Genomic DNA, 144,179 nt, shown 5'->3' with positions numbered 1-144,179 from the left:
ATCCCGTAGAGTACTACGGATGCGTAGGGTGCCTAACACCTTCCCTTCGCATAACCGACTCCCGAACCCATCCTCTTTGGTCGCGAGACCATGTTCTTTCCTAGGTTTACTTCGAGCGTTTCCTTTCCCTCTTTTGGGATAAATAACGCACGGTGGCGGCTCTGTTGTTCTTTCTTTTCCCGCCGGTTTTTTCGCGTAATGCGACAGCTGGCGACTCTGCTGGGGATGCTAGAGAAGTTGACCTATGCTGGTCCATCTTCCCTGAGCGAGTCTCTCCTAGCGCTCTCTAGGTTAGGGCTTTGGTTGCTTTGCACTGCTTTATTGCATTCTTTGTATATATTTGCATTTACTGTTTGCATTTATTATTTGCATTAATGTTTGCATTCATTCATATCCATCTGTTCATCTGGCTGTGTTTCTCTGTTTGGGGTGGGAGTTACTCGAGGTAAAAGGCCCAATACCCAGGCTATGAGTGAAATCTAGGAAACCTAGGAATAGAGTGATTCATGGGAAGCGGGTGGTGTACGCCACTTAGCGGAACATTGACATCACGAGCAGTTCAGACCCTGGTGGGATATTATCGGTGCATACATCGGGTGTGCACAGGATGATATTCTGCGAAAGGTTATTTATGCTGCGTTTCTCTCGACCTTACCCTGGCCTAGAGGACACCCGTGAGTGGGGGGGGGGGGGGGAATGATCATTTTAACAGGTACAGTTGGTGACTCCTGGTACTGATAGTGACTACGAGTTATATTTCTGGACGCCGGAGGTTTGACCCTGGTATTGATCAGAGGGTTCCGTTTATTTCGGATCCCTGGGCTGAATTTGAGGGTACTCGCTCAGATGGTGACTCAGTTCTCCAGACATGGGTTCAGATGACAGTATCAGTTGGCTTTGGGTTTCAGATGGATTGTGACTCCGAGTTCCAGCTGAAGCTTCGATCCTGTGCTCCGAGATGCACAGCCTGACCAGTCATGTTGCATCATTTGCATCATAGCATGTTTATTTTCCAAAAAAATAGTAATGCATGAAAATGAAAAAAAAGTTAACTCGCATACGCATATCCTTTTCAGGATCATTCATGACAAAATAGCATCCGCATCATGCATATCATGTACATATCATCCTTGCATTGCAGACATGTTTGGGGACAAGACCTCTCACTCCGGTTCCTCTGAGAGAGGATTGCTAATCATCGTCCGCACCGCTACTCAACCAGATTGAATCAACAGAGGAGTATGGATCAGGTTCAAGCAGAATTGGCCGAAATGAGGGCAAACATGGTCCGGTTCATGACACTGATGCAAGAGATACTGACAGTTGTCATCCCCGGTGGGATCTATCACAATTGGGTCACTGTGGGCTTTCCTACAGTTGTTCATAAGTCGGAGTAATAATCACTTTGTTTAGAAACCTTTCTCCCATGCCAAAAGGAGAAGTGATGACATTGTTGGCAACATTTTGTGCAATGATATTTTCATTCAAATAAATTCATGTTAAACATTTGTTTTTCCAATTGTTTTCCCTTTTCGCTTTTTTTGCATGAAATTGGTGATCACAAAAAACCTTTAAAAACAAGAATAAAAGCAATCTTTTCATCTGCATAACGATTGTCTTGTTTGATTTTCAAAAAGCTTTTCATATCAAAATCTTCATGCAGGTTGTTTCTCAAACCCATTGAGCATAATGATCGGACGTCATCTCCCAATTTTGAATTCCCTGTATTCGAAGCAGACGAAGATGATGTTGAAGGGATTCCTGATGGTATTTCCCGACTTCTTGAGCAAGAAAAGAAGATCACTCAGCTGCATCTCGAGAATCAGCAGAACAGCCAACTGGGGCATTATCAAAAAAAAAAAAAGAAAAAAAAAGAAGAAAAAAAAAGAAAAAGAAAGAGGAGGGTGCAAAATCAAAAGAAATCAAAAGAAAGCAAAATCAAAAGCAAAATCAGAAAAAAAAAAAAAAAAAAAAAAAAAAAAAAACAAAAGAAAGATAGCACCCTCAAAGTCCCAAGTTGACTGATGCTGAATTCGATCGAAAGGAAGAGATCAACTGCCATGTGTCATGGTCAGTCATATCAGCAGAGAATGAAAAAGCATTCAACAAGAAGGTCAAGCCTCGTGTGTTCCGAGGGACCTCATGCTCAAGAAAGTCTTGTCTTTCGTGCCCGATTCCAGGGGCAAGTGAACTCCAAGCTATGAAAGTCCATATGTTTTCAAAAGAGCCTTTTCAGGCGGTGCTCTGACACTTACAACAATGGATGGAGAAGTTCACTCGTCCTGTGAATTCCAATGCAGTCAAGAAATACTTCGCCTAAAACAAAGAAAAAAGCAAAACAGCTCGCTAAGTCGAACACCCCAAAGGGCGACTTAGGCAAAAAGGAGCGTCTCGGTGGATTGAAAACCCGAAAGGGCGATCCAGGCAAAAGTTAGAGACATTGAAAAAAGAAAATTTTTTGCATCCCGCTAGATTGAACACCTCACACTGGGGCAATCTAGGCAAAAATTAGGGATTTGGCAAGTAACTGCATCTTGACAAGACTGTGCTGTACATCTGTCATCCGTCAGGGAATTCTCGATTCGTCGTCGACTGAAGCTTTGAATACATCGAAAATTCAGAATGGTAGAGGAAAGGTCATTATGTTCAATGTAGCCCTCTCCAATATACATCACCGATTTCAAACTTGTACAGATCTATGGAGTCTCGCCCTTTGCAGACTACCATCCCATCACATTAATTTGAGCTTTTATCCAATTATTTGCACTCCTTTTTGTTTCAACTCAACAAATGTTTTGCATGCTTTAATTGATAAAGTATCATTGTTTTTCAAAATAAACAAATTTTTCAAAAAAAATGTTCTTAAACAAAGTGAGCATTCACAATGATGGAAGAATACTTAGGAGACCCGCAGTGCTCTCCCGAGGGTGGTATGATTACCAACAGGTAAGACAATTGTTCGTATCTCGAGCATGACTGTATCTTTGTCCTGCAGAACCTCGTATGGTCTCTCCTCAGTGAAGTTGCCCGATGCAGTGTTGTTTGAAGTTGTTCATCTTCATGTTCCCGGCAGTACAGATTCTTCCTCCAAATCCCTGTTAGCTCTATTGTGGGGCATCCCCAGTAGAGTGCTGTTTGAGCCCTATCGTGGGGCATCCTTAGCAAGTTTGCTGTTTCGGACATTATTGTGGGGCAGCTCCCCTAGCAGAGTGTTTACTGAAGACTTCAACTTTCGCCTCTCCAGCAGAGCAGTCTTCATCTCTCCCCAGCATAGTTGCTTTTCTTTGAAGATTCAGTATTTGGTAGATCAACATCCCAGTACTATGTCATGCCCTCAGATGGATCCCCCAGCGGAGTTGTTGGCATGATGAGCCTTATCAATGCCTATGTATCCTCATCAGAGATCTGGTTGCTTCTTGGTATCCCTGATTTCCAGCACAAGTTGTTGCGGTGCATTCGCCTGTATGTTAAACTCTGTTCACCGGTTGTGACCGACGATCCCTCCGGAAGCCTCTTGTGGCCTTCCTCCCATGCAGGATAAGTGTTCCCTGACGTCCCAGTCCCCAGTGGATTTTCTTTGCTCTCTGGTGGCTTTGGTTTTCTCTCCGGACGGTTGATTCCCGGACCTGCGTGTTGAGCATGTCTGTTTGACAACATTCATCATACATTCATCATGCATAATGCATACATGCATAATCATAGCATTCGGATACTCATGTTGCAGTTGTTGCAGTATATCCGTTGATGATTGTCTCCTGCTATTGGTTGATACAAATCTCTCCAGTAGATTTTCCTCAAGCAAATATGGGTGTGTCCGATCTCTCCATGTAGAGCCAACCCTTAAGCAGAAAGTGTCTATCCTTTCCTGCCATTTCCCCACTGAGATACATCCTCGTGGATGACGGTTGCTTCCGTTCCATCCCTACACGGGATGGGTTTTCCCTATTGAGTTCTTTCCTCATTAGGATGAGTCTTGTTCAGTCTGCCTTTTTGGATCAATCCTAAATTGGCTTCCTGTTGGCTGTCTCTTGTACTTCCCTGGGGCATAAATGAATAGTCGCTCACTAACCGACACTCATTCATCTTATCCTCAACGGAATTCATTGGCTTCTACCTACAAACCGGTAGCTGTAAGTCCTTTCTTTACGGTCTTCTACCCGCTACCCGGTAGTTGTAAATCCTTTTTCTCACTTTGTCTCTCAGCAGACCGTTTGTTGGCCTCTACCTACAAACCGGTAGCTGTAAGTCCTATCTTTGTGGTTTTCTACCCACAAGCTGGTAGTTGTAAAATCCCACGTGCTCCCCTTGGTAGAGTTAACCCTTTGTGCTCATCCCGATGATGACTGGTTACTTTTCCATTGGCTTCTACCTACGAACCGGTAGTTGTAAGTCCTATCTTTGTGGTTTTCTACCCACAAGCTGGTAGTTGTAAAATCCCACTTTCCTCCCCTTGTTGGAGTTAACCCTTTGTGCTCATCCCGATGATGACTGGTTACCTTTTCCATTGGCCTCTACCTACAAACCGGTAGTTGTAAGTCCTATCTTTGTGGTTTTCTACCCACTAGCTGGTAGTCGTAAAATCCCACATTCCTCCCCTTGTTGGAGTTAACCCTTTTTGCTCATCCCGATGATGACTGGTTACTTTTCCGTGGTTTTCTGCCTACAAACCGGTAGATGTAATCCCCTCTTTGTGGTATTAATATTCTTTTCCCCTCTGGATACTTGCCTTGATCAAGCAATATTGTCTCCATTGGGTCTTCACCTTCCTTTTGGATATTTGCTCCGAGTTAGCAACTTTATCCTCTTTGGATTGGTCATCTTTGCATACCTAGTCCTGGTACTGATGCCTGTCTTTTTCGGTCGATTTATTCATTTAACAACCTACAACCCGGTTATGGATAATCTGCCATGCGAGGTCATTATCTACGTTTGACGGCTATAGATAATATGTCTTATGTTTTTCCGGTATTCAGACCGAAGGAGTTTCCGACGATCAGGTCGATGTACTCATGGCACAAGGCCAATTTTCCGGTATTCAGACCGAAGGAGTTTCCGACGATCAGGTCGATGTACTCATGGCACAAGGCCAATTTTCCGGTATTCAGACCGAAGGAGTTTCCGACGATCAGGTCGATGTACTCATGGCACAAGGCCAATTTTCCGGTATTCAGACCGAAGGAGTTTCCGACGATCAGGTCGATGTACTCATGGCACAAGGCCAATTTTCCGGTATTCAGACCGAAGGAGTTTCCGACGATCAGGTCGATGTACTTACGACGCTCAGGCATTGGTTATCCCTGTGTTGCCATTTATTTTGGTATCCAGGTCGACGTTTCTGTTTCGGTACTCAGGCCGATTTTCTTTTCTCCATCCAAGACTGTTTCTTTGCCGATCCTGACAGGCATTCCTGTGTTATATCCAGTCGGTGCAAATTTCTACGGTTCTTTTGTATTCAATCCCTGTTTACCCTGAAAGTCTGACAGCCATTGCTATCATCCATTCGGGTTCCCAGCTGATTGAATAGGGGCAGCTGTAGCACCTCAAATTTGCACCTACCATTGTACATACCATCTCATATTAGGTCATAGCATATCATGATCCATTGCATAGCATTTGCATTGTCCTCAGTTGCCTCAAGAGCAAGCAAGCAAGAATTAGGTCAAACTGATCAGGAGATCAGTCTACCAATCAAGCAAGGGTGTTTCTCAAGGAATCAAAGCCCTAGGGTTTGTCTAACAAGTTCACATGACTTGGAGGTCCATTTGAAGTGTTCAAGTCAAGGGTTGGATGCTCAGAAGCCATCAGTTCATGCACAGTCAGGCAAAAACCCTAGACAGTCAACAATCAGTCAAAGCAGTGGATGGTGGCCATTCTTGTGGAATTTGGGCACCATGGTCAATAATCAAGAGTCCATACAATTTGGGACATCATTTGAAGTCAAGGTCTCAAGGAATTAGGGTTTGGAATTCATCAAAAGTGCACAGTCAGTCAAAAACCCTAGAAAAGTCAAAGTTGGTCAACTGTGGTTGATTCTTTGGTTTTGATGGATGGAAATGGTTTGAGGGAGCTTATTCATGTCCTAATAGGCCTCATATATCATGGCAATCAACATCATTGAAGAATTTGAAGCCAATCAGAAAATTTCCAAAAATAGAAACTGGACCTGTAATTTCAACTGCCAAAAATGGAAACTTCTTGACCCTCAACTTGCATCATGATACAAGCTCCAAATGAATTTTTGCCCAACATGAAAGTTGAAGATCTTGTTCTCCCATTTTCAAAAAGTCCAAGAACTCTCAAATCCCATGTATGGTTGTCAAGATATGATCAATTCAATTTCAAAAATTTGTGAACTTCAAAGGGCCATATCTCTCAAACCATAAGGCCAAATTTGGTGGGGTTTTTTTTCCTACAAACCACATTTTTCCTCCTCTTTCCAAAAATATAAATTTCATCCTCCAAAACCTTTCCAATCAAAATGGCATTTTTGGCCTTGACTTTATTCATTTCAAGTTTGACCAACCATTGACTTTTTGAATTAAGGCTTTTCACATCATTTGGCCAATTGGGAAATGTTTAGTGTGTTATTTGAGACATGTTTTAAGACCCAAATCATGCAGAACTTATACCTCCATGTGCATATTTTGAAAATTGGCAAATGATGCATTTTGGTCCTTTTAAACAAAACAAGTTAACCACTCATGAGCAACATAAAAACAGCAGAAACTTTGGTCTGTTTACAGCCTGTATCAAGCCCATTCGACCAGAACATACACCCTCCACTTTCACTTATGCAAGTTTAGCAAAATTGCAAATTGGTTTTATTTGGCATAAGCAAGCTTAGCTTTTGATTAAGCAATGTTAAACAGAAATATAAAAGCTCTTTCTCAGCACAAACCAACCCTAGAGAATGACAGCAGCCGACCAGAAATCCTGACTCTCTCATTTTTTCCATTTTTGCATACTGGCATTTTTCTGTTAAAAACTCAAAAGAACCCTTGCATCTTTGGTTGGTTCCTTCACATACAAAGCATTTGGAGGCCTTTGCAAGGAAAGGGTACTAGCTGTAACCATCATTTCAAGCTCTGTTTTCTTCAAGCTATTCCAATGGCAGATCACGATTTGTTCACTTCCAAGCATTCTTGAGCTGAAAGATCTTTATCATCCATCATTCCAAAGCCTAAAGCACCTCTGTTTCGAGCTTTGAAGGCCAAGGAAGCACTGCATCATCACTGAGCTTCATTTGTGGTACTTTAGTTGCTTAAGTTCTCTGAACTTGATTTGCTTTGCTTTTTAGCAACTTGCTTGAGGTATAATCTCTGTTACTTCATGTAGTCTGGAGACCCGGCCTGTTATTTGGCCGGGCAAACTGTCTGAAGTCCTCCTTAAGAGGCAATGTTTGTGTATGTTTAAATCTTGTCCTTGTACAGAGTCAAAGACCTCCTAAGTGAAGAGGCAATTGGCAGAACCAAGGGATATGCAATCTATCCCCTGCTATTCAGTGTGTCTTCTGTCTTGCTCACACCATTGTGTTGATGCATTGCAGATAAAAACCCAAGATCTTGTACAATTGTACAGTTGAGTCAGTATCAAATGTGTAGAAGGGTTCCCACTTTCTGAACCCACACATTCTTGTCAAATGCTCTCCCAGGCCAGGGATAGAAGCAATGAGGCACACCCCTCATCTCCTTTCATCTGCTTCACCTTAGCCTCTCAATGGCAAGGTTAAGAGCAACACTCACCCCACTCCAGAGGTTTGTTTGTTGAGGTTGATATGACCCCTCGACTAAAACCTAACCCTTGTGTGAGCCCCTTGTGTGCATATAGTGTGTGCTACCTGTGCTTTTGTTTGTTTATCTTTGTTTGCTTTCGCCCTCGTTGCGATCCTTTCTCTCGCCCTCGTTGCGATCGAGACTTTTCCTTTCTCTCGCCCTCGTTGCGATCGAGATCCTTTGTCCCTCCGTAGCCGAATTACGGCAACTCTGATTCTCATGTTCAGATGAGATACGTAGGCACGAGACGCGATGTCTTGCCGAGTTTGACTAACCACTAACACTAACTCTTTTCTCTCACCCCTGTGTGATTGAGATCTCTCCTTTCTCTCACCCTTGCTGTGATTGAGACCTCCCCTTTCTCTTGCCCTAGTTGCAATCGAGACCCTTGCTTCCTGTGCAAGCCTTGTCTAGGATAGGTTGGCCCTTGTGCCATTTAGCTAGAAACCTTAACTTAGGGTTGACTTTGCATGACAACATCTAGGCTCGAGTCGTAGTCTCCCTAGTGTTGTGTCTCCCTCTGTTATCTGGTTAGGCTAAGTCCTTTATCCCTGCGTAGGGGAACTACATCGCCCTGATCTTCATACCAGATGAAGTATGTAGGCAGGAGATTGAGTTGATCTCTCCGGGCACCCTTTTTCTTTTTCAACCCTTTGCGTCTTAACCACCCTTGTGTGTGTTCTGGTTGGAGTCCGACATAAGTCCAGCGATTGGCAGTTGGTTTCCTGTGTGTGTTTGTTGGTTCGGATGCTGATATAAGTCCAGTGATTGGCAGTCGGGCTCCACGTTTGCCTGTGTCTTGTTTGTTTGTGTGCGTGTCAGCCGAGCTACGAATGCTCTGATTCTTCTCTCGTCCGAGAAGATACGTATGCATAGGATGCGACATCCTAGCGAGCATGTGTCGTTTCCCCAGTCCGAACTACTTCGACTCTGATGTCTATGCTTGATAGACTAAGTAGGCCCAGGATGCGATATCCTACCGAGTCAGTTTCAGTCAGTTTCTTGTGTCTCTTTCAGCCAGTGTGTGTGTGTTTGAGCAGTGTTTAGCAACCATTTATCCTTCCTTTTGTGCGTGGATCCCGTAGAGTACTACGGATGCGTAGGGTGCCTAACACCTTCCCTTTGCATAACCGACTCCCGAACCCATCCTCTTTGGTCGCGAGACCATGTTCTTTCCTAGGTTTACTTCGAGCGTTTCCTTTCCCTCTTTTGGGATAAATAACGCACGGTGGCGGCTCTGTTGTTCTTTCTTTTCCCGCCGGTTTTTTCGCGTAATGCGACACCAATGAAGTTCAAAGTGCCTGACTTTGAAAAGTATAAGGGGAACTCTTGTCCGCTCAGTCATCTTGTGATGTACGCCCACAAGATGTCTACTCAGACCGACAATGATCAATTGCTTATTCACTACTTCCAAGATAGTTTAACTGGTGTTGCACTCCGTTGGTACATGGGGTTGGATAGTGCAAGCATTCGTACATTCAACGACTTGGGAGAGGCTTTTGTAAAGCAATACAAATATAATGTGGACATGGCGCCGGATAGAGACCAGTCGAGGTCTATGTCTCAGAAGGACAAAGAGACATTTAAAGAATATGTGCAAAGATGGAGGGAGTTGGTTGCCTAGATCACTCCTCCTTTAGAGGAGAAAGAGATGACAAAAATCTTCTTGAAAACCCTGAGTTCATTTTATTATGAACGCATGATCGCTAGTGCCCCCTAGTGATTTTACCGAAATGGTAAACATGGGGATGAAACTTGAGGAAGGACTCCGTGAAGGAAGGTTGTTAAAAGATGAGGCATCAACAAGCAAGAGATATGGTAGCAACTTTGGTAAGAAGAAGGATAGTGAGACCAACGCAGTAATCAGTGGGAGGCATAGGAGGCTTCAGATCAGAAGAAATCCACCACCCCATCAACATCATCATCATCAAGTGTCATCGGTGATTCCGGTATTTTATAATCAACAAGCAACACCAATTCAACAACAACAACAACATCAACATCAACAACAACAACCACAACAAAGAACGAACACCTACAACAACAACAATACCAACAACAATCATCATCAGCAGAACTTTGAGAGGAATAAGGTATCTTTTGACCCGATTCCTATGTCATATGCAGAGCTGTATCCCTCACTAGTTCTCAAGAACTTAATTCAACCGAGGAACCCACCGCAGATCCCAGAACCACTTCCTTGGTGGTATAAATCTGAGCTCCGATGTGCTTTTCATCAAGGAGAACCCGAACACGATATCGAAAATTTCTATCCAATAAAGTATGAGGTTCTAAAGCTTATGAAGAGTGGTATGGTGTTCTTTGAGGACCACGTGCCAAATGTGAAAGCAAACCCTTTGCCCGCTCATGGGAACCCTTCAGTGAATATGATGGATGGTTATCCTGGAGAATTCAAAGTTTTTGACGTCCGATTTATCCGAAGATCCATGGTGCAGATTCATAAGGATATTTGTATGGTGAGTGACTGTGAACAAGATCCATGGTGCAGATTCATAAGTTATCTTACCAAGGAGAGCCTATGAGGTATAGTGGTGTAATCGTTAAAGCCTTTGATGGTTCACGCAAGACAGTAATTGGTGAAGTGGACCTTCCAGTCAAGATAGGTCAGAGGGATTTTCAGATTGTTTTTCAAGTAATGGATATCCACCCGGCTTACAGCTGTTTACTAGGAAGGCCATGGATTCATGAGGCAGGGGCCGTTACCTCCACTCTGCATCAAAAATTGAAATTTGTTAAGAATGGCAAGCTAGTGATTGTTAGAGGAGAGAAGGCGTTGTTGGTTAGCCATCTGTCATCTTTCTCGTATGTTGAAGCTGATGACGAGGTTGGAACTCCATTCCAAGCCTTGTCTATTGTTGCTAAGAAGAGAGTTGGGGCACCCATGTCCTTGTTGAAAGATGCTCAAAAGATTGTTGAAGAAGGTGATGTTGATCAGTGGGGGCGCATGGTAGAGGTCTCGGACAACAAAGGCAGAACCGGTTTGGGGTTCCAGAAAGGCTCATCAACTGTTAGATCTGAAGATGTGCAACTTAGCTTCCGCAGCAGAGGGTTCATTCATGGCAATGAATAACACTTGGATGTTGTGCTAGAGGATGGCGAAGAGGAAGACTGCACCAACTTTGTAACGCATGGAAAGACGTGCAACAATTGGATTGCTGTTGATATTTATGTTATTTTACATCGATCTAAGTAATTGCTTTTATATTTTAAAATCCTTCTCCTATGCCTAAAGGAGAAGTGAACATTGTTTAGGCATTTTAAATTGATCATTAATAAAATTAATTCTATTCATCCGCATCTTTGATGTTTGTTTTTACTTTTTGCTTTATTCTGAAAATGGTAATCACAAAAAACATAAATGAACAATATAATTGTCCATCTGCATAATATTTGGTCACAAATTCACTTCTCTAAAATCAAAATATCAAATCATTATGCAGGTTGCTTCCTAACCCCATTGAATACAATGATCCTTCTCCTTCTCTAAATTTTTAATTCCCTGTGTTTAAGGCTGAGGAGGAAAGTGATGTAGAAGTGAGTGATGAATTGTCTCGTCTTCTTGAGCAAGATGAGAAGATTATTCAGTCGTTTGAAGAGCAGATTGAGCTTGTCAACTTGGGTTCCGAAGATGATGTAAAGGAAGTCAAGATTGGGTCTCGATTGTGTCTAGATGCTAAGAAGGGGTTGATTGATCTTCTTCGAGAATATTCAGATGTGTTTGCTTGGTCCTATCAAGACATGCCTGGTTTGGATTCTGAGATTGTGGAGCATAGATTGCCGTTGAAGCCAGAATGCCTGCCAGTCAAGCAGAAGTTGAGAAGAACGCATCCTGATATGGCTGTGAAGATCAAAGAGGAAATGCAAAAGCAGATTGATGTCGGTTTCCTTGTAACAGTTGAGTATCCGCAATGGGTGGCCAATGTTGTGCCAGTGCCGAGGAAAGATGGAAAAGTCTGCATGTGTGTTGAGTATAGAGATTTGAATAAAGCCAGACCTAAAGATGATTCCCCTATGCCACACATTGATATGTTGGTAGACAATACTGCTAAATTCAAAGTCTTTTCGTTTATGGATGGATTTTCCGGATATAATCAGATCAAGATGGCACCCGAAGATATGGAGAAGACCACATTCATTACACCCTAGGGAACATTATGTTATAGTCTGATGCCTTTCGGTCTAAAGAATGCTGGTGCAACTTACCAGAGAGAAATGACTACTCTTTTTCATGATATGATGCATAAAGAGATTGAAGTTTATGTCGATGACATGATTGCTAAATCAATTGATAAAGAGGAACATGTTGAGCATTTGTTGAAGCTATTCCATCGTTTGAGGAAATATAAACTCTGCTTGAATCCCAATAAGTGTACTTTTGGTGTTCGTTCTAGTAAGTTGTTGGGCTTTATTATCAGTGGGAAGGGCATTGAAGTTAATCCTGCCAAGGTCAAAGCAATACAAGAAATGCCTGCGCCTAAAACTGAGAAGCAAGTTAGAGGTTTTCTCGGTCGCTTGGATTATATTTCCAGATTCATTTCCCACATGACTGCCACATGTGCGCCTATAATCAAGCTTCTTCAGAAAGATCAGTCTTGTGATTGGACCAAAGATTGCCAGAAAGCTTTTGACAGTATCAAAGAATATTTGCTTGAACCTCCGATTTTGTCTCCACAAGTTGAAGGAAGACCGTTGATCATGTATCTGACTGTGCTCGAAGATAGTATGGGTTGTGTTCTTGGTCAGCAAGATGAGACTAGAAAGAAAGAATTTGCAATTTACTACCTCAGTAAGAAGTTCGCCGATTGTGAGACTCGGTATTCTATGCTTAAGAAGACTTGTTGCGCATTGGCTTGGGCTGCTAAGCGTCTGCCCCAGTATATGTTGAATCATACCACTTTGTTGATATCCAAAATGGATCCAATCAAGTATATATTTGAGAAGCCTTCTTTAACTGGGAGGATTGCCCGTTGGCAGATGTTGTTATCAGAGTATGATATAGAATACCGATCTCAGAAAGCAATCAAGGGTATTATCTTGGCTGACCATTTGGCTCACCAACCAATTGAAGATTACCAGTTAGTGCAATATGATTTTCCTGACGAAGAGAATTTGTACTTGAAAATGAAGGATTGTGATGAACCATTGCTTGAAGAAGGGCCAAAACCTGGTTCCCGTTGGGGCATGGTATTTGATGGAGCTGTTAATCAATATGGAAATAGCATTGGGGCAGTGATTATTACTTCTCAAGGCACACATCTACCATTTACAACTAGATTGACTTTCAAGTGTACAAACAACATGGCAGAATATGAAGCTTGCATTATGGGGCTTGAAGAGGCCATGAATCTCAGAGTCAAGTATTTGGATGTCTTCGGTGATTCGACTTTGGCGGTGAATCAGATCAAAGGAGAATGGGATACAAATCAACCCGGTTTAGTACCATATAGAGATTATGCGAGGAGGATTTCAACTTTCTTTACAAAGGTTGAATTTCATCATATCCCTCGAGATGAAAACCGGATGGCAGATGCTCTTGCAACGTTGGCATCAATGATTATAATGAAGTATTGGAATGAAGTTCCCAATTTATCTGTGATGCGTCTTGATAGGCCAGCTCATGTGTTTGCTGTTGAAGAGATTAAAGATGAGAAGCTGTGGTATTACGACATCAAGTGTTTCCTCCAAAGTCAGATTTACCCGCCTGGGGCATCTTTGAAAGATAAGAAGACTTTGAGAAGATTAGCCGGTAATTTCTACTTGAATGGTGATATACTGTACAAGAGAAACTTCGACATGGTTTTGCTCAGATGCGTGGATAGACACGAAGCAGACTTGTTGATGACCGAAGTGCACGAAGGTTCCTTTGGTACTCGTTCTAATGGACATGCAATTGTGAAGAAGATGTTGCGAACAGGTTACTATTGGCTGACAATGGAATCTGACTGTTGCAAATTTGTGAAGAAATGCCACAAGTGTCAAATTTATAGTGATAAGATTCATGTTCCTCCGAGACCATTGAATGTTATCTCTTCCCCATGGCATTTCTCCATGTGGGGAATTGATATGATTGGGATGATTGAACCCAAAGCTTCGAATGGACGTCGTTTCATTTTAGTGGCAATTGACTACTTCATAAAATGGGTTGAAGCGGCATCGTATGCAAATGTGACCAAGCAAGTTGTTGTGAGGTTTATCAAGAATCAGATCATATGCCATTATGGTGTGCCAAGTAAGATCATTACTGATAATTGATCGAACTTGAATAACAATATGGTGGAAGCTCTTTGCAAAGACTTCAAGATTGTACATCATAATTCTTCTCCCTACAGACCTAAGATGAATGGGGTTGTTGAAGCTGCGAATAAGAATATCAAGAAGATTATCCAAAAGATGGTTATCACATATAAGGATTGGCATGAGATGCTCCCTTTTGCTTTGCATGGGTATCGTACATTCGTTCACACTTCAACAGGGGCAACCCCTTTCTCTCTTGTATATGGTATGGAAGCAGTGCTCCCCGTAGAGGTTGGGATTCCTTCATTGCGTGTGCTCATGGAAGCCAAGTTGACTGAAGCTGAATGGTGTCAGACCAGGTTTGATCAGCTGAACTTGATTGAAGAGAAGAGATTAACTGCCATGTGTCATGGTCAGCTATATCAGCAGAGGATGAAGAAAGCTTTTGATAAGAAGGTCAAACCTCGAGTGTTCAGAGAAGGTGACCTTGTGCTCAAGAAGATTTTGATGTTCAAACCAGATTCTAGAGGAAAATGGACTCCTAATTATGAAGGCCCATATGTTGTTAAGAGAGCATTTTCAGGCGGTGCATTGATTCTTACAACTATGGATGGTGAAGAGTTCACTCGTCCTGTGAACGCAGATGCAGTCAAGAAATACTTCGCTTAAAAAATAAAAGAACAACTCGCTACGTTGAAAACCCGAAAGGGCGGCTTAGGCAAAAATGAGTGTCTCGGTGGATTGAAAACCCGAAAGGGCGATCCAGGCAAAAATTAGAGACATAAAACAGAAAGAATTTCCCGATAAGTTGAGTACCCCACCTTGGGGCAGCTTATGAAAAAAATAGGGATTATGGCAAGTAACTGCATTCTGCTGATCTTCAGTGTTTTAAAGGCTTGTTTGAGCACAAGGGTTAACATCAGTTCATCACCCCAGTAGCGGTCAAGAGCACAGTCGATATCAAGAGTTGGTAGAAGGATTAAGGATCATTTGTATTCAATGTAACCTTTTTCCATGTAAATTACCATTTTCAACTTTGTAAAATCTATGGAGTCTTGTCATTTACAGACTACCATTCTATTAAATAAAGTTGAGCTTTTATCCAAATTGTGTCTACTCTTATTTACTTCAACCAATAGTTTTAAATTTTATTATAATCATTTTGAAATTAAATTTTTAAATCAAAATCAAGTTTTCCTTAATATATAAAAGCAAGAATTTTTTCGAAGCAAGTAAATGGAACATCAACAGCATTTCAATGAATAGCAAGTCCTTAAGTGTGAAGCATCGGAGGTTCCCCAGGCAGTTAACCTTCGGGTATCCTTGGACGATGTGTTGATTCAGTTCCTCGACGGAGTGTTTGATCCTTAGTGGAATTTCCTTGTCCCCAACTGATTTAGATACCCTGCGGCGTGTTGTTTTCCCAGATAGAGTTTCTGCCATCTCCAACGAAGTTTCTATTTCCTCAGCAGGGTTGATCTCAGAGATGGTTGATCTTCCCTAGTAGATCGCATTGGTTTCCCCACCAATCGCCATTCAACTTGCTCCTAGTCAGAGTTTCCTCCTGGTTTCTGAGCAACTTTTGTTATGATTATTTCTCTGTTGGGTTGTCTCCCATTTTCATGGTGTTGACCTAAAATTCCCCACAGATTGGATGTTCTATCCTCAGCAGATCTCCTCCTTCCCCAGTTAGGTTTGAACCTTTGGGATGTTGATCTCTCTGTTCTCCAGCAGTTGTCTCCATCTTTTGTGATTGACCAAGGATTGTACCGGTGATTCAAATTCTTTGTGACACCTTTGTATCTTTTGTAATCGTTTTGTCAGCATTGTAGCGGGGTATTCGTTACCATTAGAGATATTGACTAAATCCAAGGTAAATCATACAAGTCGAGTCGCCACCGCACTTCTATTTATCCAAAGGAATGGTTAGAAAGCGAACAAAAACCTAATAGTTTTAACAAAAACTAGTAAAAGAAACAGAGATCTGGGTAAGGGGGTTGGTTATGCAATGGGAAGGTGTTAGGCACCCAAAACATCCTAGGTACTCCTAGGGAGCCCTTTTCATACTTGTTGTAAGGTTGTTGTCTTTTGTGAAAATTTTGTTTGTGCAAACATGATTGAAGAGATGAGAAAAGAATATACAAGTTTATTTACATTTTGTGTTTGGATGGATAAACCCATTGCCTACGTACCATCTTAAAAGATTAGGATCAAAACCTCGTAGTTCGGGGTAAAAATCTCAAAACAAGTTGGTGAATTGATTGGTCCAAAAGCCTTAAGGTCTTTTGTTATCAAATGGAGAAAACTTAACCAAACCACAAATCCACCACTTGAGGATAGCTTCAACATGCTAGTGAGGGCTTAACCCTATAATAAGCATGGAAGACTCATTGTCCATCACTAAGGATATAGGTGAGTATTATATCTACCACATGGATAACTCAAACCTAATAGCTAAAGGTTATGGAAAATTTTGATTAAGAAAGTGGCCATTGGAACCACAAAAAAGAAATTTGAATGGGTTATATTTACCAATTAGAAGTATGTACAAAAATGGTCAAAGTTGACTTAGAGATTTAATTCAAAATAAGTATTATGAAAAAAGAAAGTTTGAAAATCAGAAGCATAAGACTTAGGTTTCTAATGTTGAAAACAAATGGTTAAATGTTTGCACAAAAGGTTTTGGCTTGGGTTAGAGTGGAGGGAAGAAGAAGAAGGGCTAAGTCCTAAGAAAAACAAAAAGAGAAGGGATGAAGAATCAAAACCACAACGGAGTCCCTCTCTTGAAATCATATTGATGATCCAAGTAGCTCCCATCCTTTGGAATAAGCAACCACAAAGCATAAGCAATCAAACAAGTCTCTTAAAAGATCCTCAATGTATCTTGTATCTTCCATTTGGATGATCATGGCAATGGTCCTCCAATTAAGCTTAAATGGAAACTCCTAGCACAAAAGCACACACATTAAAAGTTTCATGAAGTAAAACAAGAATGGACAAAAGTGAGTCTAGAGACTTGGTTCCTTTAATCCATCTTCATCATCAAAATCCTTTTACTCCAATTTTGCATAAGGAAGGTCCCAGAATCTAAGTCCAATTCTCCATTTCTTTGCATAGGGAAAGTCCTAGAAACTAAGTCCATTTCTTTGCATTTTGGCCCACAACAATCAAAACAAAAAAACACAAGCACAATAATATATACACAATTATGTGCTCAAGTGAGCAAAAGGCAAATGGTGAAATTCTAGTTAACAGACTTTCGATGTCACACGGGATGTTATGATATCCAATTCTGCGCAGACAAGAATTATGCAGAACTTAAAAAGTAAGTGCAGTAAATAACACAAGGAATTGTTTACCCAGTTCGGTGACACACACACCTACGTCTGGGGGCTACCAAGCCAGGGAGGAAATCCACTATTAGTAGTATTAATTCAGACCTTAAACCAACTGTTTAATCCTATCACTTAATACCTACCCAATGCAATTTCAATCTTACACTAAGATCAGAGTTCCTACTCACTCCCCCTCAATCACCTCAGTGATTACAACCTTTAATTATATTAAAGTTTATAGTGAAGTCACACTTCAAACAACTCTTGATTGTGCTTAACAGCTTTAATCAAGATACACATCACTCACGCTTAAAAGCTTAGAGTGACACAACACTTACAACTCAATGAACACCCTAGTCCAATGCAATCATCTAGGTGATAATTGCTTGGCTCACAAGATACACCTAATACAAGACACACAAAAATACAGTAGTGAAGTATGATGGAACAATAAAATCTTCACGCCTAAAATTCCCGAGTTCTGAATGAAGGATTGTCATGCTTTTATATTGCAGCACTTGGGCCTTGTACTTGTATTTCCTAAAATTAAGGTCAAGCAAGTTAACCTAATTTCCACATATTAGGGTACTAACAAATAGCCTATTTGTTAGGTTCATTAATTGTAGCTCAGTTGTTAGTTTCCTGGATTTTAGCTCAGCTGTTGGATTCCTGAAAAATAGCCTGAGAAAAATACTGAAACAGAAAAACTAACCATCCTACAATTTAGCATATGCTATCAGGAATGAATGTCACAACATTCAGTTTGACGTCCAGAACATAGACCATATGCTAAGTCTGTTATTTTTCTGAAAACAAACTGTACAAAATGTTGTACTGTAAAAGACCAATCAGTCTATACTTCAGTATCAGCTTACAGTAATAAATGTCAAAACATCCAATTTGACATTTACAGAATGTGCCTTATGCCAGGTCTATTATCCTCCTGAAGAACAGACTGAGATACATACTGAACTGTAGCAGAAAACCAACCTGCCTATTATTCAGTATATGTTGTCAATGATGAATGTCATAACATCCAGTTTGACATTCAGACAGTAGGCCTTATGCCAGGTCTGTTATTCCCTTGATAAATAGACTGAAATTAAATACTGAGTTATAGTAGACAACCAATTGTTCTACACCTCAGTATCTGCTGTCAGGGATGAATATCATTACATCTAGTTTGACATTCAGTAACTCCTGTATTAGCTAAACCTGCAGCATACTACTCAAGTATGTCATGACATCAGTCAAGACATCAGAGTACAGTTAGATGTTCTAACATAAAATGCAGCCAATCAAACATCTCCAAAGCATGTCATGACATCAGTCAAGACATTAGAGTCCAGATAGTGTTTTAACATAAAATGCAGCCAATCAAACATCTACAAACTCCCCCTTTGGCAAATTTTTGGCTAAAACAACTTGGCATCACAACAGAGTTCACAGCAGCGGATAACATACATCTAGCAGGGAAATTAACCTAGCTAATACACCTAGAGCAGCAACACACTCACCACACGTAGAAGTTAAATAAAAACTTCACATATCAGCACACATACAGAAGTTAAATAAAAACTTCTAACAGCAGCACACATACAGAAGTTAAATAAAAACTTCTAATAGCAGCACACATGCAGATAACACACTCACACTCATCACACATAGAAGTGGAACATCAGCTGCAGCACAACCTCTGGATTAGAGGATCTTCAATATCTGTTTAATTAATCTGTTGTCCTGGGGCATACACTCAGATGTCACTCCCCCTTTTTGTCAAAAATGTTGCCAAAGCAACACCATAAATTACAGACCAAAATAAACAGAATTACACACAAATGACAGAAATACAGGAAATGATTTAATCATCTGACTCAGAGTCAACCTCAGCATCAGTGCCATCATCAGGACTAGCATCCTCTTCACCTTCTGCCCTTTGCCTTGCAGATCCTTCTGTAGCCTCAACAGCTTCACCAAGCACACCATTATCAGACATCTCCAATTTGATAATCAACTTTTCAAAAGTGAGCTTCCTTGCCTCTAGCTCTTTTCAAGTCTCTCTGAGTATGGCAATGACAACAACTTTATCTGGTTGATTGCCAACACTTGATGTCTCTCCTGTTGTCATGGAAATGTGAGTGACATGCTTACCCAGGAACAGTTTATAATTGAAGGCCAACGGACTCTCTCTTCTTTTCACAAAGTCATTCTCTGTCAATATGTTTGGAAATTGATTCAACACAATGCCACATATGAGGGAAGGAAAGGCTATAGGCCCCTTCACACTGAAGCTCCCTGCATGTTTCATGGTTTGATGAAAAATGTAGGTTCCATAGTCAAACTTTGCTTTGGTTCCAACAGCATAGATGAACTTTCCAAGCATCACAGCCACAAGGGATTTGTGATTTGTGGGCACCCAGTTGGCAGCTCCAATTTTGTGTAGCATAGCGTACTTCACACTGAGTTTGCTAGCCACCAACTTACCTTTAAGAGGCCACTTCTTGACTTGATTTACAGTGATGACTTGACAGATTCTATCGTCAGTCACTTCAAGCTCAGGTTGAGCTACATCAGGTCTTCCCAAATACAGGTTGATAACTGAGGGAGAGAAGTTCACACACTTGCCTCGCACATATACTTTTCTGAATTCTCTGGACTTTCCATCTGCACATTCCTCAGACACATTGATAATAAACTCCTTTACTAAAGTCTCATAGCACTTTGGGAGTTGAGTCACAGTTTTCATTAACCCTGCCTATTGAATAAGGTCTACAATCTCCTTACACTCCAGGGAATTCTGAGCCAGTTCCCTCTCCAAGGCCAACCTCTTGTGATAGACATACTTCCACCTGTTCACACTAGAAGCAAAATGGAATGACACGTTGTCAATAGGTACCTCAAGGACACTAGCAGCTAGCTTGGTAGCGGTTGGCTTCTTCTTTGACAGAGATGTTGTGACATCACATGGGACATATGAATCAGACTCCACAACAACAGACTTGGTCTTCATTTTCTTGGGCACCTCTTTGCTCCAAGATTTCGCAGGTCCATACCCTTTCCTTCTGAGGGAACTCTCTGTCACCTCTGGATTGGAAGAAGTTTCCATATCAATCTTCCCTTTCGGGGACCTCTGTACCACAGTCTTCTTTTCTCTCCAAGTCCTAACCCTTTTGGCTATGCTAGGGACAACTGAGGTCAACAGTTCATTATCAGAGAACTCTTCCAGATTAACTGTGTCAGCTTTAGGGTTTTCACTGACATCATGAGTGACACGGACTGCCTCACTACCCACTTTCTCTAAGGGTTTGTCAGTATTTGACCCCTCATGAGCATCATTTTGCTCAGCCTCGTCAGAGGCATTCTTTCTTAAGACTACTGCGTTTTTTTGACATGCAACATTATCAGGTATGATAGTGTTTAAGGGAACAGAGACCCCAGGAACCTTATGATTACCAGATAGTATCCCAGTCACCATAGTTGCAATGTCATTGTGCACATACCTGGAGCCTTTCCTGGTTTGTTCATCAAGTGTGATTGCTGAGGAGAATCCGGAGACCATTTCTTTAGGTCTTCTTGCATGAGACGTCTTTGCAGCGTCAGCCACAGGATCTTCCCGGTTAGGGTTGCAAGACTCAGAGCTGGAGGAATCAGACATGGTTGTGTAGGAAGTTGAGTCGGATTGGTGCGACATGATGAATATCTCGGAGGAGAGATGAACAGTTTCTTTGAGAGAAATTTTGCAAGACTGAAAGTTGAAATGATGGAATAGGAAACGCTTGTTGCACGAGCAATGTCTATTATTTGTTGAACAATCAGAGTGCACTATCAATTGTTTAATAAGTTGACTTACTAAACAGTAAATAACTAACATCATTAGTTGCTATAGTTTCTCAGAAGCGCATATTCCCTCTTTGCCCCTAACTTTGTCAAACTGAGTAGCATCCAATGTCATGACATTCTGAGTGACATTGTACTCAGTCTGCATCTGGTTCATCCATACCAGTGGTGAACACCTGCTACCAGAAGCTAGGTACTTAGCTTCTGCAGTGGACAATGATACACACTTCTGTTTCTCCCTTGCTACTACACCATTTTGATGAGGTCCAATAGGTGACGATGACTCATGGCTTTCAATCTGACATTTTCCACAGCCTTTTCTTTCATCCATAAGCAGATTTGGGATTCCTCCAATTGCTTCCTTGGATATGATCTTCTTCATTCCTCTTAAATGAAGTTGTCCAAGTCTTCCATGCCACAACTTCACTTCCTGCTCTTCCTTGGCCAAGGGGCACTTTGATGAGTAGTGTGAGACTTTAGATTCCCATAGATAACAATTATCTTTGGATCTGGCTCGTCTCATAACTTCCTGATTGCAGCCATTCATCACTACACATCCTTCCTTAGTGAACTGCACATTGAAGCCTTGATCACATAGTTGGCTTATGCTGATGAGATTAGCAGTTAGTCCTTTTACTAACAGCACATTATTCAGTTCTGGAACTCCAGAGCTGTCCAGCTTACCCACACCTTTGATTTTTCCTTTAGCACCATCACCAAAGGTCACATAACTGGTAGTGTGAGGTTGTATATCCACCAATAAATTCGCCATACCAGTCATATGTCTTGAGCAGCCACTATCAAAATACCAGTCTTGTCTGTTAGATGCCCTTGGAGATGCGTGAGCTAGTTTAGCAACCCATTGTTGTTTCTCAATGGGGATGTTATGCTTAGATGCCTGCTGCTTCGGTCTGACTTGAGGTGTCTGATTAGCAACCCATTTTTGTTTCTTAATGGGGGCATTATGCTTAGATGCCTTCTGCTTAGGTCTGACTTGAGTGGTCTGGTTAGGATAACCATGCAGCCTGTAGCAGAAAGGTTTTATGTGACCAAATCTACCATAGTAGTGACATCTCCATCTCTGAAATTTCTTCTTCTGATGGTTACTCATCCTGGTTCCCTGATGTTGAGACATCGGTTGTGACTTCTGCTTGAGTTTCTGAACTTCAGCCTTTGATCTTTTAAGTTCAGTTGAGGATTTCTTAGCAAAGCCTAAACCAGACATGGTTCCTGACTTTTGTCCCACCTTTAGAATCTCTTCCAAGGTGTCAGTTCCTTTATTCAGCATTCTGATGGATTTAGTCATTTTTTCTATCTTAGATGTCAGCAAAGATATCTCACCATTCAGACCATCTATGACAGTCAGCTGCTTCTGTTTCTCACCTTCCAGCTCTTTGATGAGTTTCTTCTACTTTTCTCCTTGGATACACACTTCTGCATTTTTAACACATAGTTCTTTATATGAGGAAGCAAGTTCATCAAAGGTAAGTTCATCTCCACTTGAGTCATCATCAGAGGCACATACACTGGTCAGAGCAGTGACATGTTTAGCAGATTCTCCTTCAGATTCAGTCTCAGAATCTCCTTCGGACCAGGTGACAGATAGCCCTTTCTTTTGCATCTTGAGGAAGGTAGGGCATTCAACTTTAATATGACCATAACCTTCACATCCATGGCACTGGATTCCCTTGCCTTAAGTGACATTTTCTTCATATTTTGACCTTCTACTGATGTCAGATGAAGATTTCTTGACATTAGGTCTACCCTGTTGATCAACCTTCTTTACGAACTTGTTGAACTGTCTTCCAAGCATGGCTATGGCTTCTGAAATGCTTTCATTCTCTCCAATGTTTCCTTCTTCTGAATCCCCTTCAGTATTTGATACAAAAGCTATACTTTTGTTCTTCTTTTCAGCATCCTCACATAAGCCCATTTCAAAGGTTTGGAGTGAACCAATAAGCTCATCAACCTTCATATTGCTGATATCTTGAGCCTCTTCTATGGCTGTGACCTTCAGGGAAAATCTCTTTGGCAATGATCTGAGAATCTTTCTTACAAGTTTCTCTTCAGCCATTTTCTCACCTAAGCCACCAAAAGTGTTGGCAATTTCAAGAATATTCATGTGGAAGTCATGAATAGTCTCATCCTCTTTCATCCTCAGATTTTCAAACTTGGTGGTCAGCATCTGAAGTTTAGACATTCTCACCTTGGAGGTACCTTCATGAGTTATCTTGAGGGTATCCCAAACTTCTTTAGCCAGCTCACAGTGATGCACCAGTCTGAAGATGTTCTTACTTATTCCATTGAACAGTGCATTCAAAGCCTTAGAGTTTCCAACGGCTAAAGCCTCTTTCTCCTTGTCCCACTCTTCTTCTGGAATTTGCATAGTGATTCCATCTTTCCCTGTCTTCATTGGATATTCCCATCCTTTGTTGACAACTCTCCAGACTTTGCTATCTAGAGACCTCAAGAAGGCTATCTTACGAGGCTTCCAGTCATCATAGTTAGAACCATCCAGCATGGGTGGTCCATTTGAGTATCCTACATCCTTGTCCATGGTACTAGAAAGTAACTTCCCTATATCTCACCCAGAAATTAATAGGCAGGGTGCCTGCTCTGATGCCGATTGAAATTCTAGTTAACAAACTTTCGATGTCACACGGGATGTTATGACATCCAATTCTGCGCAGACAAGAATTATGCAGAACTTAAAAAGTAAGTGCAGTAAATAACACAAGGAATTGTTTACCCAGTTCGGTGACACACACACCTACGTCTGGGGGCTACCAAGCCAGGGAGGAAATCCACTATTAGTAGTATTAATTCAGACCTTAAACCAACTGTTTAATCCTATCACTTAATACCTACCCAATGCAATTTCAATCTTACACTAAGATCAGAGTTCCTACTCACTCCCCCTCAATCACCTCAGTGATTACAAACTTTAATTATATTAAAGTTTATAGTGAAGTCACACTTCAAACAACTCTTGATTGTGCTTAACAGCTTTAATCAAGATACACAGTGTAAGACCCCAATTTTGGGCCCTAAGATCCCTCATGGCCCATATCATTCATATCATGGCCTCAAGGATCAATGCATGCCTTTGCTTTCCTCTTAGTGGATAGATTGCCTTGTGGGTTTGTTTCTTGATCACCAAGCATACTTTGCATTTGTATATCCTTGCTTTTCATATGTTTATTAACCAAAAAGTACAAAAATATTGTCAGTCTAACCTTGTTGCTTGCAGTTGAAGCAATCATCAGCAATTAGGTCAAAATCAGTCAATAGTCAGTCAAAGCAATGGATGGTGGCCATTCTTGCAGAATTTGGGCACCATGATCAATAATCAAAAGTTCATACATCTTGGGACATCATTTGAAGTCAAGTTCTCAAGGAATTAGGGTTTGGAATTCATCAGAAGTGCTCCAGTCATCCAAAACCCTAGAAAAGTCAAACTTGGTCAACTGTTGATTTAATCATTGATCTGATGGATAGAATTGATTTGAAGGAGTTCATTCATGCTTATACAAGCCTCATATATCATGTCCAACCTCATCATGGAAGAAAATCAAGTCAAATCAGAAAATTTTCCAGAAATAGAAAGTGGACCTGTAATTTCAACTGCCAAAAATGGAAACTTCTTGATCTTAAACTTACATCATGATACAAGCTTCAAATGAATTTTTGCCCAACATGAAAGTTGAATATCTTGTCTTCCCATTTTCAAAAAGTCCAAGAACATCAAAATCCCATGTGTGGTTGTCAAGATATGATCAAATCATTTTCACCAATTTTTGAACTTCAACAAGCCATATCTCTCAAACCATAAGGCCAAATTTGGTGGGGTTTTTTCCTACAAACCACATTTTTCATCCTCTTTCCAAAAATATAAATTTCATGACCTAAAACCTTACCATTCAAAATGGCACTTTTGGACCTATTCCTTTAAAAATCAAAGTTTGACTCACAGTTGACTTTTTGATTTATGGACTTTTTCTCATTTTTGCCAATTGGGAAAGGTTTAAAATCACATTTGAAACTTGCCTCAAGTCCTATTTCATGCACATTCCATCACCATACCACAATTTTGGATAAAAATGCAAACTTGAAAATTTTGCAAGAAGCTTCACAAAAGCAAAACCAGTACAGCATTTCACATGTACAACCAAAACAGCACAACATGGTCTGCTAGCAGCCTGATTGCAGGCCCATTCGACCAAGCATTGCACCTCCATTTTCCACATTTTTCAAAGTTGGCAATTTGTACAATTGGTTTCAATAAGCAAGTACATGTTAACAATTGAGGTGCAGACCACAAACAGCATTTTGTTTGGCCATTTGCTGTCTGTACCAAGGCCCATTCGCAGCAAACACACCCTCCATTTCCCCACTTATGCATAATTAGCAAAATTGCATTTGTGATCATTTAAGCTAAACCAACTTACCCCTTCATTAGCAGACCTTAAGCAGACAATATAAATGCATTTTTCTGTCACAAATGAACCCTAGACTCAGCAGCCACCAACCAGAAAAGCTCACTCTCTCACTTTTGCATTTTTGGCCTTTGGCAATTTTTGCTCGAAATCTCCAAACAACTTGAACATTCCTTCGTGTTTCCATCATCTAACCACCATTAAGAGTCATTTCTAAGCATAAGATACTGACTGGAATAGCATTTCAAGGTCTGAACTTCCATGAATCCAACCATGGTAATTTTCGGTTTTGGGGTTTCCAAGAGTTGCTGAGCTTCAAGCTACCCTCCAGCCATCATTCCAAACTAAGGGCTTCATCTGTTTGAGCTTGTAACCATCAAAGCAGCTCTGCTTCACATTTTGCTTCAAAAACAAGTAAGTTTTCCACTATCTTCATTCTCCAATCCATGCCATGTGTTAAGTAGGTCTTTGTATGCTGGTTTCTATGCAATTTGTTTCATTCAAAATGGTGCTCCCATGGTGAAGAAATCTGAACTTTCATTTTTATACACAATTAGGTTTTCCATCGATTTGGCTTGTCTAGGGTGATTTAATGAAAATGGATAGCACATTCATGTTGTATGTTGCATATTGATTCTATTGATGTGCTGGTTTGGCCATGCTGGGTGTTTTGAAAATCCAAGTTGCATAGTGATGATGAACGCACTGTTGTATTGAACCCTACCCTGTCCAGGATTTTTCCCATGTTTATGTGTGTTTTGCTGTTGATTAATGTTGCTTCATGGCCATGATTTTTTGGGTTGATGTTGTTGTTCGTGTGTTGGGTGATTTAAATGATGAACATGATGATGAATGAATACTGCTGCTTTTGTTTGTTTTGATTGCATGAGCCACTACCACTTGCTATGCCATATGCCTTGCTGTTTATTTTTTCGATTAATGATGAGTTTTCAATGACAATGTGTATGCTGTTGTGATTGCTTAGATAAACTAGGTTTGAGTTTTGATGATGAACATAAGCTGCCATGCTAGTAGAAACCCTAAAGTATGCATGAGAACCCAGAAAAATTGTGAAGTTCATTGGCTGTTGTTGCTTGTATTTGTATGAACATATTGTTATTGCTGTGCTGTTGGTTATGCTGTAGACTGATAATGAATTGATACTACTGCTGTCCAAAATTATGCCCTGTCCAGAATTTTCTCAGGATTTTGTTTGGTTTGTTGCTAATGATGCATAATGATGTTCCATTGACCATGCTTTTGATTGTGTTTGTTTGAAGTTGTCTGTATGATGTTTGAACATTGAGTGATAAACCCTGGCTTTTCCAGAAAATCATGTTCTTATAAAGATTGGCTTTTGTTACTGCTCATGTTGCATGAAGTATTTCAATGCTATGCTGGTCGAATTTTTTTTGTGTTGCTGTCGATGCCAATGCCCTGCTGCTATGCTGAAAACATGCTAAAACCCTGTTGCTGTTATGATAAACTCCGTTGTTTTTCCCCAGAAATCCCAGCTTCATACATGTGTGTGTTGGCTATTTTTGCTACATGATATCACCAAAGCCATTGCCATGATGTTGATGCACTTCATTCGAAATTGTTTTTTTGTTAATGCTGATGTTTGAATCATGAGTTCGAAGGCCATGCTGTTTATGTGCTGTTGTGTAATTTGCTTGTTTCGAGTGTTAGTTGATGATTAAGATCATGAGGTGATGATTTTGTTGCTGCTGTTTAAACCTGATGTTCTGTCCAGAGAATTCTTATGTTTATGTGTGTTTTGCTGCTGAACATTGTTGCCTGCACCAACACCATGTTGGTTGTGTGGTGGTCGAATTCTATTTTGATGTTGGAGATACCATGAAGCTGCCATGCTGATTATGCCCTACTGTTTGAAGCCTTGTGTGCATGCTTAGAGAATCCATGCGAAATATATTGTATGCTGTTTGTTTGCTGTTGGTTATGATGAGCACATGATGATGATGAACTTGGTTTGATGATTACATGATGATGATGGATATACTATGCTGCTGTTTTGAACTTGCTCATAAAATCCCCATGCTGTTATTTGTTTGCTTGGTCGATTGTGTGATGTTGCTTGAAGCTTGCTCTTATGAGCTGAACATGATACCAATGCCATGCTGTTGTTTGTTTTGTTTCATGATGATGATAACATTGAGAATGCTTGAAAATGCTGTTAGAAACCCTAAGGGTTATGTGAAAACTCAGATTTTGAACCATTGGCCAATTTACTGTTCTATTGGCTGGGAGCCAATCAGAACATTTCGTTTTGCCTTGCCAAAACGCAGAGTTTTAATTAGTGAACTCAGAATTACAAGACTGCCACTGCGTTGACCATGTTGACCCCATTTGCCATGCCTTTTGTTCATATTGCATCCATTATTTCACTCAACTTAAACAATTCTTTTTTAATTCAATTTAATTCAAAAAATCCTGAAATTTTTTCCATCATGATCACAATTGAGTCTAGTATTTTATGGTGAATTTTAATTAATTTTCCATGTTCTGGATTTTAAATGATAAATGATTTTTCAACATGTATGCCAAAATGATACATTGTGCCATTTCAATTGTGAAATTCTCATGATATATCCAATGAGCCTGAAATTTTTTGTGGTGAAACTAGACACCTTGACCTTCATTTCCATATAAAGTTTGTGCATTTATCATTTGTGGATTGAGAGTTATGATTTTCTGAAGTTATGTGTTACATTTGGTGCTATACCATGATCATGTATTTTCCCAATTTTTGTTCACATGCTTCCTCTTATCCAATTGACCCCAAATTTTGCATGAGCCATCCTTTGCATGTCTAGTTGATGTATGAATTTTCTTGGAATTAATCATGCTGTTTTCCATTTGATTGAGAATTTTCTTCCATATTTGGTCATTTGTTGACTTTTTGTGCTATGCCTTGCCAAATCTTTTGTGAAATCCTCATACCATATCACATGACCATGAAATTTCATATGTGATAACTAGACATCTCAAGCTTTCCATTGGTGTTAATCTCACTCATTTCTCTTCTGTTTTCAAATTGATATGATTTTTTGAAGTTGACCTATGCTTGTTGACTTTCACCATGCTTACTTGAATTTGGTTTGACTTCATGATTTTACTTGACTCCCTTCCTCTCATCCAAATGCCATGAAATTTTACATGTATACCATGTTAGATGTTAGGATTGAGTGTGATTTATTTCATAATTTTTGAAATTGTTTGAGTTGACTTTTGAATGAAGTCTTTGCTGTTGACTTTTGTATGCTTCTCTTGCCATGCTTTGCATCCTTTTGCATATGAAATGACCATGATGCATGATTTAATTATGAATCCAATTGAGAATGCTTCTTGAATGTTTAAACTTGGTTTGGGTTGACTTTTCCTTGCTGCCTTGACTTTTTCTTTCATCTTTGACCCTAGGCTAGTCCTAGTGGTTTTCTAAGCTCATGTTGAGTTCATCTGTTTCAGGTTAAGCACCAATGCCTTGAGGATCATTCAAATGTGTTTTAGTTTGATTGTTTAATGTGCTAACCTTTGTTTTGTAGGTGACTCATATGCTTGAGTCTTTGTGCCTTGCACAATTGGTCCCTCTGTGGTTGACTTTTGGTTCATTTTCTTTGATTTTGATTGTTGACTTGTTTACTAATGAGTTTGACTTTTTCAGGTACTTTAGTTGCTTAAGTTCTTTGAACTTGCTTGCTTGCTTTGATTTTTAGCATTTGCTTTGAGGTATAAACCTTTCTTCTTCATGTAGTCTGGAGACCCGGTCTGTTATTTGACCGGGCAAACTGTCTGAAGTCCTCCTTAAGAGGCAATGCCTGTGTTTGTTTAAATTTGTCCTAAGCAGGAAAAGTCCTTCAAGTAAGGCAATTGGTGGAAGGTAGGGATAAGTAATCTATCCCCCACTATTCAGTGTGTCCTCTCTTTGCTCCCATTACATGGTTGAAGCATTGAGATAAATACCCAAGATCTAATCGAGTCAATAATGTGGAGAGAGTTCCTACTTTCTGAACTCCCATACTTTCTTTGATGCTCTCCCTGATCAGGGATAGAAGCAATGAGGCACACCCCTCATCTCCTTTTCATCTGCTTCACCTTAGCCTCTCAATGGCAAGGTTAAGAGCGACCTTCACCTATTACAGTGGACTTTTAAAGTCAAACCCTCTTGTGTGAGCCCCCATTGTTTGGCTATAGAGTGTGCTGTCTGATATTCATTGACTGATTGATTGCTTCATGTGCACTTGTTTGCCTGTATGCTATGCATTTATCATCATCATCAATTGCCGTTAATGCATGATCATCTCATTTATCTTTGTGATGCTATCATTGTTGTTTGCCCATTGAGGACAACTGTAAGTTCATTGCCTTGGCATTTGCTCCTGTGATATGGAAGGATAGAGTGTAAGACCTCATTGGTCACTCATATCTTCTGTTTTATCTGTTTGTATGTGAGGATACAGTTATAAGTCCCTGTAAGCTGGCATCTGTTATCCTGTGATCATAATTTGATCTGTTTGATTTGTATGTGAGGTTGCAGTTATAAGTCCCTGTAAGTTGGCATCTGCTTTCCTGTGATCATAGTTTGCTTTATCTGTTTGTGTGAGAGGTTGCAATTATAAGTCCCTGTAAGTTGGCATTTGCATTCCTGTGATCACATTGTTGCTTTTGTTCTTGTATGTGAGGATCCATTGTAAGCCCCTGTAATGTGGCATTGGATTTCCCAGGACCATACTGTGGAGTTAACCTAAGTCCAGACAGATTGGCAGTTAACTTCCATGTTTCATCTTTGTTTTCTTTTGAGGAGATTAGTGTAAGTCCATTGAGTGGCACCTGATATCCATTTTTATTTTAGGAGACTGGTGTAAATCCATCTATTGGTATCCGGTGTCCGCTTTTTATTTCTTTGCCTGTGGAGATTAGTGTAAGTCCATAGAGTGGCCTCTGATATCCCGTTTTGTTTTAGGAGATTGGTATAAGACCAGTGATTGGCATCCGGTATCCGCCTTTCTTTGCTTTGTTTGTTTATTATTATCCATTGCTATTCCAAAGGACACACTTGAATCATCTGCTATATGATTTCAAGAAGTGAACCTTCTAAGAAGTTTTACTATCCATCTCATCCATTCATCATTCATTATGTCCTAAACCTTTTCACACATTTACTTTCAAACTTGACATAGATATTGTGCAAACATCTTCATGTTTTCAAACTAAAAACCTGGACTCAAGTCCTTGACTTTTTTCAAACTCATTTCATAACACTTCTTTGAATCAATCTTAATCATACTTTGACTTCATTTTCATAATCACAATCAATTAATTTCACTCATTCACTTGTTTTGGCTCTGTCCATTAATCTTTTCATGCATTAGCCATAGGTTTCAATTATCTTTGTGGTTGATGTAAATCTTGCCTATCCTTAGTGAGTCGACAGTAAGACTTCCGTACTTCAAACAGGGCTAACCCCTCTAGTACGTCGAAGCTATCCTCGCATGGTGGATGTTGTTTTTGGTCGAGTGTTCTCCCATTGATAATGAAAAGCCTCAGTGCTTGTGTTTAAAACTGAATCCACTAACTTTTGGAAATCTTTTAGCCGAACTACGGCGTTTTGATCCTTACCTTTGATGGAAGGTACGTAGGCAGCGGGTTCATCCGTTCGAACCCAATAACACAAAAATAAATAAAACCCAATAACACAAAAATAAATAAAACCCAATAACCTAATAACTTGTATATTCTTTTCTCATCATCCCAATCATGTTTGCACAATATTTTTGTCATAACAAATAATAATTTAGCATAACAAGTGTGAAAAGGGCTCCCTAGGAGTACCTAGGACGTAGTGGGTGCCTAACACCTTCCCATTGCGTAATTTACCCCTTACCCAGAATCTCTGATCTTTTTATTAGTTTTCTACGTGTAAAACTTCTTAGGCTTTTGTTCGCTTTTTAGCCAGTCCTTTGGATAAATAAAAGTGCGGTGGCGACTCGAAATTTCATGTATCTCTAGCTTATGGTTTAATCGATAGACCATATAGCGACGAATACACCGCTACACACAGCACTCACGCTTAAAAGCTTAGAGTGACACAACACTTACAACTCAATGAACACCCTAGTCCAATGCAATCATCTAGGTGATAATTGCTTGGCTCACAAGATACACCTAATACAAGACACACAAAAATACAGCAGTGAAGTATGATGGAACAATAAAATCTTCACGCCTAAAATCCCCGAGTTCTGAATGAAAGATTGCCATCCTTTTATATTGCAGCACTTGGGCCTTGTACTTGTATTTCCTAAAATTAAGGTCAAGCAAGTTAACCTAATTTTCACATATTAGGGTACTAACAAATAGGCTATTTGTTAGGTTCATTAATTGTAGCTCAGTTGTTAGTTTCCTGGATTTTAGCTCAGCTGTTGGATTCCTGAAAAATAGCCTGAGAAAAATACTGAAACAGAAAAACTAACCATCCTACAATTTAGCATATGCTGTCAGGAATGAATGTCACAACATTCAGTTTGACATCCAGAACATAGACCATATGCTAAGTCTGTTATTTTTCTGAAAACAGACTGTACAAAATGCTTTACTGTAAAAGACCAATTAGTATATACTTAAGTATCAGCGTACAGTAATAAATGTCAAAACACCCAATTTGACATTTACAGAATGTGCCTTATGCCAGGTCTGTTATCCTCCTGATGAACAGACTGAGATACATACTGAACTGTAGCAGAAAACCAACCTGCCTATTATTCAGTATATGTTGTCAATGATGAATGTCATAACATCCAGTTTGACATTCAGACAGTAGGCCTTATGCCAGGTCTGTTATTCCCTTGATAAACAGACTGAAATTAAATACTGAGTTATAGCAGACAACCAACTGTTCTACACCTCAGTATCTGCTGTCAGGGATGAATATCATTACATCTAGTTTGACATTCAGTAACTCCTGTATTAGCTAAACCTGCAACATACTACTCAAGTATGTCATGACATTAGTCAAGACATCAGAGTACAGTTAGATGTTCTAACACAAAATGCAGCCAATCAAACATCTCCAAAGCATGTCATGACATCAGTCAAGACATTAGAGTCCAGCTAGTGTTTTAACAAAAAATGCAGCCAATCAAACATCTACAAATGGCATTAACATAAACATGTGCTCAAGTGAGCAAAGAGAAAAGCAAATGGGTAATATGTGCAAGAATAGTAAATTGCATAAAAGTAAATTGCATAAAGTAAATGTTAATTGTCAATAGTTAGTGTTAGTGGTTAGTGTGCCATAAGGCAAATTTAGCGCTATGTTAAGCAATCGTAATTGGACTTATGTAGAAGTCACAACTATTTGAGGCCGGTCAATAATAATGTAGGCAACAACACAAGTTAGAAGTCTTGATTAGAGAACCAAGTTCCAACAACTTGCCATGCCAAAAAGAAAATGAGAATTGATCTTGTATTGGTTTAAGCCTTTTGCATGATTTAGAAGAGAACCTATCCTTAATGCAAAGCCATTCACTTGATCAATTGATCAAGATGAATTAGATTTGAATCAAAGAAGATTAAATCTTCCTAATCAATGCTAACTTATCAACCTTCAACTCATTGATCAAAAGAGAGAAGAAGAAGAAGAAGAAGAAGAAAGAGGTGAAGAAGAGAAATGGAAATGGCAAAACAAAATGCATTAAATGAAATACCATGTACCAATCATCATATGTTGACCAATGGCATTGAAAGTCAAGGTCAAACAATCAAAAACAGAAGTGAGATGAAGATTGGAAGTCAAGAAATGAATAAACTATTTTTGGCATTTTCTAATATTTAATTAAACTTGAATTAAAAATAAATGGAAAGGTCAAACTTCAAAATTACTTCAAATCAACCATGGAAGGTCCAAGTAATTTATCCCAAGTTCAACAAGGTCAAACAAAGTTTGACAAAAAATTTCAGCATTTTTTTAAGTCAGAAACTATTTTTAATCAATTAAAAATGAATAAAAATAACCTAATTGAACTAAAATCTCAAATAAATCTCAAATCAATTCAAAAATTGATGAGAATATTTTTCATAGATCCATCATCATTCAAGTAGGTTAGGAAAATATTTTTGCATTTTTTGAATATCAAAAACTATTTAAGATGAATTAAAAATAACCAGAAAAGAGAAAATTCACAAAAAAATATCAAATGACAAAATAAAAATTATTAAAATTCAAAAATAGAAACTAGAAATTATTTGGGAAATAATGCAATTGGTCCCATAATTTTTGGATAAAAAATGAAAGAGATATTGATTTTTGAAATTAATTGGAATTAAAGAAATTAAAACCAGAAAATAGAAAATGCAAAAAACGAGAGCCCTTGGATCTGAGCTCATTAATTGAGCTGGCAGATCCAAGGATCCAGAGGCGCGCGCCTATTGTGATCCATGGTCAATGCACTCACATGGAAAACAAATAAAAGTCATGACAAGCAAGGATCCTGATTTGAATCTGGGAAATAGATCACACGGCCAGGAATGGATCTGGAGATGATGAAGCCACCGGAGCCACCGTCTTCTTCGGTGAGCTTGGATTTTCCGGCCAAATTGCAGAAATTCAAAACGCAACCAAAGTACACGATCCTTATATCAAAATGAAGCTGGGGTGATGTACATCACCCCTGTAACCTTGAATCACACTCAAGATTCCTATAAATTAAGAAATCTGAGGTGGAAGATTCAGGTATGGAAAATGCAGATCAAGGAAAAACGAAATTGAAGCTACCACTAGCTTGCCTCTCAAGTGAGGACTTCAGAAAACATTAGATCCAAGCAAATAGGTCCATGGATGATGAGATTCGAAGAAAATACCAGTTGGAGTCTAAGCTTGAGTTCTGGTAATTTGAGCACGATGCCTTGCTTGCTTTGCTAAAACAGAAGACCAGTGAGATGAATGGTGAAGGTTTAGAAGCTTAAGATCCAAGAATTCAACCAGATGAAGTTGAATTTTGGATCTGAAAAATTTGAAGAAAATGCAATTGCTTCTTTAGTGATGGCTATGGGGAGAATTCTGCAGCATTTCAGATTGAATCAGGTGTGTGAAATGAATGGAATGAGGTCTCTATTTATAGAGGAAGTGGCAAGGAGAATGTGATCAATCCGTGTGCATGGCATGTGGAGCTTCATTGCATGGGCTTGCATGATCATGCACAAAGCCCAAAATCAATGCCAAATGAATTCTGAGCATCAGCCAAATGAAATTGGACGTGTGACTTGCAAGGCAATTGCTTATATAACAAGATTTCAAGTGAATTCCTCATTTGTACCTAAACAATCATCTCTTCGAAAGTAGACATCTTAATCTTTCCAATGCATTTGATCACACCTCAAAATCATAAAAAATGAATGAGTTATGTCCTTGGGAAGTTGACCTACAATTAGGGTTTTAGTCAAAATGACCTATAATGTATTGGAATGGCAGATGGCCTTCCAAGCTTCAAATCAATTTTTGATGGACATGAAAGTTGTTCATATTGTCCTTAAGAACATTTTTTCTTTTGTAACCATCTTCATTTGACCAACACATAAAAAGTTAGGTCTCAGTGCATTTCAAAATAGTCAGATGAATTGACTGATCAACTTCTCAAGTCCATGTCTCATATCTTGATGAATTGATGATTTAGGACACTCAAATAAGTTAAAGTATGGATGAAATGATGGATTAAAGAACTTCCCTTGATTGTATTTGATCATGGGCTGAGGTTGCTTCAGGAGCAAGGCATTGTGGTACACAGATGAATTAGGGTTTCCTTGAAGAAGAAGACCTCAAACCCTTTGACTTGCTTTGATCAAAATGATGAATTGAGATACTAGGGAGGCATATTTTATGAATGAGAGATTTGGGAACCATTACCATGCTTGCTATCATCTCTCCTTGACCATGTCTTTGTACCAATGATCTTCTTGAAGCTTTTGACCTTGTGATTGCTCAAGCTACAAACAAAAGATGTTAGTGACATATTTTTGTGCTTTTGGTTAGTAAACAAAAATGAGAAAAGCAATGATATACAATTCAAGCATGCTTGGTGATCTCAAACCACTCACAAGGAGGTCCCATCCAAAGGCAAAGGGAACCAAGATGCTAATGATCCTTGAGGTAATGCAAATGCAATGTTATGAGGCCATGGGGGATCTTAGGGACAAAATTGGGGTCTTACAGATGCCCCTATTTAAGGTCATTCTAACCGGAGAAGTGAAGGTTAAAAACTTCTTCTCGACGGGGTAGAATGGGCTTAAATAATAACAAAGAGACGAATTTTGGTCCCTAAGAGACCTCATGATGCAGATGTATGCATGCAAATAGTACAAACTCTGTGGGGATATGTGTCCACAAAGAAGAAAAGGAATCCGGAGAAATCGACCATCCATAGGAGTAATACACTCACTAGGGAGATAGAGACTCTGGGGGAGTAAAAGGGTGAAAACGCGTGAGCGGGTCACAACTCAAAACTTGGGGAACATAATTCCAAAGGGGGTAAATCTAATGGAAAGACTCGAGCTGACTCGAAGGTGCATGTGTTGGGGAATATTCCAACACATCAACATTATCCACAATGGATACTTCGGATAAAAATCCGGACTCAGGTGAGGATAAACCACTAAGGGACCTCGCTGGGGATATCCAAAAGGACTCTCTTGGGGAAGCGACGGGATAAGGTATTACCGGTTACTGGGTAATAAGCTCAAAGAGACGTGTGATCTGAACACCGGTATAGGGGTGGGAGAACAACATGCTCGGGAAGAGTGAATATCTAAGACCGGTATAAGGGTGAGAGATATCAATCAACCAAATCATCTGAGGAAGACCTAAAAGGTATATTTCGACTTAGGAAAATCTGACTCCACAGGGGACAAAAGTCATAATAGGGAGCAGAAGGAAGGAACACCAGGGATACCGGTTACTGGGCATATAATAGGTGACCAACCAAAGCGTGAATTGGGGAATATTCCCAACACACTCATCATCCAAAAAGAGGGCAAAAAGCGAACTCGATTAAGGGATGGACATTCGATTCTAAAATAGAGATACGGATCTTACTCAATTGGGGAAGAACAAAAGGCTTCGACCAAAGAGTGCATGAGATATATTATCTATTACCGTCAGAACGTAGATAATATACTCGCATGGAAGATTATCCACAACCGGTTACTGGGTTAATAAAGGATAAATCGACCGAGAGAGAAAGGCATCGGGATACCAAGACTAGGTATATAATGACGACCAATCGAAGGGGAGCAACAAACATTACAGACAACCGGTATGAAAGATGGCTTGCAGGGGATAAATTGTCTAATCAGAGCAATTATCGAAGAGAAAGAGGGAATACCAATACTGAATATTGGATAATGATAACCGTCAAAGAGGGGATTACATCTACCGGATACTGGGTAGAGAACCACGGAAAAGTAACCGTCATCCACTTAGGATGAACAAAAAAGTTAACTCTGCAAAGGGGAGAGAATAGGGTTTACAACTATCGGTATAAGGGTAGTAAACCACAGACTCCACCGGGGATAAGATGAATGGTTACTGGTTACTGAGCAGTTATTCATTTATACCACGGGGAAGCACAAGAAACAGTCACAAGAAGCCAATTTAGGATCAAACCAAAGAGGCAAACTGAATCAAGACTCGTCCTAATGAGGATTTAACTCAATAGGAGAACCTATCCCAATATATGTATTGGGAGGAAGCGAAAACAACCGTCGTCCACGAGGATATAACTCGGTGGGGAATACGGAAGGTAAGATAAACACTTTCTGCTTAAGGGGCTGACTCTCTATATTGAGGGATCAAACACCGACATCTGCTTGGAAATATATTACCAACTAGCAGAGGATATCAAACAAAAGATATATGGAAAGAAATGCAATATGAATACCCAAATGTTCGAAAATTATATGCACACATGCGTGGTTTATGTTTGATGAATGCTGACAAACAGACATTTCTAACACAAATAGGCTTCACAGGAATACAACATGCAAACATCCGGTACTACATCCCAGGAGAGAAAGCCAAAATCACCAGAGAGTATCCAATCTGACGGAAATCAGAGATACCAGGGAGCAAAGACCTCCGCAGGGGATGAATCATCAGTCACAGCTGGGGAAAGAGTTTAATGCACATGTAAAATCTGCCACATAAGCAATTCTACTGGGGAATCTATCCGAGGGATAAAGGGATTCTGGGGATCAACCACCAAGTACCATACCCACCAAGGGGATCACATCTGCTGAGGAGGAAAGGTTGCTACCCCGCCGAAGGGGAGAGTGGTGAATATCTCAACAAGCATACTACTCAGGGCTTTCGGAGGAAGAAGAATACAGCCATGCCAGGAATATGAACAAATGTTTTACCCTAATGGAGATCATACCATCCTTGGGGAGAGCACTGAGGATCTCCTAAGTATCCTTTTCATCATTGTGAATGTTCACCTTGTTTAAGAACAAGTTACGATTTTTTTTTAAACAATGATATTTTCTCAATTTAAAACATGCGAAACATTTGTTGAATAGAAACAAATAAGAGTGCAAATAATTGGATAAAAGGCTCAAATTTATTTGATGGAATGGTAGTCTGCAAATGGCAAGACTCCATAGATCTTTACAAGTTTGAAATTGGTGATATATATTGGAAAAGGGCTACATTGAACATAATGACCATTTCTCCACCAATTCTGAATTCGATGTATTTGAAGCTTCGGTTGATGACGAATGAACAAGAATCTCTGACGGATGACAGCCGTAGGACAAAGCCTTGTCAGGATGCAGTTACTTGCCAAATCCCTAATTTTTGCCTAGATTGCCCCAGGGTGATGTACTCAATCTAGCGGGATACATGTGTTCATTTCTTCATGTCTCTAAATTTTGCCTGGACCGCTGTTATACGGTGAACTGACTTTGTGTGTTTTTGCTTTGGAAAGCAAATGTCGCGGATAGCAAGAGTCGCCACCGACTTTTCTTTTATCCAATAAGGAAAGGTGGAAAAGAACAGGAAAGACCTTAATCATATTTTGGGTTCGGGAGGTACATTATACAAAGGGAAGGTGTTAGCACCCTTTGTATCCATGGTTATCCATGGGCTCTTAATTGCTTGATCACTTATGTTATTTTTCTTGTTTGAAAAAGTGTTTGTGAACTGCTTAGAAAATGTTTTAAAAAAAAGAGTTTAACTTTGTAATGATTCTTGTACGAATGTATACAAAGTATTTATCTCGTTTAATTTTGAAAGCTGTTTGGAAAAATATAACTTAGCAATGATTCTAGTACGAATGTATGCCAAGTGGTGATTTTCTAATAGATGTCTTGCAAAGTATGAAGCGTGAAAAGTATTTTTAAATTGTGAGTCAGCCTCGCTACTGCCTCGCCTAGCGAAGGCTTAGCGAGCACTCGCTACATGTTTGCTTAGCGATGTACTAGCGAACGACTGCGGGTTTTGAATTTAAGAACAGTATGATTTCAGCAAGCTCCAAACCCTATGGCATCCATTACAGAAATTTTATGGTTAAACATTCAAGATATCCATACATATTTAAATCCACATGCAAAACCTAAGATATATTTATAAATTCAATCATAATACCACATGTAAATTGGAAGCATAAAGCGATAGTGGTAGTGCAAACCTGTTGGCAATTGAATTGCAACGTTGAATTAGCAGATCACTCTTAGGGTTGGTGCCGGATTGAGTTGGGCGGAGGTAACCTTTGTGCAGATGAGTTTCCTTCAGGGTTTCCTTTAGGGTTGCTCTGAATTCTCTTGGTTAGCCTCCAGGGTTTGCTCGGTTGCTTCTGTTAGGGTTTCCTTGCTAGGGTTTCTCTCCCTTCTTCCGTCCCATTTGTGAATGAAGCTCTGCTATTTATAATAATTTTTGTGACCTGATGGGCTCAGAATGAAGCCCAAAATTTCTGGTATTCGCAAGCTTCGCTAGGCGAGTGGTGCAGCGAAGGATTCGCTAGGCGAATGATTTTGCTCGCCTAGCGAGTAAGCCATTTTAAGTCATTTTCTGGGTTTGGGCCACCTGTGTGTTGGGTCTTTGTTCCTTTAAGATCCATGCCTTGAAAAATGAGTTGGAGTGCCTTGAAAGATGTCTTGCAAGATTAACGGGCAAATTTTGGGGTATGACAGCTGCCCCTGTTCAATATTCTTAAACCGAGAGAGTTAGAATGATATGTACGCCATTCGTGGTCTGGAGGTAGAAGATTATTGAACACTTAGAATGCCCCAAAAATTTGCACTTGTTAATTAAAAGTTAGTCTTGATGGAGATGGGCTTAAAGATGCCATCCAGGAAGTTTGATGATGAGAGCTTCAGAGTGCGTCGTACATCAGACCAATTTGAAGACATGGGCGCCACACCGGGTCGTACGCTAGACCGTATAGTGAGTCATCTATTAGGCGATATTAGGGTGAGCTGAACCTGATGAGATAAGGATCCGAATGAGTCATACACTGCTGGGGATAAAGGATCAGAATAGATCATATGCTAGATCGTATTTGAATAGTAGAATGAGTTGTCCATTAGGCGGGTGACTTCACTGGGGATGAAAGACCAGAATGGATCGTACGCTAGATCGTATCTGAGTTGCAGACTGAGCCGTCCATTAGGCTGTATTTGAGGATGAAAGGGTAGTCATACGCTAGACCACATTTCAGAATGTACCGTACGCTAGGTATTATCTGAGGAATAAAGATCAGAATGGATCGTACGCTAGATCGTATCTGAGTGGCAGAATGAGCCGTCCATTAGGCTGTATCTGATGATAAGGGATAATCATACGCTAGACTACATTTCAGAATGTACCGTACGCTAGGTAGTATCTGAGGAATAAAGATCAGAATGGATCGTACGCTTGATCGTATCTGAGTGGCAGAATGAGCCGTCTATTAGGTTGTATCTGATGATAAGGGATAGTCATACGCTAGACTACATTTCAGAATGTACCGTATGCTAGGTAGTATCTGAGGAATAAAGATCAGAATGGATCGTACGCTAGATCGTATCTGAGTGGATGAACATCCAAATGGGTCGTACGCTAGACCGTATTGGAACAGTTGAAGAAACCAGAATGAACCGTACGTTAGGCTATATCTGATAATGTTTGTATATGTTGTATTTGCAATAAATCTCTGGGATGGGCTTAAAGATGCCATCATTAGGAGGATATCAGAATGCTCGTCAGAATGAATATTCATATGGATTATATCTGAAAATGTATCTGAATCTTGAATGTGACTGATGAGAGTGTCCGTCTGGATGAACCTTTATTTTGATTGTATCGGGAGGATAATTAACCTGAAAAAAGGTTAGCCTCATGCCATGTCATGATGCATGAGATGTTTTATGCTTGTGAAAATAAATGTGAACCTTGCATGTATGTATATGATTCGAAATGATGCATGAATGAATTATGCGTCTGAAAATTTTTGCCAGGGGAAAATAAATCCCCATATTCTGGTTGGAGATATTTGGATTGATGACCCTTTCTTAGCTGGGGATATTTGATTTCTTGTCTGATGGTAGAAATATTCCAAGGACCTGGCTGGGGATAAAAGAGATGACCAGTCTGTCTAGTGATGCCAATTTCTTCTGGGGAATAACTAGTTTTTTGCTGGGGAATAGGGTCAGCAGCCAGATTCATCGGAAAGCATGGTTAGACTTTATCCTCGACCCTAAAGTCTTTCAGTAACTGCTATTGCTATTTCATGCATGTATTTTTGGTAAACATCAATCATATTCAAATGCATATATTAATTCAAACTAAATCAATGGACGTTTATGCAAACAAAACAGAGAAAGTAAAACAAAAGCATCTTTTTGGAAATAAAATTGTATCGATTTTGAAAGAGGGCCTATAAACAGACAATTTGTGTACAGGGAGACAGAAATCCTAGTAAGAGGAGATTGTCAAGAAAACAAAGAAAAAGCTATGAAGAAAAAGTCCTATTGATTTTAATTCCACTATTGTCATTATGTCTTCAAGCCTCTCATCTCCTGCTGCCGGATAAAAGTGATTGGCTTGTTCAGTCCTTTGAACTTGGATGAAGCTGATTGAGAACGGGACATAGTCGTACGCTTTAATCCCTAATTTTTGCCTGGACCGCCTTTTCAGGTTTTCAGTCCACCAGGATACCCTTTTTTGCCCAAGCCGCCTTTTCAGGTTTTCGACTTGCCGGGTGTACATTTTTATATGTTTATCCCTAATTTTTGCCCGAACCCTTTTGGTTCGCCGGGATGCCCTTACTTTTTCCTAGATACGTCGACCTAGCGGGTCTCTTTTATGCGTAGTATTTTTTAACTATGTCCGCGTTCACAGGATGCGGGAAATCTTCGCCATCCATTGTAGCAAGTATCATGGCTCCTCCAGAGAACACCTTCTTAACTACAAATGGCCCTTCGTATGTGGGGGTCCATTTGCCTCTAGAGTCACCTTGTGGTAGAATGATACGCTTGATCACCAAGTCACCAATTTGATACACCTGTCTCTTGACCTTTTTGTTAAATGCCTGGGTCATGCGCTTCTGATATATCTGCCCGTGACAAACAGCCGCAAGCCTCTTTTCATCAATCAAATTTATCTGATCGAGTCGAGTCTGAACCCATTCATCCTCGTCTAAACCTGCCTCTTTCATAATTCTTAGAGAGGGAATCTGAACTTCCACTTGTAAAACAGCTTCCATTCCGTAGACTAAAGAGAAAGGAGTTGCCCCTGTCGAAGTTCGTACTGAAGTGCGATAACCATGAAGAGCAAAGGGTAACATCTCATGCCAGTCTTTGTATGTTACTGTCATCTTTTGTATAATCTTCTTAATATTCTTATTAGCAGCCTCCACGGCGCCGTTCATCTTTGGCCGGTACGGAGAAGAGTTATGGTGTTTTATTTTGAACTGCGTGCAGAGTTCAGTAATAATCTTGTTGTTCAAATTAGTACCATTATCAGTGATAACTCTTTCAGGGATGCCTTACCGACAAATAAGACTATTCTTGATGAACCGTGCCACCACATTCTTGGTGACAGAAGCAAATGAGGCTTCCTCTACCCACTTTATAAAATAATCAATAGCAACAAGAATGAAACGATGTCCATTAGAAGCGGTAGGTTTAATCTCTCCAATCATATCAATGCCCCACATTGCAAAGGGCCAAGGGGCTGTCAACACGTTTAATGGAGCAGGAGGCACATGTACTTTATCCGCATAGATCTGGCACTTGTGACAAGTTCTGGAGTGATGGTGGCAATCAGCTTCCATGGATGACCAATAATACCCTGATCTCAAAATCTTCTTGGCCATCGTATGTCCACTAGAATGGGTCCCAAAAATACCGTCATGCATGTCTTCCATAATCTTTTCTGCTTCCTTTTTGTCCACACAGCGAAGCAAAGTCGAATCATGATTACGTTTGTATAATACTCCATTACTCAAAAAGAACTTAGCGGAGAACTTCCTCAGAAATTTTCTGTCGTTGATGGATGCCCCTTCAGGGTATTCCTGAGTTTCCAAATATCTTTTTACTTCGTGGAACCAAGGTTTCTCTTCTACTTCATCAGCATTAAGTTCATAACAATATGCTGGTTCATCTAATCGTTCAACGGTGATCATGGGAGCTTCATTGCCCCATCTGACTCTGAACATAGATGACATGGTAGCCAATGCGTCTGCCAACTGATTCTCTTCTCGTGGGATATGTTCGAATGTAATCTCTTCAAAGTATGGGATTAATGTCAACACCCGCTCTCGATAAGGGATGAGATTCGGATGTTTAGTGTCCCATTCCTTTGATCTGACTGATTACTAATGCTGAGTCTCCGTACACACTCAAAAACTTGATTCTTAGGTCTATAGCAGCTCTGAGTCCCAAAATACATGCTTCATACTCAGCCATATTATTGGTACAATCAAAACATAGTCTAGCAGTGAAAGGCGTATGGCAACCCTTGGGAGAGATGATTACAACACCAACATCGTTGCCCAACGCATTAGAAGATCCGTCAAAAACCATAGTCCATCGGGATCCCGGTTCGGGTCCTTCATCCGGTCCAGGTTCTTCATAATCAGTAACAAGCATGACATCCTCATCTGGGAATTCAAAATTCATAGATTGGTAATCATCAACTGCTTGATGAGCCAAATGATCAGCTAACACGCTTCCTTTGATTGCTTTCTGAGTAGTGTATTGGATATCATACTCTGTTAAAATCATCTGCCATCTTGCTATTCTTCCGGAGAGGGCAGGTTTCTCAAATATATATTTGATAGGATCCATCTTAGAAATCAATAAAGTGGTATGATTCAACATATACTGTCTTAGTCGGCGAGCAGCCCAAGCCAAAGCACAGCAAGTTTTCTCAAGCAGTGAGTATCTTGTTTCACAGTCGGTAAACTTTTTGCTAAGGTAGTATATGGCGTGCTCTTTTCGACCAGACTCGTCATGTTGCCCCAACACACACCCCATTGAACTTTCTAACACGGTCAAATACATGATTAGAGGTCTTCCTTCAACTGGGGGCATCAAAATCGGAGGTTCTTGGAGATACTTCTTGATTTTGTCAAAAGCTTCTTGACATTCATCATTCCATATCATCTCTTGATTCTTTCTCAGTAATTTGAAGATGGGTTTGCAGGTAGCAGTCAAATGGGAGATAAATCGGGCAATGTAATTCAAACGTCCCAAGAAACCTCTGACTTCTTTATCTATACGAGGAACTGGCATTTCTTGAATAGCTCTCACCTTAGCCGGGTCAACCTCAATTCCCTTACTACTGACAACAAAGCCCAAGAGTTTACCGGATCTTACTCAAAAGGTGCATTTGTTCGGGTTCAATCTCAACTTGTATTTCTTCAACCTCTCAAACAGTTTGTATAAATGATCGAGATGTTCTTCTTCAGTATGAGATCTGGCTATCATGTCATCCACATATACCTCTATTTAATGATGGATCATATCATGGAACAAAACCACCATAGCGCGCTGGTACGTTGCCCCTGCATTCTTTAAACCGAATGGCATTACTTTATAACAGAAAGTGCCCCATTGCGTCACAAACGTAGTTTTCTCCATGTCCTCAGGTGCCATCTTAATCTGGTTATAACCCGAGAATCCATCCATGAATGAGAATACCTTATGTTGAGCGGTGTTATCCACCAGAACATCAATGTGCGGAAGTGGGAAGTCATCTTTGGGACTCGCTTTATTCAAGTCTCTGTAATCTACACACATTCGCACCTTACCATCCTTCTTTGGCACTGGTACCACATTAGCAACCCATTGAGGATAAGAAGTAACAGCCAGGAAACCTGCATTGAATTGTTTCATAACCTCGGCTTTGATTTTCTCAGACATTTCAAGACGCATGCGACGAACCTTTTGCTTAACAGGACGACAATCTTCCTTCATCGGCAAACGATGCACTACTATATCAGTATCCAGTCCTGGCATGTCTTCATAAGACCAAGCAAAAATCTCTATATAGTCATGTAACATCTGAATCAACCTTTCTTTGACACTGTTTTCCAAGCCGGCTCCTATTTTGACTTCTTTCTTGTCTACTTTGGTACCCAGATTTACAGTCTCAATTGATTCCTCATGCGGCTGTATAGTCTTTTCCTCTTGCAGTAACAGTCTGGCAAGCTCTCCAGGTATTTCACAATCTTCCTCACTTCCATCCTCGGCTTGGTAGATCGGATTTTCAAAGTCATAATGAACAGTAGCAGAATTATTATCAACAGGATCCAGAGTGGATATGGATCTGCAATTTGTTACGTGAGTGTGTGTAAGAAAGCATAGCTTGTTTGAAAAGATGACAGGAAAGATAAAGAGCGCAATATTTGAATACAAAAAGTCCATTGATTTATTGAATGTGAATATGCTTATGAAAATGACAAAACCCTTAACAAATTAGCTATTTGTGCCCCGGGTATAGGCACAATGCTTTAAGAAGTTCAATTGTAAAAACTAAAAAGTTTGCAACACTAAAATAGACAATAACAATTACTCCTGACTAAAGGAAATCGGGATAGTGTCTTCATCCTTCCAATTATTGAGTCCGTCACAGATTGTTAGGAAAATCCAGCTATCCAGGTCGCAATCGCTATCAGCATCTTCTACAACATTAATCTGATCTTTGACTATGTTTTCAGAGCTAAACCCCAGGCCAAATCTATCAGACTTGTATGGTACATTGATCAGTTGACCCCAGCCAGTACGACCACCATCTTCAACCACGGCTTGAGCATCTTTCAGAGAAATCATAGTAGGAGGAGCACGAATAACCTTGGGCACACGGGAAGTTGGCTTAAGGACAGGACTAGTCGGAGGAACTACTTCAAATGACTGAGAAGGAGTCTCAACGAGTTCACCATCCATCTTGACGTATCTGAAGGTATGCACACTACTGACAATATACTCTTCTTCTCCACACACAGTGACAATCTTACCCTCTATTGGATACCTCAGCTTTTGATGGAGAGACGAAGCCACAACACTTGCCTCATGAATCCAAGGGCGTCCCAGCAAGCAGGAATAGGCAGGACGAATGTTCATTACGTGAAAGGTAGTGTTGAAGACTTGAGGTCCTATCTTGATAGGAAGAACCACTTCACCATGGACAACACTCTACGCACCATCGTAAGCACGCACCACAACGTTACTAGGCTTCAGTTCAATGCTTTTACAGTCAAGTTTATCAAGCACAGCTTTTGGTAGCACATTCAAAGAAGAGCCATTATCGATCAACACATGAGCCAAGGTGATCCCCTTACTCTCAATGGAGATGTGCAGAGCTTTGTTATGATTCTTTCCTGCTGGTGTCAGGTCAGCATCGGAAAAGCCTAGGCCATTGTCAACAACCAAGTTAGCAACATAATTCTCGAACTGATCGACAGATGTCTCCTGAGGTACATGAGCGGTCTTCAAGAACTTTATCAATGCATTGGCATGAGTTTCAGAGGATAAAAACAAGGATAACATCGAGATCTTAGACGGAGTATGCCCCAACTGTTCTACCATATCAAAATCACTCTTGCGGATGATTTTCAGCACTTCTTCCATTTCTTGTTTGGCAATATCTTCGGTAGTAACTTCGATCGGTGTCTCTGACTGAGAAGGGTTGACTGGTTCCTTTCCTCGAGTTTCAGGGGCGGGATGTGAGATTTCTGGAGAGAAGATCCTCCCACTTCGAGTCATTTTACTAGTCCCAACAATGTCATTAGGATTAGCAGAATTATCAACTTGCTTTACGCCATGGATGTAAACATCACCTCCATAATTCCACGGAATGGCTTTGCTTGAGGAATACGGTACCGGGCCAGGTGCAGTAATAATTAGGGGAGCTACCTTGGGCTCGGCAGTAATCTTCACAGGCACTCTAGTAGCGGTAATCTTCACCGGAACTTTGGACCTAGCAATCACAGGTATTTCCTCAATAGAGTTTTCCACCTTAGGAATCTTTTCAAAGAGAATTGTACGATCATCCATCAGTCGTTGAATACCCTTCCTCAACTTCAAGCAATCATTGGGTCGGAGTATACAGAGATCGCAATTTTCAGCACAACCTGGAAATAAACCAGCTTGCACTAAATTCTTCTTGATGATCAGGAGAGGAGATGCTAAGTCAGCTACATTAGTAATGTGAGAATTCTTATCCATAGCATTAACAGTCTTGTCATGATTAGGCATAGGAGCAGTGATGACATTAGGAGTCTCCGGAGGATCAAATTCAATTTCCCCAGCTTCGATCATATCCTGAATCTTATTCTTCAACAACCAACAATCGTTTGTATCATGCCCGGGGCTATCAGAGTGATATGCACACCTGGCATTGGGATTATAACGAGGAGAAATAGTGTTGGGATTTGCAGGAGGATCTCTGAGGGTGATTAAATTTTCCTTTAGCATACCTTGCAGTGCCTGTGCTAAAGTCATACTGATCTTGGTAAACTGCCTTCTTGGCCTGTCTTATCTATGCTGGAAGTTTTGAGATGGCGGTGCTGCAATCGTCACTGCTCCAACAGCATGGTCACGATTTTTCTTGTTATGACCCCTTTGACCATACACAACATTTGATTCGTTCCTCCCCTGATAGGACTTTTTGGTGCTTGCAGAGGTAGCCACCTGTATCTTTCCACTTCGAATGCCACTTTTAACACGTTCACCTGTTAATATAAGTTCAGTGAAACCCGATGATGAACTTCCCAATAGATGGTTGTAGAATGGGCCAGTCAGTGTACCCATGAACATGTCCACTAATTCTCGATCAGTCATAGGGGGTTTAACTCTGCCAGCCAAATCTCTCCATTTTTTAGCATATTCTTTGAAGCTTTCTTTAGATCCCATAGTCATACTCTGCAATTATAGTCGAGTAGGCGCCAATTCAGAATTATACTGGTAGTGCTTGTAGAAAGTTGTCGCTAAATCAGTCCAGGTGCAGATAATAGAGCTCTCGAGCTGGTAGTACCACTCTAACTGTGTGCCAGACAGACTCTCTTGGAAGAAATTGATCCATAGCTTCCTATCAGTGGTATACGGCTGAATCTTTCTCACATAAGCTCTCAGATGCATCTGAGGACAAGCCGCACCATCATACTTAGTGAAAGCGGGGACCTTGAATTTGCGGGGAATGACCACATCAGAGACCAGACCTAAGCCTTCGAAATCCAGACCAGGCGCCTTCTGACCCTCCATAGCTAGCATACGTTCTTCCAGCAACTTGTACTTATCATCTTTTGGAGAGTACTGTTCATTTTGATAATCTTCATCGTCATCCTCAGGGCTGAAGGGATCAACATTTTCCTCTTCCGAATCATTTTCTGTCTCCTCTTCTTGATCCTTCGGAATCCTAATCTTGACTCCTGTGGCCTGTCCTTTAAGCCTTCTTCCCGGGTTGATGTAACTCACAGCTTTCTTGTCTTTCTTCTACTCGAGCCAGAGAGCCTTTAGCTCCTCCTGCCCTTTGGATAAGTTCAGGATCATCTCCTGGAATTGAGCATTCTGAGCCTGGAGATCTTTGACAGTTTGTTCGAGAGCCATTTTTCTGTTTGCAGGAAAACCGTGAGAACATTGATCCCTTTAGAGTACCTGTTATGCAATGTTATGTTATGCTATGCAATGTATGAAATGTTTTCAATGTTTAAAGTCCTTGAAATGGTTAGTACAATGCCACGATGTCATGATGTTATGATGTTATGATGTTATGATGTTATGTAAATACTAAGCACAAGCAAGTCACACAACAATCATTCCTAAGTTTTAAGGCTTGTATGAGTTCCATAGGTAAGTACCCTCCCCACTGAAGTTTGGTTGGTTCAACCTGTACTAGAATAGTAACCGGGTTCTAAAAGGATCTCCAATCATTGATCTTCCTTTAAGTCCACTTCAGTGCAACACCAAGTGGTTGACCAAAGCTTCCCTAAAGTCCAATCTCAAAGAGTGTAGTATTGAGTCTCAACCAACCCCAGTCGGAACCGAAGTCAGTTATCTCACTACTTTCTAATGGCTAGGATGAGTCAATTAGGGTTCTAAAGGTCTGGTTAATGCTTTGATGACACCACGCAGACGCCAAATTTCTCCTCAAGTAAACATGAGGAACATCAGGACATCCAAAGTGTCACATTAACCGTAGCCATCATTTTAACCATTCCAGTATACGCCGGATAGTCACGATGATCTCTTGCTACTTACCTAAGGTACACTAGATCCGGGTGTAGGATCTTTCACTCAAGAATAAAATACCCAAGGAATCCCTTAAAAGTAAATCAGACAATACAAATAAGTGATCTTTTTTTTTTTTTTAAGGCAACCTCTCTTTTTAAGTTTATCCCCAGCAGAGTCGCCAGTTCTGTTATACGGTGAACTGACTTTGTCTGTTTTTGCTTTGGAAAGCAAATGTCGCGGATAGCAAGAGTCGCCACCGACTTTTCTTTTATCCAATAAGGAAAGATGGAAAAGAACAGGAAAGACCTTAATCAGATTTTGGGTTCGGGAGGTACATTATACAAAGGGAAGGTGTTAGCACCCTTTGTATCCATGGTTATCCATGGGCTCTTAATTGCTTGATCACTTATGTTATTTTTCTTGTCTGAGAAAGTGTTTGTGAACTGCTTAGAAAATGTTTTAAAAAAAAGAGTTTAACTTTGTAATGATTCTTGTACGAATGTATACAAAGTATTTATCTCGTTTAATTTTGAAAGCTGTTTAGAAAAATATAACTTAGCAATGATTCTAGTACGAATGTAAGCCAAGTGGTGATTTTCTAATAGATGTTTTGCAAAGTATGAAGCGTGAAAAGTATTTTTAAATTGTGAGTCCGCATTTAAGAGTTATACCTATCCAAGGTCTTTATGGGCATTTCCTATCCTTATGAGGGTAAAACTGTCCTTACTATTGAGAAGTAAGTAGTCTTGTCCTTTGGATGTAAAAGGGACATCGTAGGGTCATCGATCGGTCATTGAAGGCAACATTTGTAAGGATACCTTAGCATTCGAAGGGACGATCATCATTTAACCGTAGGCTACAACGACGGGTCATCGGGGGACAAAATCATATATTCGCAGGAAACATCCGAGGGACTATGATTTATCTTATAGGGACATGATGATTTAATCGAAGGATCTTTGCTAAATGTATCCCCACATTCGCGGGACATGACCGTAATACCGTAATACCGTAAGGCAACAAAGAGAGGGCCAAGATCACATATTCAAAGGCAATATTTTATAATCAGTTAGGTGATTAGGATGAATCTCCAAAACATTTGTAATCAGTTAGGTAATTAGGATGAATCTCCACAAGGGTATCCCACAAATAAAGTGGAATACCTAGCAAGCTACCTTCTTCAGGAGTATGTGAGCCCTCACAAAATTCAACAAACAGGTCAGAATACCAAATGGGGTGCAATCAAGAGTTGCACCAAACGAAGCAGTAATAGTATTAGGTAAACAATGCATGGTTATAATAAAACAGGTCAGATGAGCAGAGATCAAAACAGAATGAAAAACATCGACTGTCATGTTCGCTACTGCCTCGCCTAGCGAAGGCTTAGCGAGCACTCGCTACATGTTTGCTTAGCGATGTACTAGCGAACGACTGCGGGTTTTGAATTTAAGAACAGTATGATTTCAGCAAGCTCCAAACCCTATGGCATCCATTACAGAAATTTTATGGTTAAACATTCAAGATATCCATACATATTTAAATCCACATGCAAAACCTAAGATATATTTATAAATTCAATCATAATACCACATGTAAATTGGAAGCATAAAGCGATAGTGGTAGTGCAAACCTGTTGGCAATTGAATTGCAACGTTGAATTAGCAGATCACTCTTAGGGTTGGTGCCGGATTGAGTTGGGCGGAGGTAACCTTTGTGCAGATGAGTTTCCTTCAGGGTTTCCTTTAGGGTTGCTCTGAATTCTCTTGGTTAGCCTCCAGGGTTTGCTCGGTTGCTTCTGTTAGGGATTCCTTGCTAGGGTTTCTCTCCCTTCTTCCGTCCCATTTGTGAATGAAGCTCTGCTATTTATAATAATTTTTGTGACCTGATGGGCTCAGAATGAAGCCCAAAATTTCTGGTATTCGCAAGCTTCGCTAGGCGAGTGGTGCAGCGAAGGATTCGCTAGGCGAATGATTTTGCTCGCCTAGCGAGCAAGCCATTTTAAGTCATTTTCTGGGTTTGGGCCACCTGTGTGCTGGGTCTTTGTTCCTTTAAGATCCATGCCTTGAAAAATGAGTTGGAGTGCCTTGAAAGATGTCTTGCAAGATTAACGGGCAAATTTTGGGGTATGACAACCACCCTTTCGGGTTTTCAATCCACCGAGATGCTCATTTTTGCCTAAGCCGCCCTTTTGGGTTTTCAACTCAGCGAGCTATTTTGTTTTCATTTTTAGGCGAAGTATTTCTTGACTGCATCCGAGTTCACAGGACGAGTGAAATCCTCCCCATCCATAGTTGTAAGTATCAAAGCACCGCCTGAAAAGGCTCTCTTAACAACATATGGACCTTCATAGTTTGGAGTCCACTTGCCCCTGGAATCGGGCGTGAAAGACAAGACTTTCTTGAGCACAAGGTCACCTTCTCGAAACACACGAGGCTTGACATTCTTATCAAAAGCTTTCTTCATTCTTTGTTGATATAACTGACCATGGCACATGGCAGTCAATCTCTTTTCTTCTATCTAATTCAGCTGGTCATAACGACTCTGAACCCATTCAGCATCTGTCAACTTGGCCTCCATCAAGAATCTCATTGATGGGATCTCCACCTCTACTGGGAGTACGGCCTCCATGCCATAAACTAAAGAGAAAGGGGTTGCCCCTGTTGAAGTGCAGACAGACGTACGATATCCATGTAAAGCAAATGGCAGCATCTCATGCCAATCTTTATACGTGACAACCATCTTCTGGATAATCTTCTTAATATTCTTATTAGCAGCTTCAACAACCCCATTCATCTTGGGTCTATAAGGAGAAGAATTATGATACGCGATCTTGAACTCACTACACAGCTCTTTCATCATTTTGTTGTTCAAGTTAGATCCATTATCAGTAATGATCTTATCTGGCACACCATAGCGGCATATGAGTTGATTCTTGATAAACTTCACGACCACCTGCCTGGTCACATTTGCATATGATGCCGCCTCAACCCATTTGGTGAAGTAATCAATTGCTACGAGAATAAATCTGTGTCCGTTAGACGCTTTGGGCTCTATCATGCCAATCATGTCAATTCCCCACATGGAGAAAGGCCAAGGTGATGAAATCACATTCAGAAGTGTCGGAGGAATATGAAGCTTATCCACGTAAATCTAACACTTATGGCATTTCTTCACGTATTTGCAGCAGTCAGACTCCATTGTCAGCCAATAGTAGCCTGCTCTCAACATCTTTCTAGCCATGACATGTCCATTGGAATGAGTACCAAATGAACCCTCATGGACCTCAGTCATTAACAGGTTTGCTTCGTGTCTATCCACGCATCTGAGCAGAACCATGTCAAAATTTCTCTTATAAAGGACTTCGCCATTGAGGTAGAAACTGCCTGACAATCTCCTCAAAGTCTTCCTATCTTTCACAGATGCCCCAGGCGGGTAAACCTGGTTCTGAAGGAAACACTTGATGTCTCAATACCATGGCTTATCATCTTTCGCTCCTTCTATTGCAAATACATGAGCTGGTCTATCCAAGCGCGTTACAGTGATATTGGGGACTTCATTCCAAAGTTTAACCACAATCATTGAAGCAAGTGTAGCAAGAGCATCTGCCATCCGATTCTCATCTCGAGGAATGTGATGGAAGTCAACCTCAGTAAAGAACGTGGAAATTCTCCTCGCATAATCTCTATATGGAATGAGACCAGGCTGATTCGTTTCCCATTCACCCTTAATCTGGTTAACAACGACGGCCGAATCACCATAAACATCAAGATGCTTGATCCTAAGATCAATACATTCTTCCAATTCCATAATGCAGGCCTCGTACTCAGCCATATTATTCGTGCATTTGAAAGTTAGCCTCGCTGTAAAAGGGATATGTGTGCCCTGAGGAGTAATAATCACTGCCCCAATACCATTTCCATACTGATTTACAGCGCCAATCATGGGACTGATCTTTCCGGAGGAGCTTGAATATCGGCGTACATGTGGCAGTCATGTGGGATATGAATCTGGAAATATAATTCAAGCGGCCAAGAAAACCTCGGACTTGCTTCTCAGTTTTGGGCGCAGGCATCTCTTGTATTGCTTTGACCTTTGCAGGATCCACCTCGATACCTCTTTCACTAACAATAAAGCCCAATAACTTGCCGGAACGGACTCCAAATGTACACTTGTTGGGATTCAGACGAAGCTTGTACTTCCTCAAACGTTGAAAAAGCTTCAACAAGTGCTCTACATGTTCAACTTCTGCTCTTGACTTAGCAATCATATCGTAAACATACACCTCGATCTCCTTGTGCATCATATCATGAAACAAGGTGGTCATAGCTCGTTGATACGTGGCTCCGGCGTTCTTCAAACCGAAGGGCATCACTCGATAACAGAATGTTCCCTAAGGTGTGATGAATGTTGTCTTCTCCATATCCTCGGGTGCCATCTTGATCTGGTTATATCCGGAAAATCCATCCATAAAAGAGAAGACATTGAATTTAGTTGTAGTGTCTACCAACATATCAATATGTGGTAGAGGGAAATCATCTTTCGGACTAGCTTTATTCAAGTCTTTATAGTCCACACACATCCGGACTTTTCCGTCTTTTTTTGGGCACGGACACAATATTGGCCACCCATTAAGGATATGTAGAAGTCACCAGAAATCCCTCATCAATTTGCTTATGAACTTCCTCTTTGATCTTCACTGCCATATCAGGATGAGTTCTTCTGAGCTTCTACTTCACAGACACGCACTCAGGCTTTAGAGGTAAGAAATGTTGCACAATATTTGTATCTAGACCTGGCATGTCTTCATACGACCAAGCGAAGACGTCGACATATTCTCGTAGCAATTCAATCAACCCCTTCTTGACAGATTCTTCAAGGAGTGCCCCAATCTTCACTTCACACACACAATCCTCAGACCCCAAGTTCACCGTTTCCAGATTCTCAAGATGCGGCTGAATGATCTTCTCTTCATGCTCAAGTAAACGGGTAATCTCATCAGGAATCTCTTCAACATCATCTTCTTCTGCCTCAAATACAGGGAACTCAAAATTGGGAGATGATGTTGGATCATTTTGTTCAATGGGTTTGATCAACCTGCATAATGATTTTGGATATGACAAGCTTTTAGAATTCAAACAAGGCAATCATTATGCAGATGAAAAAATTGATTTTATTCTATTTTTTAGGTTTTATGTGATCACCAATTTCATGCAAAAACGAAAAGGGAAAATAATTGGAAAAACAAACATTTTAACATGAATTTATTGAATGAAAATATCATTGTATTAATGTGCCAATAATGTCATCACTCCTCCTTTTGGCATGGGAGAAGGGTTTTTAAACAAAGTGATCATTACGTTGACTTATGGATAACTGTTGGAATATCCACAGCGACCCAATTGTTGCAGACCCCTCCGGGGATGATGAAATTGCCAAAATCCTCTGTATCTTCTTCCAAGACAGCAGCAACTTCTTCATCTTGGCCAGTGTGGATGAACCCTCCACTCTTGAACAGCCCTTTCTCGTGGAACACCCCAAATGAAAAACCTATGCCATCCCGAGACTTGTTGTCTTCTAGCTCAATCATTTTTCCTAAGCCGGCAATTGCACCACACTCAATGGCCAACTTCGCATCTCTATAGGAAGCAAATGAAGGAGTTCTCTTCTCAATAGGCTCAGCTATAGATAAAGCTTGGAAAGGAGTTCCAACTTCATCCTCAGCATCTATATATGAGAAGGAAGACAAATGGATAACCAGGAGAGCCTTCTCTCCCCCTACCACTACCAGCTTCTTATTTTTCACGAATTTCAGTTTCTGGTGTAGGGTGGATGTTACGGCGCCCGCCTCATGAATTCATGGTCTGCCTAAGAGACAGCTGTATGATGGGTGAATGTCCATAACCTGGAAGGTAATCTGGAAATCACTTGGTCCAATCTTGATTGGGAGATCAACTTCCCCAATCACAGTTTTACGCGACCCATCGAAGGCCTTCACAACTACTCCACTCTGCCTCATGGGAGGCCCTTGATATGACAGCTTCGAAAGAGTGGTTTTTGGTAACACATTCAGTGATGACCTAGTGTCTACCAGCACATTGGACATGGCGTCGTCTCTGCAGTTCATAGATATGTGTAAAGCCAAGTTGTGGTCTCTTCCCTTCTCAGGGAGATCAGAGTCACAGAAACTCAAATTGTTACAAGCAGTAATGTTTGCAACAATGCTATCAAATTGTTCTATTGTGACATCATGATCTACATACGCCACATCCAATACCTTCTGCAGTGCCTCTCTATGTGGTTCTGAATTCAATAGCAAAGATAATACTGATATTTTGGATGGCGTTTGTAGAAGCTGGTCTACAACATTGTACTCACTTCTCTTGATGAGCCTCAGCATCTCATCACAGTCTTCTTCCACATTGCCGCTTGGGCCAACAGAAGTAGGAGTTATCAATGTAGAGGAGGGCTTAACAACAGGTGTCGAATTCGGGGTGCTCACAGCATTCCCAATCGGGCGTTCATCAAAACCAGCATTAGCCTGGGGAAGATGGCAAGGACACCTCTTTCCCATCTTCTACAGCAACAACGTTGTAGCGAAAGGGAATTGCTTTTTCGAAAGAGTACGGTACTGGACCGGCAGGCTTAATGATAAGAACAGGAGAAGCCTTCTGCTTACTACCATCATACTTGATGATAACAGGCTCGGGCATCCGGAATACTGGGGAAATCACGTTGACCTCAGGCTCATCTTCGTCAACATTTCTATTCTGAAGAATCTCAATAACTCCTTCATCCAGCATTTCCTGAATATCCTTGCGCACCTGGCGACAACCCAACCGGTTAACAAAGCACACTCGGCATCTATCATGGTCGTGCTCATAACGACTGTAATCACATAGCAAACGATGCATCTCGACAAGAGACTGTCGAATAAGACTGACATATTTGACTTTGTACTTGCCAGGGCAGCCCTGGACCATGTTGACAGATTTCCCATGCTTAGGCAATGGGTTCTTCTTCACATTAGGACCTACGTCCTCGAAACATAGAATGCCACACCTCACAAGGTCTTGAACCTTGGTCTTCAAAGGGTAACAATTCTCCACGTCATGGCCGGGAGCACCAGAATGATAGACACAATGTAATTCAAGCTTATACCACCACTGGGGGTTAGCAGGTATAGTCGGTGGGTCTCTCGGAGTAATCAACTTCCTCTCTATCAAGGAGGGATATAATTCTGCGTACGTCATTGGAATAGGATCAAAGGTGTTCCTCTCGTAACTCGTGCTGGTTTGATTACTGTTTCGAGGCTGGTAGGCCTGCTGCTGCGGTCGGTGTTGTTGTTGTTGATATTACGGATGTGGTTGCTGATTGTTGCTATGTTGCTGATACGACTGATTATCTCTGAAAACAGGTGTTATATGAGCCACCTGGTGCTGGTTACAGGAGGGACGCGCGGTCTTCCTCCTCACAGAGGGTCTTCTAGATTTCGCATGGGAGGTCACAACATGTGCCTCTCCATCTTTCTTCTTCACAAACGCCCCATAACGTTTGGCAGAAGAGCCTTCTTCTCTGGTTAGACGCCCTTCTCTAACCCCTTCTTCTAGACGCATCCCCATATTCACCATCTCGGTGAAGTCAGAAGGAGCGCTAGCAACCATCCGGCTCAGAATGATAGATGGTGTCGTCTACTCTGGGCATAGTATGCACGACAGGAGGAGGAACAGCAAGGACCGAGCTAGATGTCGGCATGGAAGCAAAGGTAGGAGCAGGACCCTCAAGCATGAAATTGGGAGGCATCCCCCACGGGAATCCGGCTGGCATAGACGCTGGATCAAAATGTGCATTGGCTGCAGGCACAATTGAGGAAACAATCTCAGAGATGACTGTCCTCTAGGGAGGATTTGAAGGCGTCGGAGAAGACTGGCTCTGGGCAGCCAAGAACGATTCCATCAAGGCACTTAATCTAGCCACTTCCTCTTTGAGTTCATGGTTCTCTTGCTCTAGATGATCCATCAGTCTTGAAATGTTGGCTCTAGTGTAGTACCGGTGAGTCAGCTTGTCTTTAAAATAAATGAAGAACACAGAGTTAGACCACAGGACAAGAAGCCGAGAACAAAACCTGCTTATGCACATGATGCATGCAATGGTTGTGCATATGATTTGTTTTTTAATTCAAAGGAACTCTAGGGTTTTATTTGCAAATTTTGGAAGTATTAAACATTTGTCATATATGGAAATATCTTATCAAATAATATCAGCGGAAAGAAGTAGAGCATTGTCAATCATATACAACAGAAAAGGAAAATAATCATCCTACGGATCCCTAGAAACAATCATCTAAAGCTTGGGACACATGAAGATAAGATGCGCGAAGCCTCTTCACCTCCCTCTCATAGGCTGCCTCCATATCTGCCTTCTCTTTGGCGAGTCGATCGTACTTCCTCTTCCAAAACCGGGAAGACTGAGGAAGTAGAGAAGTCCATGCGTCATCAGGATCATCTATAATCTGATGCTCAAGAAACTCTATCAAAGCGTCCTTCTCCTTAATCTGCTGAAGCAACTCTTCGCGTTCACGGATCCAAGCACGTCATCGGTCTTCGTCTCTCAACTCCTCTACTCCTTGATTAGGGAGGGTTGAAGGCCCAGCCATAATCATAGGTGTAGGTCTCGGATACTCATAAGGTATGAGATACTCAGACGCTCTATTCCTCACCCAAGCAGTATAAGGCTCCAAAGCGATGCAATTCTTAGGACCCAACTCTTTCCTTCCTTTCCTATGAATCTTGCGCCAAGCGAGGACCATCCTAGCTTTCAAGTTTTGGGGATCTTTACCCTCCTGAAAGAACACACCCTCTAACAGAATGTTATTAGGTTTATCCTTTAGGGGGAACCCAAGCTGACGACGTGCTAAAACAGGGTTGTAGTTAATCTCACCATATGTATCAAGAAGAGGTACATTGGAGAATTCACCACAAGAGTCGATAATCTGCACACCATCATACACACGGTTGTACCAAGAGATATCATCATTAGTGAGAGACATAAGTCTCGTGGACCACCGTAGACATCCTTTGTTCTCCTTGAAGGCGACCGTCTGCGGTAAGTGAGAAATAAACCACTTATACAACAGAGGTAAACAACACACAATGGCGCCACCACCCTTTGCGTTCCTCATATGCAAAGAGAAATAGGTATCACCCAACAGAGTCGGAACGGGATTAAGAGTAGAAAAGATCCTAATAGCGTTTACATCCACAAACTTGTCGATGTTAGGGAACAATACCAATCCATAGATGAGAAGTACAAATATGGATTCAAAGGCATCCTCACTCATGGCCTTCCCGTAGATAGTAGCTTGAGCAATGAAGAACTCAGAAGGGAGACCTTGAATTCCATCTTTGGTAGTCATATGAGCACCAACCAGAGATTCATCTATGTGCAACATGTCTGCTATCTCTTGAGAAGTAGGAATACTCTCCAAGCCACTGAACGACAACTGGTCTAGAATAGGTATGCCCACAAGATAAGCATACTCCTCAAGCGTAGGTAAAAGCTGGAAATCCAGAAACGTGAAGCAACGGTACAAGGGATCATCAAACTGCACCAATACACTCATCAACCCTTCATCCACCTGAGTAGTCAGAAGAGGAAGAAGCTTCCCAAAACGAGCCTTGAAACCCAAATGATCTAATACATAGGATGTCAGATTCCTTAACTCTTTCAGATCTGGTTGTCTGAAACTGTACTTCTTGGTATTCCTTCTTTGTCTTTCCATGTCTGAAAATTTGCAAATAAACCCCTTAAGTTCCTTGACAATTTTCTTATTATTTTGATGATATGGATTCAAATGGGTGCATGAATGCATGAATGCAACAATCACACTCAAGGATCAAGCAAAGCACACCAAACAAAGGTCATGGGATGGATCATATTATCCTTAATGTCAATCATCCATTTTGGTGGATCATGGTTTACACCTTATCGACACCCAAGTTCCATTTATATTAAGGATACATGAATGGATCAACCATGAATCAAGGGTTTATTGTAAGTCACGAGCATGGAGTCTTGGTTAAGAACCACCCAGAGGGAGTGTACTAGGGTTTAAACCTGCCAAACATGTTCTACAAGAGGTTCTCATAGTCATCATCCCATCTTTTGGATATTATCGGAGAAACGACTACTCGTATTCCAAAAATATTCTCAAGAAAGACTCTTATGAGTGTAGTATCGCGTAACAATCGTATCAAATCTTACACTTGAATGACTTTCGCACTACATCCTAAGAATAGGCCAAGATGGGCTTGGTAAACTAAGTTCCTTGGCATCTAAGGTCTATATTGGAAAGAGTAATGTCTAACCACAACTTATTTGTGTGACATTATTGATCCCAACTGTAAGACCCCAATTTTGTCCCTAAGATCCCTCATGACATCATAGCATTGCATTGCATAGCCTCAAGGATCATTGAGCATCTTGGCTTCCTTTCCCTTTGGGTGGGACCTCCTTGTGAGTGATTTGAGATCACCAGGCATGCTTGTATTGTATATCATTGTTTTTCTTATTTTTGTTTACTAACCAAAAGCATACAAATATGTCATTTAACCTTTTTGTTTTGTAGCATTAAGCAATCACAGGTCAAGCACTTCAAGAGCATCCTTTGTGCAAGAACTGAGATATTTTTCCTTGGTATAAGGACCACATGATCATTCTATTGAGTTTGCATGAGCTAGGGTTTCATTTTGAAGCCATTTCATCAAGAGATAAAGGCTCAAATTCATTCAGACATTTCCACATGATCATTTTGGAGGGAATTTCCATAATTCAAAAGTGGCTTATGATACAAGCAAAACAACCATTCCATGATGATCCTTGGTTGATTTGGAGTGCATTTGAAGCCTTGCATGGTACTGTACACGTGGGGCATGGCTTCATGAGCTTAATTTGCAATTTTGCAAATTAATCCACATCTCACTAATCATGTTTAACCAAAGCCTAATTTGGATTTCAGTGTCATTAGTGAACCATATAAAAGCTGAAACCCTAATCTCATTTGCCATAACAGAATTCTCAGATCTAGAATTTCAAAACTCCCTCCATTTTTCTCTCTCTTCGATTCTTGATTTTCTTCACACAAACACCAATAATTCTTGTAGATTAATGATCTTGGTGCAATTCTAAGCAAGATTCATCATCCAATTGAAGCAATTCAGTCCATATTCGAGTTGTTCAAGTGGATCTTCATGGAAATGGATTTTGGAAATTGAGCTAGATCCAAGTGTTTTCAGTTGATTCTCTTTGCACAAAGCTTCAAGTCGAGGATATTGGAGCAGATATGGAGCTGTAGAGAGCTTGAACACGCGTGAATAGAGAACTGCATTTCAAGTAAGTGAAAAATTCATCATCTCTTTTTGCTGTTTTCATGTTATAGTTGTGTAGATCTCACTGTGTAGAGCTTGTGCATGTGATTAGATTTGAATTTGGCTGAGAATTGAGCATGTATGGTTGAATATAAGTTTTGTTCATGATAATGTTTTGCTTCGATCCGTGCAAGTTAGGAAGAATTAGGTGAAATGATTGTGATATTTGGAATCCTGGTTGAAATACGGTTCGAATCATGTGCGCATATTGAATTTCTTGAAAAAATTTGAAAGCTCCGCCATGTGTGTGGCCGGAGAAGACGACCGGAGCTACAGCTCCGGCGTCTGGTTCATTTTAGGGTTTAGGTGATGTGGCTGCTGACTGTGTGCCCTGCGTGTATGATCCATTGGTCCTAATTGCTTTGACCTTGCCACGTTACGTTTGACCTACTGATATGTGTGCCAACGCGTTTAATGAAACGCATCGTTTCAATTGATGCTTGCGTGTTGCCATGTGTTAGCCAGCGTGTGTGAATGATTGGACTGTGTTTGTTTGACTTGCCATGCGTACCGTTTGACCTGCTGAGTGGCATGATGACTGTGTTAAATGAAGCTGTGAGTTTTTCTTTTTAAATTTGGACCGTTGATTTGCATTTCGCGCCTGATCCAATGGTTGTGATTATTCTGAGTTTAATTCAAATATTTGTTTTCCCTCCATTTTATTTTGTTATTTCATATTATTTTGTTCATCTTTAAAAAATCATTAAAAATAGAAAAATGCTCCAAATTAACTCCAATTTTTTTTCATAGTTTTGATTTAATGTCTAGTTTATTTGATATTATTTTCATGATTTGTGGATGTCTGATTTTTAATGTGTGAATTTTTTTATCCATGCCATGCTATTTTGACATGTTGCATTCCATGCTTTGTGAAATCTTCATCTTTGAGCCAATTGATCTGATTTTTTGTGTGCTTATTATTCATGATATGATATGATTTTTTGAGCACTGGTTTGAATTTTTTCTCATATGCTATCATTGTTTTTGACACATGAAGATGTATGTGACAATTTGTGTCACATTTTGGACCTTGCATTTGTGCATTTTTATTCATCTATCATTTGAACTCTTCTGGATTTGATTTTTTGCACAATGCTTGTTCATAACATGAGAAACTTGCCTAAAAAAGTTCATAGTTATTGCATGCTTTTCTGTTTGATTTGGATTTTCTAAATTGGAAGTTCACTTTATGCACATTTGCTTGTCTTTGCTTTACATTGATCATTTGAGGTACTTGCCTTGTGAATTGATGTTGGTCCTTTTGAGGACATTTTATTGAATGTTTGAATGTGCAATATGTGAAAGATTGGGTTCTCTTTTGATCATTTGGTTTGGTTTTGAACTTAGTCTTTGTACTAGTGTTTTGTGCATATACTAATTGTGCTTTGTGTTTCAGGTTTGGGCATTTAGCATTGATGGTTGATTTGTTCTCACTTTGTGAGATGCAAATGATTTGAATACTAACATATGTTTGTTTTGTAGGTTCTAATTGAGCTCTTGAGCTCATGAGTCCTTGAGCATTATTCATTGAGTTGTGTAATTGTTGGAAAGATTCACTATTTGTCTGTTTGTTTTTTGACTGAAATATTAACTGGTTAGCTTTTGTACAGTTACATTAGTTGCTTGCTTTTAGCTCTTGCTTGAGCTTTGGATTATGGTTGATACACCACTTAGGTAGTTATCCTCTTACTCCATGTAGTCTGGAACTCCTGCCACCTTTTTGGCAGGCATTTGGCTGGCAAGTCCTCCTTAAGAGGCTCTGTTTGTGTTTGTTTACAATTGTGCCAAAGACCTCCAAGATGAGGCATGTGCTACTTGATAATACCTCCAATAGTTGAGGAAATTGATGGATAAAAGGGATTAGTAGCCAATCCCCCGTTATTCAGTGAGTCGTTCATTATGCTCGCACTACGTGCTGATGCTCTTGAACATGTACCCAAGATCTTTGTCCAGTGTCTGTCAAGTGGAATAGGATCCCACTTTCTGGATCCCCACGCTTTCTTTATCATGAGCTCACCCACGCCTGGGTTAGGAGCATGAGGTCTCATCCTCATTTCCATTTTGATCAGCTTCACCCTAACTCTCAATGTTAGTGGTTAAGAGCTACAAACTACCCTTGTACAGTTTGGCTAGTTTGTCGAGGTTGATACGACCCCTCTTGACTAAAGCCTACCCTTTTGTTTGAGCCTCTTGTATGTATATAGTGTGTGATGATTGTTTGCATGTTTGCTTTTGATGTGTTTGCTTTTGATATTTGTTTGTTATGGTTGGGAGTCGGATATAAGTCCATGTATTGGCATTCTGTTTCCGTTTTTTGGTTGAGTGTCGGATATAATCCATGTATTGGCATTCTGTTTCTGTTTTGTTGTTAGGAGTCGGATATAAGTCCATATATTGGCATCTTGTTTCCTTTCACTTGAGGATCTCTTCTGAGACTTGTGCGATTGCTTTCGCTTTGTGCTTGCTTATTCCAAAGGAACTTACTTGGATCATCTATACGATCTCAAGAGAGGAACTCCTAATGTGGTTTCATTTCTTAACCATCACCCTTTTTTCTTCATTTCTTCATCCTAACCCAAACCAAAAACCTTTTTGTGCAAACATTTGACTTTGTTTTCAACATTGTAAAACTTTTAGGTTTTTGTTCGCTTTCTAACCTTTCCTTTGGATAAATAGAAGTGCGATGGAAACTCGACTTTGTATGATTTACCTTCAATTTAGTCAATATCTCCAATGATAACGAATACACCGCTACAGAAAAGTTGCGACTCTGCTGGGGAATGAAAAAATCCCTGGTGGGTTTTGCCAACTTTTCACACTTGTTGTATTATATTGTGTATGTCATATTTTTATGCAATTTGGGATTACTGTATTGTATGTAATGATTGAATTGCTTGATATATTAATTGCTTGTGTGCTTGGTGATCTTTGTGAGATGAGTTCTATACCCGAACTCGAGTGCACTTAGGATAGGAGAATGGCATAGTCTCATCGACTTGTGTGGAGTTATTCCTTAGCAAGTTGACTTGCGAGTCCATTCACTTGGTGGAGGTCATGTTGGGATCAATAATGTCAAACAAGTAAGTTGTGGTTAGACAATACTCTTTCCAATATAGACCTTAGAAGCCAAGGACCTTAGTTTACCAAACCCATCTTGGCCTATTTTTAGAATGTAGTGCGGAGGTCGTTCAAATGTAATATTTGATGCGATTGTTACGCGATACTACACTCATAAGAGTCTCTCTTGAGAATATTTTCGGAATACGAGTAGTCGTTTCTCTGATAATATCCGAAAGATGGGATGATGACTATGGGAACCTCTGATAGAACATGCTTGGCAGGTTTAAACCCTAGTACACTCCCTTTTGGTGGTTCTTAACCGAGACTCCATGCTCGTGACTCGCAACAAACCCTTGATTCATGGTCGATCCGTTCATATTGCCTTAATATCAATGGAACTTGGGTGTTGATAAGGTGTAAACCATAATCCACCAAAATGGATGATTGATATTAAGGATAATATGATCCATCCCATGACCTTTGCTTGGTGTGCTTTGCGTGATCCTTGAGTGTGATTGTTGCATTCATCTGCATCCATATCATCAATAAAAAAGAAAATTTTCAAGGAACTTAAGGGGTTTATTTGCAAAATTTTCAGACATGGAAAGACAAAGAAGGAATACAAAGAAGTACAGCTTCAGACAACCCGATTTGAAAGAGTTAAGGAATCTGACATCCTATGTATTAGATCCCTTGGGTTTCAAGGCTCGTTTTGGGAAGCTTCTTCCTCTTCTGACTACTCAGGTGGATGAAGGTCTGATGAGTGTATTGGTACAATTTTATGATCCTCTGTATCGTTGCTTCACGTTTCCGGACTTTCAGCTTTTGCCTACCCTTGAGGAGTATGCCTATCTGGTGGGTATACCTATTCTATATCAGCTGCCGTTCAGTGGCTTGGAGAGTATTCCTACTTCTCGAGAGATAGCTGACATGTTACACATAGATGAATCCCTGATTGGTGCTCATATGACTACCAAAGGTGGAATTCAAGGTCTCCCTTCTGAGTTCCTCATTGCTCAAGCTACTGTTTATGGGAAGGCCGTGAGTGAGGATGCCTTTGAAGCCATATTTGTACTTCTCATCTATGGGTTGGTATTGTTCCCCAACATCGACAAGTTTGTGGATATGAACGCTATTAGGATCTTCTCTGCTCTTAATCCCGTTCTGACTCTGTTGGGTGATACCTATTTCTCTTTGCATCTGAGGAATGCAAAGGGTGGTGGCGCTATTGTGTGCTGTTTGACTCTGTTGTATAAGTGGTTTATTTCTCACTTACCTCAGACGGTCGCTTTCAAGGAGGACAAGGGATGTCTACGGTGGTCCACGAGACTTATGTCTCTCACTAATGATGATATCTCTTGGTATAACCGTGTATATGATGGTGTGCAGATTATTGACTCTTGTGGTGAATCCTCCAATGTGCCTCTTCTTGGTACATGTGGTGGGATTAACTACAACCCTGTATTAGCACGTCGTCAGCTTGGGTTCCCCCTAAAGGATAAACCTAATAACGTTCTGTTAGAGGGTGTGTTCTTTCAGGAGGGTAAAGATCCCCAAGGCTTGAAAGCCAGAATGGTTCACGCTTGGTGCAAGGTTGACAAGAAAGGAAGGAAGGAGTTGGGTCCTAAGAATTGCATTGCTTTGGAGCCTTACACTGCTTGGGTAAGGAAGAGAGCATCTGAGTATCTCATGCCTTACGATTATCCGAGACCTACACCTTTGGTTGTGGTTGGGCCTTCAACCCTCCCTAACCAAGGAGTAGAGGAGTTGAGGGACGAAGACCTATCACGTGCCTGGATCCGTGAAAGGGAAGAGTTGATTCAGCAGATTAAGGAGAAGGATGCTCTGATTGAGTTCCTCGAACATCAGGTTATTGATGATCCTGATGATGCATGGACTTCTCTACTTCCTCAGTCTTCCAAGTTTTGGAAAAGGAGGTATGACCGACTCGCCAAGGAAAAGGCAGATATGGAGGCAGCTTATGAGAGAGAAGTGAAGAGGCTTCGTGCAACTTATCTTCCTGTGTCCCGAGCTTCTAGGGATCCATAGGATGATTATTTTCCTTTTCTCTGGTATATGATTGACAACGTTGTACTTCTTTCTCCCCGATATAATATGATGAGATATTTCCATATGCGATAAAATGATTAATATTTCCAAAATTTGCAAATAAAACCCTAAAAGTTCCTTTGAAATAAAAACAAATCATATGCACAAGCATTGCATGCATCATATGCATAAGCAGGTTTTGTTCCCAGCCTCTGGTCTTGTGGTCTAACTCTGTGCTCTTCATTTATTTTGAAGACAAGCTGACTCACCGGTACTACACCAGAGCCAACTCTTCCAGATTGATGGATCATCTAGAGCTAGAGAACCGTGAACTCAAGGAGAAAAGGCTCTCCTGGTTAGCCACTTGTCTTCCTTCTCATACATAGATGTTGAGGATGAAGTTGGAACTCCTTTCCAAGCTTTATCTATAGTTGAGCCTGTTGAGAAGAGAACTCCTTCATTTGCTTCCTATAGAGATGCAAAATTGGCCATTGAGTGTGGCGCAATTGCTGGTCTAGGAAAAATGATCGAGCTGGAAGACAATAAGTCCCGGGCTGGCATGGGCTTTTCTTCTGGGGTCTTTAATGAGAAAGGATTGTTCAAGAGTGGAGGTTTCATCCACACCGGTCGTGATGAGGAAGCTGCTGCTATCTTGGAAGAGGATGCAGAGGATTCTGACAATTTTGTCATCCCTAGAGGGATCTGTAACAATTGGGTCGCTGTGGATGTTCCTATAGTTATTCACAAGTCAAAGTAATGATCACTTTATTTGAAAACCCTTCTCCCATGCCAAAAGGAGAAGTGATGACATTGTTGGCAACATAAATACAATGATATTTTCATTCAATAAATTCATGTTAAATGTTTGTTTTTCCAATTATTTTCCCTTTTCGCTTTTTTGCATGAAAATGGTGATCACAAAAAACCCTAAAAAAGAATAAAATCAATCTTTTCATCTGCATAATGATTTGCCTTGTTTGATTTCTAAAAAGCTTTTCATATCCAAAATCATTATGCAGGTTGATTTCTAAACCCATTGAACATAATGATCCAACACCATCTCCCAATTTTGAGTTCCCTGTATTTGAGGCAGAGGAAGATGATGTTGACGAGATTCCTGATGAGATTACCCGTCTACTTGAGCATGAAAAGAAGATCATTCAGCCGCATCTTGAGTATCTGGAAACAGTCAACTTGGGGTCTGAGGATTGTGTGCGAGAAGTAAAGATTGGGGCACTCCTGGAAGAATCTGTTAAGAAGGGGTTGATCGAATCGCTACGAGAATATGTTGATATCTTTGCTTGGTCATATGAAAACATGCCAGGTCTAGATACATATATTGTGCAACATTTCCTGCCCTTGAAGCCTGAGTGCGTGCCTGTGAAGCAGAAGCTCGGAAGAACTCATCCTGATATGGCAGTGAAGATCAAAGAAGAAGTTCATAAGCAAATTGATGCGGGGTTTCTGGTGACTTCTACGTATCCTCAATGGGTGGCCAATATTGTGCCCATGCCCAAGAAAGACGGAAAAGTCCGAATGTGTGTGGATTATAGAGATTTGAATAAAGCTAGTCCGCAAGATGATTTCCCTCTACCACATAATGATATGTTGGTAGACAATACAGCTAAATTCAAAGTCTTCTCATTTATGGACGGATTTTCTGGATATAATCATATTAAGATGGAACCCGAGGATATGGAGAAGACAACATTCATCACACCTTGGGGAACATTCTGTTATCGAGTTATGCCCTTCGGTTTGAAGAACGCCGGAGCCACGTATCAACGAGCTATGACTACCTTGTTCCATGATATGATGCACAAGGAGATCGAGTTATATGTCGATGATATGATCGCTAATCCCAATATCACTATGATACGCTTAGATAGACCAGCTCATGTATTTGCAGTTGAAGAGGTGAAGGATGATAAGCCTTGGTATTATGACATCAAGTGTTTCCTCCAGAACCAGGTTTACCCGCCTGGGGCATCTGTGAAAGATAGGAAAACTTTGAGAAGATTGTCAGGCAGTTTCTACCTCAATGGCGAAGTGCTTTATAAGAGAAATTTTGACATGGTGCTGCTCAGATGCGTGGATAGACACGAAGCAGACTTGTTAATGACTGAGGTCCATGAGGGTTCATTTGGTACTCATTCCAATGGACATGCCATGGCTAGAAAGATGTTGAGAGCAGGCTACTATTGGCTGACAATGGAGTCTGACTGTTGCAAATATGTGAAGAAATGCCATAAGTGTCAGATTTATGCGGATAAGATTCATATTTCCCCGACACTTCTGAATGTGATTTCATCACCATGGCCTTTCTCTATGTGGTGAATTGACATGATTGGCATGATTGAGCCGAAAGCGTCCAACGGACACAGGTTTATTCTCGTAACAATTGATTACTTCACTAAGTGGGTTGAAGCAGCGTCATATGAAAATGTGACCAGGCAGGTCGTCGTGAAGTTTATCAAGAATCAACTCATATGCCGTTACAGACCCAAGATGAATGGGGCTGTTGAAGCTGCTAATAAGAATATCAAGAAAATTATCCAGAAGATGGTTGTTACGTACAAAGATTGGCATGAGATGCTGCCATTTACTTTGCATGGATATCGTACATCTGTCCGCACTTCAACAGGGGCAACCCCTTTCTCTCTTGTTTATGGCATGGAGGCCGTACTCCCAGTAGAGGTGGAGATCCCATCAATGAGAGTCTTGATGGAGGCCAAGTTGACTGATGCTGAATGGATTCAGAGTCGTTATGACCAGTTGAATTTGATAAAAGAGAAGAGATTGACTGCCATGTGTCATGGTCAGTTATATCAACAGAGAATGAAGAAAGCTTTTGATAATAAGGTCAAGCCTCGTGTGTTCCGGGAAGGTGACCTTGTGCTCAAGAAAGTCTTGTCTTTCGCGCCCGATTCCAGGGGCAAGTGAACTCCAAACTATGAAGGTCCATATGTTGTTAAGAGAGCCTTTTCAGGCGGTGCTTTGATACTTACAACTATGGATGGGGAGGATTTCACTCGTCCTGTGAATTCAGATGCAGTCAAGAAATACTTCGCCTAAAATAAAAACAGAATAGCTCGCTAAGTTGAAAACCCGAAAGGGCGGCTTAGGAAAAAATGAGCGTCTCGGTGGATTGAAAACCCGAAAGGGCGATCCAGGAAAAAGTTAGAGACATGAAAAAATGAATATAGGCATCCTGCTAGATTGAGTACCTCATCCTGGGGAAATCAGGCAAAAATTAGGGATTTGGCAAGTAACTGCATCCTGACAAGACTGTGTTCTACAACTGTCATCCATCAGAGTTTCTTGTTCATTCATCGTCAACTGATGCTTCGAATACATCGAACTCGGAATTGGTGTAGAAATGGTCATTATGTTCAATGTAGCCCTTTTCCAATATATATCACCAATTTCAAATTTGTAAAGATCTATGGAGTCTTGCCATTTGCAGGCTACCATTCCATCAAATAAATTTGAGCTTTTATCCAATTATTTGCACTCTTATTTGTTTCTATTCAACAAATGTTTTGCATGTTTTAATTGAGAAAATATCATTTTTTTAAACAAATGAATTTTTCACAAATTGTTTTTTAAACAAAGTGAACATTCACAATGATGAAAGGATACTTAAGGGATTCTCAGTGCTCTCCCAAGGGTGGCATGATTTCCAACAGGGTAAGACATTTGTTCATATACCTGGCATGACTGTATCCTCTTTCTCCAGAATATTGTGTTGTGGGTTTTCTCCCCATCAGAGGTGCTTGTTGAGGTTTTTTACCTCCCCTCCCTTCAGCAGAGCAGTGGTCTTCCCTCCTCAGCAGAAGTGTTTTCTTTGGAAGGTTCGATATTTGGTGGTTGATCCCCAGTATTCCTTCCCTTCCTCAGATAGTTCATCCCCAAAAGAGTTGTAGGTGTGATGGATTTTATTTATGATAGTTCATCCCCAGCGGAGTTGTTGGTGTGTTGGATCTTACCCTTGATGATGTTATCTTCCTCAGATAGATCCCCAGCGGAGTTGTTGGCGTGTTGGATCTTATCTATGATGGTGTTATCCCCTGCGGAGATATTGCTGTTTCTTAGCATATCTAATCCCCCGTAGAGTTATTTGTGTGGCAGATTCTACTTGTGCGATCTTTTCTCCTCAGCAGGTGTGATTTCCTTGGTGAGTTTGGTACTTGGTGTGGGATCACTAGTTTCCTTCATCTCCCTCAGTTGGATTTCCCAGTAGAGTTGCTTTTATGGCAGTTTTTGCCTGCACAATGAACTCTTTTCTCCAGCTGTGACCGATGATTCCTCCGGAGCCATTTGTGTTTTTCCTCCCGAGCAGAGTGTATGGTAAAGGTATTTTGGCCTCCTTCCTCCTCAGCAGGTGAGAGATATTAGTTCGTTTGACCTTTGGGAGCTTCTGGTTGGTGGTTGTATCCCCACAAGGGTCCATCACCCCCTTTTATATTTCCCCGGCGGAGTGGTCTCACCAGCAGAACTTATTTGCGCCGTGATCCGGTTCACAGTCGGAACGATTGCTGTTCATTCCCCTGCAGAGATTTTGTGATTTTTCAGATATCTCTGATTCCCCCGTGGAATTTCTTTTGTGGCAGTTTCTGCCTGTGCAATGAACTTTGTTCCTCAGCTGAGACTGATGATTCATCCCTGCAATGATGTTGTTGTCTCTGATCCCCGGCAGATTGGATATTCTCTGGTGATCCTGGCTTTCTCTCTTGAGATGTAGTACCGGGTGGTGGATTCCTGGACCTGTTTGTGTTAGATATGTCTGTTTGTCAGCATTCATCAAACATAAATCACGCATATACATGCATAATTTTAACATTCAGATATTCATGTTGCATTCTTTGCCATATATCGTTGTTTGTTGTCTCCTGCTATTTGGTGATATATGTATTTCCCCGAGCAGATGTGTGTGTCAGATCTCTCAATATAGAGTGAGCCCCATAAGCAGAAAATTTTTATCTTTCCTGCCATTTTCGCACTGAGTTATATCCTCGTGGACGACGGTTGTTTCCGTTTCCTCCCAACATATATATTGGGATGGGTTTCCCTATTGAGTTATATCCTCATTAGGATGAGTCTTGATTCAATTTGCCTTTTTGGTTTGATTCTAAATTGGCCTTTTGTGATTGTCTCTGGTGTTTCCCTGTGGTAAATGAATAATTGCTCAGTAATCAGTAATTATTCACCTTATCCTCAGTGGAGTTTGTGGTTTGCTACCCTTATACCGGTAGTTTGTAAATCCCATTTTTCCCTCCCCAACGGAGTTTGTGGTTTTCTACCCAGTAACCGGTAGTTGTAAATCCTACTTTCTTCCCCTGGCGGAGTTTGTGGTTTTCTACCCAGTATCAGGTAGTTGTAAACCCTTTGTTCCTCCCTTCGCAGAGTTAACCTTTGTTGTTCATCCTAGTTGATGACGGTTACTCTTCTGTTGGTTTCCTACCCAGTAACCGGTAGGTATAATCCCCTCCTTGATGGTTATCTTCATCCAGTATTCGATGTTGATATTCCCTCTTTTTCCTGGGTAATTTCCTTGCGCTCGTAATTTATCCCCGGCAAGTCATCTTTCGTCTACCCTGTTGTTGGTAACGATTGTTTCTCTCCTGAATTGGTCATCATTATATTCCTAGTTTTGGTATCCCGATGCCTTTTCCTTTTCGGTTGATTTATCCTTTATTAACCCAGTAACCGGTTGTGGATAATCTTCCATGCGAGTATACTATCTATGTTCTGACGGTAATAGATAGTATATCTCATGCACTCTCTGGTTGAAGTCTTTTGTCCTTCCCCCAGTTGAGTAAGTTTTTTCCCATTTGCAGAGTTAACCCTTGTTGTTCATCCTAGTTGATAACGGTTACTTTTTTGTGGTTTTCTACCCAGTATCCGGTAGTTGTAAATCCTACTTTCTTCCCCTAGCGGAGTTTATGGTTTTCTGCCCTTATACCGGTACTTGTAAACCCTATGTTCCTCCCCTTCGCAGAGTTAACCTTTGTTGTTCATCCTGGTTGATGACGGTTACTCTTCTGTGGTTTCCTACCCAGTATCCGGTAGGTGTAATCTCCTCCTTGATGGTTATCTTCATCCAGTATTCGATGTTGATATTCCCTCTTTTTCCTGGGTAGTTGCCTTGTGCTCGCAATTTATCCCCAGCGATTCATCTTTCGTTTACCCTGTTGTTGTTGTTGGTAACGATTGTTTCTCTCCTGAATTGGTCATCATTATATACCTAGTTTTGGTATCCCGATGCCTTTTCTTTCGGTTGATTTATCCTTTATTAACCCAGTAACCGGTTGTGGATAATCTTCCATGCGAGTATACTATCTACGTTCTGACGGTAATAGATAGTATATCTCATGCACTCTCTGGTTGAAGCCTTTTGTCCTTCCCCCAGTTGAGTAAGTTTTTTCCCCATTTGCAGAGTTAACCCTCGTTGTTCATCCTAGTTGATGACGGTTACTTTTCTGTGGTTTTCTACCTAGTATCCGGTAGATGTAATCCCCTCCTTGACGGTTATCATTATCCAGTATTCGGTATTGATATTCCTTCCCTCTTTCGGATAATTGCTCTGATTAAGCAATTTTATCCCCAGTGGGTCCTCTTTCATTTACCGTTTGCCGGTGATGTTTGTTACTCCCCTTTTTTGAGCATATCTCCCAGTAACCGGTGATATGTCTCCTAGATCGTTGCCTTTGTCAATGTATCCCCTGTGAGTCAGCTCTCATTTATCCTTTTTGATAATGATTGTTTCTCCCTTTGATTGGTCATCATTATATACCTAGTTTTGGTATCCCGATGCCTTTCTTTCTCGGTTGAATTATCCTTTATTAACTCAGTAACCGGTTGTGGATAATCTTCCATGCGAGTATATTATCTACGTTTTGATGGCAATAGATAATATATTTCATGCGCTCTTTGGTCGAAGTCTTTTGTCCTTCTCCATTCGAGTAAGATTTGTGTTCCCTTTGCGGAATCGAATGTCCATCCTATAAACAAGTTTACGTTTCTGCTCTCTTCTGGATGATGAGTGTCTTGGGAATAAAGCCCAATTCACGCCTCGGTCGATTTATCCTTTATTAACCCAGTAACTGGTTGTGGATAATCTTCCATGCGAGTATATTATCTATGTTCTGACGGTAATAGATAATATATCTCATGCACTCTTTGGTCGAAGCCTTCTGTCCTTCTCCAGTTGAGTAAGATTCGTATTCCCTTTGCGGAATCGAATGTCCATCCTGTAAGTGGAGTTTGCTTTTTCAGCCCTCCTTTTTGGATGATGAGTGTTTTGGGAATATTCCCCCAATTCACGCCTTGGTTGGTCACCTATTATATACCCAGTAACCGGTATCCATGGTGTTCCTTCCTTTCTGCTCCCTATTATGACCTTGGTCCCCTGTGGAGTCAGATTTTCCTGAGTTGAGATATACCTTTTTTAGGTCCTCCTCAGATGATTTGGTTGATTGATATCTCTCACCCTTATACCGGTCTTAGATATTCATTCTTCCCGAGCTTGTTACCCAGTAACCGGTAACACCTCATCCCGCTGCTTCCCCTGGAGAGTCTTTTTAGATTTCCCCAGCGGAGTCTCTGTTGTGGATATCCTTTTGCTGTGTTGGCTTTTTCCTCAATACATGCATTTTCCCCGACAGGGATATTTTGTTCTATCCTTTCCCCAGCCTGAGTCCGGATTTTTATCCGAAGTATCCGTTGTGGATAGTTTTGCTGTGTTGGCGTTTTCCCCAATACATGCATCTTTGAGTCAGCTTGAGTCTTTCCAATGGATTTATTCCCTTTGGAAACTTTTTTCCCCAATGTCAAGTCGTGACTTGCTCACGCGGTGTCAGTCTTTTAGTCCCAAGTTTTGAGTCGTGACCTGCTCACGCATTTCTTTTCTTATCCCCATGAGAGTCCCCGTTAGAGTCTCTGTTCCTTAGTGAGTGTATTACTCCTATGGATTGTCTTTTTTTCGATGTCTTTTCTTCTTTGTGGACACATATCCCCACAGAGTTTGTTTGTTTTGCATACATACATTTGCATCATGAGGTCTCTTAGGGACCAAAGTTTGTCTCTTTGTTATTATTTAAGCCCATTCTACCCTGTCAAGACGAAGATTTTAACCTTCACTTCTCCGGCTAGAATGACCTTAAATAGGGGCATCTGTAAGACCCCAATTTTGTCCCTAAGATCCCTCATGGCATCATAGCATTGCATTGCATAGCCTCAGGGATCATCGAGCATCTTGGCTTCCTTTCCCTTTGGGTGGGACCTCCTTGTGAGTGATTTGAGATCACCAGGCATACTTGTATTGTATATCATTGCTTTTCTTATTTTTGTTTACTAACCAAAAGCACAAAAATATGTCATTTAACCTTTTTGTTTTGTAGCATTAAGCAATCACAGGTCAAGCACTTCAAGAGCATCCTTTGTGCAAGAACTGAGATATTTTCCCCTGGTATAAGGACCACATGATCATTCTATTGAGTTTGCATGAGCTAGGGTTTCATTTTGAAGCCATTTCATCAAGAGATAAAGGCTCAAATTCATTCAGACATTTCAAGGTCATCTGAGGACCAAAAAAGTCAACTGTGCAGTCAACTGATGGCTTTGAGGTGGGGAAATGATTTGAAACACCTCAATCATGTTCAAATGAAGTCTATTTGTCATTTCAATCATCCATCTTGAAGATTTTGAAGTCATGGCAAAAGTTACTAAAAATGGAAAATGACCTGTAATTTCAAGTTTTCAAAAATGGCATGTTTTTAGTCCACTTTGAACGTGACTTTTCACCATCAAATAAGCTTCAAATGGATTTTTTCTGAATATGAAAGTTGTAGATCTTTGTCTCCCCTTTCCAAAAAGTCCTATTTCATGTTCATATCATGATTGGTGGAGACGTTATGGCCAAATAATCACAAGGTGTGCATGGAAGTTCAAAGTGACATAACTTTTGATACAAAGCTCCAATTTGGTCCATTCTTTTTGCTAAATACTCCTCATGACCAATACTTCTCAAAACAAGCCTTGCCATGCATGGAAAGAGTGTGAATACTCATTATTTTCCACATGATCATTTTGGAGGGAATTTCCATAATTCAAAAGTGGCTTATGATACAAGCAAAACAACCATTCCATGATGATCCTTGGTTGATTTGGAGTGGATTTGAAGCCTTGCATGGTACTGTACACGTGGGACATGGCTCCATGAGCTTAATTTGCAATTTTACAAATTAATCCACATCTCACTAATCATGTTTAACCAAAGCCTAATTTGGATTTCAGTGTCATTAGTGAACCATATAAAAGCTGAAACCCTAATCTCATTTGCCATAACAGAATTCTCAGATCTAGAATTTCAAAACTCCCTCCATTTTTCTCTCTCTTCGATTCTGGATTCTCTTCACACAAACACCAATAATTCATGTAGATTCATGATCCTGGTGCAATTCTAAGCAAGATTCATCATCCAATTGAAGCAATTCAGTCCATATTCGAGTTGTTCAAGTGCATCTTCATGGAAATGGATTTTGGAAATTGAGCTAGATCCAAGTGTTTTCAGTTGATTCTCTTTGCACAAAGCTTCAAGTCGAGGATATTGGAGCAGATCTGGAGCTGTAGAGAGCTTGAACACGCGTGAATAGAGAACTGCATTTCAAGTAAGTGAAACATTCATCATCTCTTTTTGCTGTTTTCTTGTTATAGTTGTGTAGATCTCACTGTGTAGAGCTTGTGCATGTGATTAGATTTGAATTTGGCTTAGAATTGAGCATGTATGGTTGAATATAAGTTTTGTTCATGATAATGTTTTGCTTCGATCCGTGCAAGTTAGGAAGAATTAGGTGAAATGATTGTGATATTTGGAATCCTGGTTGAAATACGGTTCGAATGATGTACGCATATTGAATTTCTGGAAAAATTTTGAAAGCTCCGCCGTGTGTGTGGCCGGAGATGACGACCGGAGCTACAGCTCCGGCGTCTGGTTCATTTTAGGGTTTAGGTGATGTGGCTGCTGACTGTGTGCCCTGCGTGTATGATCCATTGGTCCTAATTGCTTTGACCTTGCCACGTTACGTTTGACCTGCTGATATGTGTGCCAACGCGTTTAATGAAACGCATCGTTTCAATTGATGCTTACGTGTTGCCATGTGTTAGCTAGCGTGTGTGAATGATTGGACTGTGTTTGTTTGACTTGCCATGCGTACCGTTTGACCTACTGAGTGGCATGATGACTATGTTAAATGAAGCTGTGTGTTTTGCTTTTTAAATTTGGACCGTTGATTTGCATTTCGCGCCTGATCCAATGGTTGTGATTATTCTGAGTTTAATTCAAATATTTGTTTTCCCTCCATTTTATTTTGTTATTTCATATTATTTTGTTCATATTTAAAAAATCATTAAAAATAGAAAAATGCTCCAAATTAACTCCAATTTTTTTTCATAGATTTGTTTTAATGTCTAGTTTTTTTTATATTATTTTCATGATTTGTGGATGTCTGATTTTTAATGTGTGAATTTTTTGATCCATGCCATGCTATTCTGACATGTTGCATTCCATGCTTTGTGAAATCTTCATCTTTGAGCCAATTGATCTGATTTTTTGTGTTCTTATTATTCATTCATGATATGATTTTTTTAGCACTGGTTTGAATTTTTTCTCATAAGCTATCATTGTTTTTGACATATGAAGATGTATGTGACAATTTGTGTCACATTTTGGACCTTGCATTTGTGCATATTTATTCATCTATCATTTGAACTCTTCTGGATTTGATTTTTTGCACATTGCTTGTTCATAACATGAGAAACTTGCCTAAAACATTTCATAGTTATTGCATGCTTTTCTGTTTTAATTTGGATTTTCTAAATTTGAAGTTCACTCTATGCACATTTGCTTGCCTTTGCTTTACATTGATCATTTGAGGTACTTGCCTTGTAAATTGATGTTGGTCCTTTTGAGGACATTTTATTGAATGTTTGAATGTGCAATATGTGAAAGACTGGGTTCTGTTTTGATCATTTGGTTTGGTTTTGAACTTAGTCTTTGTACTAGTGTTTTGTGCATATACTAATTGTGCTTTGTGTTTCAGGTTTGGACATTTAGCATTGATGGTTGATTTGTTCGCACTTTGTGAGATGCAAATGATTTGAATACTAACATATGTTTGTTTTGTAGGTTCTAATTGAGCTCTTGAGCTCATGAGTCCTTGAGCATTATTCATTGAGTTGTGTAATTGTTGGAAAGATTCATTGTTTGTCTGTTTGTTTTCTGACTGAAATATTAACTGGTTAGCTTTTGTACAGGTACATTAGTTGCTTGCTTTTAGCTCTTGCTTGAGCTTTGGATTGTGGTTGATACACCAATTAGGTAGTTATCCTCTTACTCCATGTAGAATGGAAGTCCTGTCACCTTTTTGGCAGGCATTTGGCTGGCAAGTCCTCCTTAAGAGGCTCTGTTTATGTTTGTTTACAATTGTGCCAAAGACCTCCAAGATGAGGCATGTGCTACTTGATAAGACCTCCAATAGTTGAGGCAATTGACAGATAAAAGGGATTCGTAGCCAATCCCCCGTTATTCAGTGAGTCGTTCATTATGCTCGCACTACGTGCTGATGCTCTTGAACATGTACCTAATATCTTTGTCCAGTGTTTGTCAAGTGGAATAGGATCCCACTTTCTGGATCCCCACACTTTCTTTATCATGAGCTCACCCACGCCTGGGTTAGGAGCATGAGGTCTCATCCTCATTTCCATTTTGATCAGCTTCACCCTAACTCTCAATGTTAGTGGTTAAGAGCTACAAACTACCCTTGTACAGTTTGGCTTGTTTATCGAGGTTGATACGACCCCTCTTGACTAAAGCCTACCCTTTTGTTTGAGCCTCATGTATGTATATAGTGTGTGATGATTGTTTGCATGTTTTCTTTTGATGTGTTTGCTTTTGATATTTGTTTGTAATGGTTGGGAGTCGGATATAAGTCCATGTATTGGCATTCTGTTTCCGTTTTTTGGTTAGGAGTCGGATATAAGTCCATGTATTGGCATTTTGTTACCGTTTTGTTGTTAGGAGTCGGATATAAGTCCATATATTGGCATCTTGTTTCGTTTCACTTGAGGATCTCTTCTGAGACTTGTGCGATTGCTTTCGCTTTGTGCTTGCTTATTCCAAAGGAACTTACTTGGATCATCTATATGATCTCAAGAGAGGAACTCCTAATGTGGTTTCATTTCTTAACCATCACCCTTTTTTCTTCATTTCTCCATCCTAACCCAAACCAAAAACCTTTTTGTGCAAACATTTGACTTTGTTTTCAACATTAGAAACCTAAGCCTTATGCTTTTGATTTTCAAATTTTATTTTCATAACACTCATTTTGAATTGAATCTCTAAGTCAACTTTGACCATTTTTGTATATACTTCTAATTGGTTAATATAACCCATTCAAATGTTTCTTGTGGTTTCATGTCCACTTCTTAATCAAATTTTTTCATAACCTTTAGCTATTAGGTTTGAGTTATCTTTGTGATAGATGTAATACTCACCTATGTCCTTAGTGATGGACAATGAGCCTTCCATGCTTATTATAGGGTTAACCCCTCACTAGCATGTCGAAGTTATCCTCACATGGTGGACTTGTGGTTTTTCAGGTTGAGTTTTCTCCCTTTGATAACAAAAAACCTTAAGGCTTTTGGACCAATCAATCCACTCATTTGTTTTGAAATCTTTTACCCGAACTACGAGGTTTTGATCCTAATCTTTTCATAAGAGGGTACGTAGGCAATGGGTTCATCCATCCAAACACAAAAATGTAAATAAACTTGTATATTCTTTTCTCATCTCTTCAATCATGTTTGCATAAAAAATTTCACAAACAATAACCTTTGCAACAAGCGTGAAAAGGGCTCCCTAGGAGTACCTAGGATGTTTTGGGTGCCTAACACCTTCCCATTGCATAACTAACCCCCTTACCCAGATCTTTGTTTCTTTTACTAGTTTTGTTTGTAAAACTTTTAGGTTTTTGTTCGCTTTCTAACCTTTCCTTTTGATAAATAGAAGTACGGTGGCGACTCGACTTTGTATGATTTACCTTGGATTTAGTCAATATCTCCAATGGTAACGAATACACCGCTACACCAACATGACCTCCACCAAGTGAATGGACTTGCAAGTCAACTTGCTAAGGAATAACTCCACACAAGTCAACAAGACTACGCCATTCTCCTATGCTAAGTGCACTCGAGTCTGGGTATAGAACTCATCTCACAATGATAACCAAGCATACAAGGAATTAATATCAAGCAAATCAATCATCACATACAATACAGTAATCCCAAATTGCACAAAAATATGTCACAATACAATACAATACAACAAGCATGAAAAGTTGGCAAAACCCACTAGGCAAATGTCTCCCCAGCAGAGTCGCCACTTTTCTGTAGCGGGGTATTCGTTACCATTATAGATATTGACTAAATCCAAGGTAAATCATACAAGTCGAGTCGCCACCGCACTTCTATTTATCCAAAGGAATGGTTAGAAAGCGAACAAAAACCTAATAGTTTTAACAAAAACTAGTAAAAGAAACAGAGATCTGGGTAAGGGGGTTGGTTATGCAACGGGAAGGTGTTAGGCACCCAAAACATCCTAGGTACTCCTAGGGAGCCCTTTTCATACTTGTTGTAAGGTTGTTGTCTTTGGTGAAAATTTTGTTTGTGCAAACATGATTGAAGAGATGAGAAAAGAATATATAAGTTTATTTACATTTTGTGTTTGGATGGATAAACCCATTGCCTACGTACCATCTTAAAAGATTAGGATCAAAACCTCGTAGTTCAGGGTAAATATCTCAAAACAAGTTGGTGAATTGATTGGTCCAAAAGTCTTAATGTCTTTTTTTATCAAAGGGAGAAAACTCAACCAAACCACAAATCCACCATGTGAGGATAGCTTCAACATGCTAGTGAGGGGTTAACCCTATAATAAGCATGGAAGACTCATTGTCCATCGCTAAGGATATAGGTGAGTATTATATGTACCACAAGGATAACTCAAACCTAATAGCTAAAGGTTATGGAAAATTTTGATTAAGAAAGTGGCCATTGGAACCACAAAAAAGAAATTTGAATGGGTTATATTTACCAATTAGAAGTATGTACAAAAATGGTCAAAGTTGACTTAGAGATTTAATTCAAAATAAGTATTATGAAAAAAGAAAGTTTGAAAATCAGAAGCATAAGGCTTAGGTTTCTAATGTTGAAAACAAATGGTTAAATGTTTGCAAAAAAGTTTTTGGCTTGGGTTAGAGTGGAGGGAATAAGAAGAAGGGCTAAGTCCTAAGTAAAACAAAAAGAGAAGGGATGAAGAATCAAAACCACAATGGAGTCCCTCTCTTGAAATCATATTGATGATCCAAGTAGCTCCCATCCTTTGAAATAGCAACCACAAAGCATAAGCAATCAAACAAGTCTCTTAAAAGATCCTCAATGTATCTTGTATCTTCCATTTGGATGATCATGGCAATGGTCCTCCAATTAAGCTTAAATGGAAACTCCTAGCACAAAAGCACACACATTGAAAGTTTCATGAAGTAAAACAAGAATGTACAAAAGTGAGTCTAGAGACTTGGTTCCTTTAATCCATCTTCATCCTCAAAATCCTTTTACTCCAATTTTGCATAAGGAAGGTCCTAGAATCTAAGTCCAATTCTCCATTTCTTTGCATAGGGAAAGTCCTAGAAACTAAGTCCATTTCTTTGCATTTTGGCCCACAACAATCAAAATAAAAAAAAACACAAGCACAATAATATATACACAATTATGTGCTCAAGTGAGCAAAAGGCAAATGGCATTAACATAAACATGTGCTCAAGTGAGCAAAGAGAAAAGAAAATGGGTAATATGTGCAAGAATAGTAAATTGCATAAAAGTAAATTGCATAAGGTAAATTTTAATTGTCAATAGTTAGTGTTAGTGGTTAGTGTGCCATAAGGCAAATTTAGCGCTATGTTAAGCAATCGTAATTGGACTTATGTAAAAGTCACAACTATCTGAGACCAGTCAATAATAATGTAGGCAACAACACAAGTTAGAAGTCTTGATTAGAGAATGAGAATTGATCTTGTATTGGTTTAAGCCTTTTGCATGATTTAGAAGACAACCTATCCTTAATGCAAAGCCATTCACTTGATCAATTGATCAAGATGAATTAGATTTGAATCAAAGAAGATTAAATCTTCCTAATCAATGCTAACTTATCAACCTTCAACTCATTGATCAAAAGAGAGAAGAAGAAGAAGAAGAAAGAGGTGAAGAAGAGAAATGGAGATGGCAAAACAAAATGCATTAAATGAAATACCATGTACCAATCATCATATGTTGACCAAACAATCAAAAACAGAAGTGAGATGAAGATTGGAAGTCAAGAAATGAATAAACTATTTTTGGCATTTTCTAATATTTAATTAAACTTGAATTAAAAATAAATGGAAAGGTCAAACTTCAAAATTACTTCAAATCAACCTTGGAAGGTCCAAGTAATTTATCCCAAGTTCAACAAGGTCAAACAAAGTTTGACAAAAAATTTCAGCATTTTTTAAAGTCAAAAACTATTTTTAATCAATTAAAAATGAATAAAAATAACCTAATTGAACTAAAATCTCAAATAAATCTCAAATCAATTCAAAAATTGATGAGAATATTTTTCATAGATCCATCATCATTTAAGTAGGTTAGGAAAATATTTTTGCATTTTTTGAATATCAAAAACTATTTAAGATGAATTAAAAATAACCAGAAAAGAGAAAATTCAAAAAAAAAAAATATCAAATGACAAAATAAAAATTATTAAAAATCAAAAATAGAAACTAGAAATTATTTGGGAAATAATGCAATTGGTCCCATAATTTTTGGATAAAAAATGAAAGAGATATTGATTTTTGAAAATAATTGGAATTAAAGAAATTAAAACCAGAAAATAGAAAATGCAAAAAACGAGAGCCCTTGGATCTGAGCTCGTTAATTGAGCTGGCAGATCCAAGGATCTAGAGGCGCGCGCCTATTGTGATCCACGATCAACGCACTCACATGGAAAACAAATAAAAGTCATAATAAGCAAGAATCCTGATTGAATCTAGGAAATAGATCACACGGCCAGGAATGGATCTGGAGATGATGAAGCCACCGGAGCCACCGTCTTCTCCGGTGAGCTTGGATTTTCCGGCCAAATTGCAGAAATTCAAAATGCAACCAAAGTACACGATCCTTATATCAAAATGAAGCTGGGGTGATGTACATCACCCCTGTAACCTTGAATCACACTCAAGATTCCTATAAATTAAGAAATCTGAGGTGGAAGATTTAGGTATGGAAAATGCAGATCAAGGAAAAACGAAATTGAAGCTACCACTAGCTTGCCTCTCAAGTGAGGACTTCAGAAAACATTAGATCCAAGCAAATAGGTCCATGGATGATGAGAGTCGAAGAAAATACCAGTTGGAGTGTAAGCTTGAGTTGTGGTAATTTGAGCACGATGCCTTGCTTGCTTTGCTAAAACAGAAGACCAGTGAGAAGAATGGTGAAGGTTTAGAAGCTTAAGATCCAAGAATTCAACCAGATGAAGTTGAATTTTGGATCTGAAAAATTTGAAGAAAATGCAATTGCTTCTTTAGTGATGGCTATGGGGAGAATTCTGCAGCATTTCAGGTTGAATCAGGTGTGTGAAATGAATGGAATGAGGTCTCTATTTATAGAGGAAGTGGCAAGGAGAATGCGATCAATCCGTGTGCGTGGCATGTGGAGCTTCATTGCATGGACTTGCATGATCATGCACAAAGCCCAAAAACAATGCCAAATGAATTCTGAGCATCAGCCAAATGAAATTGGACGTGTGACTTGCAAGGCAATTGCTTATGCAACAAGATTTCAAGTGAATTCCTCATTTGTACCTAAACAATCATCTCTTCGAAAGTACCATTTAGAAAATCCAAACATAGGCATATGGGTAATGGTTGGAAAGGTCTTTGTATAAGTAACAAATGTTATGTTGGACAAAAACTCATTTGAAGTGTGGAAATTTATGAAATCTGAGTTTAAAGTGCAAGGTGCATGATATGTCAAGTCAAGGTTTCTAAAATTGGCCAATTTTCAAGCCCCTTTGTTTTAATGATGCAAGCCTCAAATGAAAAAACCTCCAACATCAAAATTGTAGATCTTTTCAGGACAATCAAAATGGACTTAAATTTTGCATCATTTGGATTTTTGATGAAAGAATTATGGGCACTTGAAGTTGGACTTTTTTGCCTTTTAATGCCTTTGGTAAAAAAGGACCTATAATGTCTTGCATTATCACATGTATTTCCTTTGAGATTTTGAAGTAGACATCTTAAGCTTTCCAATGCATTTGATCCCACCTCAAAATCATAAAAACTGAATGAGTTATGTCCTTGGGAAGTTGACCCACAATTAGGGTTTCAGTCAAAATGACCTATAATGTATTGGAATGGAAGATGGCCTTCTAAGATTCAAATCAATTTTTGATGGACATGAAAGTTGTTCATATTGTCCTTAAAAACATTTTTTCTTTTGGAACCATCTCCATTTGACCAACACATAAAACGTTAGGTGTCAGTGCATTTCAAAATAGTCAGATGAATTGACTGATCAACTTCTCAAGTCCATGTCTCATATCTTGATGAATTGATTATTGAGGACACTCAAATAAGTTCAAATATGCATGAAATGATGTATTAAAGAACTTCCCTTGATTGTATTTGATCATGGGCTGAGGTTGCTTCAGGAGCAAGGCATTGTGGTACATAGATGAATTAGGGTTTCCTTGAAGAACAAGACCTCAAACCCTTTGACTTGCTTTGATCAAAATGATGAATTGAGATACTAGGGAGGCATATTTGATGAATTAGAGCTTTGGGAACCATTACCATGCTTGCTATCATCTCTCCTTGACCATGTCTTTGTACCAATGATCTTCTCGAAGCTTTTGACCTTGTGATTGCTCAAGCTACAAACAAAAGATGTTAGTGACATATTTTTGTGCTTTTGGTTAGTAAACAAAAATGAGAAAAGCAATGATATACAATTCAAGCATGCTTGGTGATCTCAAACCACTCACAAGGAGGTCCCACCCAAAGGCAAAGGGAACCAAGATGCTAATGATCCTTGAGGTAATGCAAATGCAATGTTATGATGCCATGAGGGATCTTAGGGACAAAATTGGGGTCTTACAGCATAATCATCATATATACATATACATATACATATACATATACATATACATATACATATACATATACATATACATATACATATACATATACATATACATATACATATACATATACATATACATATACATATACATTCATATAGATTTCATAATTTGCATATCCCACATCTTCATATTTGATTTGTTTGAGATTCTTATTCTCTATTATGGCAATATTTTATCCCCATACCAAATCTGGTGTCTGTCCTCCTGCAATTGTAGAGTGTCAGCCCCGTAAGGAGAAAGACTTTAACCTTTCTCCGTTTCCCCACTGAGTTTGATTCCCCGTGGATGGTTGTTATTTCAGTCTCTTCTTTAGTAGATTTTCTGGATGGAATTACTCCCCTTGAGTTATGTCCTCATTGGGTGAGTCTTGATTGATTGTTTCTTTCTAGCTCTTACCTAGATGGATGCTTTGGTCCCCTAAGAGTCTATTACCCAATAACTTGTAATATTCTTCTTAGTTTGTAGTTTGTTACTTCTTGCCCAATACCCGACAAAAGTACCCTTATTTTCTCTCCTTAGTAGATTCCCCAGTGGGTATATTCCCCAGGAAGTATATCCTTGATATGTTCATCCTAATCGGTGACGGATATCTTTATTTCCCTTGCCTGAGTCTATCCTTGATATGTTCACTTTAACTAGTGATGGATATTCTCATTTTTTGGTATTCTACCCAGTAAAAAGGTAGTTGTAATCCCTATTTTGTTCCTCAGAGAGTTAATCCTTGATATGTTCATCTTAACCGGTGACAGATTTTCTCTTTGATTGGTTTTCTACCCAGTAACCGGTAGTTGTAAATCCTACTTTATCCCCTTTTTAGAGTCTATCCTTGATATGTTTATCTTAATCGGTGACGGATTTTCTCTTTGATTGGTTTTCTACCCAGTAACCGGTAGTTGTAAATCCTACTTTGTCCCCTCGCGGAGTCTATCCTTGATATGTTCATCCTAACTGATGACGGATTTTCTCTCTGACGGTTTTCTATCCAGCTTTCGATAGATATAATTCCTACCCTTTTTGTTCAGTTCGTATATCCTTGATATGTTCATCCTAATCGATGACGGGTATCCTCCTTGGCATTTCCAGGCAAGTCTATCCATGATATGTTCATCTTAACCGGTGCCGAATTTTCTTCCCTGTTGAGTTTATCCTTGATATGTTCATCCTAACGGATGACAGATACTCTCACCCTTAGTTTTCTGCCCAGTAACTGGTAGTTGTAAATCCTATCTTTTCTACATTTTTTCCCAGCAAGGCTATTCTTATCCAGTAACCGGTAATGAATTTCCTCCTCTAGAATCCTCAGTGAGTCATCCTTGATATGTTCATCCTTACCGATGATGGGTGTCCTCTCTGTCAGATCTTTATTATCTCCTTACCAAGTAACAAGTAGTAGATAATAATTTTCTGCTCCTCCTGCGTTGAAGTTTATCTTCCCCAGTTGAGTTGAGTGTGCATTTCCTTAGTGAAATCGTTTTTCCCCTGCATAAGTCGAGTACCTCAGTTTTATCCTGACTTACTCATGTCCCCTGCAGATGTTGTTATTTCCTCGGCTGAGTCTTTTCCATGTTTGTGTGGAATCCCTCGAGTCCCCCAGTAGTTTTAAGTCGTAGCCTGGCCTACGCATAACTCCTTTTTCCCCAGAGTCTCTGTCTCCCTAGTGAGTTTTCCTTACGAAATGCATTGTGCTCCTGCGGATTTTCGGTCTCTCTGATTTCGTTTTCCTTTGTGGTAATATTTCCCACAGAGCATTAACTTTTAAATTTATATCATATGCATCATTAGGTCTCTTAGGGACCAAAATTTGTTTCTATATGTTGTTATTTAAGCCCATTCTACTGAGTCGACATGAAGATTTTAACCTTCGCCTCCTCAGTTAGAATGTCCTTAAATAAGGGCAGCTGTAAGACCCCAATTTTGACCCTAAGATCCCTCATGTAATTTCATCATAAGCATTAGCATTGGGATCACACCTTGGCATCCTCCTTCTCCCTTTTCATTGGGTTTGTTTTGGGAGAGATCACCAAACACTTTGTGATTATATCATACTTGTATTTTATCCTTTCACTAACCAAAATACCAAAAATATGTCTTTGCATTTCTCTAACTCTTTTGTAGGAAGGGCATGATTCCATTGATTCATCAAGTTCACATCTAGGGTTTGAGACCTTCATGGACAAAGAGCACAACCAATAATTGATTCAAGAGTGGTTATGAACATCATATATGAGTCCCAATGTTCTCTAGATGTTATATTGATCAAGTTTTCTTCAAGAGTTTGAGGATGATTTGCCTTGGAAACCCTAGTTTGACTGGGTATCTTGAGTAACTTCTCCAATAAGTTGCCTCACCAATTGATCAATTTTATCAACGGACACTTCAAATTCATCATATTATGCATATATGATCTACCATGAGCCAATAAAGTCAAGAGAATTAGAAGTTAGCAAGTTGGTTGATGGTGGTTGGCCATATGGATTCATCTGATCAAAACTGGGTATCCCTAGACCCTATCTCCTACAATTTTCACCATATGAAAATGATTCCAAGAGAAAAATTACTCTAAATGACAATCCAAACAACTTTCATGTTGAGACCTAGAGCTAGGTTTGCTTGGAAAATCAATTTCTATGTTGAAACATTATAGGTCATTTTGTCTAAACCCTAATTTGAAAGTCAACTTCCCAAGGCCATAACTTGCTCAATTTTTATGAGATGAAAGATTTCCAAGTTGCACAATCAAATTAAATGTGTCTACTTCAACTTTTATGTTTGGAGTGGGATCTAATTCAACTTTTTTGAGCATGTGATATGAGGTTACATTATAGGTCACTTTTGACCTATACCATTGATCAAGTGATTTTTCCAAACTTCAAAAAAGCATAACACTATCATTTTAAATCCAAATGACATTAAATTAATGACCATTTTTAAGGTATTTGATAGAGCTACAACTTTGATGAAGACACTTATCTCATTTAAAGCTCATATAAAAAGTTAAGCAAGGTGGAATATTGAGACATATGACTTGACACTTAGAAAAATTTTGATATGTCAAAAATTTCCAAATCTCCACCTCAAATTTCTCCAAGTTCTAAGCTCCAAATGAAAAAGTGTTGAACATGAAATTTGTTCCTCTTGATCTCATCTTTCCAAAGAGCTCAAATTCATCAATTTTGGACAAAGAATGCATAGGCTGCGTATGGCATGAACAGGGTGACATCACTTGGCAAAGATCAAACTTCAAATCCAAATGCACACTTGCCTTGCAATCCAAGCTGAATTCAGACTATCCAACATTCATTTGTGGACTTATGGATATGATTTTATGGGCCTATGCGCGCCCATGCACCCATGCATCATCAATGACCAAATTTGGAAAGTGATTTCAAGTGTGCAAATATCAATGATTTCAGCTATAAATAGAGCCTTAATTGCTCAGAATTATAGACACATTCGCGTCAGCTTTGATCCCCCATCTCAAACCCTCACTTTACAAAGGATAAACCTGAGAAATTCCTTTGAATTTGAGGTTGAATTTCCACTGTTTTGAAATTCAAATCTCCAGAATCCATAGCCTTTTAAGCATCCAATCCTTCTTCTGCAAGCAAGTGGAGTGAGATCAAGCACAAGAAAGATCAAGATCAGTTGAATCTAGACCTCCATTGAAGGTATTTTCTAGAAATTTTGATCTCTTCGATTCTCTCAAATTCTTGCTCAATTCTATTGATTCTTTGGTTGTCTGAAGTCCTACCAATGTAGGCAAGAAGGTTCAGTTGCTTTGAGGCCAAATCGAAGCAACTTAGTTCATGTACCTCAAATTTCAACTCCCTGTATCTCTCAATATACTTAGAGTTTGAGTGAATTGAGGCCAGATTCGAGCTCAGTGTCATTTTTACTTTGAAATCATGTCCTTGTTTTTAATTTTGGTGATGGTTGATGGTGGACCAGTCCGGTGAGGTCCACCGGAGAAGAAGACCGGAGCTACAACTCCGGCCATGCGCTGACATGTCTCCTAGTCACATGATCCTCTTGATTTGTTTTAATCTCACGCTTCCATTGTGATTACCAACTGTGTAGCGTGCTGACTTGAGTCCATCGTGGATAGCGCGTTTCTGACCACTTGATCTGCCACCTCAATTAATGAGGGAGATCAAGTGGTCCACGTTTTTTCTGATGTTTTAATTTTCATTTTTATTGCATTATTTTCAATAATTCATACTAAATTCAATATTGATCCAAAAAATATGGGACTTTCACCAAAAAATTTCAAATATTTTTCTCTTTCATATTCTGAAGTAAAATTATTTTTTGGATCATTATTAATATTTTCCATGAATTAATTGATTTTGAATTTGTTTTTAATTGTTTAAAAATATTTTTAAATGTCCAAAAGTTATGAAATTTTTTCTCCAAGGTCCTTTGACCTTGTTTGACCTATGATAAACCTCATGGTCATTTCTTTGGTGTTTTAATGAGATTTTAGGAATTGGACAAACCATATTTAATTTAAATGTACTATTTTAGTATTTTTAATTTGAATAAATGCCAAATAAATTTGTTGACCAATTGTGATGGTTGGTTTATGTTTGACTCTTGTTGTTGGGCCTTGGTCAAGGTTGATTTGACTTTGTCAAATTAATATCATTGGATTTGGGGGATTGATGGAATGTATATTCCATCTCCCAAAATGAATGGATGATATTAATTTGGTAAAAGTCCTCCTTTGACTAATTTGTGTTTTGATCCATTCCCTCCCACTTCATCTTATTCCCTTTCCTCATTCATTCATTCCATTTGGCCTATGACATCTCAAAGTCCTAATGCTAGTTGATTGAAAAATTGACATGAGTATGGATGAGATTAGGCCACACCTTTTACATATTCATTTTGTGTGTGGTATGTTTCATGAGCATAGTCCATTATACTATGTCTCTAACATGCATTAACACCAAAATTCTATTGCCCGACCTCAAATAGTTGTGACTTCTACATAAGTCCAATTACGATTGCTTAACATAGCGCTAAATTAGTGACATAAAATGTTGGTGTAAGCCCTAGAGGTCAATACTTTTAGTACTTGTATCGAATTATTTATTAATAATAAAAGGCTTTTTCTTTATTATGTTTGTCTAATAGAGTCCTTAGAATAGATAGTCCGTTTAATGTATCTAGTGTGACTTAATCATGAGATCACATTAAATATAAGGACACTATTCTTAAAGTATCCATAGTCGAGCTTTATTGTGAAGTGGGATAACATTAAAGCATTAAGACTATTATGTATATAGACTGATGATCACATCTCATGGATCATGGATAAGGAGTTATCAAGTCTTAAACATAGGTATGAATATTAAGAGTAATATTTATACTGGATTGACCCGCTATGAGAATACTATATAGAATGTTATGCAAAGTGTCATAAGTTATTCTCATGGTGATAATGGTGTATACCACCCTTCGACCTGAAACCACTATGGACCCGAGATGTAGAGTCGAGTGCTTTATTGTTGAAATAACATTGTCCGTAACTGGATGACCATAAAGACAGTTGATGGGTACTCCACGAAGCGTGCTAAGGGACATGAGTGACCTAGATGGAATTTGCCCATCCTGTGTGACAGGATAAATGTCTATGGACCCAATATTTAACTGGACAAGGATGACTTGGTCTATGCCTTGTGTTCAATATAGACATAAGGGCAAAAGGGTAATTGTACATATAAGTATTATCACAAAAGGATTTGTCATATCACATGACATTTTCGTGTCTTGGGTAGCAGTGATGTGTTGCTAAATATCGCTCACTGTTTATTATGTTAAATACGTGATTTAATATAAGTGCCAATGCCACGAAAACCTACAAGGTCACACATAAAAGGACGGATTGATGAGAGATAGAGTAACTAAGGAATACCGTAATGTACGGTGCCCTTAAGTGAATTGTAGAACATCGTAAGGTACAATGTACTTAAGTAGAATACGAAATATGGTAAGGTACCACGCGCTTAAGTGATTTTGGCATATTATAAGATATGGGCCACATACACTTGAGTGGGTTTTTTAGCTTGCAGCCCACACAAGTGGTTCTATAAATAGAACCCTTGTGTAGAAGAATTTGTGCAGTTGCAATTTCATTTCTCTCTCTCTCTCTCTCTCTCTCTCTCTCTCTCTCTCTCTCTCTCTCTCTCTCTCTCTCTCTCTCTCTCTCTCTCTCTCTCTCTCTCTCTCGCACTCACTCAAAGCCTTCATTTGTAGCAGCTAGCACTGAGATTGAAGGATCCGTTCGTGTGGACTGAGTAGAGGCGTTGTCATCGTTCAACGTTCGTGATCGCTTCGTAGATCTGCATCAAAGGTTACACACAAGGGTCCCTAAAGGAGTAATTTTAAATTTCGTAGCGTTTTGGATCGCCCTTCTCCTTCATAAAAGGAATAAGCATTCTAGTTAGTGAGATTGTAAGTCTCCCCTCTTTCATGATATTGTGTGGAAACTTGGCCTTCTTTCCTTCCTTTGGAAGATGTTTTGGATCAAGGATTCATGCTTGTGATAAGTGGGTTGAGTGTTCTCCAAAGAATGTCTTGAAATGAAAAGCGAAAGCAAAATAATACTAACTTCTAACCAATTAACTACTAACTTTTAATTTCAAGCTTTTACTTTAATGCAATTTACTTTTAGCACTCTATTTTCGTTTGCCATTGTTCATATCATTCTAATTGTTTATGTTAATGCAATTTTCGCTTTGTCCATTTGGACCATATTGTGTGATATATTTTGTTTGTGTATACTTTGCTTGTTTGTGTGGTCTTTGACCATCAATGTACATAATAATAACAAAAACCCTAAAAACTTTTGAGTGGACTGTTGGCTTGATCTTGGACAAATGGACTTAGAATCTAGGCAACCTTCCTATGCTAAAGGACTTGGCCAATGCCAATTTGTTGAGAACCAAGTGCTTAAAATTTGAAATTCATCTGATACATCATTCAAGACCTCTCTAAGTTCATCTGCAACATGATCATCGTGAAGCTGTTATTTTGAACTTGTGACTTGTGGAATTCATCTGTTACATGGGCTATTTTGGAGAAGATCATGGAATGGATAAGCTTGAATGTGGCCATCTTTATTTGATGCCTTGTTCTTCAAGATAATATAATTGTGCATTTGTGTATTGCTTGATTCTAAAAGTCCAAGGGAATTCTGGGTTTCTATTGACATTCTTGTCTATTGGATTGCTACCCATTTGGTCAGATCTTTTCAACTCTAAACTTTTAATTTTGTGCATAGGATAATCTCTTCATCTTCTCCCCATTTCTTTAATTTCAGAATCTCTCCCTCCATTTTTTTTCAAAATCTTCTTTGTGTGAACTACTTTTGTTCTAAACTTTGACCACTTTTTGCAAAAAGATAGAAACTTTTGCCTTATGCCATTGCATTTTCAAACTTCTTTTCTTAAATCAAACTTGTAAATAGACTTAACTATACTTGACTTAAAGTTTCAAAAAGCCAAAAAGAACTAACTCATTCAAATCATTTTTAGGCCTTTGTGCCTTTCAAACTTAATTTTTATTAAAAGTAATGCATCCACTTTGAAATTTGTATCACGAACTACGAGGTTTTGATCCCTTATTTTTATGTTGGTACGTAGGCACAAGACCGAAGGTCTTGTCAAACACAAAAATATAATTAATGAATTCTTTTCTCATCCCCCCATTCTATTTGTTTGTGAACATCACTTTGTACAAAATACATATGCACACAAAAAGGGCTCCCTAGGAGTACCTAAGACACTTTGGGTGCTAACACCTTCCCTCTGTGTAACCAACCCCCTTACCTGTGATCTCTGACTTTTTATTAGTTTTGATTTGAAAACTTCTTACTTTTTGGGTTTTGTTCGTACTTTTTCCCTTTTCCCTTAGAAACAATAAAAGCGCGGTGGCGACTCTTGTTATTCGATCTATAGCTTGTCAATAGCTTGATGATCATGAATTTCCCGCTACACTTTCCACCTGTTAGTTTTATGTATATTTGAAAATTGATTCAATCGATTTTGAAATTTTCCGCCTGTTATCATGATGTATGTATTGATTTATTAAATGAGGAAAAAATTGGAGTGTGACAGCTTCCCCTATTTAATTATCTTCAACCCAAGAATATGAAGAAGGTCATTCTTGTTATGATCAGGTGGGAGATAGTTAAATACTAAAAGACTCAAATTTTATCCCTTTATGAAATAAATATGAATTTATGGAAGACTTTTTTTTTGTTTGATTTGCTAGGGATTTGTGATATGAGGTGAACCCTAGCATGATGTTTTTATGATGGATGAAAGAATGAAAGATGGACTTGGGGAGAATAATGGAGATATCGTAACGGTGTCCCACAAGAAATGAAAATGAAGGTGAAGACTCACTGGGGTAACAAATATGCTGGAGAAAAGACACTAGGGAAAATGCCAGACATCGTTGGTCTTTAAAAGATACAATTCCAGACGACGCTGGACTTTAAAAGATGGAAAGCCAGACGATGATGTACTTTAAAATGCAATATCATACATACGTTGACTTTGACCGCATGCATCACTACTATATATAATGGCTTCAAACAGAGTTTGCCAGACAAAAACTGGACTTTACCCGTAGGCATCAGTAAAATATATACCAACTTCAAATGGAGTTGTCCAGACCAAGCTGGACTTTGACCGCATGCATTAGTACTATATATATATATATATATATATATATATATATATATATATATATATATATATATATATATATATATATATATATATATTATATATATATATATATATATATATATATATATATATATATATATATATATATATATATATATATATATATATATTGGTTTCAAACAGAGTTTTCCAAACAAAAACTGGACTTTACTCGCAGGCATGAGTAAAATACATATCAACTTCAAACATAGTTGCTATAAACAAACTGGACTTTATGCCAACAAAAACCGAACTTTGGTTTAAGGGCACCAAATAAAAATTGGACTTTGAAAGAACTTCCAGACGATAACTGGACTTGAAGGATAGATTACCATATGGGAACTGGTGTTTTATTTTTGTTTGTTTTTCATTTTTCATACGAGAAATGACTTTTAGATAGCCTACCAGACAAGAACTATATTTGTTTCTAATTTATTGTCAAACGGGAACTGACTTTAAAATGGGATACCAGACGGGAACTGGCTTTTTGATGTTTGATTTTTCATGATATGGGCATATACTCGATGAATGTTATGATATGCATGGTTTAGCGCTAGAGCGAAGCGACATGATTAATGCATGATAATGATTTATGCAATGACTCGAAGGCTTACAAAGATTCCCCTAAGTGGGTATTATATGCAAGGTTTCTTTGCAACAAAGCTCTTTTGACAAAAGGCAAAAGTTTTTTTGATGGGGTACTAGCATGATTCTTCGACACTCATTTTGAACTCAATGGTTGTATATGTATGGAAGAGTTTGCTCGAGCATCTTGGAGGCATTGAAAGGACTTTCCTCTATATGCTCATCTTTTCCTAGCTTTTTGGTCTTTGAAAAGGTTCACCTTGACATGAGTTCGGAACCAACTTGCCATGACCTTGAGGTGGCTTGTTCCAATGTCTTAAACCTTGAAGGGGTCCTTGGCTAACCGACTCTGGGAGTGGTAGACTTATAATTGAATGACCTTTGGAGATTGGACTTCATTGTTCTTTTTATGGTAGCTCGCCCATAATCTGAATCTTGAAGTGATTTTCTCTTGACTAACCAACTCTTGGGGTGGTTGGCTCGGATAGACCGATGCTCTAAGTGATTTTCCCCTGACTGGACTTATTTCACATGATCAAGTTCCTTAGCTGACTTGCAAGTAAAATTGTTCATTCAAAAATGGTAATTTTAATGCAGCGCTGATGCAAAATTTTGAAATCAAAGATTATTGAAATGATGGTGATATATAGTGAACACGCCAATGATCACAACACAATATGGATCTAGCCATTAACCGAGTGGAAGATTGCAATCATACCAAATGATTAGCAAAGATCTTTTGGAGTCAGGTTAACACAGCCTTGTTGTAGCATGCTTTTAAAATAAAATCTACATCAATCAGGTCTTTTAAAAGTTGTTACATGGCATGGCTCACAGCTTTTGAAACAAAGGAAATAAGGCTAAAAATTTAATTTAACCCACCTCTTCTTCTTTATAATATCTATTCCTACGTTCAATTAATTAACACACGCATTCAACTTTCAAGAGGGTTTGAAGGTTTGATGGTAAAGATGAGGATTCAAGATGATATTTTCTTGAAATGGAAGTCACCTTTTTTTTTTTTGAGGATTTCGATGAACTCGTTTTTGTTATCCAAAATTTTACCCGGACCACTTCTTTGAAGCTTTTTGGTCCATGAGATACCCTGATTCTTCCTAAGTCGTTTATTTTATTTTATTTGACTTAATGGACATTTTTTTTAAAAGGTCTTGACTGCCATATTATTGGTGGATGAGGATCAACCACTATATTTTTTCTTGTATTTTTCATGACTTCTTTGAAACTTTGTGGTGTGTGCAAAGAATAACATGTGGTTGAACCTCATTTTGGAAGTTCGTATACGGACTGATTCTCTTGAAGATTGAATGCATAGTCAAACTATAAGAGCACAACTACCCTTCCCCTGGTTAATATTAAGTGAACCAAAAGAAACACCAACTTCTAGGCTCAAAGTGGTTGACTAGAGATTAACTCCTTATCTCTTCAGTGTTTGGGGATTTTAAACAATGCCTTACATCATCGAAAAAGTTTTACTCGAAACCATGCCACAATAATTTCAGGTATTTCGTTTTCATCATCCTCCCTCAAATCATGATTAAACAATTTTTTTGATAAAGATAAGTGAGTGGGAGAAAAAATGATATTTCTTTTTTTTGTTTTTTGCATAAATGAAGGAAAAATAGCAAGAGTTAATATGAATGGATTGATTCAAAAAATGCATGATCACTTCATTAATATCACCATTAAAAACAAAAATGTTTACAAATAAGTAGCATTTAACGGATAAAGAAAATATGAGTGCAAATGATAACAATGTCGCATTACTGTCAACGTTGAGCATGACTTCCTGTTTGATCCACTAACTTCAGAGGTTCCCCTTGAGATCTTCTTACTTATCAGGGCGAGAGGTTGACGTTCACCACCAGGTTTCCTTCTCAAAAGGTTATGTATTTGTCGTCGGTCAGATGTTGTACTTCAGCTTTGAAGGCTTTGCAATCCTCGGTCGAGTGCCCTATTAATCCAGCATGATAACCACATTGCATATAGGGATCGTACCCAGGAAGGAATGGTTGTGGAACTGACTTCAGAGGTTTGCGATCCACCAACAAGATTTGAATCAGTGGCTACATAAATTCATTGTACATCGTAGTAATTGTATCAAGATTAGCATTCCTTCTTTCCAAGTTATTGCGAGGCATATGCTGGCTCTGATGCTGATTCTGATACCCTCGGCCTTGGGCTCACTGATTTGAATGAGGAGTGGTCCATGGTCGTCGGTATGGCGCTCTATGCATTGCGGGTTTCCCATAAGGATAACATGGAGCTGCAAATGGTGACCACTGAAAAGATGAAGGACCATAAGGTCTTTCTGGTGTACCATGAGAATACTCGACATTTGCCACTACTGCATTAACTTGATCTTCTTCTTACTCTTGGGAACTTCTAAGGGATTCATTCACGCTAGCATGGCCGCTCGAGGCATCTTGGAGTGGTAGACTTCTGATTGAATGACCTTTGAAGAGTGGGCTTCATTGTGATCTTTGTGGTAGTTCACCCATAATTTGAATCTTGAAGCGATTTTCTATTGACTAACCGACTCTTGGGATGGTTGGCTCGGATAGACCGATGCTCTAAGTGATTTACCCCTGACTGGACTTCTTTCACATGATCAAGTTCCTCAACTAACGGTGCATTATTGGGACTCCCTTGATGTAAAGTGCTAACTTGTAGGTAAAATTGTTCATTCAAAAATGGTAATTTTAATGCAATGCTGATGCAAAATTTTGAAATCAAACATTAATGAAATGATGGTGATATACAGTGAACGGGTCAATGATCACAATACAATATTGATCTAGAAATTCACCAAGTGGAAGATTGCAATCAAACCAAATGATTAGCAAAGATATTTTGGAGTCAGCTTAATGCAACCTTGTTGTAGCAAGCTTTCAAAATAAACTCTACCTCAAATAGGTGTTTTTAAGAGTTGTAACATGGCATGGCTCACGGCTTTTGAAACAAAGGATATAAGGCTCAAAATTTAATTTTGACCCACTCCTTCTTCTTGATAATCTTCAGTTCTACATTCAGTTAATTGACACACACATTCAACATCCAAGAGAGTTCAAAGGTGTGATGGTAAAGATGAGGATTCAAGATGATATTTTCTGGAAATGGAAATAACCTTATTTTGTTTTTTTACTGAGGATTTTAATGACCTCTTTTTTGTTATCTCAAATCTTTCCCGGACCACTTCTTTGAAGCTTTTCGATCCACCAGGATGTCCTGATTTTTCCTAAGTCTTTTTTTATGGTATTCGACTTAGTGGGCTCTTTTTTTTAAAGGTCCTGACTGTCATATTATTGGTGGATGAGGATCAACCACTATAATTTCTCTTGGCTTTTTCATGACTTCTTCTACACTTTGTGTTGTGTGCAAAGAATATCATGTGGTTGAACCTTATTTTGGAAGTCTGTGTATCGACTGATTCTCTTAAAGATTGAATGCATAGTCAAACTATATGAACACAACTACCCTTCCCCTGGTTAAGATTAAGCATTTCAATTCCAAAAGAAACACCAAATTCTAAGCTTAAAGTTGTTGACTAGGGATTAACTCCTTATCTCTTCAGTGTTTTGGGATTTAAAACAATTCCTTACATCATCAAAAAAGTTTTACTCAAAAGCATGCCACAATAACTTCGGGTATTTCATTTTCATCATCCTCCCTCCAATGTTTCTTAAACAAAAGTTTTGATAAAGATAAGTGAATGGGAGAAAAGTTGATATTGCTTTTTTTTTGTTTTTTGCATAAATGAAGGAAAACAGCAAGAGTGAATACAAATGGATTGATTTTAAAAAACGCATGATCCCTTCATTAATATTACCATTAAAAATAACAATGTTTAAAAAGAAGTAGCATTTAAAAACAAAGAAAATATGAATGCAAATGATCACAACGCCCCGTTACTGTCAGCATTGAGCATGACTTCCTGTTTGATCCACTAAGTTCAGGAGGTGCTCCTTGAGGTATTCTTACTTATCGAGGCGAGAGGTTTACGTTCAACGCTAGGTTTCCTTCTGAAAAGGCTACGTACTTATCGTCGATCAAATGTTGTACTTTAGCTTTGAAGGCTTTGCAATCCTCACTCGAGTGCCCTATTGATCCGACATGATAACCACATTGCACATATAGATCGTAACCAAGAGGGAATGGTTGTGGAACTGGCTTCAGAGATTTGGGATCCAACAACGAGCTTTGAATCAGAGGCTACAAAAGTTGATTACACGTCATAGGAATTGGATCAAGAGGAGCATTCCTTCTTTCCAAGTTATTGTGAGGCTTATGGTGGCTCCAATGTTGATTCAAATATCCTCAGGTTTGGGCTCGCTGATTTGAATGAGGAGCAATCCATGGTTGTTGGTATGGAGCTTTATGCATTGTTGGTTTCTCATAAGGATGGCATGGTGCTATAAATGGTGACCGTTGAAAAGATGAAGGAGCATAAGGTCTTGCTGGTGCACCATGAGAATACTTGACATCTTTCATGACAGCATTAATTTCGTCATCTTCTTCCTCTTGGGAACTATTAAGGGGTTCGTTCTTGCTAGTAAGGCTGCTCGGGGCGTCTTGGATTTTTTTTCTCTTAAGACCTCTCATGATGTGTTCTCCCACCATTACCAAGTTAGATAAGATGGATGACACACTTCTTACCATCATTCCAAAGTATGGGCTTTATAGGGTGTCCATGAACATGTCAACCAATTCTCTATCTAAGATTTGTGGTTGTGTTTGGCTACCAATTCTCTCCACCGTTGTACATATCATTTGAAGGATTCGCTGCTCTATTGAGATAAGCTTTGCAGTTGTATTTGATCTGAAGCCATGCCCAAGTTGTACTTGTGCCATTGTATAAGGATTCCCATAACTGAATGTGGCTCGTTTCTAACCTCATGTACCAGCTAAATGTTGCCCTACCCAAATTATCTTGAAAACAGTGAATCATCGGCTTACCGTCGTGAGTATGAGAAGTCATTTTTCGACATAACATCACCAAATGGTGCCTTGGGCAGGTATCCCCTTTGTACTTCTCAAATTTGGGTACTTTGAATTTCTGGGTATAACTAGATCAAGCACCAATAATGTGTCGTCAAGACTCAACGTGCTAAAGCCTTCCATAGCCCTCAATTGTTTCTCCAAATCACGACTTCTTTTACAACTTCAGTAACTTGTGAACACTCTGTTTTGGTCATCAGGTGGCCACCTTGGTAATTTGGTATGTTTCTTGTAAATTAAGGATTCCCTTCATGAATATGAACAGTGGGGTTCCTATGCACAATGGGGACCTCATTAGGTAATGGGATATGCACCGGTTGAGGTTGAGTAGGAACATCCACTTATTGAGGAAAATATTCATGGGGAAGACCGTACATTGGGTTAGTCACCACAGTAAAGCCTGATGAGGGACCGAGATTCTCCACAACGGCCTACTGAAGGTTGTTATTTGTCATAGCTACCGCAACTCCCGACATCTAGTCTACTTGGTCTTTTAAGAAGTCTATATTCCCTTTTTTTTCCACTTGATCCTGCTTAAAATGCTCTATCGTCCTTCAACAGCTACTATACGTTCAATGTGGGTGCCGAGAAATCAACTTGTTGCTTATGGACAAAGGCAGAATGAGTTTTTTTTTGGGAAAACTCTATGCATACATGCTAATGGATGCAGATGCATGAACGTTTTTTGACACATGAAAGGAATCAATTAACAATTCCTTAGGTAATTACTGAGTTGGTTCAGAAAGTGTGTATTAGTTTGGTGCATCAGGTAATAGGTCATGGTCTTTAGATGAAGTGGTCGTTGGTGTTGTGGGACTTGAAGACAAATGAATAAGTGTAGTCTGGCTTAAGTTCGAAACATGTGTAGATTTAGGTAAAGACAAAACCATGTTTGTAGTTTTAGATGACTGGCCTAGTTGAGATTATGGAAGGTCATCTGATTTAAGGAAACTTGTTAAGCAGGGAAACTCTATTTCATTGAAAGTAACATCCTTGGAAATAAAGATCCTTCCTTCCTGGTTGATATACTTTTTCCCTTTGTGAGTTGATGAGACTCCTAAGTATATAGATTGAGTGCTTCAAAATTGCATCTTATTTTTGTTATATGTCTTGAGCAAAGGAAATCATACACACAAATATCTTGATTCTGTCATACTCTGGTTATTTGTTGAAGACTACTTGATAAGGTGAGTTATAATCATACAAGGCACTAGTAGGAAGCATGTTATCAAGTATACTGAAGTAGTGAAGTTATGATCCCAAAAGTTAATTGGCATGGAGGCATGTTCTAGCAAGGTGAGGCACATCTCCATAATTTATCTATGCTTCATCTGAGTTGTACTATTCTAATGATATATGTGAGGGCATGTTCGTCTATGGATGATACCTTGTTCATTAAGAATTTTTTTGAAAGCTCTTAATTCTCCACCAAAGTCATATTGAATCTCCTTGATCTTAACATTAAACTGAGTTGTAACATAACTCTTAAATATCTTGAATGCACTTAGTGCATCACTTTTATGCTTGGTGAAATTCTGGTATCAGATATAAGATGTCGAAGGTAATGTCACGACACTAATATCTGTTAACACATATAGGATAAAGATACATAATGGTAAAGCAAATGACACAAGAAATTGTTAACCCAGTTCGGTGCAACTCACCTACGTCTGGGGCTACCAAGCCAAGAAGGAAATTCACTAAAATAGAATTAGTTCAAAGACTCTCCGTACACTTCAACAAGTTACAGTCTTTCTCACCTAATCTCTACCCGTGCAATTTCTACCTAAGCACTCTTAGATATGAGAACCCACTCACTTCCCTACAATCACACCTGTGATCTTAAACAACAATCCCTTGAGAAAAGAAAATACTTTTCAATTACACACTCTTGATTTTACTTCACAATTTCAATCAAGAAGACACACTCTTGATCTTGCTTCACAGCTTTGATCAAGAAGACACACACTCTTGCTTAACAGCTTTAGAGTGACAAATTACAACCATAAATCAGTCCAATTCAATCATCAATGGTTAGATCTCCTTGGAAAATAAGTAAATCTGGTTGTAATCCATGATTGAATGCGCCAGCTAATCAGATCTTCAATCATACAAAGATTGCCATTAATTGTGCAATCATAAATTACCAGACATTCACACTAAATGTTCTGTGTACAGGATGTCGTGACATCGGGTCTGACATCCTGGAAAAATCCTGCATAATCCAATAATTCCTTTTATAACTTCCAGCAGGTACAACCATGTCAGATGCCATGACCTTATGTATGTCATCTGAAACAATCCTGCATGAACATGTCTTTCATTTAAGCTCCAACAGGTACATCCAATATCAGAAGCCATGGCATTGTATGTGGCATTCTGAAACAATCCTGCATGAACAAGTTCTTGAACTTCAGCAGGTACATAGGATATCTCATGTTAAGACATCACACATAACATCTTGTGAACATTCTTTGTTTTACCAAAATTGCTGCCAACACTTAGTATCAACAAACTCCCCCTTTGGCAAATTTTGGCTAAAACATATATTTGTCCTTTTTCTTCACAAGGTAAACTATCAGTAGTTAAACAATTTAACAGTAGTTTAAACAACAGCAGAAGCAAAACAATTACTAGCTATAGCTACTAGTAATACACACATGCACAAGGGTACTTCTCCTCCCCCTAAATTTGTGCAACACAAACAAAATTACTAGTTATGGATGCAACTAGTAAGATACACAAATGCACAAGGGTACTCCTTCTCCCCCTAAATCTGTGCACACAACAAACAGTCTCCATGAACATAACAGCTACTCTAACTCCAGCACCTGTACCAGCCAGAATGTCATTCTGACATCTGCTTCAACAACACCACCTGTGCACCATGTTAGACATCCTCTTTGACATCTGTAAATAGAATAACATTCTGTTTTAACACCTGTGCACTTCCTTTAATAATAGTTGTCCTCCAACTATATACTATCTCACAACTTCCACAACAGCTTCCATATCAGCACTTCTCCCCTTTTTTATTCAAAATTGACCAAAGGTGACCAATCAGACAAAATAAATGTCTATTAGCCTAGCAGAGAAAGTTAGATCAGATGTTATAACATTCAACATGTTAAACATAATATTCAGGAAGTACAAACCATCATTATCCACAACTGTAATAGCTGAGATAATGAACAAATCCAAGGAACTCTTTAAGAGCCCTAAAAATTACAAAACAGGCATCAATGAGGACTGCCACACATTACAAAAAAACTCCATATAGCAACAGCAGAACATCACCCAAAACAATAGACACAACAGCTTCACTGTCTTCACAGCACACCTCATACAGTCTTCAGTCTTCCACACACAGGAGGGGAATATGTAGCGGGGTATTCGTTACCATTAGACATATTGACTAAATCTAAGGTAAACCATACAAGTCGAGTCGCCACCGCACTTCTATTTATCCAAAGGAATGGTTAGAAAGCGAACAAAAACCTTAAAGTTTTATTGAATCAAAAACTAGTAAAAATGTCAGAGATCGGGGTAAGGGGGTGGGTTATGCAATCGTAAGGTTTTAAGCACCCAAAACATCCTAGGTACTCCTAGGGAGCCCTTTTCATACTTGTTGTAAGGTTGGTGTTTTGTGAAAATTTATTTGTACAAACATGATTGAAGAGAACAAAAGAGAATATACAAGTTTATTTACATTTTTGTGTTTGGATGGATAAACCCATTGCCTACATACCATCTTTAAAAGATTAGGATCAAAACCTCGTAGTTCGGGGTAAAAATCTCAAAATGAGTTGGTGAATTGATTGGTCCAAAAGCCTTAAGGTCTTTTGTTATCCAAGGGAGAAAACTCAACCTAAAACCACAAATCCACCATGTGAAGATAGCTTCAACATGCTAGTGAGGGGTTAACCCTATAATAAGCATGGAAGACTCATTGTCCATCACTAAGGATATAGGTGAGTATTACATCTACCTCAAGGATAACTCAAACCTAATAGTTAAAGGTTATGGAAAATTTGATTAAGAAAGTGGCCATTGAAACCACAAAAAGACATTTGAATGGGTTGTATTTACCAATGAAAAGTATGTACAAAACATGGTCAAAGTTGACTTAGAAGTTTAATTCAGAATAAGTGTTATGAAAAGAAAGTTTGAAAATCAAAAGCATAGGGCTTAGGTTTCTAATGTTGAAAACAAGTGTTAAATGTTTTCACAAAAGTTTTGGCTTGGGTTAGAGTGGAGAGAAGAAGAAGAATGGCTAAGGTCCTAGGCATACAAGAGATAAGGGACAAGAAGCAAAACCACAAATGGAGTTCCTCTCTTGAGATCATATTGATGATCCAAGTAGCTCCCATCCTTTGGAATAAGCAAACACATAAGCATAAACTCAAGCAATCAACAATCAAATGAACTCTTGGAAGATCCCTCTCTCTTAGGAGCTCAAGGCAATGGTTCCTCAATTTGGCTCAATGTTGGAATCCCTGGCACAAAAACACACACATCAAGAGGTTCTATTAACAAATCAAAGATTGGACAAGAGGGAGTTTAAAATATAGTCCTTTCAATGTTCATCTTCAAACTTTAAGCATTCTCAAGGCATGAGGCCTAGTTGCTCTTTGACATTTAAGCACTCTAAAGGCATGAGGCCTAGTTGCTCTTCAAACTCCACTAGCTTGGGTAGAGTCCTAAAGTCTAAGTCCATTTTGTCTAATTCTTTGCATTTGGTTCACAACAATCAGACAAACACAAACGCAGAAGATATATACACAATTATGTGCTTAAGTGAGCAAAAGGCAAATGGCATTAACATAAACATGTGCTCTAATGAGCAAAAGGAAAAGCAAATGGATAATATGTACAAGAATGATAAATTGCATAAAGTAAAGAGCAAAAAGTAAGTGTTAATGGTTAATAGTTAACGTTAGTAGTTAGTGTGCCATAAGGCAAATTTAGCGCTATGTTAAGCAATCGTAATTGGACTTATGTAGAAGTCACAAGTCACTGAGGCCGGTCAATAATAATGTAGGCAACGACACAAGTTAGAAGTCTTGATTAGTGAACCAAGTTCCAACAACTTGCCATGCCAAAAGAAAAAGAGAATTGATCTTGTATTGGTTTAAGCCTTTTGCATGATTTAGGAAACAACTTATCCTTAATGCAAAGCCATTCACTTGATCAATTGATCAAGATGAATTAGATTTGAATCAAGGAAGATTAAGTCTCCCCAATCAATGCTAACTTATCAACCTTCAACTCATTGATCAAAAAGAAAAGAAGAAGAAGAAGAAGAAGAAGAAGATGGATAATGAAAAGAAATAAGTGCATTAAATGAAATAGCATGTACCAATCAATAAGTGTTGACCAATGACATTGAGGATCATGGTCAAACAATCAAAAACAGAAGTGAGATGAAGATTGGAAGTCAAGAAATGAACAAAATATTTTTGGCATTTTTAACATTTGAAAATAAACTTGAATTAAAATATTAAAGAAAGGTCAAACTTCAAAATCACCTCAAATTAACCTTAAAAGGTCCAAGTAATTTATCCTAAGTTCAACAAGGTCAAACAAAGTTTGACAAAAAATTTCATCATTTTTAAAAGTCACAAACTATTTTTAATCAATTAAAAATGAATAAAAATAACCTAACAGAACTAAAATCTCAAATAAATATCAAATCAATTAATAAATTGATGAGAATATTTTTCATAGATCCATCATCATTCAAATAGGTTAGGAAAATATTTTTGTATTTTTTGAATATCAAAAACTATTTAAAATGAATTAAAAATAACCATAAAAGAGAAAATTCACAAAAAATATCAAATGACAAGATAAAAAAAATTAAAAATCATTTTTAGAAACTAGAATTTAAATGGAGAAGAATGCAATTGGTCCAATATTTTTTGGAATTAAAATGAAGAAGTTATGAATTTTTGAAATTAAAGGAAATAAAAGAAATAAAATAAAAAATTAGAAAAAAGAGGAAAAACCAGGAGCGTCTGATCAAGCCTTATTAATTGACGTGGCTGATCAAACGCTCCACATGTGCGCGCTCATGGTGGTCTCCAGTCAAACGCGTCACACAAGGCATTATTAAAAGTCATAAGATCCAAAGGCTGGGATACAAACTAGAGATCAGATCCAAGGGCTCACAATTGATCTAGCAAAGAGACGGTGGTGTACACCACCGTCTTCTCTGGCGAGCTCCGGTGAGACTCAAAAATTGCAGAGACGTAAATGTCCACCAAAATGGGCGATCTAGGTACCGTTCGAAAGAGGAAGTGATGTACATCACTCCTGTACCACTCACTTCCACTCTAGATTCCTATAAATGGAGAAATCAGAGATGGAAGCATGATGGTGTTCATCATGAACTTGCTTGATTTCAAAAATTAAACACACGGCAATGATGCCTCTACAGAGAGGACTTCAGACAACACAATATCCAGTTCAATAGGTCAAGGAATAAGGAGTTTCGAAGAAAAAACCAGTTGAAGTAAACCTTTGAATTGTGAAGATCTGAGCTCATTTTCTTGGTTCTTTTGGCAAAACAGAAGATCAATGGATCATATGATGAAGGTCTAGGAACTTTAGATCTAAAGATTCAACCAGATTCAGTTGAATTTTAGATCTGAAAAATTGAAGAAAATATGAACTAGTTCCTTTAGGTGTGGCTGGGTTTTGATTTCTGCAGCATTTCAGATTGATTCAGGGTCATCTTGGAAGTGAGCAATGCCTTCTATTTATAGATGGAGCTGATGCAAAGCAAGGTGAATTTCGTGTGCATGAAAATTGAAGGCCTCCATGCATGGGCCTGTACAGGCGCATGGAGGGCCTAAAAGCCAATGCAAATGGATGCTGAAATGATTTTGGAGAAGGTTTGGACATGTGGTTTGCACTCCAATTGCTTGCATATGAAGTTTCACCATGAAATGCATAATTGGTCATAAAACTTCATCTCTTCGAAAATGCCACTTGGAAAATTGAAACATAGGCATGTGGGTAATGGTTGGAAAGGTCTTGACATAAGGAACAAATGTTATGTTGGACCAAAACTCATTTGAAGTGTGGAAATTTATGAAAACAGGCCATGAAGTTCATAGTACAAAACATGCCTTTGAGAATTTTGTCAAAATGAACCAACTACAAGCCCTTCTATTTTAATGATGAAAGCCCCAAATTGAAAAACCTTCAACAGAAAAGTTGTAGATCCTCTCAATACAATCAAAATGGACTTATATTTTGCATCATTTGGATTTTTGATGAAGGAGTTATGGGCACTTGAAGTTGGACTTTTTTGCCTTTTAATGCATTTGGTCCAAAGTGACCTATAATGTTTTGCAATATCACATGTATTTACTTTGAGATTTTGAAATTTTGTTCAACATAACATTTGAAGTAGACATCTTAAAATTTCCAATTAATTTGATCCCACCTCAAAATTATAAAAAATTAATGAGTTATGTCCTTGGGAAATTGACCCAAAATTAGGGTTTCAGTCAAAATGACCTATAATGTCTTGGAATGGGAGATGACTCTCCAAGCTTCAAATCAATTTTTTATAAACATGAAAGTTGTTCATATTGTCCTTAAGAACATTTTTTCTTTTGGGATCATCTCCATTTGACCAACACATAAAAAGTTAGGTCTCAGTGCACTTCAAAATAGTCAGATGAATTGACTGATCAACTTCTCAAGTCCACAACTCCTATCTTGATGAATTGATGACTGAGGACACTCAAATAAGTTCAAATATGCATGAAATTATGAATTAGAGGACTTACCTTGATTGTATTTGACCATGGACTGAGGTTGATTCACTAGCAAGGCATTGTAGGTGATCAGATGAATTAGGGTTTCCTTGAGGAACAAACATCAAACCCTTTGATTTTCTTTGATCAAAATGATGAGTTGAGATACTTAGGAGGCATATTTGATGGATGAGAGCTTTGGGAACCATTACCATGTTTGCTTTCATCTTCTCTTGACCATATCTTTGCACAAAGAATCTCCTAGAAGCTTTTGACCTTGTGATTGCTTAAGCTACAAACAAAAGATGTTAGTGACATATTTTTGTGCTTTTGGTTAGTAAATAAAATGAGAAAAGAAATAATATACAATTCAAGCATACTTGGTGATCTCAAACCACTCACAAGAGGTCCCACCCAAAGGCAAAGGGAACCAAGATGCTCATGATCCTTGAGGCTTTGCAAATGCAATGTTATGATGCCATGAGGGATCTTAGGGCCAAAATTGGGGTCTTACAGATGCCCTTATTTAAGGTCATTCTAGCCGGAGAAGTGAAGGTTAAAATCTTCGTCTCGACGAGGTAGAATGGGCTTAAATAATATCAGAGAGATGAATTTTGGTCCCTAAGAGACCTCATGATGCAAATGTATGTATGCAAAAGGTAATACTCTGTGGAGATATGTGTCCACAAAGAAAGAAAAGAAATCAAGAGAAACTGATAATCCATATGAGTAATTCACTCCATGGGACCGAGACTTTGGGACTCTCATGGGGATAAGAAAAGGAATAAGATGTGTGAGCAGGTCATGACTCAAAGCTTGGGGAGCAGAAATCAATGGAAAGACCCGAGCTGACTCAAAGGCGTATGCATTGGGGAATATGCCAATACAACAAAAGTTATTCATAACGGATACTTCGGATAAAAATCCGGGCTCAGGCTGGGAGAATCCACTAAGGGACTTCGTTGGGGAAGACCAGAACAAAAACTCCTCTAAGGAAGCAACAGGATGAGGTATTACCGGTTACTGGGTAATAAGCTCAAAGAGACATGTGATCTGAACACCGGTATAAGGGTGAGAGATACAACATGTTCTGGGAGAATGAATATCTAAGACCGGTATAAGGGTGAGAGATATCAAACATCCGAAATCATCTGAGAAAGGCCTAAAAAGGTATACTTCAGCTCAGGAAAATCTGAATCCGCAAGGGACAAAAAGTCATAATAGGGAGCAGGGAGGAAGGAACACCAGGGATACCGGTTACTGGGCATATAATAGGTGACCAACCAAAGCGTGAATTGGGGAATATTCCCACGATACTCATCATCCAAAAGAGGGCTAAAAGCAAACTCGATTATAGAATGGACATTCGATTCCAAAAAGGGATACGAATCTTACTCGACTGGGGAAGAACAAAAGGCTTCGACCGAAGAGTGCATGAGATATATTATCTATTACCGTCAGAACGTAGAAAATATACTCGCATGGAAGATTATCCACAACTGGTTACTGGGTTAATAAAGGATAAATCGACCGACAAAGAAAGGCATCGGGATACCGAAACTAGGTATATAATGATGACCAATCCAGGGGAGAAACAACCGTCACCAACAACCAAGGGTAGACGAGAGATGACTTACTGGGGATGAATTGCTTGATCAGAGCAATTATCCAAAGGATGAGGGAATATCAGCACCGAATATTGGATAATAATAACCGTCAAGGAGGGGATTACATCTACCGGATACTGGGTAGAAAACCACGGAGAAGTAACCGTCATCGGTTAGGATGAGCAAAAGGTTAACTCTGCAAGGGGATAAAAATAGGGTTTACAACTACCAGTATGAGGGTAGAGAACCACAAAAAAAGGACTTATAACCATCGGTATTAGGGTAGAAGGACACAGACTCCGTCGGGGATAAGATGAATAATTACTGGTTATTGAGCAATCATTCATTTACACCACATGGGAGTGCAAGAAGCAGCCAAAAGAGGCCAATGCTAAAACAAACTTGTCCCTATGAGGATATAACTCAATGAGGAACTTCATCCCAATATATGTGTTGGGAGGAAATAGAAGCAACCATCATCCACGAGGGTATAACTCAGTGTGGAATATGGAAGAAAAGATGAACACTTTCTGCTTATGGGGCTGACCCTATATGGAAAGATCAACCACCAACATCTGCTTGGGGAACATAACACCCTCAAACAAGGGATAACAAACAAAGATATATGTCAAACAAATGCGACATGAATGTTATCAATATGCGCATATGTATGGTTTATGTATGATGAATGCTGACAAACAGACATATCTAACACAAACAAGTATAAATATCTGGTACTACATCTCAAGAGAGAAAGTCAGGACCACAAAGATCTCCGCAGGGGAATGAGCCTCAGTCCCTCCAACCGGGGCAAGGATCATCATACAAATGAAATCCGTCATGGAAGCACTCTACTGGGGAAATTATCAGGGGGGGATCAGGGAACTCCGTGGGGAACAACCACCAAATCAGAAGTTTCCAAGGGTCATCAAACATTGTCCCAAATAACGAGATCACATCTACCGAGGAGGAAGAATCACTAATCTGCTGAAGGAAGACGGGATGAATAATCTTACCCAACACTCTGCTCGAGAGAAAAAGCTACAAGAGGCTCCTGAGGAAGAGGACATGAGCATTCCAGGTGTAGCACCTCAAATTTGCACCCCCCCCATTCATGCATACATTTCATTTTTAGGACATTTATCATTACATATTGCATTGCATCTTATCAACAAGAACTGGCATCAAGAGAATTCATCTGTGCAAAGAGAGCAAGTTTTTTTTCTTGAGATAAAGGCCACATGATTATTTTGAAGAGCTTATATGAATCAAGGTTCATTTTGAAGCAACTTTGCCAAGTGCTAGAGGCTCAAAGTCATCAGTGCATTACCAAGTCATCTGGGGCCCATAAAAGTCAACTGAAAGTCAACTAAGGGCTCTGAGGTGGAGAAATGGTTTGAGACACTTCATTCATGTCCAAAAGAGGTTTATTCATCATGTCAAACATCTATCTTGAAGGTTTTGAAGCCAGATCAAAAGTTTCCAAAAATGGAAAGTGACCTGTAATTTCAAGTTTCCAAAAATGGCAAGTTTTTGGACCACTTTCAACTTGACTTTCCAACATCAAAGAAGCTTCAAATAAAATTTTGGTCAACATGAAAGTTAAATATCTTTCTCTCCCATTTCCAAAAAGTCGAAGATCATGAGCATCTGATGAATGGTTGAGGAGTTATGAGCAAATGATCACCAAGTGTGCATGAAACTTCAAAGTGCCATAACTTTTGGTTCAAAACTCCAATTTGAGTCCCTCTTTTTGCATTATGCTCCTTATGATTCATATTTTCCAAATCCATCATTGAATTGCATGAAATAATGTCACATGATCATTTGGCCATGCATGTGCTTTTTGGAGGGAAAATGAAGAATTTGAATTTGGTTGATCATATGAGTTTAATTCCAATCCTATCATGTTCATAAGCTCATTTTAAGTGTAATTGGACCATGCATGCTACTGTTCACATGGGATTGGGCCATGCATAAGGTGAATTTTGCAATTTGGTCATACACCTCATTTTGCATTAAACTTTCATTAGCCATTGCAAATTATCATTAGCAAAGTAATTAGCATGTGGTATAAAGGCTTAATCATAACAGAATTGTTCATTCTAACAAGTTCTAGATCTAGATTCTTCTTTTCCCTCCATTTTTGCTCTCATCTCAAACTTGAAAATTCTTCACACAACACCTGAATTTTCTTGAATAATCGTGTTCCTTGAGTGTCATTTGGTAGGGATCAAGCATTGATTTGAAGAATTCCATCAAGAATCAAGCAAGTTGAGCTCATGGACATGAACATGGAGATTTGAAGTTCATCTAGATCCAAGCCAATTCAAGAGCCAATTCGTGTACAGAGCTTCACCACAAGGTTCATAGAAGAGATCTGGACATTCTTGGAGCTTGAACACAAGGAATCAACTCACTGGTCTTCAAGAGGTTGGAAATTCGATCACCTTAATTCTTCATTTTATTGCCATAATTGTGTAGTGCTTTGAACACTGAGAATTCTGATGTAAATTTCGTTGAATTTGGTGAAGAATTGCATGAGTTATGATGAATTGAAGTTTTAATGTTCATAGATGTTTTCATTCGATCCAATTAATCCATGAAGAATTAGGACTAATAAATGTTGGATTCATGATCTACATGCAATGGCTTTTCGATCCATATATAGCATGCTCATTTCTGGAATTTTTGTTGAATTTGCTCCGCCGGTTCCTATGAAGAAGACGGTGGAAACCACCGTGTTCCACCGTCTGTGAACAGTACATCCACCGTCTGGTTTTTTGTACTTAGGGCTAACTGTAGCGCACCCTGAACCTTGTATCCCCATTCGATTCCCAACGAATGCATGTTAATTTCCACATTATTTCCTTCATTAAACCAAAACGACTGCGTTTCATCTCCAAACGCGCTCTAAACTCGTACACGGTTCGATCCTTGGCAATTGGCAAATTGTGATTTATTTTCCTGAGCGCCTCTATTTTCTGCATACAGGGTTCGAGTCCTTCATGTAGCATCTTTCCAATTTCATTTTCAATTAACATTTTCCAATTGATTCAACATTATTTCATTTTTTGTTCATTAATTCAAAAAATCATAACAAATAGAATATTGATCCAAATTGAATGAAATTTTTTCCTACATGTTCATCTTGATGTCTATTATTTTGTGGCATTTATTTCATAATTTTTGCATTGCTGGAAATTTGAAATATGCTTGATTGTTTGAATGTGATGCAAAATGTGACATGTTGTACCAATTCTTTCGTGAAATGCTCAATAATTGTCCAATTGCCATGAAATTTAATATGCTGATTCCCAACATGTTACATAATTTGTGAGATTTTGTTTGGCATTTTTAGCATTTTCCATCTCTATTTTAGGCACATGGATGTATGGTGTGACAATGTGTGTCACACAATTTGATGTTGATCTTGTTCATTTTCATTGACATGTCAATTGATCTTTTCTGATTCCAATCTTTTGCATGATGCTTGTGTTTAACATGTTGTATGCACATAAAAGATTTCATGATTGTTTGATTCATTTCTGTTTTAATATGGAATTTTCATTCTTGATGACCAATTGTGTGCTTTGTAATTGCCTTTGCCTTAGCATGATCATTAGATGGATTGGCCTTAGGATTTGAGTCTGGTCCTTTTTAGGACATGTTCTTACTTGAACAAATATGCTTCATGTTGGATATTGGCTGCTGTTTTGACTTTTTGCTTTACCTTTAACCCTAGTCTTGGTACTAGTGGTTTGTACTCATCTTTTGAGCTTTGTATTTCAGGTTCAAGTTATTAGCTCTAGTGGTTGATGCAATCTTATGACTTGAGATGCACATTTGCTTTGTCCACTAACCTTTGTTGTATTGTAGGTCCCTTGGTGATGAACTCACTTGAGTTGTTGACTTGCCTTGTGTGCATATTGGTTGTAACATTGTTGATTGACTGTTTGGTTTGTCTGAATGTGAATATTGACTTGTTTGACTTTCTTACAGGTACATTAGTCACTTTAGCTCATTGCTTGAGCTTTGCTTTGCTTGTGGTTGGCATACCACCTAGGTAATCATCCTCTAACTCCATGTAGTCTGGAAGCCCTGTCGTTTTCTTTTGGCAGGCATTTGGCTGAAGTCCTCCTTAAGAGGCAATGACTGTGTTTGTTTACTCATTGTGCCATGTTACTTAAGTCCTCCTAAGTGAAGAGGCAATTGGCAGATAGAAGGGACTAGCAGTCAGTCCCCTGCTAATCATTTGAGTCATTCATTATGCTCGCACTACGTGCTGAGGCTCTTGAACCTAACCCAAGATCCGTGTGTATAGAGTCCGTCAAGTGGAGTAGGGTCCCTCATTCTGAATCCCCATGTTTTCATTGATTGAAGCTCACCCAGGCCCGGGTTAAGAGCTATGAGGTTCAACCTTCATCACCTTTCATCTGCTCACCCTGACGGTCAATGTCAGTGGTTAAGAGCCTCAGATACCCTTCCAGTTGGCTTGTTTGTCGAGGTTGATATGACCCCTTGACTAAAGCCCGACTTGTTTGTCGAGGTTGATATGACCCCTTGACTAAAGCCTTACGCTTGATGTTTGAGCCCCTTGTTGGTGTGTTTACTTCATGCTGTATGTGTTTGTGTGGTGTGATTGTATCCCCATAGGTTTGCTAGACTTCGCATAGTCTCTCGTTTGCATGTCAGTTAAGGTAGCACGGTTCCTTCGTCTAGGACTTCCTTTCTTGCGTAAGCTTTCCTAAAACACAAACAAACATTATCTTCCCTTAAGGACACGTTAACTCCTTCTACTACAGGTGACTAAGTCTCCAAAGGTCGAGCATCCGGTAGATTGCGTAGTGACGTTGTTCACCTAAAAAACACAAAACAAACAGAAATAGTTTAGCCGAACTACGGCAACTCTGATTCTCATGTCCAGATGAGATATGTAGGCATGAGATGTGATGTCTTATCGAGTTTGACTGACGACTAACTTTATCCTTGCTGGTTTTCTCCCTTGTTGCGATTCTTTTCTCTCGCCCTCATTGCGATCGAGACCTTCCTTTTCTCTTGCCCTAGTTGCAATCGAGACCCCTTTTCATGTTTGTTTGTTCGGAGTCTGATGTAAGTCCAGCTATTGGCATTCAGTTTCCCGTTTGTTTGTTGTTTGTTCGGAGTCTGACATAAGTCCATTTATTGGCAGTCTGTTTCCTGTTTGCGTTTGTTTGTTCGAAGTTGGATGTAAGCCCATTAATTGGCCTTCCGTTTCCTGTTGTGCGTTTTGTTTGACGTCTCAGCGTCTCTTTTCAGCGTTTTGTTTCGGCGTGCGTTAGCCGAGCTACGAGTGCTCTGATTCTTACTCTGGTTAGAGAAGATACGTATGCATAGGATGCGAGGTCCTAGCGAGCACGTTTCCCATTTCCCCGAACTACATCGACTCTGATGTTTGTTTCTAACAAACTACGTAGGCCCAGGATGCGACATCCTGTCGAGTCCGCTTTCTCCGTCTTCCTTCATCTGTGTTTTCCAGTGCGTGCAGTTTTTGAGCAGTTATTTAGCAACCTTATTCTATTCTTTTGAGCATGCATCCCGTCGAGTACGACGGACGTGAGGGGTGCTAATACCTTCCCCTTGCGTAACCGACTCCCGATCCTAACAATCTCTAGTCGTAAGACCATTCCTTTCCCTTTTTCAGGTTTAGTTCGAGCGTTTCCTTTCCCTCCTTTGGGATAAATAACGCACGGTGGCGGCTCTATGTCTTTTCCCGCCGGTTCTTTTTCGCGAATGCGACAGCTGGCGACTCTGCTGGGGAATTGATATTTTAGAGAAGTTGACCTCTTGCTGGTCCATCTTCCCTAAGCGAGTCAATCCTAGCGCTTTTTAGGATAGTTGTGGTTGCTTTTACTGCTTTATTTATGGCATTTATGATTATTATGCTATGATTGTGCACATTTGCATATATGTTTGCATGCATCATATTATCATTGTGTTGGATCCTGTACAGGTTGTTCCTCTGATTTGGGGTGGGTGTTCTGAGTGGGGCTAAAACCTAGGTCCGAGTATACACCTAGGATTAGCGTGGTCTCATGTTTCTTCACATGTTGTCATGACATGATGGGGAGGCGTGACATACCACAGCTGGACGAGGTTCATTGGAGAAAGCCCTTCCGGGTGGAGTTATTCCGCTTTGGTTGGGTTGCCTCTTTTGAGCTGTTGACTTCGGTGACTATTCTTTCCTGGATCTTTGGTTTAGATGATCTTATGAGAGCTACAACGGCACACCCGTTGAGTACCTTGCCCGATTGTCGAGACCATTATCCGCCTTAGGATGACCTTGTTAGAATTCACCTGTGAGGGGAGGGTTTGATCCTTACAGATACAGTTTCTGCCGGTGATCCTGTGATGGTGACTTTGTTTCAGTCGGATTCATGGATATTTATTTCTGAGACGCCGGAGGTCTGTCCGTGGTATTTATCAGCGACTTCCATTTATTTCGGATCCCCGGGTTGAATCCAAAGGTACTTGTTCAGAGGATCTTGTTGTCATCCGTTCAGTGGATGTTCCTGTGATGATGGTGATGTATCCTCCGGTTCCGTTTATTTCGGAACCTCATGAGTTGGATTTGTGGTTACTCGGGCCCTCAGATGGCTGCGATCAGTTCAGAGACAGGAATCCAGTACAGTGGGTGTTCAGATGACTTGGAAGATGGCACAGTGACTTGCATTCATGCATTTGCATCATTCCCATTTTGCATTCATCCGCATCTAACTCATGTCTATCCATACTCAGGGTACATTCTCGATTGAGAATCTGGTTGAGAGACATCCTGATGTCAGAATGTTATTGTCAAATTATTATCTGTCTCGATGAAGCCAGAATCAAAAGACAGAGTGTTCTTCATACGGATAGACATTGCATTCATGCGTGAGTCATAATAACCTGTCTTCTGTTTTGCAGGTGTCAGTTTCTAACCTGTTTGGTTGACAGAAGAATCACTGCTCGCGCCCACCGAATCATTCCTCCGCTCAGATACCCTACCAAACGTAACAAACCCAGACTGATGGATCCATCCAACGCTGACATTCTCGAATTGAAAGAGATGATGAGGGAGTTGATTAACGTCATGCAAGGGTTCGCCCTGGGGCAGAAAGCGATCGCCGAAAAGGTGGATAAGGTCGAGGCTTTAGCCAGGGCAAAAGGAAAACAGGCGGTGAAAGAGGACAGATTTGGGGTTGGCTATCAGCCGGGCCAAGACTCATCTGGGCAAAACAGAGGACGTCGTCAACCGTTCACGTTCACCAGTGCCGAAATGCTAGATCCAGGTCACGCCTGTGCGGTGGGTGAAGAGATTGACGGTGACCGCAAGCTTGATTCGTGGATAAAATCGTGCGTACCATGGAACTGGAAGGCCTCAAAGATCATCATTGTCACTCATCATGAAGAGTAATATTTCTGTTTTTCAATTCTGTTTGCATGAAAGCCATACGTTTTGCCCGAAACGTAATGGTCCATTGTAAGGGCCACCTCATGTGTTTCATTTTGCAACATTTTGCATCATTAATAAATGGATGTTTTGTATTAAAAGCGGTGTTCCCTGTTTTTCATTTATTTTTGCAGTTTTAAAAAAATCAAAATGGCAATGTTTGTTTTCATTTTCCTTCCCTTCGATCTGTCTCGTTCCGACCTCAAAAGCAATGCATGAATCAATATTCATGTAGATGCAGTCATTCTCCTGATCTCATTGATAACAATTTTGTTACACCCTGTATGACTTCGACAATCCGATCTATCATGCCGAAGAAGAAGGCGAAGAAGATTGTGAACTGCCGGAAGAATTAGCCAGTTTGTTGAAACAAGAGGAGAAGGTGATTCAGCCGCACGAGGAGCGAGTTGAGATTGTCAATTCAGGCACCGAGAAGGTCAGGAAGGAAGTAATGGTTGGGGCCGCCTTGGAGGCGAGTGTCAAGAGTGGAGGTGATGCCATTCGGTCTCAAGAGCCGGTGCCACGTATCAAAGGGCTATGGTGACTTTGTTTCATAATATGATTCATCATGAAATTGAATGTTATATTGATGACATGATAGCAAAGTCCCAGACAGAAGAGGGGCATCTGGCAGATCTGGCCAAGTTGTTTGACCGGTTGAGACAATTCAAACTGAGGTTGAATTCGAATAAGTGCACTTTTAGAGTGCGGTCCGGTAAGTTGGTGGGGTTTATTGTAAGCGAAAGAGGAATCGAGGTTGATCCTGCTAAAAAAAAAAGCAATACAAGAAATGCCTGAACCGAGAACAGAAAAAGAGGTTCGTGGTTTCTTAGGTAGATTGAACTACATTTCATGGTTCATATCTCATCTAACAGCCACGTGTGAATCCATGTTCAAGCTGTTAAGAAGAGATCAAACGGTCAGGTGGAATGATGATTGCCAAGTGGCATTCGGAAAAAATAAAAGAATATTTGCAGGAACCTCCGATTCTGATGCCTCCCTGTGGAGGGACGACCATTAGCCATGTACTTGACAGTCCTCGAGGGGTCTATGGGGTGTGTACTGGGGCAGCATGACGAGTCTGGTCGAAAAGAGCATGCAATTTACCTTAGCAAAAAAGTTTACCGACTGTGAAACAATATATTCATTGCTCGAGAAAACTTGTTGTACTTTGGCATAGGCTGCTCGCCGACGGAGACAGTATATACTGATTCATGCCACTTTGTGGATTTCCAGGATGGATCCGATCAAGTACATGTTTGAAAAACCAGCATTGACCGGACGGGTTGCGAAATGGCAAATGATTTGGACTGAATACGATAGTCAGTATACCTCTCAGGAAGCAATCAAGGGGAGTGTATTGTTTGATTACCTCGCCTAGCAACCCATTCAGGATTATCAACCAATGAAGTTTGAATTCCCTGATGAGGACATCGAGGTTCTCAAATCGAAAGATTATGAGGAACCGATCCTGAAGGAGGGGCCTGACCCTGAATCCGAACGGATTTTGATGTTTGATGGGGCCGTTAACGTGAATGGTGTAGTTGGTACCGTTTTGGTTACGCCGAAAGGATCCCACATTCCTTTTGTTGCCCGGATAACATTTGAATGCACCAACAATGGTGGCTGAGTATGAAGCTTGTATCCTGGGTATCGATTTTCGGTGCGTACGTCTACTGGGGCAACGCCGTTCTCGCTCGTGTATGGGATAGAAGTGGTATTACCTATTGAGGTCCAGATCCCATCGTGGAGAGTCCTGATGGATGAAAGTTGGAAAAGGATGAGTGGGTAAGGACTCGGTATGAAAAGTTGATCCTGATCGAGGGAAAAAGGCTGGCAGTTATTTGTCGTGGGCAGTTGTACCCAGTGAACGAAACGTGCTTTTGACCGCGAGGTGCAACCTCGTAGGTATCATGTGGAAGATACGGGGTTGAAAAGGATCCTTCCTCCTCAGAACGATCTTTGGGGCAAGTGGACACCCAATTTTGAATGCCCATTCGTGGTCAAAAAGGTTTTCTCTAGCGGAACCTTGTTGCTGACAACCATGGATGGTGAAGATTTTCCATCCCCTGTGAATGCGGACGCAGTTAAAAAATACTTCGTGTAAGAGACCCGCTGGACGAAAAGAATAAAATAGTCCAGGCAAAAAAGGGCATCCCGGCGAACCAAGAAAAAAAAATGAAAAAGGTTCGGGCAAAAATTAGGGATAAGAAAGAACTGTACACCCGGCAAGTCAAAAACCCCACAAGGGCGGCTTGGGCAAAAAAGGGTATCCCGGTGGACTGAAAACCCGAAAGGGCGGTCCAGGAAAAAGAGGGATTGAAACGAACAACTGCGTCCAGCATGATCGTTTGTGTTTTGGTTAAGACACCTGGATAACCCCGGCAGAGATTGGTCGGAAGCGCCTTGTTCGGAAGGCAGAAAGTGCGGAGAGTCTTGAGGACATATGGGGTGTAACCGAGTTGGAACTCGATGAGATCACGGTTTCACATTGCCATTAGGATAGATTTTTCCTTTTGTGCGCAATTACCTCTTTTCAGGGATTGCTTCCTGTGTTTTGCTCAGTCACGAGCCTCCTTTTTCAGTCAATAAAATGCATGTTCAGTCAAATAATTTTGTTTTTGTTTTCATTACCGCTTTGATTGTAAAAACATTTGTTTCTTTTGATAAAGAATCTTTGCATTTTGAGACATAGGGGTCCCTTCCAATGCATGTTCATAAGATTGAAAACTTGAAATCTTATTCGGAAGTTTGATTGACCTAGGTGTTGAAATGTTGGCACGCCTGGGGCACATTTTTATCTAACGATCTCTTTTGCAGGTGCTGTTAGATATTTCACTCACTTGCAGGTTGTGATGTGAAGCGTTTTGACAAGAGATCCCCGCAGAGTCCAATCAGGGACGAGGGATAGAATAACGGTGAAAGGACGGCGAAAGAATGACGACGATCCTAGAGGGTAATCAAGAAGACTCTTCAAAGTCTGAAGAATAGAGAGTTGGCCCGGATCTGAGGAGATCGTTTGTCTCGAAGTGGAAAAAAGCCGAGAATGCAAGGCGATGAATCAGAAGAGACCAGATGAGTCTGGGAGCTCTCAAAAGTGGAAAGCCAACACTGTGGTGGGATGGTGAACACCAGTGTTCGACGAGTCGACGGGCGGTCCGTGTCAAGTAGGTCGTATCTCCCCAGCGGGTTCGAGGTCGTTATCTCCCCAGCGGATTCGAGATCAGTGTTTCCTCAGCAGCCAAGTCTGGAGTCTGCTGTAATCCCCAGCAACGGCGCCAGGGTTGAGAATGTAATCCCCAGCAAGTCTGAGGTTGTTGTTTTCCCTAGCAAGGTCAAGATAGTTATCTCCCCTAGCAGGGTTGAGAGTGTTTTTCCCCAGCAGGTCTGGAGTTTGCTATAATCCCCAGCAGGGTTGAGTATGTTTGTTCCCTCACCAGCCAGTCCGAAGGTTGCTGTTTCCCCAGCGGAGGTGGGCGTTGTTTGTTTTCCCCCAGCGAAGTCCCCAAGCGGATCGAGTTCAGCGGAGGTCGTCCCCAATGAGGATTATCCGTTCCCCAACAGCAGTGCTATTCCCCAGCATGGTGGAGACTGGAGTGATATTGAGTTCCTCAGCAGAGTTCCTCGAGCTCCCCAATAGAGTCCCCGGAGGGGGATATATTTTTTATGCATTCATCATTTAGAAAAGCATAACATATTGCATCATTAATTGCGTAGCATTTCCATGGTTATGGAGCATTACGCTGTAAAATTCTTGCATCAGCATTGCAAGCATAAGCTAGTCCCCAACCGTGGTTACCATCCGAGAATGGGTTTAGCTGGTCGGTGATGTTATTCTGAGGAGTTTAGCATCGCGACGTTGGGTCATCTGGGTCGATTTTAGAATTGGTTTCCCCAGCATGGTGGAGAGGTTGGTGTTTTCCCAACAAGTGACTCCCTAGTTGAGTGGGTTTCTCTGCCGTCTCGAGAATGACAGATCAGCAAGCATCCCCAGCAGTGCTACTCCCCACAGAGTTGGGCGATCGAATCAGGAATTATATGCTGAGCCAAGTGATCACTTGCTTTCCCAGCAGGAGTTTTCCTCCCCTTGCATCTTGCAGGCTTGAATCAATAATCCCCAGTAGAGGCGGATCATCTGTTCAACATCTGTATGGCACATTTGCAGCAGTTGCTCTTGGTATCATTCAGAACCAGTAATCCCCAGAGAGGTTTATTTCCTCACCCGTCCGTGAAAGGAAAGTTTGACTCCCTAGTGTAGTCCCCGGCAAGCGTCTGCCTCGTTTGGACATGTGTAGGTGTCATCCTTGTGATACCGGTAAGTGTCGTGTTGATCCCCGTGTGGGTCCTTTCTTTTGGTGTCAGTAGACATCATCTTTCGATGTCCGTAGCATCGAGTCTCTTCCCATTCGTCTGTTGACGCCTGGTCGTGGTTTCTCTTCCCAGTCATTGGTAAATGTCTGGTCGTTCTTTTTTGGGTGTCGGTAAACATCATCTTTCGATGTCGGTAAACGTCGAGTTCCTTCCCAGTCATCGGTAAATGTCTGGTCATTCCTTTTTTGGTGTCAGTAAACATCATCGTTCGATGTCGGTAAATGTCGAGTTCCTTCCCAGTCATCGGTAAATGTCTGGTCGTTCTTTTTTTGGTGTCGGTAAACATCATCTTTCGATGTCGGTAAACGTCGAGTTCCTTCCCAGTCATCGGTAAATGTCTGGTCGTTCCTTTTTTGGTGTCGGTAAACATCATCTTTCGATGTCGGCAAACGTCGAGTTCCTTCCCAGTCATCGGTAAATGTCTGGTCGTTCCTTTTTTGGTGTCGGTAAACATCATCTTTCGATATCGGTAAACGTCGATTTCCTTCCCAGTCCTCGGTAAATGTCTGGTCGTTCTTTTCTTGGTGTCGGTAAACATCATCTTTCGATGTCGGTAAACGTCGAGTTCCTTCCCAGTCATCGGTAAATGTCTGCTCGTACTTTTTTTGATGTCGGTAAACATCATCTTTCGATGTCGGTAAACGTCGAGTTCCTTCCCAGTCATCGGTAAATGTCTGGTCGTACATCTTTTGATGTCGGTAAACATCATCTTTCGATGTCGGTAAACGTCGAGTTCCTTCCCAGTCATCGGTAAATGTCTGGTTGTGCTTTTTTGATGTCGGTAAACATCATATTTCGATGTCGGTAAACATCGAGTCCTTCCCATTCATCCTTTGATATCTGGTCGTGGTTTCTCTTTCCCATTCATCCGTTGATGTCTGGTCGTGGTTTCTCTTTCCCATTCGTTCGTTGACGTCTGGTCGTGGTTTCTTTTCCCATTCATCTGTTGATGTCTGGTCGTGGTTCCTTTCTTCGATAAATATCAAAATCCCCAGTGGAAGCCGCCATTGGTGAATAGCCTCGTTTCTTTGATCCATCCCCCGCAGAGTGCAAATTCCAGATTCTTTTGGTATTCAATCCCTATGTACCTTGAAAGTCTGACAGTCGTTGCTCTCATCCGTTCAGGTTCTCAGTTGATTGAATAAGGGAAGTTGTAGCACCTCAAATTTGCACCCCTCATTCATGCATACATTTCATTTTTTAGGACATTTATCATTACATATTGCATTGCATCTTATCAACAAGAACTGGCATCAAGAGAATTCATCTGTGTAAAGAGAGCAAGTTTTTTTTTCTTGAGATAAAGGCCACATGATTATTTTGAAGAGCTTATATGAATCAAGGTTCATTTTGAAGCAACTTTGCCAAGTGCTAGAGGCTCAAAGTCATCAGTGCATTACCAAGTCATCTGGGGCCCATAAAAGTCAACTGAAAGTCAAATGAGGGCTCTGAGGTGGAGAAATGGTTTGAGACACTACATTCATGTCCAAAAGAGGTTTATTCATCATGTCAAACATCTATCTTGAAGCTTTTGAAGCCAGATCAAAAGTTTCCAAAAATGGAAAGTGACCTGTAATTTCAAGTTTCCAAAAATGGCAAGTTTTTAGACCACTTTCAACTTGACTTTCCAACATCAAATATGCTTCAAATGAAATTTTGGTCAACATGAAAGTTGAAGATCTTTCTCTCCCATTTCCAAAAAGTCCAAGATCATGAGTATCTGATGAATGGTTGAGGAGTTATGAGCAAATGATCACCAAGTGTGCATGAAACTTCAAAGTGCCATAACTTTTGGTTCAAAACTCCAATTTGAGTCCCTCTTTTTGCATTATGCTCCTTATGATTCACATTTTCCAAATCCATCATTGTATTGCATGAAATAATGTCACATGATCATTTGGCCATGCATGTGCTTTTTGGAGGGAAAATGAAGAATTTGAATTTGGTTGATCATATGAGTTTAATTCCAATCCTATCATGTTCATAAGCTCATTTTAAGTGTAATTGGACCATGCATGCTACTGTTCACATGGGATTGGGCCATGCATAAGGTGAATTTTGCAATTTGGTCATACACCTCATTTTGCATTAAACTTTCATTAGCCATTGCAAATTATCATTAGCAGAGTAATTAGCATGTGGTATAAAGGCTTAATCATAACAGAATTGTTCATTCTAACAAGTTCTAGATCTAGATTCTTCTTTTCCCTCCATTTTTTGCTCTCATCTCAAACTTGAAAATTCTTCACACAACACCTGAATTTTCTTACATAATCGTGTTCCTTGAGTGTCATTTGGTAGGGATCAAGCATTGATTTGAAGAATTCCATCAGGAATCAAGCAAGTTGAGTTCATGGATATGAACATGGAGATTTGAAGTTCAGCTAGATCCAAGCCAATTCAAGAGCCAATTCGTGTACAGAGCTTCACCACAAGGTTCATAGAAGAGATCTGGACATTCTTGGAGCTTGAACACAAGGAATCAACTCACTGTTCTTCAAGAGGTTGGAAATTCGATCACCTTAATTCTTCATTTTATTGCCATAATTGTGTAGAGCTTTGAACACTGAGAATTCTGATGTAAATTTCATTGAATTTGGTGAAGAATTGCATGAGTTATGATGAATTGAAGTTTTAATGTTCATAGATATTTTCATTCGATCCAATTAATCCATGAAGAATTAGGACTAATAAATGTTGGATTCATGATCTACATGCAATGGCGTTTTGATCCATATATAGCATGCTCATTTCTGGAATTTTTGTTGAATTTGCTCCGCCGGTTCCTATGAAGAAGACGGTGGAAACCACCGTGTTCCACCGTCTGTGAACAGTACATCCACCGTCTGGTTTTTTGTACTTAGGGCTTACTATAGCGCGCCCTGAACCTTGTATCCCCATTCAATTCCCAGCGAATGCATGTTAATTTCCACATTATTTCCTTCATTAAACCAAAACGACTGCGTTTCATCTCCAAACGCGCTCTAAACTCGTACACGGTTCGATCCTTGGCAATTGGCAAATTGTGATTTATTTTCCTGAGCGCCTCTATTTTCTGCATACAGGGTTCGAGTCCTTCATGTAGCATCTTTCCAATTTCATTTTCAATTAACATTTTCCAATTGATTCAACATTATTTCATTTTTTGTTCATTAATTCAAAAAATCATAACAAATATAATATTGATCCAAATTGAATGAAATGTTTTCCTACATGTTCATCTTGATGTCTATTATTTTGTGGCATTTATTTCATAATTTTTGCATTGCTGGAAATTTGAAATATGCTTGATTGTTTGAATATGATGCAAAATGTGACATGTTGTACCAATTCTTTCGTGAAATGCTCAATAATTGTCCAATTGCCATGAAATTTAATATGCTGATTCCCAACATGTTGCATGATTTGTGAGATTTTGTTTGGCATTTTTAGCATTTTCCATCTCTATTTTAGGCACATGGATGTATGGTGTGACAATGTGTGTCACACAATTTGATGTTGATCTTGTTCATTTTCATTGACATGTCAATTGATCTTTTCTGATTCCAATCTTTTGCATGATGCTTGTGTTTAACATGTTGTGTGCACATAAAAAATTTCATGATTGTTTGATTCATTTCTGTTTTAATATGGAATTTTCATTCTTGATGACCAATTGTGTGCTTTGTAATTGCCTTTGCCTTAGCATGATCACTAGATGGATTGGCCTTAGGATTTGAGTCTGATGCCTTTGCCTTTGTAATTGCCTCATTCTGGATCCCCACGTTTTCATTGATTGAAGCTCACCCAGGCCTAGGTTAAGAGCTATGAGGTTCAACCCTCATCACCTTTCATCTGCTCACCCTGACGGTCAATGTCAGTGATTAAGAGCCTTAGATACCCTTCTAGTTAGCTTGTTTGTCGAGGTTGATATGACCCCTTGACTAAAGCCTAGCTTGTTTGTCGAGGTTGATATGACCCCTTGATTAAAGCCTTACCCTTGATGTTTGAGCCCCTTGTTGGTGTGTTTACTTCATGCTGTATGTGTTTGTGTGGTGTGATTGTATCCCCATAGGTTTGCTAGACTTTGCATAGTCTCTCGTTTGCATGTCAATTAAGGTAGCACGGTTCCTTCGTCTAGGATTTCCTTTCATGCGTAAGCTTTCCTAAAACACAAACAAACATTATCTTCCCTTAAGGACACGTTAACTCCTTCTACTACAGGTGACTAAGTCTCCAAAGGTCGAGCATCCGGTAGATTGCGTAGTGACGTTGTTCACCTAAAAAACACAAAACAAACAGAAATAGTTTAGCCGAACTATGGCAACTCTGATTCTCATGTCCAGATGAGATACGTAGGCACGAGATGCGATGTCTTATCGAGTTTGACTGACGACTAACTTTATCCTTGCTGGTTTTCTCCCTTGTTGCGATTCTTTTCTCTCACCCTCATTGCGATCGAGACCTTCCTTTTCTCTTGCCCTAGTTGCAATCGAGACCCCTTTTCGTGTTTGTTTGTTCGGAGTCTGATGTAAGTCCAGCTATTGGCATTCGGTTTCCCGTTTGTTTCTTGTTTGCTCGGAGTCTGACATAAGTCCATTTATTGGCAGTCTGTTTCCTGTTTGCGTTTGTTTGTTCGAAGTTGGATGTAAGCCCATTAATTGGCCTTCCTTTTCCTGTTGTGCGTTTTGTTTGACGTCTCAGCGTCTCTTTTCAGCGTTTTGTTTCGGCGTGCATTAGCCGAGCTACGAGTGCTCTGATTCTTACTCTGGTTAGAGAAGGTACGTATGCATAGGATGCGAGGTCCTAGCGAGCACGTTTCCCATTTCCCCGAACTACGTCGACTCTGATGTTTGTTTCTAACAAACTACGTAGGCGCAGGATGCGACATCCTGCCGAGTCCGCTTTCTCCGTCTTCCTTCATCTGTGTTTTCCAGTGCGTGCAGTTTTTGAGCAGTTATTTAGCAACCTTATTATATTCTTTTGAGCGTGGATCCCGTCGAGTACGACGGACGTGAGGGGTGCTAATACCTTCCCCTTGCGTAATCGACTCCCGATCCTAGCAATCTCTGGTCGTAAGACCATTCCTTTCCCTTTTTCAGGTTTACTTCGAGCGTTTCCTTTCCCTCCTTTGGGATAAATAACGCACGGTGGCGGCTCTGTGTCTTTTCCCACCGGTTGTTTTTCGCGAATGCGACACTAGGGATAGGAATAAATGTCTTACCTTGTCAAGAATCTTACCATATTTGGGAGAGCACTGAAGACATCCTCAGTATCCCCTCATCATTGTGAATGTTCACTTTGTTTAAAAACAAATTATGAAAGATTTAGTTAAAACAATGATATTTTTCAATTAAAACATGCAAAACATTTGTTGAAATGGAAACAAATAAGAGTGCAAATAATTGGATAAAGGCTCAAATTTATTTGATGGAATGATAGTCTGCAAATGGCAAGACTCCATAGATTTTTTTCAAATTTAAAATTGGTGATGTATACTGAAAAAGGGCTACATTGAACATAATGACCATTTCTCCACCAATTGGGAATCCGATGTATTTGGAGCTTTGGTTGATGATGAATGAGCGAGAACCCCTGACGGATGACAGTTGGAGGACAAAGTCTTGTCAAGATGCAGTTACCTGCCAAAATCCCTATTTTTTGCCTAGATTGCCCCAGGGTGTAGTACTCAATCTAGCGGGATACATATATTCATTTTTTTTATATGTCTCTAATTTTTGCCTGGATCGCCCTTTCGGGTTTTCAATCCATCGAGACGCTCATTTTTGCCTAAGCCGCCCTTTCGGGTTTTTAACTTAGCGAGCTATTCTGTTTTTATTCATTCAGGCGAAGTATTTCTTGGTTGCATCTGAATTCACAGGACTAGTGAAATCCCCCCCATCCATAGTTGTAAGTATCAAAGCACCGCCTGAAAAGGCTCTCTTAACAACATATGGAACTTCATAGTTTGGAGTCCACTTGCCCCTGGAATCGGGCGCGAAAGACAAGACTTTCTTGAGCACGAGGTCACCTTCTCAGAACACACGAGGCTTGACGTTCTTATCAAAGGCTTTCTTCATTCTTTGCTGATATAACTGTCCATGGCCCATGGCAGTCAATCTCTTTTCTTCTATCAAATTCAACTGATCATAATGACTCTGAACCCATTCAGCATCAGTCAACTTGACTTCCATCAAGACTCTTATTGACGGAATCTCCACCTCTACTGGGAGCACAGCCTCCATGCCATAAACGAGAGAGAAGGGGGTTGCCCCTGTTGAAGTGCGGACAGATGTACGATATCCATGTAAAGCAAATGGCAGCATCTCATGCCAATCTTTATACGTGACAACCATCTTCTGTATAATTCTCTTAATATTCTTATTAGCAGCTTCAACAACCCCATTCATCTTGGGTCTGTAAGGAGAAGAATTATGATGTGCTATCTTGAACTCGCTACACAGCTCTTTCATCATTTTGTTGTTTAATTTAGATCCATTATCAGTAATGATCTTATCTGGCACACCATATCGGCATATGAGCTGATTCTTGATAAACTTCACAACCACCTGCCTGGTCACATTTGCGTATGATGCCGCTTCAACCCACCTAGTGAAGTAATCAATTGCTACGAGAATAAATCTGTGTCCATTGGACGCTTTCGGCTCTTTCATGCCAATCATGTCGATTCCCCACATGGAGAAGGGCCATGGTGACGAAATCACATTCAGAAGTGTCGGAGGAATATGAATCTTATCCGCATAAATCTGACACTTATGGCATTTCTTCACATATTTGCAACAGTCAGACTCCATTGTCAGCCAATAGTAGCCTGCTCTCAACATCTTTCTAGCCATGGCATGTCCATTGGAATGAGTACCAAATGAACCCTCATGGACCTCAGTCATCAACAGGTCTACTTCGTGTCTATCCACGCATCTGAGCAGCACCATGTCAAAATTTCTCTTATAAAGCACATCGCCATTGAGGTAGAAACTTCCTGATAATCTCCTCAGAGTTTTCTTATCTTTCACAGATGCCCCAGGTGGGTAAATCTGGCTCTGAAGGAAACACTTGATATCAGAATACCACAGCTTATCATCTTTCACTTCCTCAATTGAAAATACATGAGCTGGTCTATCCAAGCGCATCACAATGATATTGGGAACTTCATTCCAAAGTCTGACCACAATCATTGAAGCAAGTGTAACGAGAGCGTCTGCCATCCGATTTCATCTCGAGGAATATGATGGAAGTCAACCTTAGTAAAGAATTTTGAAATCCTCCTCGCATAATCCCTATATGGAATGAGGCCAGGCTGATTCGTTTCCCACTCACCCTTAATCTGATTAACAACGAGGGTCGAATCACCATAAGCATCGAGATGTTTGATCCTAAGATCAATACATTCTTCCAATCCCATAATACAAGCTTCATACTCAGCCATATTATTCGTGCATTTGAAAGTTAACCTTGCTGTAAAAGGAAAATGTGTGCCCTGAGGAGTAATAATCACTGCCCCAATACCATTTCCATATTGATTTACAGCGCCATCAAACACCATGCTCCATCGGGAACCAGGCTCTGGCCCTTCGTCGAGCGTAGGCTCATCGCAATCTTTCATTTTCAAATACAGAATCTCCTCATCTGGGAAGTCATACTGAACGGACTGATAATCCTCAATCGGCTGATGTGCCAAGTGGTCAGCCAAGATACTTCCTTTAATAGCCTTCTGAGCTCGATACTCAATATCATACTCAGATAATAACATCTGCCAACGGGAAATCCTCCCTGTTAAAGCAGGATTCTCGAAGATATACTTGATTGGATCCATTTTGGATATCAACCAAGTCGTATGATTTATCATATACTGACGTAAGCGCTTAGCAGCCCAAGCCAAAGCACAGCATGTTTTCTCAAGCATTGAGTATCGAGACTCACAATCAGTAAACTTCTTACTTAAATAGTAAATAGCATACTCTTTCTTTCCTGATTCGTCCTGCTGACCAAGGACACAACCCATTGAGTCTTCAAGAACAGTCAGATACATGATCAATGGTCTCCCTTCCACAGGCGGAGACAGAATCGGAGGCTCAGACAAATACTCTTTAATACTATCAAAAGCTTTCTGGCAATCCTCGGTCCAATCATGGGACTGATCTTTCCGGAGGAGCTTGAATATCGGTGCACATGTGGCAGTCATGTGGGATATGAATCTGGAAATGTAATTCAAGTGGCCAAGAAAACCTCGGACTTGCTTCTCAGTTTTGGGCGCAGGCATCTCTTGTATCGCTTTGACCTTTGCAGGATCAACCTCGATACCTCTTTCACTAACGACAAAGCCCAATAGCTTGCCGGAACGGACTTCAAATGTACACTTGTTGGGATTCAGACGAAGCTTGTACTTTCTCAAACGCTGAAAAAGTTTCAACAGGTGTTCTACATGTTCAACTTCCATTCTTGACTTTGCAATCATATCATCAACATATACCTCGATCTCCTTATGCATCATATCATGAAACAAGGTAGTCATAGCTCGTTGATACGTGGCTCCGGCGTTCTTCAAACCGAAGGGCATTACTCGATAACAAAATGTTCCCCAAGGTGTGATGAATGTTGTCTTCTCCATATCCTCGGGTGCCATTTTAATCTGATTATATCCGGAAAATCCGTCCATAAATGAGAAGATATTGAATTTAGCTGTATTATCTACCAACATATCAATATGTGGTAGTGGAAAATCATCTTTCGGACTAGCTTTATTCAAGTCTCTATGGTCCACACACATCTGGACTTTTCCATCTTTCTTAGGCACGGGCACAATATTGGCCACCCATTGAGGATATGTAGAAGTCACCAGAAACCCCGCATCAATTTGCTTCTGAACTTCCTCCTTGATCTTCACTGCCATATCGGGATGAGTTCTTCTGAGCTTTTGCTTCACAGGCACACACTCAGGCTTCAAAGGTAGGAAATGTTGCACGATATCAGTATCTAGACTAGGCATGTCTTCATATGACCAAGCGAAGACGTCAACATATTCTCGTAGCAATTCAATTAACCCTTTCTTAACAGACTCTTCCAGGAGTGCCCCAATCTTTACTTCTCGCACACAATCTTCAGACCCCAAATTGACTGTTTCCAAATTCTCAAGGTGCGGCTGAATGACTTTCTCTTCATGCTCAAGTAGACGGGTAATCTCGTCAGGAATCTCTTCAACATCATCTTCTTCCGCCTCAAATACAGGGAATTCAAAGTTGGGAGATGGTGTTGGATCATTATGTTCAATGGGTTTGATCAACCTGCATAATGATTTTGGATATAAAAGCAGCTTTAGAACTCAAAACAAGGCAAATCATTATGCAGATGAAAAGATTGGTTTTATTCTTATCTTTAGGGTTTTATGTGATCACCAATTTCATGCAAAAAGCAAAAAGGGGAAATAATTGGAAAAACAAACATTTAACATGAATTTATTGAATGAAAATATCATTGCATTTATGCGCCAACAATGTCACCACTCCTCCTTTTGGCATGGGAGAAGGGTTTTTTAAACATAATGAACATTACTTTGACTTATGGATAACTGTTGGAATATCCACAGCGACCCAATTATTGCAGATCCCTCCAGGGATAATGAAATTGTCAGAATCCTCTTCGTCCTCTTCCAAAATGGCAGCAGCATCTTCGCCTTGACTGGTGTGGATAAATCCACCACTCTTGAACAAACCTTGCTTGTGGAAGACCCCAGAGGAATAGCCTATACCATCCCGTGACTTGTTGTCTTCCAACTTGATCATTTGCCCCAATCCAGCAGTTGCACCATGCTCAATGGCCAACTTTGCATCTTTGTAGGAAGCAAATGAGGGAGTTCTCTTCTCAACAGGCTCAGTAATAGATAAAGCTTGGAAGGGAGTTCCAACTTCATCCTCAACATCTATATATGAGAAGGAAGACAAATGGCTAACCAGGAGAGCCTTTTCTCCCCCTACCACCACCAGCTTCTTATTCCTTACAAATTTCAATTTCTGGTGTAGGGTGGATGTCACGGCGCCAGCCTCGTGAATCCATGGTCTGCCTAAGAGACAGCTATACGATGGGTGAATGTCCATAACCTGGAAGGTAATCTGGAAATTACTTGGTCCGATTTTGACTAGGAGATCAACCTCACCAATCACAGTTTTGCGAGACCCATCGAAAGCCTTCACAATTACTCCACTCTGCCTCATGGGAGGCCCCTGATATGACAACTTCGTAAGGGTGGATTTTGGCAATACATTTAATGATGACCCAGTGTCCACCAACAAATTGGACATGGCGTCATCTTTGCAGCTCATAGATATATGTAATGCCAAGTTGTGGTCTTTTCCCTCCTCGGGGAGATCAGAGTCACAAAAACTCAGGTTGTTACAAGCGGTGATGTTTGCAACAATGCTATCAAACTGCTCTAGCGTGACATCGTGATCTACGTACGCCACATCCAACACCTTCTGCAGAGCTTCTCGGTGTGGTTCTGAATTCAAAAGTAGTGATAACACAGATATTTTGGATGGCGTTTGTAGAAGCTGGTCTACAAAGTTGTACTCGCTTCTCTTGATGAGCCTCAGCATCTCATCACAATCTTCTTTCGTATTGCCACTCGGGCCAACAGAAGCAGGATTTCTCAACGTAGAGGAGGGCTTAGCAACAAGTGCTGGATTCGGAGTGCTCACAGCATTCCTAATCGGGCGTTTAACAAAATCAGTATCGATACTTCCTCGAGCATCAGCTTGAGGCTTCAACGGGGCTGAAAACACACGACCGCTATGGGTCAAACCGCTAACATCAGCAATGTTTACGACAGATGAAGAGGGAAGAGACACCTCTTCTCCTTTTTCCACTGCTACAGCATTGTAGCGATAAGGAACCGCCTTCTCGGAGGAGTACGGTACAGGTCCGGCTGGCTTGATAGTCAGAGCTGGAGAAACCTTCTGCTTGCTACCATCATACTTGATGGCAACAGGCTCAGGTATCCGGAATACTGGAGAAATTACATTGACTTCGGGAGCATCTTCGTCAACATTTCTTTTCTGAAGGATCTCAATTACTCCTTCGTCCAACATCTCTTGAACATCTCGGCACACCTGGCGACACCCTCTCCGATTGATAGAACAGACTCGACATCTATCATGGTCATGTTCATAATGACTATAGTCATACAGCAAGCGATGCAACTCAACCAGCGATTGTCGGATATGGCTGACATATTTAACTTTGTACTTGCCAGGACAGCCCTGGACCATATTAACTGACTTCCCATGCTCGAGCAATGGGTTCTTCTTCACATTCGGACCTACGTCCTCGAAAAACAAAATCCCACTTCTCACAAGGTCTTGCACCTTGGTCTTCAAGGGATAACAATTCTCCACATCGTGTCTGGGAGCACCGGAATGATTTACACAATGAAGCTCAGGCTTGTACCACCACTGGGGGTTAGCAGGTACAACGGGAGGGTCTCGCGGAGTGATTAACTTTCTATCAATTAGCGATGGATAGAGTTCAGCATAAGTCATCGGAATTGGATCAAAGGTGACCCTCTTCCTCTCGTAGCTGGTGCTGGAATTGTTGTTGTTATTTCGAGGCTGGTAGGCCTGCTGTTGTGGACGCTGTTGTTGTTGCTGATATTGCTGAGTTTGCGGTTGCTGATAATGTTGAGCTTCCCTGAAAACTGGTGCTATATGAGCCACCTGATGCTGATTATTGACTGGGCGAGCAATCTTCCTCTTCACAGAGGGTCTTCCTTTGACATGGGCAGACACAACGTGTGCCTCTCCCTCCTTCTTCTTCGTAAAGCTTCCATATCTCTTTGTTGAAGATCCTTCATCTCGAGTTAAGCGTCCTTCTCGGATCCCCTCTTCCAATCTCATCCCCATATTCACCATCTCGGTGAAGTCTGAGGGAGCATTGGCTATCATTCTCTCGTAATAGAACGAGCTCAAGGTCTTCAAGAAGATCGTGGTCATCTCTTTCTCCTCTAAGGGTGGCACTATCTGAGCTGCCAATTCGCGTCATCTCTGGGCGTAATCTTTGAAGGTCTCTTTCTCTTTCTGGGACATCGCTCTCAATTGGTCCCTATCCAGAGCCATATCCACATTATATTTATATTGCTTGACGAAGGCCTCGCCAAGATCGTTGAAAGATCGGATGTTCGAACTCTCCAAACCCATGTACCACCGGAGAGCGGCGTCGGACAGACTGTCCTGGAAATAGTGGATACGCAGTTGATCATTATCAGTTTGTGTTGATATCTTGCGAGCATACATCACAAGATGGCTGAGTGGGCATGTGTTTCCCTTATACTTCTCAAAGTCAGGCACTTTGAATTTGATAGGGATCTTCACGTTGGGCACAAGGCACAACTCAGCAGCACTCTTACCAAAAAGGTCCTTCCCCCTCAACGTCTTCAGCTCCTTGCGAAGCTCAAGGAATTGGTCCTTCATATCATCCATCTTCTCATAAACGTCTGGGCCCTCAGATGGCTCAGAATGATTGATGGTATCTTCGACCCTTGGTAGCATGTGCACAACGAGAGGTGGCACTGAAAGGACCGGGCTAGATGCCGGCAGAGAAGCAAGAGTAGGAGCAAAACCTTCTGGTGCAAAGTTGGCGGGTATTCCCCAAGGGAACCCGGCTGGCATGGATGGTGCAAAGTGAGCAGTTGCAGCAGGCACAATAGAAGCTACGATCTCAGAAATGACCGTCCTCTGGGGAGGAGTTGATGGCGTTGGAGAAGACTGGCTCTGAGCGGCCAAGAATGACTCCATCAGGGCAGTCAATCTGGCTACTTCCTCCTTCAGCTCGCGGTTCTCTTGTTCCAAATGATCCATCAGTCTCGAAGAATTGGCTCTGGTGTAGTACCGGTGAGTCAGCTTGTCTTCAAAATAAATGAAGAACACAGAGTTAGACCATAGGACAAGGAGCCTGGAGCAAAACCTGCTTATGCACATGATGCATGCAATGTTTGTGCATATGATTTATTTTTTATTTCAGAGGAACTTTAGAACTCTACTTGCAAATTTTGGGAAATATTACATTTTTATCACATATGGAAACATCTCATCAATAATATCTGGAAAATATATTTTCACACCAAAGGAGTACAACATTGGTAACCAAATACAAGAAAAAAAGGAAAATAATCATCCTATGGATCCCTAAAAACAATGATATAAAGCTCGGGATACAGGAAGATAAGATGCACGAAGCCTCTAACCTCCTCCTCATAGGCTGCCTCCATATCTGCCTTCTCCTTGGCGAGTCGATCGTACTTCCTCTTCCTGAACCTAGAAGACTGAGGAAGTAGAGAAGTCAATGCATCATCAAGATCATCGATAACCTGATGCTCGAGAAACTCAATCAAAGCATCCTTCTTCTTAATCTGCTGAAGCAACTCTTCTCGTTCACGGATCCAGGCACGTGAACGGTCTTCGTCTCTCAACTCCTTTACTCCTTGGTCAGGAAGGGTTGAAGGCCCAGCCATAACCAAAGGCGTGGGTCTTGGATACTCGTACTACACGAGATACTCAGAAGCTCTCCTTCTAACCCAAGCAGTGTAAGGCTCCAAAGCGACACAATTCTTAGGACCTAACTCATTCCTTCCTTTCCAATGAATGTCGCGCCAAACGCGGACCATCCTAGCCTTCAAGCCTTGGGGATCTTTACCCTCCTGAAAGAACACACCCTCTAACAGAATGTTATTGGGTTTATCCTTTAGGGGGAACCCAAGCTGACGACGTGCCAAAACAGGGTTGTAGTTAATTCTACCACATGTACCAAGAAGAGGTACATTGGAGAATTCACCACAAGAATCGATAATCTGCACACCATCATACACACGGTTGTACCAAGAGATATCATCATTAGTGAGAGACATAAGTCTCATGGACCACCATAGACATCCCTTGTTCTCCTTGAAAGCGACCGTCTGCGGTAAGTGAGAAATAAACCACTTATACAGCAGAGGCAAACAGCACACAATGGCACCACCACCCTTTGCATTCCTCATATGCGAAGAAATATAAGTGTCACCCAATAGAGTTGGAACGGGATTAAGAGTAGTGAAAATCCTAATAGCGTTCACATCTATAAACTTGTCGATGTTGGGGAATAACACTAACCCATAGATGAGAAGTACAAATATGGCTTCAAAGGCATCCTCACTCATGGCCTTCCCATACATAGTAGCTTGAGCAATGAGGAACTCAGAAGGGAGACCTTGAATTCCACCTTTGGTAGTCATATGAGTACTAACCAGAGATTCATCTATATGCAACATGTCAGCTATCTCTCGAGAAGTAGGAATACTTTCCAAGCCACTGAACGACAACTGGTCTAGAATGGGAATACCCACAAGATAGGCGTACTCCTCAAGTGTAGGCAAAAGTTGGAAATCCGGAAATGTGAAGCAACGGTATAAAGGATCATAAAACTACACCAATACACTCATCAATCCTTCATCAACCTGAGTAGTCAGAAGAGGAAGAAGCTTCCAAAAACGAGCCTTGAAACCCAAGGGATGTAATACATAGGATGTCAAATTCCTTAGTTCTTTCAAATCTGGTTGTCTGAAGCTGTACTTCTTTGCATTCCTTCGTTGTCTTTCTATGTCTGAAAATTTTGCAAATAGACCTCTTAAGTTCCTTGAAAATTTTCTTATTATTTTTTTTTGATGATATGAATGCAAATGGGTGCACGAATGCATGAATGCAATAATCACACTCAAGGATCAAGCAAAGCACACCAAACATAGGTCATGGGATGGATCACATTATCCTTAATACCAATCATCCATTTTGGTGGATTATGGTTTACACCTTATCAACACCCAAGTTCCATTGATATTAAGGATACATGAACGGATCAACCATGAATCAAGGGTTTGTTGCAAGTCACGAGCATGGAGTCTCGGTTTAGAACCACCCAAAGGGAGTGTACTAGGGTTCAACCTGCCAAACATGTTCTACAAGAGGTTCCCATAGTCATCATCCCATCTTTCGGATATTATCGGAGAAACGACTACTCGTATTCCAAAAAATATTCTCAAGAGAGACTCTTATGAGTGTAGTATCGCGTAACAATCGTATCAAATCTTACACTTGAACGACTTTCGCACTACATCCTAAGAAGAGGCCAAGATGGGCTTGGTAAACTAAGGTCCTTGGCTTCTAAGGTCTATATTGGAAAGAGTAATGTCTAACCACAACTACTTGTGTGACATTATTGATTCCAACATGACCTCCACCAAGTGAATGGACTTGCAAGTTAACTTGCTAAGGAATAACTCCACACAAGTCAACAAGACTATGTCGTTCTCCTATCCTAAGTGCACTCGAGTTCGGGTAAAGAACTCATCTGACAAAGATCACCAAGCATACAAGGAATTAATATTCAAGCAAATCAATCATTACATACAATACAGTAATCCCAAATTGCACAAAAATATGTCACAAAACAATATACAACATAATACAACACAATATGAAAAGTAGGCAAAACCCACTAGGCAAATCACTCCCCAGCAGAGACGCCACTTTTCTGTAGTGGGGTATTCGTTACCATTAGAGATATTGACTAAATCTAAGGTAAACCATATAAGTCGAGTCGCCACCGCACTTCTATTTATCCAAAGGAATGGTTAGAAAGCGAACAAAAACCTAAAAGTTTTATCGAATCAAAAACTAGTAAAAATGTCAGAGATCGGGGTAAGTGGGTTGGTTATGCAATGGGAAGGTTTTAAGCACCCAAAACATCCTAGGTACTCCTAGGGAGCCCTTTTCATACTTGTTGTAAGGTTGGTGTTTTGTGAAAATTTATTTGTGCAAACATGATTGAAGAGATGAGAAGAGAATATACAAGTTTATTTACATTTTTGTGTTTGGATGGATAAACCCATTTCATACGTACCATCTTTAAAATATTAGGATCAAAACCTCGTAGTTCGGGGTAAAAATCTCAAAATGAGTTGGTGAATTGATTGGTCCAAAAGCCTTAAGGTCTTTTGTTATCCAAGGGAGAAAACTCAACCTAAAACCACAAATCCACCATGTGAGGATAGCTTCAACATGCTAGTGAGGGGTTAACCCTATAATAAGCATGGAAGACTCATTGTCCATCACTAAGGATATAGGTGAGTATTACATCTACCTCAAGGATAACTCAAACCTAATAGCTAAAGGTTATGGAAAATTTGATTAAGAAAGTGGCCATTGAAACCACAAAAAGACATTTGAATGGGTTGTATTTACCAATGAAAAGTATGTACAAAACATGGTCAAAGTTGACTTAGAAGTTTAATTCAGAATAAGTGTTATGAAAAGAAAGTTTGAAAATCAAAAGCATAGGGCTTAGGTTTCTAATGTTGAAAACAAGTGTTAAATGTTTGCACAAAAGTTTTGGCTTGGGTTAGAATGGAGAGAAGAAGAAGAATGGCTAAGGTCCTAGGCATACAAGAGATAAGGGACAAGAAGCAAAACCACAAATGGAGTTCCTCTCTTGAGATCATATTGATGATCCAAGTAGCTCCCATCCTTTGGAATAAGCAAACACATAAGCATAAACTCAAGCAAACAACAATCAAATTAACTCTTAGAAGATCCCTCTCTCTTAGGATCTCAAGGCAATGGTTCCTCAATTTGGCTCAATGTTGGAATCCCTAGCACAAAAACACACACATCAAAAGGTTCTATTAACAAATCAAAGAATGGACAAGAGGGAGTTTAGAATATAGTCCTTTCAATGTTCATCTTCAAACTTTAAGCATTTTAAAGTCATGAGGCCTAGTTGCTCTTTGACATTTAAGCACTCTAAAGGCATGAGGCCTAGTTGCTCTTCAAACTCCACTAGCTTGGGTAGAGTCCTAAAGTCTAAGTCCATTTTGTCCAATTCTTTGCATTTGGTTCACAACAATCAGACAAACACAAACACAAAAGATATATACACAATTATTTGCTCAAGTGAGCAAAAGGCAAATGGCATTAACATAAACATGTGCTCCAATGAGCAAAAGGAAAAGCAAATGGATAATATGTACAAGAATGATAAATTGCATAAAGTAAAGAGCAAAAAGTAAATGTTAATGGTTAATAGTTAATCTTAGTAGTTAGCGTGCCATAAGGCAAATTTAGCGCTATGTTAAGCAATCATAATTGGACTTATGTAGAAGTCACAACTATCTGAGGCCGGTCAATAATAATGTAGGCAACAACACAAGTTAGAAGTCTTGATTAGTGAACCAAGTTCCAACAACTTGCCATGCCAAAAGAAAAAGAGAATTGATCTTGTATTGGTTTAAGCCTTTTGCATGATTTAGGAAACAACCTATCCTTAATGCAAAGCCATTCACTTGATCAATTGATCAAGATGAATTAAATTTGAATCAAGGAAGATTAAGTCTCCCCAATCAATGCTAATTTATCAACCTTCAACTCATTGATCAAAAAGAAAAGAAGAAGAAGAAGAAGAAGATGGATAATGAAAAGAAATAAGTGCATTAAATGAAATAGCATGTACCAATCAACAAGTGTTGACCAATGACATTGAGGTTCATGGTCAAACAATCAAAAACAAAAGTGAGATGAAGATTGGAAGTCAAGAAATGAACAAAATATTTTTGGCATTTTTAATATTTGAAAATAAACTTGAATTAAAATATTAAAGAAAGGTCAAACTTCAAAATCACCTCAAATCAACCTTAAAAGGTCCAAGTGATTTATCCTAAGTTCAACAAGGTCAAATAAAGTTTGACAAAAAATTTCAGAATTTTTAAAAGTCAGAAACTATTTTTAATCAATTAAAAATGAATAAAAATAACCTAATTGAACTAAAATCTCAAATAAATCTCAAATCAATTAATAAATTGATGAGAATATTTTTCATATTTTTTTAATATCAAAAACTATTTAAAATGAATTAAAAATAACCAGAAAAGAGAAAATTCACAAAAAATATCAAATGACAAGATAAAAAAAATTAAAAATCAGTTTTAGAAACTATAATTTAAATGGAGAAGAATGCAATTGGTCCCATATTTTTTGGAATTAAAATGAAGAAGTTATGAATTTTTTAAATTAAAGGAAATAAAAGAAATAAAATCAGAAATTAGAAAAAAGAGAAAAAACCAGGAGCGTTTGATCAAGCCTCATTAATTGACGTGGTTGATCAAACGCTCCATATGTGCGCGCTCATGGTGGTCTCCAGTCAAACGCGTCACACAAGGCATTATTAAAAGTCATAAGATCCAAAGGCTGAGATACAAACTGGAGATCAGATCCAAGGGCTCACAATTGATCTGGCAAAGAGACGGTGGTGTACACCACCGTCTTCTCCGGCGAGCTCCGGTGAGACACAAAAATTGCAGAAATGCAAATGTCCACCAAAATGGGCGATCTAGGTACCGTTCGAAAGAGGAAGTGATGTACATCACTCCTGTACCACTCACTTCCACTCTATATTCCTATAAATGGAGAAATCAGAGATGGAAGCATGATGGTGTTCATCATGAACTTGCTTGATTTCAAAAATTTAACACACAGCAATGATGCCTCTACAGAGAGGACTTCAGACAAAACAATATCCAGTTCAATAGGTCAAGGAATAAGGAGTTTCGAAGAAAAAACCAGTTGAATTAAACCTTTGAATTGTGAAGATCTGAGCTCCTTTTCTTGGTTCTTTTGGCAAAACAGAAGATCAATGGATCATATGATGAAGGTCTAGGAACTTTAGATCTAAAGATTCAACCAGATTCAGTTGAATTTTAGATCTGAAAAATTGAAGAAAATGTGAACTAGTTCCTTTAGGTGTGGCTGGGTTTTGATTTCTGCAGCATTTCAGATTGATTCAGGGTCATCTTGGAAGTGAGCAATGCCTTCTATTTATAGATGGAGCTGATGCAAAGCAAGGTGAATTTCGTGTGCATGAAAATTGAAGGCCTCCATGCATGGGCCTATACAGGCGCATGGAGGGCCCAAAAGCCAATGCAAATGGATGCTGAAATGATTTTGGAGAAGGTTTGGACGTGTGGTTTGCACTCCAATTGCTTGCATATGAAGTTTCACCATGAAATGCATAATTGGTCATAAAACTTCATCTCTTCGAAAATGCCACTTGGAAAATTGAAACATAGGCATGTGGGTAATGGTTGGAAAGGTCTTGACATAAGGAACAAATGTTATGTTGGACCAAAACTCATTTGAAGTGTGGAAATTTATGAAAACAGGCCATGAAGTTCATAGTGCAAAACATGCCTTTGAGAATTTTGTCAAAATGAACCAACTTCAAGCCCTTCTGTTTTGATGATGCAAGCCCCAAATTAAAAAACCTCCAACATAAATGTTGTAGATCCTCTCAAGACAATCCAAATGGACTTAATTTTGCATCATTTGGATTTTTGATGAAGGAGGTATGGGCACTTGAAGTTGGACTTTTTTGTCTTTCAATGCATTTGGTCCAAAGTGACCTATAATGTTTTGCATTATCACATGTATTTACTTTGAGATTTTGAAATTTTATTCAACATAACATTTGAAGTAGACATCTTAACATTTCCAATTCATTTAATCCCACCTCAAAATCATAAAACATTAATGAGTTATGTCCTTGGGAAATTGACCCAAAATTAGGGTTTCAGTCAAAATGACCTATAATGTCTTGGAATGGGAGATGACCTTCCAAGCTTCAAGTCAATTTTTGATAAACATAAAAGTTGTTCATGTTGGCCTTAAGAACATTTTTTTATTTGGGATCATCTCCATTTGACCAACACATAAAAGGTTAGGTCTCGTGCACTTCAAAATAGTCAAATGAATTGACTGATCAACTTCTCAAGTCCACAACTCATATCTTGATGAATTGATGATTGAGGACACTCAAATAAGTTCAAATATGCATGAAATTATGAATTAGAGGACTTCCCTTGATTGTATTTGACCATGGGCTGAGGTTGCTTCACTAGCAAGGCATTGTAGGTGATCAGATGAATTAGGGTTTCCTTGAGGAACAAACCTCAAACCCTTTGATTTGCTTTGATCAAAATGATGAGTTGAGATACTAGGGAGGCATATTTGATGGATGAGAGCTTTGGGAACCATTACCATGTTTTCTTTCATCTTCTCTTGACCATATCTTTGCACAAAGAATCTCCTAGAAGCTTTTGACCTTGTGATTGCTCAAGCTACAAACAAAAGATGTTAGTGACATATTTTTGTGCTTTTGGTTAGTGAATAAAATGAGAAAAGCAATAATATACAATTCAAGCATACTTTGTGATCTCAAACCACTCACAAGAGGTCCCACCCAAAGGCAAAGGGAACCAAGATGCTCATGATCCTTGAGGCTTTGCAAATGCAATGTTATGATGCCATGAGGGATCTTAGGGCCAAAATTGGGGTCTTACAGGAACCATCAATCAGAATAAGTATCACCTTCACCTTCACCTTCACCTTCACCTTCAGAGCTTTCAGAACTACCACTGGATTGGGCTTTTGCATCTGAATTCTTAGCAGCCTTCTCCATTTCTTCCTTTTCCAGGCTACAAATAAGAACTTCTAAAGCTTTTTTTCTTGCTTTGGCCACCTTTATACCATTCTCTAATTCCTTGCAGGTATCTTTCAGTTGATCAATTAAGCTTCCTTGAGATACAGGCTCTCTTCTGGAAGATGTCATGACAACATCATTTACATGACTTCCTTCAAACATCTTATAATGAATGGATAGAGGGGGTTTTCTTCTGCTTGGCATGTCCTTTGTATTAAGAATGCCTGGGTGTTGACTCAAGATAATCCCATAAATAGTGGATGGGAAGGCAATGGGTAACTTCACAGCATTTGTAGAGGCATGTCTGATGGTTTGATCAAATATAAACTTGCCAAAATCATAGTTAACCCTTGTTCCAATTGCATGAATGATTCTTCCAAGACTAATGGAGATGGTAGAGATATGATTAGTAGGTACCCAATTAGCTGTACTAATCTTGTGTAAGATGGCATATTTAACAGTGAGCTTCCCAGCTGATAAGTGATTCCGACTAGGCCATTCCTTAACTTGGCCAGTTGTAATAACCATACAGACCTCATTGTCTGTGGTCTCTAGGTTCACTCCTCCATCAGTTCCTCTTCCTAGGAACTTGTTGATAATACTTGGTGAGAATTTCACACATTTTCCCTGCTGCTCTTTTCATAAATATCCTCAGGGATATTAACAACAAACTCTTTTACCAACCCCTCATAACATTTGGGTAGAGCTGCCACAATCTTCATTAGTACAGCATTTTTTATCAAATCAATTACTTCCTTTACCTCTACAGCCTCTTTACCAAGCTCTCTTTCAACGGCTACTCTCCTCTGAATGACGAATTTCCATTTTATAGCACCATCTTCTAAATGAAAGGAGATATTGTCAAGGTGCACAGCAGCAGCTTTGCCAGGAGACTTCTGAACAGCCTGCCTTTTTGCAGGGGAGATGTCTGGGACATCGTCTTCGACATCCTCCTCAGAGTCAGAGCTGTCTCTTTCTTTCCTTTTCCCATCCTCAACTTTGCTCCAGGATTTTGAGGGTCCTACACCAGCAGCCTTTTTCACTCTTGTTGTTCTCATTTTAGCCACACTTTTCCCTTTCCTAGTTCTCAGTTTCTCAGCTACACTAGGTTTTACAAGATGAACCAAATGATCATCCTCTTCTTTAGAGATTTTTTCCTCTAGGTCAATAACCTTCTCCTGAGACACATTTGGTTTCTTGCTAGGTAGGGTTTTACCTAGAGAGCATAGCCCTTCAGCAGCAACTTCCTTTTCTGATCTAGATGAGTCATCATCTTTATCAACATGAGGTTCCTCCTCAGGAGAGGGGTCCCTTCTGAACAGAGGGGTAGAAACCCCTTTGACTTCATGCCCTTCACTTAGAATCCTAGTGACTAGGTTCCTTATGGCGCGATCAGCATAATGCATGTCTTTTGGAAGAGAGGAGTTACTAGAGGTATTACCTTGCTTATCTCCAGCCTTGGAGGAGGGACCTGGGGTGTCGCCTGGTATCATGCAAAGTGGAGTAACGTCCATCACGTCTTCATCTACAAACTCCATGGAGGGAGTCTTTGCATGGTGAGAGGATTTTGAACCAGATGATGATGGATGTTGAGACATGTTGTAGGACTTTTGAGAAACGTTTCTTTGCCCTAGCTGAGCTTCTCTGAGAAGTTGAATGGAAATGGAGATTGTTGTGTTTAGGTAGCGTGTGCTAAAGGAATAGATACTATTTTCAATGCTAGGGAATGATTTATCATTAATGTGGCTCTTTCTTTTAAAAGGACATACACTATTTTTATTTCTTTTATTGTTCCACTTTAATTGCCATAATTTCACAAGAGTCCAAATCCCTAATTTTCCTCCATCATATTCAATTTGAATTTCACCGAAATTCCTTGCAACCCTGTCTGCTAGTTCCAGTCCATGCTTTAGACCTCTGAATTTGTCTTCCACGAATTTTCTAGTGAAGTGATAATAGCAACAATAATACTTTGTCCATCTGTGCTGAGTCTGATTTTTGGACCTAGTTTCAGCATTCAGGTTGTCATAATACAATGTCATGACATCGTGTGTGACATTGTATGCAATCATCAATAGTTTCATCCAACCCAGTTGAGCCCAACTGCTTCCATCTTCTATACCTTTCACATGTGTAGAAGCAGGTGTCATTCCAATCTTTTCTACATTGTTCTTGGCCTTTTTGCTTCGAGATAAACATAAAGTCCCTTGTGGCCTAGTCCTAACAGTTCCATTCTGCCTATGACTGGTCATATGTCCACCTATTTGATCTAACCTCTAAGTTGTTTGAGCCATCATAACCTTTTCTCCTCTGAGCTTCTGGTGTGACATCTTTGTCTGACATTTCCCACAGACTTGTTTTTCATCACTCTTGAGAGCACCTATACTCATCCAATACTTTAAGGGATAATCCATTTGAGAGCTCCACATGTAGCAGTTGTCTTTGGTCCTGATTCCTTTCATAATCACTTCACTATTTTTGTCAAAGATTAGACATTCAGTTTTGGTGAAGTTAACATTCAGACCTTGATCACATAGTTGACTGATGCTTATTAGATTTGCAGTCAAGCCCTTAACTAGCAGAACCTTGCCAAGTTTAGGAACTCCAAGACAATCAAGCTTACCTGTTCCCTTGATTTCACCTTTTGCTCCATCTCCAAAGGTTACATGGCTTATGGTATGATGATGCAGATCAGTTAGCAGGTCTTGGTTTCCAGTCATGTGTCTGGAACATCCACTATCAAAGTACCATTCTTCTCTGGCTGAGATTCTGAGGGGAATGTCAGCTATCAGACCAGTAACATTAGTCTTAGGAATCCATTGTTTCTTAATTATAGGCCTGTGCTGTTTGGGTCTGGATTGATAGTGATTCTGATGATGAGTATGCCTAGGATAACCATATAGTTTATAGCAGAACGGCTTCAGATGACCAAATTTCCCACAGTGATGGCATATCCATCTTTGGTGTTTCCCTTTCTGTTGTTTTCTCCTCTGATGTTGGAACATATGATGTGACATCACAGGTTTACTTTTATTATGGATGCACTTAGGTTTGGCTTGAGATTTGGCACCAGTGTAACTGCTCTCAGGCTTTGAGTCATTATACCCAATGCCAGATTTGTCTCCTGTTACTTGTCTAGTTTGGAGAATCTTGTCTAAGGAGTCAGATCCATTGCTTAACATCCTTACATACTTGGTCATCTCGTCTAGTTTAGAATTTAGAAACATGACTTTAGTTTTAAACTTAGAGATGGTTTTCACATGGTCTGCCTTCTCTCTTTCCAGTTGTGCTATCTTCTGACTTTCAGCTTGTGGATTTTCAACAAGCTTGGCATTCAGAACTACTGCTTCTGTTTGTAAATTGGAGATGGTTTCCAAGTATTCTACCTTCTCATTCTCAAGTTAAGTTATTTCTTTCTTCTGGTTTTCAACCTGTTTGCTCAGCTCTACACTTTTGTGACATAGCTTTCTGTAGGTAGAGGCCAATTCTTCAAAGGTTACTTCACCATCACTTAAGTCTTCATCAGATCCCTATATTCCTGTTAAAGCAGTCACAAGATTTGCAGCCTCCTCTGTTTCACTCTCATCAGACCAAGTGTCTGCAAGACTCATCTTCTGTTTCTTGAGGTAGGTTCCACATTCAGTCCTGATGTGTCCATGCCCATCACATTCATAGCACTGTACCTCTTTGAGCTTCTCATCTGATCTTTCTTTTCTTCCAGCATTGTTGGATTTACTGATGTCAGATGAGATGTTCTTGATATTTGTCTTAGATCTTACATCCATTTTTTTTAACAGTTTATTGAACTGTCTTCCCAGCATTGCTACATCATTGACCAAATCTTCATCAACCTCCTGACTCTTTTCCTCTTCTGTGTTTGACATAAAGGCCA

At 39.8% G+C, this 144,179-nt stretch overlaps 1 pseudogene; it reads right to left on the bottom strand.

Annotated features, from left to right (window-relative positions):
- Window positions 1-52,659: 52,659 nt before the first annotated feature.
- LOC127105231 (uncharacterized) lies at window positions 52,660-127,853 on the bottom strand (annotated as a pseudogene).
- Between the last annotated feature and the right edge of the window lie 16,326 nt (window positions 127,854-144,179).

Source organism: Lathyrus oleraceus, chromosome 7 (assembly GCF_024323335.1).
Source record: "Lathyrus oleraceus cultivar Zhongwan6 chromosome 7, CAAS_Psat_ZW6_1.0, whole genome shotgun sequence".
Lineage (NCBI taxonomy): Eukaryota > Viridiplantae > Streptophyta > Magnoliopsida > Fabales > Fabaceae > Lathyrus > Lathyrus oleraceus.
This window is presented reverse-complemented; position numbering and strand designations above follow the sequence as displayed.